This window comes from Strongylocentrotus purpuratus, unplaced genomic scaffold (assembly GCF_000002235.5).
Source record: "Strongylocentrotus purpuratus isolate Spur 01 unplaced genomic scaffold, Spur_5.0 spur5_scaffold_16, whole genome shotgun sequence".
Lineage (NCBI taxonomy): Eukaryota > Metazoa > Echinodermata > Echinoidea > Camarodonta > Strongylocentrotidae > Strongylocentrotus > Strongylocentrotus purpuratus.
Window position 1 is genome coordinate 4,722,217 of NW_022145601.1, and position 144,179 is coordinate 4,866,395.

Genomic DNA, 144,179 nt, shown 5'->3' on the forward strand with positions numbered 1-144,179 from the left:
CAGTCGATATATATTAGACCCCCCCCCCCCCTCTCCCCAATAATTTGTATCTACCAGGAAGAGACTAATGTTTGCACTGGCTATGCGGAATGCCAACTATGCCCACTATATGACGTGATTTGGTTTGCATCGCAATCCCCATCAGGACCACAAAACTGTAAAATACATATTTTACAGTTCTGTGATCAGGGCCGACTCACTGAGCAAAAGATATTAATTATTTTGTTTGTTTGGACTTTGGACAGCCCTTGTTGTGTAAATTTCCTCTTGTTTGGTTTTTGGACCACTTGGCTAGACTGACGTACACCAGGTACTTTCTCAACGTCACAAAATTGTGAAATACGGATTATTTGATGTGGGTTCTTAGTCACATCTATATTTAAATCTGATGGAACGAAGCACATTTGAGCTAAGGATCATTTTCCTCGACACACTGCATGTTTTAGCGTTATAGATTATTTTCCTCGACACTGCATGTTTTGGCATCTGTGCAAAACCGGATTCATGACACAGAGACAAATTTTCCTCATATCAAGCGAAAGAGACATTGCAAACGCCTTTATTACGCGTTCTCCAAGAGACCTCTGATGTTTCTTGTTGCCAGTTACTTTTATTTGAACTGTTTAAAATTATGTGTGAATCCTTTTAGCTCGGCTACAATTGGATAAATATTTCTGAGGAGAGGACTCGACGTCTCATTCCATGATTCATTTTGAATTGAGCAGGATCTAGGCAAACAGTGAGTATAATATATCAATTTTTGACTCGTTACATTTAAATTTGTTGATCCAATCAATAGCCACTATATGTAACCTCATCGAAATAGAGTTACATACAATCCATGTATATATTGCAGAAACCCTAATCCTTAGTAAATATCATAAACAATATGAATAAATGTTTTTAGTTTTGTGGTAATGATGAAAAGGTGGACTATACTCACATTAGCATGTCTTAAAAGCATCCCTTTTGCAGCCATCATCAAATTCTGAAGAACTTTGCAGGATTTAAGAATATCTCACGTATGTCCAATCTATGAAATTTAAACGTTAGTAGTGTCCTAGTATTCAAATTATGCAAGGAAACCCGTTTTCTTTCTAGACTTCGCTTTTTGGATCTGGTAACGTTTGGAACATCATCTTGATCGAAATGATTACCCCAAAAGCCCCGGTAGGATAGTTAAACTTTTCATTTAATGAACCTAAGAAAGATCTTTCCGTTGAAGATGTGATGATGTTTGTTGTTGTTGTAGTTGGTGATCATGGTGGTCATTTGTGACATCTTGTCGGTAGAGAACAATTTCAACATTCGGGCAATGTTGAGCAATTTGCATAATTTGCATAGATTTTTTAGTCCAATGTTTCATGATGATGCATGATGGGTGTATTCCCAGCTTCTGAATAGGCCCAAATTTAGATTTTAAAAATAAATAAATATTTTATGTAATCTTCTCCATTTGGTTCTGAGAGAATGAATATCATCTTTCCGATTTTATACAACACCTACGTGGATCTTTGTCATTTGATTAGAGGATTGTTGGTCACATAATATTCAATAGATGTTCTATTGCACGGGCGTGCATTTTGGGTTAAATTCGCCGTGTATTTTTTGGTTATGCAGACTGTGTACCTCTCTGCCTTGCGCGTATCCATGCGTGTATCTGACGCGAAGGCAATCTGAATGTAATCGAGAAGTCTTGACTCCAACTTTAATTTATTCTTCTTCGATGTTGTATAAAACAAATAATGAATGTTTTTCATTCGTTCAATAGTGCGAATATTTGCATAAGTTAAAAGATTAACATTCTATTCAACGAGACGTCAGCCGAGTTGAATAGAATTAACGTTAATTTTTCAACTCATAACCATCCATTATTTGTATACTAAGACACCTATCCCCTGAACATCCATCCCCGGATATAAGATATAAGAGTGTCAAACTTGTTTTTAGTGTCAGTATCTACAATCAATTAAAAACAGTTTGGCTTGGGCTTTTTCCTTCTTCTGTTAATACACTTCAATAGAGATTTTGATATCCATGGAAGTCTAGAGCCTGTTTTGATTCAGTCAACCCAGTAGAGTGCAAATAAGGTATTTCATATCTATACAATAGATGCGAAAGCACATCAAATTATAATACACACGCATAAATATCGTCGGTAAAATGTGTCATCCTAGTATATAAACAAAAGCAACAACACAAATAATAACATAAGGTATTATAGGAAAATGTCGGTCTCGTGGGTCGTAAGTCTATCTAACCCTTAACCAAGTTGTCATGCAGGTATATCATTATGTTATATATGTATATATATATATATATATTGTGAGTGTTCGGAGTCAGTGATAAATGATCTCTTAAATCATGAAACCCCTATCTCCGCAATGATTGGAACCCGGGACCTCTCATACACTAAACAAGAATCATTCCTCATTCGTGTACCATAGTCCAATATTTTGTACATAATTTGCAGCTTTCTCAAAGATATCTAGAATTATTGACTCATGCACTAAACAGTGATACAAATGGACCACTATAAACGTTTATATTGTTGGAGCAATGTGTGTTTGAAAGGGATTCAACTGTTTGTCACATATATTTATATGCCCGGCGCATTGAGAGTTCAAAAATCTCTGAAAAATAAAAATTGTCAGGAATAGACCGGTGTATTAACATATTCAAATGGTATGCATACTTTGTCCACAAAAGCTGTTCTTGACAACCTAAAAGCTTGCCCGAGGTTGACCTGGCAAAGCAACACATATTTCAAGCAGATTTGATTCTAAGTACTGTACTTCATTCATTAATAACACGTAAGAAACATCTACATGTATAACATTCAGTTTTTGTTAGTGAACCAAGCAATTTTTAGGACTTGTGCCTCAGGAAAATCTTGAACCGCCATATAATTGACCCCATGTTCTGACTATTTATCACTTATCTATCTCTATTTATATGTTGAAATTTCTCCTCAGCCTAGATACCTACACGATGGGAAAGACACTTTCTAAAAAAACTAAAAAGATTGCTGAACCACAGAAGGATGACGGACCAAGTTCAAGGTACAGCTATGTTAAGCATAAGTCTACCGTTAAACATATATAATTGTTGAAATTGCACTGGTCACAGAATGCTGACGACTTAGTAAGATCATTTATCACATAGAATTTCCGGGAAATGGATACTGTTTTCTATGTGATTGCAAAATGTCAAAGTACAAAACAATTTAAAAGTGGTATTTAGGCAGTACCTTGTAGACATAATTCTTTTCTGATTTTGAGTTGTTTGTAGTTGTTTTTACTTACCACCCTTGCTCATTTTGATCCCCAATCACTATAAACCTAACTAAGCAAATGCTCTGATTCCTTGATAGGATAAAGGGCAGAATGGGCGTTATTAGTCTGCTGAGTTTGAGCACAATCTGATAAAAGATTCAAAGATTTTTCTATAGAATTTCGATTTCCTTTTTTTTTCTCCCTTGCACAAGACTTTAGAAGTTTAGACTGCGAACTTTAATCACCTTTTCTCTTAAGTAACATTTTATGTGACTGGACATTCTTTTCTTTTCAATGAAAAAGCACATCTAATTCTAAAACATGCGCGTAAATATCCTTGGTAAAATGTGTCGTCCCAGTATAATAATAATAATAATAAAACATCAGATTTGTAAGATGCCAAATCCACTTGACAATCAAATTCCCAAGGCGAAAATTGCACAAAAGATGCAATACATGATTGATTTACAAAAGTACAATAGGAGAGGTACGGACATGAAAGGTAATGGTATATAGACTGATAGAACACAAGAGCAAACAAACAAATAAATACATACGGAATTACATGCAGATTTAAAGTATGGAACGCACATGCAGGTATATCATTATGTTACATATATATATATGTATATATTTTAATATTTTTTCGTTTGTGAGTGTTCGAAGCCAGTGATAAATGATCACTTAAATTATGCAATCCAAATCGCCATAATTATGGAGGCCTTTTCGGGATTGGAACCCGGGACCTCTCATACCCCAAACAAGAATTATTCCTTATTTGTTTACCATTGTCCAAGATCTTGCACATAATTTGCGATTTTCTCAAAACTATCTAGAATACTTGACAAATGTTCTTAAAGAGAAAGTTGAGTTCTGGGAAGAGTTGAAAAATAATATGTGAGCGTTATCATTGTATTATGCAAGTGTGGATGAACATCATATACAAAATGTTCCCTGAAAAGCATTGCTCTTCAAATGCCTTAATAGTCTAAATATGGCACGTAACATCATAAAAATCGGGACGGATTGTAATGCTACATGTTCGTGTAGTCTCATAAACATCTTTTTGTGAACAGTGTTTGTATCTTTACCAAGACTGGGCCAAATTTCTTATCATGTTGATGATTCCTGAACCTCGCAGTACACACCAATACTTATATGCTGGATGAAAACACTTTGCGGATCGATTCCACAGCGTTTCTTTCACAATGCAATGGCATGACCAGAACTCAACTTATCTTTAACATTGATACAAGTTGACCGCCATTTACGTTTTCTTGGTGAAGCAATGTGTGTTTGAAAGGACCTCGACTGTTTGTTTCATATATTTATGTGACAGACGCAGTGAGAGTTAAAAAGTCCCTAAAACTGAAATTCTTTAGGAATATACCGGTTCTGTAATATATTCATATTGTATGCAAATTTTGTAAACAAAGAAAATTCTAGCGGAAAGCTTGCCCGAGGCTGGTCCGACATAACAACACATCAGTCATAAATAACAGGTTAATGGAATAACTCATTACTAGGGCCCCCAGAAAATAAAATTTGTAGGACTGGTGCCCTCCAGGCAAATCTTGAACCGCCATATGGTGGACCCCCCATGTTTTCGATTATTTATCATTTATTTATCTCTATTATTTTCTCCTCAGCCTGGATACCTTCACGATTGGAAATAATCTTTCTACAGAAACTGAAGAGCTGACTGGACCCCCTAAAGATGACAGACCAAGTACAAGGTACTGATTATGTTAAGCATTAGTCCACCGTGATACATTTGTACTTGTTAAATCTGCACTGATCACAGAATGCTAATGACTGAGTTAGACCAGCATGTATCATTTCTGATCTTGATACGCGTTTTGTTCAAAACACGGTTGCGTCCTTTCTCCTTTTCGTAGAATCACCGATAACCGGTTTATTAACATATTCAAATTGTATGCATACTATGTACGCAAAGGCTGTGCTTGACAACCCTAAAGTTTGCCCGAGGCTGGCCCGACATAGCAACACATAATCCAAGCAGACTTGATTCTAAGTACTGTAGTTCGTCATTAATAACACGTTAATGGAATAATTCATCACTAGGTTCCCAGGAAACAAAACGTCTATAATATTTAATTTTTGTTTAAAATAGTGAACTAGTCAATTTTCAGGACTGGCGCCCCATGCAGGCAAATCTTGAACCGCCATATGGTGGACCCCATGTTTGTGATTATTTATAATTTATGTTTCTCTATGTGTATGTTGACATTTCTTCTCAGCTTGGATACCTTCACGATGGGAAAGAAACTTTCTAAAGAAACTGAAGAGATGGCTGGATCCCCTAAAGATGACAGACCAAGTACAAGGTACTGATTAGTCCACCGTGATACATTTCTAATTTTTAAATCTGCAATGGTCACAGAATGCTAATGACTGTTAGACTATCTCTCACATTTGACATTAGTCAAACGACGGCCTCCTTTCAATCCGATCAAAGCTTTATTATGTAAACACGCAAATACATTTAGCCTTTAGAATTTCCTAAAAGAATATCCTTTTTGACTCTATTCTGGACTGTTCGCTTGATGTCGTCCCAAAGCTGTTCGATGTGATTACATGCAGGAGTTTCTTGATTGCTACTCCATGCGCTCGAGCCCGTTATCTTCCAAGTATTGGTTGCTGATTTTGGCAAGGTGTGCTCGAGCATTATCGTCCATAAAGACGAAATCCCTTGCAATGAAAGCTGCGTATAGAATCACATGTGGCTCCAATACCTCATTGGTGGACCGTTGGGCTGTTAACCAGCCTGGGGGTGTTTCACAAAGACTAAGATCGACTTTAAGTTGGACTTAACTATGGCAAGCTGTTCTTGCCACTGTTTGCTCTTACCATATACTGGCATTGGTCTCTGAACGGACGTATAAATCGTGGTCACAAATCTACAGAATTTACATTTTTTTTATAGTTCATTGTTGATGGAAAAATATTACCTAAAGATCATAATTGAGAAACCAATAGTGAGAACAACCAGGGGCGCGGGTGGCCTGTCATAGTTAAGTCCAACTTAAAGTCGATCTTAGTCTAGGTCCGTTATGTCATTGGTTCCTAATTCACCACACATCATATTGTTTTTATAACATTAACAAGCAAACCTATTCAGAATGATATGGTTTTCACCCATGTATGTAATGCGAGGAGATTGAGAGCTCATAAGTAGCCAACAGGAGAACATTTCTTGAATTCAGGTCTTATAAGTTTGAATAAAATGTTCAAACAAGCGATTTAAGTACTAAGAAATATACGAAGTTATTCAAAAGTAACAAGTAAGAATTTTTTTGAGTCTTATTGAAAGATGGAATTTAGTGGGATGAGAGATAGAGCCATTAGTGCCTTGATCGCTTATAACCCATTTTACAATATCATTAGTACGCATATGAGTATTGCAGACCCTGCATGCATTTCCAATAAAATGGCATAGAAACTTTGTCTCGATGCTCGTTTTATGTTTAGTTGGTCTACTACAATGATTTCTTGATCAGGTGCCCAACATATTAGAAAGGATGTATACATGTATACAGTATATATTTAATATATATATATGTATAGAAAAGTCTATTAAAAAGGAAATGTATTGTATATCCTAAGAGAACGCCATTGCAGTTGAACAAGTAGAATACTTATCAATGTTACTGTAAAGGAATGATTTAGTTCAAATATTTCATATTCTCTACGTTTCTTTCACCATGCAATCGCATGACCAGAACTGATCTTTATCTTTAAAAGGGAAAAATACACTTACTACAAGGAACACCTGTCAGATTAGGATAGGGACACTTATCATTGGTTAAAAGGGACATTCATGACAAAGAGGGAGGGGCGCCTATTAGTTAGAACATTTTCCCTAAGTAAAAAGGGCGATTTTAGGGTACTTGAAAAAAAGGGAAGCTCTAATTTTATTTCTCTCTTTCTTTATAATATATTTTAATTTCTTCTCTTTCTTTCTTACTTCTAACTCTTTCCTTTTTTCTTTCTTTCTTACTTTCTTTCTTACTAAATAATTTCAATTTTCTTTCTTTCTTTCAATCTTTCATGCTTACTTTCATTTTCTTTTTTTTCTCGCTCTTTTTTCTTTCTTACTTATGGCTACTTTAATTTTTCTTTCTTTTTTTGTTCATTTTTTATTGATCGAAACCTCCAGTAAAAAAACATACGTGGCATAGATGGATTCAACTTATTTTGCACCCAAACTTTTCCGGTGAAGTATCGTTTTAAATGTTTATTTTTCATTCCCAAAAGCGGAATATCATAGCTTAAAAATCAAAATTAAACACAGCATCAGCACAGACCAGGTTATGACATCCTAGGTCATAATATTAGAGGAAACCACGCGATATCCTGGCTCCACATACTTCCTGATGATTTCATTTGAAAGCAACAAGGAATTAATTCTACAAATGATTTCACGGATCAAGTATATACATTCTCACGTGCGATACAAAGGGTTAAAATTGTTTATATTCCTTAGTGAATATTATCTTACCAGTAAAAGGATGAGAGAAAGGTGGAAGGTAGGACTCTGTGAGACCCCTGCTCTTATTTTGGTTACTACACGACTGCAAGCCACAATCTTTTGGCACAAGAAAAAAGAAAAGAATAACAATTTTGTTATAGCTGAAACACATGGATCTTTTTTTATTCCTTTACGATATAGATATTATAATGAAACTTGAACCAGTGTGATGACGTCATGGTCATGTAATCCATTCAAGGAAACCAGTCTGCACGCACCGATTTGACACAAATCCTAAATCATTGAGCACAGTCAAATTCTTAATAATGACAAGCAAGCAACAGCAAAAGGAAAGGAAAGGAAAGGAAAGGAAAAGCGAAGAACGAAGGGCTAAAAAGTGAAGTGGACACAGGGCACTCAATTATCCGTATATAGGCCAAGGCCCCGCGGTTCAGCTAGCCAAGCTCCGAGATTTGGTTCGTGTTCAGGTCAGAACAAGCCCTAATTCTTGTTTTAGGTCTATAAGATTTGTTTTAAATGCCGATGATTGCTTTAAACTATAGGGCGTACAAGTTACAACGTCCAGAAGTATGTCAGGACTCAGCTTCAGGCGTATCCGGACACCTAACCCCTGGACATCCTTCCCGGATAACCACCCCAGTCAACTACCCCATATGACAACTACCCCCTAGGGCTACTACCCTTTAGGACGACTTCCCCATAGGACAACTACCCACTATGACAACCACCCGGACAACTACCCCTAGGACAACTACCTCCGGGCAACTAACACCCGGACAACTACCACCCGGACAACTACCTCCCGGATAAATACCCCCTAGGATAGTTGTCTGGTCCCAGTCCCTTTTTTTGGAAAAAGTTTGTTTGAAAGAAATAGCAAGAAACCAACCGAGGGCAAGGACCCCGCAAAAAACTCATTTTTTTCCCCCTGCAAAATGAAAGACCACATTTACCTACATAACAGCGCGATTAAGCGAACCTAACTCATAAAAAAAAAACGCGAAAAAATAGCAATGTGAGAAGTAAAAACACGGAGGCATTGTCAAGCATTTCGGCAAAGTTTCCGGGTTCAGCAGGTTGCGGAATCATAAAATCAGTTCCGCATAAGCGATCATAAAAGCCTAATTTGTTCAAAAAATTACATACTTTTATCGCCGGAATCTGGGTAACAACACTCCATTAAGTTGTACAGGTGCGCAGAAGACGAACTGTCAGTCAATTCTATTTTTAATCTGCGCATAATTATATGCAAATTATACCAAACGAAATTAGTCTCATGCACATCGTTTATTAGTGTCACAGATGGGTCGCAATTGCTACACTATACGGACAGATTAGATAGATGTGTAAATCACTAAAATTATAATCAGTATACGATGTGAAAGTTATTCTTCTCCGGCTTCCGGAAACCAACCTGGTATTTTTTGTTATGTCCTGCGGGACGCAATTACTCACCGCTTTTGCATTATTTGTTTTTGAGATTTGTCTTTTTCTATTAAGTGCCCCTTTTCTTTCATCTCTGATAGTGAGTGCCCCTTATTAAGTGCGAGGAGTGGAACATTCACAGTCCTAAGACCTGCAATTTAATTTGAAATTAGAGATTAGCAATTAGAAATATAACTTGCTATGTCAGACATGCTGTAGCATCACCAGGAAGACAAAGGCAATGATGATGTATTTTACATATGTATGGAAGCATCCAATTCTATTATAAACATGTGCTAAGCTGGGAAAATTACATACCATTGTCTATTCTAGAATATTAGTTTAGTCTGACATGTCTGACATAGCAACTTATATGTCGCTATTGTTTGTGGTATTGTAACAGGTGGTCAACTTTGGCAAAGTTACATGCCACTTTCTCTAGTTAGCTGATTGATGACTGACAGATGATGTCACATGGGGAATTACATCCGAAGGTTTTTTGGGTGGAGCTTAGCAAGTTTGAAAAACAAATATTAAAACAATATTTAAAAATCTATGAAACAAATTCAGAAGTTTACATATCAAAATATGAGATGTATGCAGGACTGCACACCAACAGAAACACACTTGTATTTCGATGTCATGGGCCCTTTAAAACTTATTGATATCACCAATGCTCACTAGGTTTGTTTTCTTGTAAACCTGGTGTGCGTGACCAGCGTAACGAATCATTTCCTTCAAGTGTCTTTTCTAGTACTATCGAAATTTTGTCATTCCTTTTATAACGAATATTTAAATCCCTTTACTACCCGAAGCTAAAGCTATGGTCACAAATCAGAGCGGCGACCGACCGATTAGTAGCCTGCTCGGTCGCCGCTGGAATTTAGGCATCGCCCAGCAATTTTTGGAGAATTCGAGCAGGCTGTAGAGCCCCAGCGATGCCTGGGGGTGCCCTGTCGGTTTCCCGTCGGTCGCCGGTCGATTTTAGGTCAAAACTGGGCGAAATCGCGGAGCTTTTCCGCGCGTTGTCCCGGCAGTGACCGACCGGTGACCCACCGATTCCCGAGCAGTCTCCCACCGGCCAGATGCCCTGAAATATTCGAATCTTTGTTTAAAAACTGCGCATTCTAGAGCATGAGAAACCAAAAAAATGTCATCATCTTACAGCAAAACTATCATTACATGTGAACATGTTTTTTGTGTCTCGTGAGTGCCATAATGGCATCGTTTTGCCCCAACTTGATATAACAGGGGCATCTACCCTCTACCCGAACTATGGAGTGAGTATGCTACAGGCACTTAGTAATCGACTGTAGGCAGGTTCCCCTTAAAATCCAAGTTCATTAAGATTAAGGGCCTAGATGTCTTTAAAAGAAGAAGACAAAAAAATGACTAGAAAAAAGAGAGTAGAAGAATATTGAATGGTTTCAAAAGCGATTTGATCTCTCTTTTTTCTGGTATGACCTTTCATCATCCACCGTCCTCTTCTTCTTCTTCTTCAAGATAATCTGCCTCCTTCAATACTGAAGATTCTTGCAGATGCCGTATACTCGGCCTGATTGGGGTGTGCAGGTGGACCATTACACCGGGGTTTCCCCCTTCTCTTATACGAACAGTGCAATGGGTTCTTAACGTGCAAGGGTGGTGACTCTCCTGTACACGGGGCCTCCATTTAACGTTCTATCCGAGGGACGGAGTGTTTTCCACTTGACATAACCTGCGTCTATGAACAAGGGAAGGGGCACGTTAACACACAACGCAGACTTCAGTCATCCGCCTGGATGGGAGTCGAACCCGGGATCTTTGGTTCGACAGGCAGACGCTTTACAGATATTGCACGGCGGCCGGCCAGTGATCGGCGGGGCTCCAAAATACGCTCGGTGCCCGGCCGTTCGCCGTCCGGGCAGCGAACTAATCGAGCGTTCGCCGCTGAGCGATTTAGGTCAAAAATCGAAGCCGCTAGGTCAAAGGCTGCCGACCGATTTTGGACTCGCCGCCCAGTGACCGACTGATCTCCCAGCGGCGACTGAGCGGCGACCGGGCGGTGACTGCTCGACAGCCTTTGACCTAGGGTGCGTTCAATCGAATTTTCGAAGCTAGAATCACAAACATGAATCACAAATCAAAACGCCGTTACAAAAAACTAGGTCACTGCGGTTAGCGTTCAAGCGATTTTTCATCAACTAATTCTAGCTCATTTCGAGCCCAGCCACTGCGCATCATACTCGCAGTTTGACCCAGGAAGTATAGGTCAACTTCGGCGCGCGCTTTTTTGAATTGTTTACGGCCGACTGTCGACTGCTGTTTTGAGCATAGATCGCAATAATAAAACAAAGAATGAGAAGGTGAGGAAGGAAAAACAAAAAATTACATAAGGAAAGACAAAAAGAGAAAATGATAGAGTTATTAAAACAAAGATTAACATAAGAATAGAAGGAAGAAACAAAGAATAACAAAAGAGAAAGTGATAGAATTATAAAAATAAAGAATAACATAAGAGAAGACGATAGAAGGAAGAAACAAAGAATAACATAAGGAAAAAAAAAAGAAAGTGATAGAGTTGTTAAAACAAAGATTAACATAAGAATAGAAGGAAGAAACAGAGAATAACAAAAGAGAAAGTGATAGAATTATAAAAATAAAGAATAACATAAGAGAAGGTGATAGAAGGAAGAAACAAAGAATAACATAAGGAAAGACAGAAAGAGAAAGTGATAGAATGCTTAAAACAAAGAATTACATTTAAAAAAAGCTTATAGAAGGAAAAAAAACAAAGATTAACATAAGAATAGAAGGAGGAAACAAAGAATAACAAAAGAGAAAGTGATAGAATTATAAAAAACAAAGAATAACATAAGAGAAGGTGATAGAAGGAAAAAACCAAGAATAACATAAGAATAAAAGGAAGAAACAAAGAATAACATAAGGAAAGACAGAAATAGAAAGTGATAGAATGATTAAAACAAAGAATAACATTAGAGAATGTGAGTGAAGGGAAAAAACAAAGATGAACATAAGAATAGAAAGAAGAAACAAAGAATAACAAAAGAGAAAGTGATAGAATTATAAAAAACAAAGAATAACATAAAAGAAGGTGATAGAAGGAAAAAACAAAGAATAACATAAGAATAAAAGGAAGAAACAAAGAATAACATAAGGAAAGACGGAAAGAGAAAGTGATAGAATGATTAAAAACAAAGAATAACATAAGAGAATGTGAGTAAAGGAAAAAAACAAAGATTAACATAAGAATAGAAGTAAGAAACAAAGAATACCATGAGGAAAGACAGAAATAGAAAGTGATAGAATGATTAAAACAAAGAATAACATAAGAGAATGTGAGTGAAGGGAAAAAACAAAGATGAACATAAGAATAGAAAGAAGAAACAAAGAATAACCAAAGGAAAGACAGAAAGAGAAAAAGATAGAAGGAAAACAAGGTATAACATAACGGAACAGGCCACGATAAAGAGCATGGTATAGTAAACGCAAATTGCATGAAAAGCAGGCGCGCGCTTTTTGCCCAAACCGGAACAGGCTCCGTCATACAATCATGATTGAAAACTCCGTCCGTTTAATCGAATTTTAGCGACCGTGATTCTGCAGAATCATGATACAAAACGCATCTTTGTCAATGTTTCATGTTTGTGTTTTCAAACACGTTTATTTTTAAGACCGACGAAAAAATCGCTTGAACGCATTGCGTTTTAAACTAAACGTCTTTGAAAACCGTGATTCTAGGGTGAAAAAGTGTCGATTAAACGCACCCCTAGCGGTTTCGATTTTTGACCTTAATCGCTGGAAGGTGAACGCTCGATTAGGTCGGCGCCCGGGCGGCGACTGCCCGGTCACCGAGCGTAGTGTGGGCGGCGAGTGAAAGTGAGCAGGCGCCGCCCGAATTTTAACTCCGCGCTAAAACTTCAGCAGCGACCTAGCGATGCCTTAAAAACTAGCGGTGCCTGGGCAGGCTACTTCTGGTTAATATGACCATACCAGCAGCATTATAATATGTTTTATTCACCTACTGTATTGAGCATTTTAGCAGCAGACATATTGTATCGGTGCGTGTGGCCGTGCGTGTGCGCGAGTGTATGTATGTGTTTGTTTGTTCAAATTTCATGGACCTTGAAAAGGTCTTCTCTTGAAGATGTGTTGTTGTTGATGATGATGATGATGAAGGTGATAGCGATTTGTGAAATCATGTCGTTAAAGAACAGCTCGAACTTTTGGGCGACGTTAAGGAATTCGCATATGTTGCATAATCTTTTAAGCCCATTGTTCCATGATGATGCGTGATACCTGTATTCCCAGCTTCTGAGGGGCGTTGAATTGACTTTTAATGTTCATTTGCAATTGAAGGACAAGTTTAGATACTACAGGTCAAGTAAAGGTCGGACAAGTTATATTGAATATTGAGGTTGAATACTGTTGCTAGAGATATAGAAAAATATACATTGTTTCGTTCATTCGTTAGTTTATTCTGTGTTCCATGAACAAAATATTCTCTACATCCCATGACACTGCTTTACAATAGAGTACTGTACTACATAATAAAATTACGACAATAGCCAAATATTATTATACATAACGAAACAAAATACAAATCAAAATTGACTATGAAGAATCAACCGAAGGCATATTCCATATCCTTGTCCATTAACTTTTAGAATGTGCAAACATAGCAATGACGTATTTTTGGACGTGAATATGATTTCTATGAGATGAATACAATTTGCCATTGACATTATCGGTGTGCAGTGAGTTTAAGTATTTCGGATATTGAGCATGGGCCTATATAGCGACCATGTAATGACTTTATAGTTCCCAAATGAACACAGTTCTTATATTCCCTACATAGTTTAAGCATCATAATAGTGCATTGCTTTATTACTGTTCTTTTTATAGAGAAATCAGCTTGAATATGCCACTCCATCGATTTGCATGTGGTCGGTATTATGTTGTAGTGTTTAGACTATGGTAAACAGGCACTTCTTTATATCAACAAATAAATTATCATAATCTGTAATTTTCTACATTGGGATAGAGGAGCGTGAATATCATCTTCCTCTTTTCATTAAAAGTGTCATTAACAGAAAACTAGTTACTAGAATCACTTTCAGCTCTAAAAGAATATCGGATTCTTCTTGTATACTTTTCCTTTAACCCTAATAAGGCCGGGCTATTTGAAGTCTTACTATGGCCGGGGGGGGCATTATGCCCCCCCCCCTAAGATCTCGGCCGTGAAACGGCCGATCTCCGCGAAAATGTGCACGCATGTCAAATGAAGTGTATAGAACAATATGATAATTTCAATTTTTTGAAGAAAAAAATCACTTATTTGCATATTTATGGTAATTTATGCAAATAACGTCATAAAATCACATTTTTACCCATAAATCATATATTATTCATATTTAAGCATTCTTTTTCACTGCATATATTCATTAGACCATTTGGAACAATAATACGACAAAAAAAAATTGAAAGAGCCAGCCTATTCCTTATGTTATCTCTTGTTTTGATAATTTCTTATGTATTTCATTGTTTTTTTTAACTTATTTATGTTATTGTTGTTTTTTTTCTTCATTTTTTCTACAATTCAACTATTTTGACTCCCAAAACAACCACCTTAAAGGTATTACAAAGTTTTGGTATGGGGTCATAAATTTGGTTCAAATTAACATATTGGAAGCATATGCGTTCCTACAATATTCATTGATCGTTGTCGCGGTTGAAATCGAGTCTAAAGTTATGAAATTGTAAATAATTAAATCTTTATCTTGTATAGCTCCCTCTCAAGGTCAAGATCTTCATTTAGCTATGAAACAATGTTTCTTGACCAAAATCGACCGATTAGCTATTCCCGTTCGGAAATTATATATCACAACTACATATTCTGAGATTTTCATGGTCGCAGCTACCATCGTACGGCCATAGGCGGTATTTGAAATTTATCAAAATTTACCGGGAGTACCGGTAAATTTTTATATTCAATTTTTCTCGAAAACAGAAGTATTTTAGGGGCTAATTTTTTTAGTGCTTATAATACATCCACAGGGGCATCCAAATATATAAAAATTGTGAAGATTCACTATACACCCAATTTTCAAAATTTCCCAAAACTTTGTATTATCTTTAACTTTAAACAAGACCCAATAACCAATGTTTGATCTATTTTTAGGAAAAATGACATTTCCATATGTTTTGTACACAAATCACAAAAATGAGCGATTTCGGGCTGACATGCAAAGACAAAAGGTCACGTGACCTTGTAACTATAGGTCCGATTTTTAAAAATATTTTTTTAAAGATGTGCAAGACTCTAAAGAAAAAAGTCAGCGAGCGGTGAGGCGCCATCCATATGCGTTCTCGAACAATCAGAAAAATCGTGGAGGGGGGGGGGGGGGCATATAATGCCACCCCCGGCCTTATTAGGGTTAAAGGTAATTCAAAGTTTTGGAAAATTTTGAAAAATAGCTGGATGGTGATTCTTTACAATTTTGATATATTTGGATGCCCCTGTGGATGTTCTATAAGCACTAAACAATTTAGCCCCGAAAACACTCCTGCTTTTGAGTAAAATTAAATATAACAATTTCAACTAGCGCTTATGGCCATACAATTGTAGCTGCAACCATGAAAATCTCAGAATATGTAGTAGTGATATATCATTTTCAAACGGGAATAGCCATCGGTCGATTTTAATCAAGAAACATAGTTTCATGGCTTTATTGTTAATATCTTGACCTTAAAAGGGAGCTATACAGCATAAAGAGTTTAATATTTAACATTTCATAACTTTAGACTCAAATTCAACCACGACAACGATTACTGAATATAGTAGGATCGAATATACTTCTGAACCAAATGCATGACCCCATACCAAGACTTAGTATTACCTTTAACCTTCCATGTTAGCATCAAGGCAGAACGGAGAAATATGCCCAAATTTGGATATGCCTGGATTTCACATTTCCGTAGTTTCCATTGAAATTGTACTCTTTAGAATCGTTTCCGCTATTAACAGTGTTTGAACGCGATATCACCAATGCTCACTAGGTTTGTTTTGTTGTATATAGACCTAGTGTGCGTGACCAGCGTAACGAATGATTTCCTTCTAAGTGTTTTTTCTAGTACTACCGACATTTTGTCATTCCTTTTATAATGAATATTTCAATCCCTTTACTACCCGAAGCTAAGATGTTTTATTCACCTACTGTATTGGGCATTTCAGCAGAAGACTTTGTATCGGTGCGTGTGTGCGAGTGTGTGTGTTTGTTAGTTCGTCCCCAGTGTTTTATTAGTTAGTTTTCAAATTAATAGTTAGCATCATCTTTGTCATCTTTATTTCTCACGAGGCGACCGAGGAGAGTGCATGTAAGGTGTTTAATATCTATACAAATATATATGAAAGAGCACATTCAATTCTGATACATGCGCATAAATGTCCTTCGTAAAATGTGTCATCCCAGTATATAGACTGACAGTGCACAAGACAAAAAAAACTAAAAAACAAAAACATAAGGAATTGCAGGAAAATGTCAGTTAATCTAGCAAACCCTCAAGAAAGTTGGCGCATGGCACACAGCACCGACATTGTCGGTCATGTAGAATTTAGCCTTACAAATAAAGAACATAGAAAGAGGTTGTTAATTTTTTTTTCGTTCTAAAGTTCGTTCAACTCTTACGGTGCCAAGGGCTTTTGCTTGTTTCAAGAATTTACCCAAACACAAGCAATGTTGTGTGCCAACGTTATAGGAACTTTATAACGTTTCCTTGTGATACCAAGAGTTAGTTATACCAGGGACCTGATCATGTCCCTGGTAATACGAATGGAAATTATTTTTAAAATATGGATGAGTTTCCTCTGTAATGATCCTTTACGTTTATGTTCATTATTGCTGACCATTGTTAAATGCTACAATTGGAAAAGATCCTGTACAAAATGTGAAATTCTCTCAAGGAATGTTTATAGTTGCATATAACCGTGTGAAGAATTTACTTTTTGTTTATGCTAATTGTGTAGGCATGCACACATTTTAGTGAAACAGAGATCATTAATAAACACAAATCATGGCACATAAATGCAGGTATATAATTGTGTTTATATATGTAAAACATAACTTGATGTATGTAGTTTTTAATTTCGTTCTTGAGTGTTCGAAGTCAGTAATAAATGATCACTTAACTCATAGCCTGCCATGAGGCTGCATGCACGCTACCTATTGAGTGCCATGAGCGTGCGTGCACACTTTCGTAGTAGCAGTTATTGTTCATGCTCATTGGGCTGTGCTGTGTGTTTTGCACTCGCCATTCATAGAACCATCGCGTTAATCAGATTATCTCCAAAACAACCTGGCACAATGGGGATTAGCCCAGTGGCACGATAAGAGTTAACCCGTTGACTACTGAATTATCTAATTCCCATAGACTTAACACAGGGTCCACCAGGTTCCAGTAAGCAATGGGTTAAATCATTAAACCCTTATCGACATAAGTATGGAGGCCTATCCGGGATTGGAACGCGGGACCTCTCATACCCAAAACAAGAATCATTCTGCATTCGTTTTCCATTTTCCAAGATCTTGAACATGATTAGCAACTTTCTCAAAAATATCTAGAATACTTGACTCATACTCTAAACAGTGATATAAATTGATCGCCATATACGTTTTCATCGAGGAAGCAATGTGTGTATGAAAGCACCTCAACTGTTTGAAACATATATTTACGTGACAGGCACAGTGAGAGTTAAGTCTCTAGAAAATGAAATTCGTCAAGAATAGACCGGTTTATTAACATATTCAAATTGTATGCATTTTTTTATACACAAAGGTTGTTCTTGACAACCTGAAAGCATGCCCGAGGCTGGCCTGACAAAGCAACACATAATTCAAGCAGACTTGATTCAGTACTGTAGTTCATTCAGTAATAACACGTTAATGGAATAACTCATCACTAGGTCCCCAGGAAAGAAACATCTCCATGTATTACATTTAATTTTTGTTAGTTAACCAAGCAATTTTTAGGAATTGTGCCTCAGGAAAATATTGAACCGCCATATGGCTGTCTCCATGTTTGTGACTATGTATCATTTATGTATCTCTATTTCTCCTCAGCCTGGACACCTTTACGATGGGAAAGACACTTTCTAAAAAGACTAAACAGATCACTGAACCCCCGAAGGATGACAGACCAAGTTCAAGGTACAGATATGTTTAGCATAAGTCCACCGTTACACATGTATAATTGTTGAAATTGCACTGGTCACAGAATGCTAATGAATGAGTATGATCATTTATCACATATAATTTCCAAGAAAAGTATAATTTTTTCTATGTGATTTCAAAATTTCAAAGTACAAAACAATTTAAAAGTGGGATTTAGGCAGTACCTTTTTTTTCTTCTGATTTTGAGATTTGTGTAGTTGTTTTTACTTACCACCCTTGTTCATGTTGATATCCAATCACGATAAACCTATAGACTAAGCATATGCACTGATTCCTTGATAGGATAAAGGGCAGAGTGGGCGTTATTAGCCTGCTGAGTTTGAGCAAAATCTGATAATACCTTTACAGATTTGTCTATATAATTTCAATTTCCTTTTCTTTTCTCCCCCCTTGCACTTGACTTTAGAAGACTAGACTGCGAACTTTAATCACCTTTTCTCTAAAGTAACATTCTATGTGACTGGACATTCTTTTGTTTTCCATGAAAAAGCGCATCTAATTCTAATACATGCGCATAAATATCCTTGGTAAAATGTGTCGTCCCAGTGTAATAACAATAATTAAAAAAACATAAGATTTGTAAGACGCCAAATCCACTTGACAATCAAATGCTCAAGGCGGAACTTGCGCAAAAGATGCAATACATGATTGATATACAGATGTAAGATAGGAGAGGTACGGACATGAAAGGCAAAATATATAAGGAATTACATGCAGAATTAAAGTATGGACCGCATGTGCAGGTTTATAATTATGTTACATATATATATATATGTATATATTTTAATATCTTTTTCGTTCGTGAGTGTTCGAAGCCTGTGAAAAATGATCACTTAAATCATGAAATCCAAATCGCCATAATTATGGAGGCCCTTTAGGGATTGGAACCCGGGAACTCTCAAACCCCCCAACAAAAATTAATTCCTCATTCGTTTCCCATTGTCAAGGTTGAGTTCTGGGAAGAGTTGAAAAAAAATATGTGAGCGTTATTATTGTATTATGCAAGTGTGTATGAACATCAGATAAAAAAATGTTCCCTGAAAAGCATTGCTCATCAAATGCCTTAATATTTTAAAAATGGCATGTAACATCATACAAATCGGGACGGATTTTAATGCCATATGTTCGTGTAGTCTCATATACATCTTTCTGTGAACAGTGCGTGTATCTTTACCAAGACTGGGCCAAATTTCTTATCATTTTGATGATTCCTGAACCTCGCATTACACCCAAATACTTATATGCTGGATGAAAAAACTTTTCGGATCGATTCCACAGCGTTTCTTTCACAATGCAATCGCATGACCAGAACTCAACTTATCTTTAACATTGATACAAATTGACCACCATATACGTTTTTTGGTGAAGGAATGTGTGTTTGAAAGGACCTCAACTGTTTGTCACATATATTTATGTGACAGACGCAGTGAGAGTTAACAAGTCTCTAAAAAATGAAATTCTTTAGGAATAGACCGGTTCTGTAATATATTCATATTGTATGCATACTTTGTAAACAAAGAATATTCTTGGGAAAGCTTGCCCAAGGCTGGCCCGACATAGCAACACATACGTTAAGCAGAATTGATTTTAAGTACTGTAGTTCAGTCATAAATAACAGGTTAATGGAATAACTCATCACTAGGGCCCCCAGGAAAGAAATTTGTCATTTTTGTAAGTGAACCGGTCAATTTGTAGGACTGGTGCCCCACAGGCACATCTTGAACCGCCATATGGTGGACCCCATGTTTGTGATTATTTATCATTTATTTATCTCTATTTCTCCTCAGCCTGGATACCTTCACGATGGGAAAGAATCTTTCCAAAGAAACTGAAGAGATGACTGAACCCCCTAAAGATGACATACCAAGTACAAGGTACAGATATGTTAAGCATTAGTTTAATGTGATTTGTAATTGTTAAATTTGCACTGGTCACAGAATGCTAATGACTGAGTTAGACCAGCATCTATCACTTCTGACATTAGTTCAGGTTATTATTTTTTTACAATTTCATGCGAATGATCTTTTGATAGTAATTATTAACGATGGTCGACACCTGCTGTGAAAAAAGGGCGTTCGATCGGTGAAATGAAAATATGCCGTTATTCGATTTTCATCTCAGAGGGAAATAAATAATAAACATGAAACCTCCAAAATACAAAATTTCTTATTATCAGTACAATAAAAACAGATAATATTCTATAGGCCCTACAGTTGACCATCATAATGCAATCAAAGGTTTATTATGTAAACACGCAAGTACATATGTGAGCTCGCCCCACACAACAACCCAGAAGTAAAGGTTTTCAGTCAAAGCTAAAGAAGGTGTATTTGTTCAGGATGGCCAAATTTAGCATTTAGAATTTCCTGAAAGAGTATAGTATTTTCTATGTCATTTCAAAATCGAATTACAAAACAATTTAAAAGTGTTATTTATGCAGTACCCTGTAGACCTAAGTTTTTTTCTGATTTTCTGATTTTTCTGTAGTTGTTTTGACTTATTTACGATCCTTGCTCATTTTGATCTCCAATCGCTATAAGCCTAAGGGTGCGTTTATGCTAAGTTTTGCAGGCCAGAATGAGGCTTTTGATACGCGGTTTGTTCAACACACGGTTGCGTCCTTTCTCATTTTCGTAGAGTCACCGATAACAGGTTTATTCCAATGGTATTCATACTTTGTACGCAAAGGCTGTGCTTGACAACCTAAAAACTTGCCCGAGGCTGGCCCGACAAAGCAACACATAATCCAAGCAGACTTGATTCTAAGTACTGTCTAAATACGTCATTAATAACACGCCTAATGGAATAACTCATCACTATGTCCCCAGGAAACAAAACGTCTATAATATTTAATTTTTGTTAGTGAACCGGTCAATTTTCAGAACTGGTGCCCCAGGCAGGCAAATCTTGAACCACCATATGGTTGACCCCATATTTGTGATTATAATAATAATAATAATAGTGAACATTTATAATGCGCCATGTCTGTCAAAAATGACACTCCTGGCGCAGTTGTGTGGAAGTTGTATAATTGTGGGCAAGAATTCAAGAAAGAAAGTAAAATACACATAAGTTACAGTCTAACAAACTTCAGGACATAATTTGCAATAATACAATTATACAATACAAAGCATATTACAGTAAATCAAGTTATATATTAAAGGGTAGTACAATGTAAGACATAATTAAACAAACTAATATGTTGAGAACAGAAACGTTTTTAACAAAGACTTGAACTGTGAGTAGGAGTTCTCATTACGGAGGTGAGGAGGGAGTGAGTTCCACAATTCAGGGCCAGAACTTGAAAATGAACGCCTTCCCCAGGAGTGCCGTGAACGTGGGATGCAAAGAAGTTGGGTGTGAGCAGAGCGGAGTCGTCGTGGTGGTTCATAGAGGTGTACTAGGTCTTGTATGTATGAGGGTGCAGTGCAGTGAAGTGCTTGATAGACGAGAAGAATGACTTTGAAGATGATGCGTTGGCGGACAGGAAGCCACTGCAGTGCCTGAATGATGGGTGAGATGTGAGTGGTGCCTTTAGTGAGCGTTACAAGTCTGGCCGCGGAGTTCTGGAGTTGTTGGAGGCGTTGCAGCTGGTAGTCAGGAAGATGTATCAGAAGAGAATTGCAGAAGTCTAAGCGAGAAGAGATGAGGGAATGGACCATGGTTTCAGTAGCCTTACGTGTCAGGAATCTTCGGATGTGCGAAAGATTGCGGAGTTGGAATCTAATGGCTTTGCATGTGTGAGATACATGATGATTTAGAGTCAAGTTTGAGTCGATGACAACACCAAGGTTCCGGCATTTAGTTGTGGGGCTGATCTGATCATCACAAACTGTAATGAAACTTTCCGGGATCTTGTTCAGCATGATCTTTGCGTCATCCACCCACTGATATCAACAACACATTCTTCCAGGCGCTTGATGGCGGACATCAAATTGTGACCACATGGAGGGAAGGAGATAAAGAGTTGGATATCGTCTGCGTAGGAGTGATGGCCAACGTTGTGACGCTTGATCAGTTCACCAAGTGGCTGGGTGTATATGGAGAACAAAAGCGGGCCACCAACAGATCCCTGTGGGACACCATACGTCAGAGGCGTTGCGTCGGATTTTACACCATCGATACACACGCGCTGAAATCGATCACTAAGGTAGGATATGAACCATCTGAGGGCGGTTGACGTTACTCCAAATTCTTTAAGCCGGTCAATCATCAAGGAGTGGAGAACGGTGTCGAAAGCAGAAGATACGTCAAGCAGTACTAACACTGTTAGATTGCCTTCGTCCATCTGCTTGAGGAGATGATACGTCAGGCTAACAACGACAGTTTCAACACTGTGATGTGCTCTGTACGCTGATTGATGACTGTCCAGGATTTCATTGTCCAATAGATGATCTGTCAGACGCGAAAAAGCTGCACGTTCCATTACCTTGGAAAGGAAAGGGAGGTTAGAAATTGGGCGATAGTTCTGCATTGCGTTCTTGTCTAGCCCTGGCTTTTTCAGTATTGGTCGAATATTTGCGAGTTTAAGAGAAGAGGGGACGGTCCCGGATTCAAAGGTGGTGTTGATGATGCTGGTGATGGCAGGAACCACTACTGGCAGACACTGCTTCAGTAGACGAGTTGGGATGGGGTCTAAGTTACAAGACTTTGTAGGTGACTTCAGGATGATGGACATCACTTCATCAACTGACACAGGTCGTAAAGAGTCAAGTGCATCAGTGACAATACCAGCTGGAATTGGACGCCTCACACCAACATGGGCCTCAGAAAGATTAGAGCATATGGTCTCCACCTTGTTTCTATAAAACAGGCCAAAGTCCTTTGCAAGTTTCAGGGAAGAGTCATGATCAGGCAGAGAACAATCATCCTTTCTGTTCAAGAGTTCGTTTGTTAGGCGGAACAATCGTCCAGAGTCGCCATGGCAGTCTTCGACAAGCCCACTGAAATACGTCTGCTTGGCAGCTCTGATAAGAGATTTGACTTTCCCTCGCTGAGCAGTGTATAGTTGGCGATGAATTTCGAGCTTGGAGATACGCCATTGTCTCTCTAGTCGTCTCCGCACTTGCTTCTCACTAGCTATTTCTTCATTGTACCACTTTTTGTTAGGTCGGATTCTCACGACTCTGGTTTCCAAGGGGGCATGGCAGTTCAGAACATCCTCAATGGTATTTATTTATCATTTATGTATCTCTATATCTATGTTGACATTTCTTCTTAGCCTGGATACGTTCACGATGGGAAAGAAACTTTCCAAAGAAACTGAAGAGATGACTGGACCCCCTAAAGATGACAGACCAAGTACAATGTACATATATGTTAAGCATTAGTCCATCGTGATACATTTCCAATTGTTAAATCTGCACTGGTCACAGAATGCTAATGACCGTTAGACTATCTCTCACATTTGACATTAGTCAAACGACGGTTCCTTTCAATCCAATCAAAGCTTTATTATGTAAACACGCAAGTACATATTTAGCCTTTAGAATTTCCTAAAAGAATATTCTGTTTGACTCTATTCTGGGCTGTTCGCTTGATGTCGTCCCAAGCTGTTCGGTGTGATTACATGCAGGGGTTTCTTGATTGCTACTCCATGAGCTCGAGCCCCTTATCTTCCAAGTATAGACCATTTCATAGTTAGCACATAGGCCAAATGACCCCAAATATCCACAGATCTTTTACTAATGGAGAAGTCCCACTCTGTGTATTTAAGAATAATCAACGCCAAAGTCATGTATGTGCTTCATGAAAAGCTTTTGATTGTCCTCTTGTATCATAAGAATGTACCGTAGGTGCACACATTAATAATTATTACATAACATGAGCACATATTCCTTTTTTTTTTATTATCTGAAATTACCTTTATCTGCCCATGCGCAGATAGTATTTACGAAAAAGGTTATTGGTTGGTGATATAGGCACGATGTGGTCTAGCATTAGGGACTTTTAGATTGAGTGGGCAAGAACACGACGAACGCCGACTGATCATGCGTGTCAACGTACTCAACAGCCCATGTATGTAGGCTACAATAAGCGACTTCGTAATTAGGATTTGCGCATGGGCAGATAAAGGTCATTCGTACCCAAATTGTAAAACCATTGAGACGAATACTCGGATCGTGCTCACGAAAGTTATGTAATCAGTATTCATTTATGCACCAACAGTAAATTTATCTGATACACAGATGGAAGTATTCTTCTCAAGAGGCAAACAAAAGGTATTCATGAAGCACCTCCATCACTTTGGCAGTGATTATTCTAAAACGCACAGATGGGAAGTATCCATCGTGTCTAAGATCAGGGGATATTTTGGGGTCATGCGTTCCAGAGCTATTTACGAACTGGCTTATTAGAGATCTTTTAGATTTCACTCGACGATATACATGCATGTAGGAAGTAAGCGTGCAAGCGCGCGGACGCGGCATACAAGTACCGTACTAGATTTAGGAAAATCAAGGTTGACGCATTCTCGATCGCCGACTGAGACGACGTGACGCTTGCGCAGTACCTTAACATGATGTCACACGTTGCAGTCAAAGCTGTCGACGTGCAAATCTAAGAGTCCCTATTATCGCCCATAAAGACGAAATCCCTTGCAATGGCAGCTGCGTACAGAATAACATGTGGCTCCAATACCGTTGGGCTGTTAACCAACCTGGGGGTGTTTCACAAAGAATAAGATCGACTTTAAGTTGGACTTAACTATGGCAAGCTGTTCATGCCACTGTTTGCTCTTACCGTTCACTGGCATTGGTCTCTGAACGGACGTATAAATCGTGGTCATACATCTACATAATTTACATTTATTGATAGTTCATGATTGAAGGACAATATTTTATCGAAAGATAATAATTTAGAGACAAATAGTGGGAGCAACAAGTGGCATGGATGGCTTGTCATAATTAAGTCCAACTCCAAATCGATCTTAGTCTAGGTCCATTATTTCATTGGTTCTTAATTCACCACACATCGTATTGTTGTGCATTGTTTTTATAACGTTAACAAACAAACCTATTCAGAGTGATATGGTTTTCACCCATGCATGTACTGCGATGTGATTGAGAGCTCATGGGCATGTCTTTTAAATTTGAATTAAATGTCCAAACAATTCTAAGAAATATATGATGTTATTCAAAAGTAACAACAAAGAAATATTTTAAGTCTTATTGAAAGATGGAATTGAGTGGGATAAGAGATAGAGCAATTAGTGCCATGATCCAATAGTCCAATTTACAATATCATTGATACGCATATGAGTATTTCCCAGTATTTCCCGGAAACTTGCCGACCCTGCTTGCATTCCCAATAAAATGACATCGAAACTTTTTGTAGAGGCTCTTTTTATGTGACATGAAATATCAAACAAGGACGTTTCGTTATATTTTTCTCTTATGATTTGTAATTTATAATATCCAATGAATAGCAGTCTTGATTAGCTGTATAGTATAACTTTAAACATAAATTTGATCTAATTCTATGCTTCTTATATTTTAGTGGCCAAACATCAATTCAAACAAATGAATTCGATGACGTCATCCTCAAAGTAGCAGACGCCATATCAGAAGATTGTGATTTAAGGAGACTTGGTCTTGAGCTGGGAGTACAGACTCCTAATATCAACAGGGCATTGGAGACGAATTGGGCTGTAGGTAAAAAGACCAGTAATGGTAATGTGATGCTGCTTCAGAACTGGGCAGAGACGGTCAAACCATCCGGGCAACTCCCAACTCTCAGAGCAGCTCTTAAAAAGGTGGGCTTACTAGAGGTGGAAGAGACATGTTTCACAAGCAGCTGCAGCGGTAAGTGTCCCTATATAAATGCAATTGTAAATGGAAGTACTTATAAAGCAACTCGATTACTTATCATATGGGAAAACTATGTCCTTAGTTTGAGTAAAATTTTCTTTTACAAAGTACATTGTATATCAACACCCCAAAACAGTTTCTATTATAAATTAGTTCAACGAGTGTTGCATTGGTATCCTCTGATATGTTGAAAAAGACAATCTTATGCACACACAATTACAAGAGCTTGAAATAAATTGTTACACATAATAAACACAAGAGCTATAGTCCTTTCACGTGTCATTTAACCTAATTTGTCTGCTGTAATTTTCCTACTATTTATGAAATGATAGGAAAAATGTCTTTCCCTGATGTACTTAATGTTGACTATTTGATACACAGAGAACCACGAAATAGGAGTCAACATGATATTACAGCATGGCAATATTATGCACATATATTTTACATGAACACGTGAAATAAAATGTTATACAGAATTAAATATTATAGATCATGTTCATCAGTATTTAAGTATTTTTCTGAAAGATCCATTGTATTTCGATAAACGGAAAATAGTTGAAATTAAATGATGCCAAAATATATTAGATTCCATCTAAATGTTGCGTTGTGGCTGCATTCATCAGGGTGTACATTACATGTAATAACTACGTAGTTATTTCATACCTGAAAGACTTCATTTTCAATAGCTTCAAGTGATCTACAGGTTCAATTTACCCGTCGGAGAAATTGCGCTTTTAAAAGCCAAGTCTCACGATCATACTGATAGGGTTTCATTGGTGTATACGCATATAAATTTGAGCCAATGGAATACCCAGCTTTAAATAAGAAATCAAGGGAGAAACCCCAACCAACTGATAAACAGCAAGAACTTTGGCAGCCCAAGACAGCCCGGCGTACCCAATGCAAAATTCATGTCATTGGTGTTAGTGGGAGGTGGTTCAAACGCACGGATTTGCGTCCATATAGGCAGGGTTTATCCTTTGCCGAACACTTATTATCAGTAGAACCTGTTGAAACAGAAACAGCCATACGTTTTCAACTGCCTCGGCAGTGATTTTGAACCAAGTGTGCATCTATTTTTCTTTCTTACATTATTATTTTTGCAAACGTGCTCTTCTCTATTTCCTCAGGTGACGATGAGGTGATGCACAGTGACATAATGAAGTTGAGAGAACAACTGAAAAGTAGATATCGCAAGAAATTTGGTCAGATCAAAACATCGCCTGTGAACCATGAGTCATGGACAGGGCTTCAGCACATCTATGTTAGTCTCGTCCTAATGTTGAAATCGCGAGGGGAAAAAGAGGAGCCAATAGATTATGAGGGGTTGCTTAAATTCATCAAAACTGAGAAACCGACAGGTTTTGTAACACGATTAGCTTTCATTGGAGAAGCTGGTGTAGGAAAATCGACGCTGTTTGCTAAGTTAGCTCTTGATTGGGCTGAGGGTAACATTCTTCAAGAAATCAATCTGCTTTTTCTTGAATCATTTCGAGAGATTCAAGAGAGCGGATTCTTCGGGGATACTGTCATGGGCCATTTCCCAGATGATTCAGAAATAAAGGGGGAAAGAGTTGATGAATATATCAGGAAAAATCAGAGAAAAATTCTCATGTTATTGGACGGACTGGACGAGGCACAAATCGACATCAAAAAGCCAAATCGCAATGACGCTGTCGTATCGATCGTAAGAGGAGAACGATTCATTGATACCCCAGTCGTCATCACAACCCGTCCTTTTGGAGCAGATCAGATCAAGAGCATCACGGCGATTAATGACCATTACACGTTTGGCAAGGTTAAGGGCTTCACAAAGAAAAACATGGCAACATATGTCAAAAACTATTTCAAAGATGATTCTGATTCTGCTTCGACCCTCATTGACTTCATTGATACAAACCAAGTGGTTTCTGAGTACATGGCACCATTCCCGATATTCTGCAGTATGCTATGTAGCCTGTGGAAAACGCCATGTGAACGGGAGAATATTCAGACATTGGAAACATTCTCGCAACTCTTGAAGCGTCTTGTCTTTTCACTTCAAGAGCAATACTCTTCCAAACCAAATGAATTAGAAGAGAGCTATGAAAGCCGCATTAAGAAAGCTAGTGAAAGTATGACAGACATTGGTTATATCGCGTTTCAAGGTCTGTTGGTTAAACAGCTCATCTTCGATGAAAAGGCGATCGACTCATGCACAGAGGCTGCAATGACTGCATGCGAGGTCGGGATTCTTAGCAAGGAAATAAGGCCAGCACCCTTGCAAATCAGAGAAAGTCAGCGAAAGCAATTCATCCAAGAATTCTCTTTCCCTCATAAGTTACTGCAGGAGTACATAGCGAGTTTCTACCTTGCATCGCTGTTCCACGAAGATCGTCAAGAATTCAACAGAATCCTGGCAGCCACTCTTTTAGAAGACTACAAGGAATTCAGATATGTCTTGTACTTCACTGCAGCTCATGGAGGGGAAGTAGGAAGGTCGGTCCTGGAAGCCCTATGCAAGAAAGTTGATGACATGGAGTTCATCATTCAGTGTGCATTTGAATGTCGTGATTCAGAAGCCATTGATCCCGTCAGGAACCTGTTGAAGACGAAAACAGATCTTAAGTTACCTTCTAGTCTTCCATTCGCCGCATTTGTCGTTACACTTGAACCAATAGGGAAGGAAGTAGTAAGTTTCGTGAATAGAGTTATAGATGTATCTCATTTGCATTCATCTAATTCACGGGTGGCCAACCCGCGGACCGCGAGCTCTTCTGGTGCGGCCCGCGAAGCATTGAAAACGTAATTATAAACATAGTTCATGAAAGAAATACGGGCCGCATAGCAGCGATGAAATATATAGGGTAAACTATTTGTACACAGCTATCTCTATTTCCTTAATTTGTTTTCATCATTCACAACATATTGACTCGTTACGTGGTTGATACAAAACTCCTCAAATTCCCTCTCATTACATTAACGACACTCACTCGCCGTGTTTATTTCAGTTTGTAATGTCCGCATGCAGTAACGTTTGTATACAAATGTTGCGAATCGAGAAATATGTTTGAAATGCCATACTTGTCTTGAAACGTACAACCCTTTTCTCCCACCGTTGAATTTTCTCATGAATCTTAATCGTAAACTGGATAGTCCCCTCCCCTATACACCGCATACAATGAGGTGTACAGTGTTCAACTAATAAAGTTAGGATATTTGTTACGCTGTGTCCTTGATTTTGTTTGAAATAACAACCAAAATGGCATCGACTTTATATACCTGCGAAGAAAAGGAAACTTGTTGATAAAGGCAGAAACTTTAAATCAGATTGGCCTCTGAAGTATTTCTTCATGGAAGAGAAAGGTAAACTACTTTGGCTCATTTGTCACAACGAAATCACATTAAACAAATAAGCCTGATTTTGGTTTCCCACTGATTTTGTTGGTTGCCTGTTGTTTTTTGCAAAATTGCAGGTGTTTACACGTATGGCATGCGTGTGTGGTGTGTGTGTGTGGGGGGGGGGGGGGAAATAAGACCCCTGGGGGGGGGGGGGTACTCATATATGAGGACATACAGGGGTGTGCCGCTCTAATGGCTCACTTTATTCACAAACAAATCCCTAAACATGAGTCCCACTTAAACAAAATATCATTATAAATTGTTGTGTGTTTGCCCCTGTTACACCCCGAAAAATACCAGAAAATTGTGGAAAATTTGTTTTTTTCGAGAAAAGTGAAACAAAATTACCCCTGAGAATGGGTAGGGGTTTCGGGGCTTAAGCGGCACACCCCGTCCAATCCAAATCTCAGTCTCCCCCTCCCCCTCCCCCGAAGCCGATCGTTAACTGTGGCCATCCGTGATCTAATTGGAGAATAACGTTGAAAAGAGCCATACTAAAGCTTCTCGACTTGCAGTCATCGGAGTAAAACGCAAGAACAGGAAGCCGAAATCGGCCAACATAAACGGAAACTAAACATTGATCGATTTCGGCTTTCTGTTTCATTCTTGCGTTTTACTCTGATGAGTGCAAGTCGAAATGCTTTTGTATGGCTCTTTTCAACGCTTTTCTCCGATTTTGTAGTACCAATAACCTTTTCAATTCATCTTATTATAAATGTTATTATTTGCGGGAATTCTGTCATCTATTGAGCTGTCAGTAATTACATATGCAAATTTGCCTACAAACAAAAGGATAACAACACATTATACCATTTTTTTCTTCCAGCCTTCTGACTCATAATCATTTAGAACTGCCATGTTGTCATTATATACGTACTATAATGGGCTATTTTGCAATGTGTGATCATTCCACGTGAGCATGATAATCGTGTCACTGTTTGCCTCTTCCTAATATAAACATGTAAAGGACTTACTAAGAAAGTAAAAGAGTAACAATGTACGACTCTTTCAGGATAAAACATAGAGAGAAAAAGCTAAGCCAACCAAACGAGCTATAGAAAATATAGGTCATTCTTTATCCCATATACCCTCCATAACTATCTCAATAGTTACCCACTTTTAAGGTATACTTATTAAACATAATTAATTGAAATGACAAGCCTAAATTTAATTTCTCCTGTTTAAACCACCTTTCATAATTCGTGATGATAAATATGAGTGTTTTTATCCATGCTATTAACATAATACATGCTGTCAGAATATAGCCTAATTGTGAAGCATGGACCTACTAGGTCCATGGGTGGAGACACTAAGAAAAATGCATTGGTGTGTCTTTTCTCCTTTTACAAATGATTGCATGCTATAAGAATTTATGCACAAATTAAAACATAAGCATGGTATGTTTGATTATAATTATTAAAATTATTATTTATGGATCAATTGCTAAAATGTATTTGTTTTGCAGGTAAGAAGAAGTTGCTCGATTCGTGAAACATTGGGATTTAGCGAGTCCTTCGAAGCTAACGCATCATCGTCTGATGTAGCAGCAGCAGTAGGACTCTTCACATTGCAGAACTTACGAGAGTTGGCCATTTATACCCAGCGTCTGGATGACAAATTCTACACAGGGATGTCTGCCGCAGCTCGACAGTCCATGGTTTTTAATTACTATATTATTGTTGATGCATCCTAAATCATAATTATCATTATTTCTTAATGGATGCATATTATTTGTTGCTTACTAAGGTAAAGAAAAAAAGATTACATTCACGAACAAAATTTGGTTATTTACACTCATATTTTGAGTCATTTCCTTTCACAAGGTGAGTAGCCTAAGCATCATGAAAGGCATGTAGAAAACCACCGTCTAATATTTTCATGAAACGCCCCCAGGTCTTGCCCTCCTCTTCTTTCAGCTTCACCCACCTTCTCTTCATTTTCATTTTTACATAAGTTATCATCGATATGTAGCTTCTGTCATTTTGCTCTATGTCTCTATGTGGCGGCGCTTGGGATATGAAGGAAAGTCTGACCCCCAGTTAACGTATCTGCCAACCTCCAATATAGGAAGAAATCATTTTCACTTCATCTGTTTCTTCTTGTTGTTCTTCTTCATCTGATTTGTTTATTGTGGTTAATATTTATTGACTCTTTTCCATAGGGATAACAGATTATATTTACATACAGTGTTCCGTTGACGCTTTTCCTTGCCGCCAGTGCGCCCATACACTTTTACAATTCTCCTGCCGCAAGTTGATACACACGCATGCAAAATCAGTGGCGTAATGAGCCAAACATTATTGAGGGAGCTGAGCCAGAAAAGGCTCCGGTGTCAATCCGTTTGATGGGGGGGGGGGGGGGGGGAGAGAGGGGGAGGGGGGATACATCCGCCCTTTCCTGAAATAAGAAGTTAATGCGGATATTCCATCCATACACATTCACAGTATAGCAACTCCGTTGGTTAATTACATATTTTATTTTCAAAATGATTTCAAAATGAAACGCTATGAACTACAGAAAATTAGGTCTTGACTTAACATGCACCATTTCCATTTTATTCATATTGGATAGGCAGCGTTAAATATCATTTACTTTGGGCGACCTTCCACTTTCGGGGAAGGAGACTCAGTCCTCTCATTCCTTTCTAATTATGTTATAACAATTGCTCAAATTTCTTTCTTTTTTATTTTACAATCAAATTATTCTGCGAGAAAGCATATCAATAGTAAAACTTTTCATTGTAGACGACCTCGTAATATAAATATTGTGTCACATTGTTTTGTAGAACTTTAACTCATTATTTATATATACAAATAATGCTCATTTCAATGATTTTTAAAAATAACTATTTATGGGTAGGGAGACCGCTTACAAAACTTCCTGTGGACATGCCCCGTAGTCTACCCGGAATCGCCGCATCTTTTTGCAGTAATGTTTCAATCATCTTCCCTCAGTTTGGAAAGATGATATTATATAAGCCTACAGTAAAGGTAGGGTATGAGAGGAGTTCCCCTTTTCTTTTAAGGCATTTTTTATAATTGAAAACAAAGACTTGCAATCAGAAGACATAGGGGAAGAGAGTTACTGCGAAAATTCAGCCATTTACATGTTCAGGAAACACTTCCTAGGTCCCCTGTATTTAATACAATTGACCAATAATGTAGCTGGATACTGGCTTGACGGTATTTATAATTACGCCAATGTACCAAGCGTATCAATATCAACGAAAGTTGAAGGGGTTAAACAAAAAATAAAATACCATCCCGCCACTCGCCAAAATTAGAAGACTTTGTATGTCACTGTGTACCAAATTTGCATCATAGCGACTCCCCCCCCTTTACATGGTATATATACCTTATTTACGTTTTCTAATTTGAAACTTTGCATTGAGGACTTTTTTGCCTACACAGGTAATTAATCAAAGTCTGACCTCAATGTTCACACCTTCTCTCCTCGCTCATGGCGATAATCAGTGTTAATTTACTTTACCAAGTAGATAATTATTCCGATTTCGGGGGAATGCACCTCTTCGTCTAAACATGCTCTAAATGTATACATGTACAGGAGAGCAGCAGCGTCGAGCTCTATCAATTTCCAACCGAGAAAATGACTTGCTTTTTCTGTTTAGTTAGGAATTGTTGAAGGTAGTCAAATAATTGAATTTTGAATATTTTCTCGCAAATTTTCTGGTGATTTAAAAACCAAAAAAGAGAAGGGGCAACTGGATTCGCATCCCTTGTAATAAATAAAGCCCAATTTATACAGCTGCAAGCCGTCCTTATTTTGGACTGAAAAGTCGGTCTTTAATTATGATCATGATTGAACATAATTATCCATCATGTACAGTTGTGTACTAGTGTTATTACAATATTGAACACGATGATCATATCTAAATCATATACCGTTAACTGTAACTGTCAAATTAACAAAAGAGAGAAGGTAAAACAATATCGTATACCGTCCTACCCCGACCCCGGCGACCTAAATGTGTGTCCACAAAGTAAATTTCTAGCTGAAATACAAGGATCACAATTAAATTCCATGCCCCCCCCCCCCCCGCCCCCACGAGACCGGCCCCGACACGAAGGATTTAGACGTTTCTGACGCATTTGAAGATATTCTTACAGCGTTTCGCGTAATATCTACAAATATACAGTGTATATATATATTTATATATAAATAATGTTGTCGACTTGATGTGGTTGCTCAACATACAATTAATTAAATTAAGTTATTAGGGGTGGGTGTGCTAGTAACAGATTACATCATAAATATGATAGAGAGTGGTAGAATGTACTTTTTAAAATATTTTTTTACATGATATTTTTTTACTTATATAATGTTTTGATCAGCCAAACCTCGGAAAACATAATCGATCTGCCATCAATCCAAAATCCAAAGCAGGTCCGCCACTACACTCGTTATATGATTAATTGGCAAATACGAAATGGTCCTGCTGTGCAGCTTACTTCTACTATATTGACGAATGAGAGTTAAACTTGGAAAGAATTTAATTTACTTTACTGAACATGTACTGTACTAGGAAATGCATATTGAGAAGGTCAAGTATTATGATCAATGCCTATATAGCTTAGTAACGAATGAATACATAAATATTCACATGGAGCTTTATAAGATAAGAAAATGAAAAAGAATGTTTCTGCTGTGCATAATTTTCTAGGTAAACTGAAAAGTAATTTATTTTTCTCCTTTCGGGGAAATTTCATTTCTGAATAATGAACTTCAGCATTTTGTATGAAGTGAAATGATCTTGGTGGTTATTTGGAGATCCGGTTTTCTCTTTGAATCCGACTGAAATTACATTTTGATTCATAATATGTGAGTAGTGCTCAAACAGACACTGTCCTCTCTCTATTGACATTTTCTGTATTTTCTGGCATGAATGGCCTGTCATAGTTAACTCCAACTTAAAGTCGATCTTAGTCTTTGTGAAACATCCCCCATGTCATTCTTCTACAAAATATGCAGCTGACATAACATCATGATGTTTCAATACTGACCATAAGTAATAATTCAGTTAAAGATGTTTATACATGTATTACTCACTATTCACTTTATTTAACCTGTTAACACACTACCTGTCGGATCTAAAAGCGTGTCTAAAAGCACTTATCCTCATATCAATATGATGGTCTGGCTACATGCAAACAGCATGAATCATGTAAAGAGACTGGACTTTAGTGTTATAAAGATATATATTTATATAAAAAATTGTTTTACGAGTTCGCAAACAATACAAAGTCGCTCGCATTTTCGTAGAAAATATTGAAATCAGACATGTTGTCTATGATTGGTAATACTATTCACTCCATTCAACCTGTCCTGTCACATCACCAGATTGAGAAGCTAACGCACTGGCACGCAGATCTGGGTTCTGCTGCATCCTCTCATTACGCGAGAGGTCTCTGCTCCATGCCAAATCTTCGATCACTGGATCTGTACAGGGTAAAGCTGAGTGATGAGTTCTACTCGACGATGGCCTCTGAGGCATCAAAATCAAAGGTATACCAAACATGATTCCTATTCAACACGATTTTTGTTTTGCAAATAATTTTACATTCTTTAAATTCCACATATGAGGTAACTGTTTTTTCATACTAAAAAAAAGAAGAAATTCCACATTTTCATTAGTTATGAGGACTCTCATATCAATATTATAAATAGTTTTGCTATGCCGACAAGGAAAAAGAATCCTGTAAATAGAATGAACTTTGATGTCATAATGATATAAAAGCATATCAAAGCGTGTTAAAAAAGCACGTATTCTACAAATAGTATTTCGCATTCTATATTGAAAAATCATTTGAATGCTGTCAATAGTCGCAGGAAATTATTTCTACATTTTGTACATGTGCATGGTAAAGAGACGGATATAACGCTTTTGTTTTGCTTCAACAGACCATGTCTCTCTTTTCCAAATATTTATAATTGATGACGATGGTTTTTCTTTCTTCATCTCGTCTTTTTTTGCGCTAACCACACCCATTTCCCTCGGGTTTTTTCTCTCTCTATATTTTTTTGTCTCTGTATTTTTCCAGGCCTCTCTCTCTTTCTCCTTTCTTTTTTCTTTGCTTTAACGGTCTAAGTAGATGTTCATGATAAAACATTAATGACAGTATGAATATTTCAAAATAAATGTGTTCTTTTTACTCTATTGAACCTGTCCTGTCACATCACCAGATTGAGGAGCTAAAGCTCGGGGGCGCAGATCTGGGTTCTCATGCATTCTCTCATTACGCGAGAGGTCTCTGCTCAATGCCAAATCTTCGATCACTGGATCTGCGCAGTATGAAGCTGAGTGATGAGTTCTACTCGACGATAGCCTCTGAGGCATCAAAATCAAAGGTATACCAAACATGATTTCTATTCAAAACGATTTTTGTTTTTCCAAATATTTGTTTGCATTGCTCAAACTCCACATATGAGAAAACAGTTTTTTCATATCACATATAAATAAATTAAACATTTTCACGAGTTACGAGGACTCTTATATCAATAATATAAATAGTTTGGCTATATGCTGATAAGGAAAAAAAGACCTGTAAATAGAATGATCTTTGGTTTCATAATGATATAAGGTAACTGTTTTTTTCATATTTGATTTTTTTTAATACACATTTTCATTAGTTACGAGGACTCTCATATCAATAATATAAATAGTTTGGCTATACTGACGAGGAAAAAAAGACCTGTAAATAGATATAAACGCATATCAGAGTGTGTTTTAAAAGCACGTATTCTACAAATATTATTTCTTATTCTATATTGAACAATTATTTAAATTTTGTCAATAGTCGCAGGAAATTAATTCTACATGTACATGGTAAATAGATGGATATACTATTTTTTGTTTGTTTCATTGAACAGACATGGTCTCACTTTCCAACTATCTATACATTGATGGCATTTGTTTGTCTTTCTTTATCTTTCTTTTCACTTACCACACCACTTGCTATTTAATCAAATCTACAATCAACATTAATATTTTCATACACATCATTCCAATCGAGAGACTCTCTCTGTATCTCTGTATGTCTCTGTCTATGACTCTCTCTCTCTCTCTCTTTCTCCCTTCTCTTTTCCCTTGCTTTAAAAGTCCAAGTGGAGGTTAATTATTGTCACATTGATGACAATAGAAAAAATTCAAATCAAACATGTCGTCCATACTTGATGATACTATTCACTCTATTCAACCTGTTCTGTCACATCACCAGATCGAGGTGCATAGCCACCGGCACTCGGATCTGGGTTCTCATGCATCCTCTCATTACGCGAGAGGTCTCTGCTCAATGCCAAATCTTCGAGCACTGACGCTGGGCAGATTGGAGCTGAGTGATGAGTTCTACTCAACGATGGCCTCTGAGGCATCAAAATCAAAGGTAAACCAAACATGATTCCTATTCAAAACGATTTTGTTTTGCAAATAATTTGTCATTGTTAAAATTCCACATATGATACACTGTTTTGTAATATTACAAATAAGAAATTACACAATTTCCATGAATAACGAGGACTCTCATATTAATAATATAAATAGTTTGGTTATGCTCACAAAGGAGAAAATGACCTGTAAATAGATTGAACTTTAGTGCCATAATGATATAAACGCATATCAGAGTGTGTTTTAAAAGAACGTATTCTACAAATACTATTTCTTATTCTATATTGAACAATTATTTAAATGTTGTCAATAGTCGCAGGAAATTAATTCTACATGTACATGGTAAATAGACGGATATACTATTTTATTTTGTTTCATTGAACAGACACGGTCTCACTTTCGAACTATCTATAAATTGACGGTATTTGTTTGTCTTTCTTCATCTCGTCTTTCTTTTCACTTACCACACCACTTGCCATTTAATCAAATCTACAATCAACATTAGTATTTTCATAACATCATTTTAATCGAGAGACTCTCTCTGTATCTCTGTATGTCTCTGTCTATGACTCTCTCTCTCTCTCTCTCTCTCCCTTCTCTTTTCCCTTGCTTTAAAAGTCCAAGTAGAGGTTAATGATGTCACATTGATGACAATAGAAAAAATTCAAATCAAACATGTCGTCCATACTTGATGATACTATTCACTCCATGCAACCTGTCCTGTCACATCACCAGATTGAGAAGCTAAAGCACGAGGACGCGGATCTGGGTTCTGCTGCATCGTCTCATTACGCGATAGGTCTCTGCTCCATGCCAAATCTTCGATCACTGACGCTGGACAGATTGGAGCTGAGTGATGAGTTCTACTCAACGATGGCCTCTGAGGCATCAAAATCAATGGTAAACCAAACATGATTCCTATTCAAAACGATTTTGTTTTGCAAATAATTTGTCATTGTTAAAATTCCACATATGATACACTGTTTTGTAATATTACAAATAAGAAATTACACAATTTCCATGAGTAACGAGGACTCTCATATTAATAATAAAAATAGTTTGGTTATGCTCACAAGGAGAAAATGACCTGTAAATAGATTGAACTTTAGTGTCATAATGATATAAACGCATATCAGAGTGTGTTTTAAAAGAACGTATTCTACAAATACTATTTCTTATTCTATATTGAACAATTATTTAAATGTTGTCAATAGTCGCAGGAAATTAATTCTACATGTACATGGTAAATAGACGGATATACTATTTTATTTTGTTTCATTGAACAGACACGGTCTCACTTTCGAACTATCTATAAATTGACGGTATTTGTTTGTCTTTCTTCATCTCGTCTTTCTTTTCACTTACCACACCACTTGCCATTTAATCAAATCTACAATCAACATTAGTATTTTCATAACATCATTTTAATCGAGAGACTCTCTCTGTATCTCTGTATGTCTCTGTCTATGACTCTCTCTCTCTCTCTCTTCTCTTTTCCCTTGCTTTAAAAGTCCAAGTAGAGGTTAATGATGTCACATTGATGACAATAGAAAAAATTCAAATCAAACATGTCGTCCATACTTGATGATACTATTCACTCCATGCAACCTGTCCTGTCACATCACCAGATTGAGGAGCTAAAGCTCGGGGGCGCAGATCTGGGTTCTCATGCATTCTCTCATTACGCGAGAGGTCTCTGCTCAATGCCAAATCTTCGATCACTGGATCTGCGCAGTATGAAGCTGAGTGATGAGTTCTACTCGACGATAGCCTCTGAGGCATCAAAATCAAAGGTATACCAAACATGATTTCTATTCAAAACGATTTTTGTTTTTCCAAATATTTGTTTGCATTGCTCAAACTCCACATATGAGAAAACAGTTTTTTCATATCAAATATAAATAAATTAAACATTTTCACGAGTTACGAGGACTCTTATATCAATAATATAAATAGTTTGGCTATATGCTGATAAGGAAAAAAAGACCTGTAAATAGAATGATCTTTGGTTTCATAATGATATAAGGTAACTGTTTTTTTCATATTTGATTTTTTTTAATACACATTTTCATTAGTTACGAGGACTCTCATATCAATAATATAAATAGTTTGGCTATACTGACGAGGAAAAAAAGACCTGTAAATAGATATAAACGCATATCAGAGTGTGTTTTAAAAGCACGTATTCTACAAATATTATTTCTTATTCTATATTGAACAATTATTTAAATTTTGTCAATAGTCGCAGGAAATTAATTCTACATGTACATGGTAAATAGATGGATATACTATTTTTTGTTTGTTTCATTGAACAGACATGGTCTCACTTTCCAACTATCTATACATTGATGGCATTTGTTTGTCTTTCTTTATCTTTCTTTTCACTTACCACACCACTTGCTATTTAATCAAATCTACAATCAACATTAATATTTTCATACACATCATTCCAATCGAGAGACTCTCTCTGTATCTCTGTATGTCTCTGTCTATGACTCTCTCTCTCTCTCTCTTTCTCCCTTCTCTTTTCCCTTGCTTTAAAAGTCCAAGTGGAGGTTAATTATTGTCACATTGATGACAATAGAAAAAAATTCAAATCAAACATGTCGTCCATACTTGATGATACTATTCACTCTATTCAACCTGTTCTGTCACATCACCAGATCGAGGTGCATAGCCACCGGCACTCGGATCTGGGTTCTCATGCATCCTCTCATTACGCGAGAGGTCTCTGCTCAATGCCAAATCTTCGAGCACTGACGCTGGGCAGATTGGAGCTGAGTGATGAGTTCTACTCAACGATGGCCTCTGAGGCATCAAAATCAAAGGTAAACCAAACATGATTCCTATTCAAAACGATTTTGTTTTGCAAATAATTTGTCATTGTTAAAATTCCACATATGATACACTGTTTTGTAATATTACAAATAAGAAATTACACAATTTCCATGAATAACGAGGACTCTCATATTAATAATATAAATAGTTTGGTTATGCTCACAAAGGAGAAAATGACCTGTAAATAGATTGAACTTTAGTGTCATAATGATATAAACGCATATCAGAGTGTGTTTTAAAAGAACGTATTCTACAAATACTATTTCTTATTCTATATTGAACAATTATTTAAATGTTGTCAATAGTCGCAGGAAATTAATTCTACATGTACATGGTAAATAGACGGATATACTATTTTATTTTGTTTCATTGAACAGACACGGTCTCACTTTCGAACTATCTATAAATTGACGGTATTTGTTTGTCTTTCTTCATCTCGTCTTTCTTTTCACTTACCACACCACTTGCCATTTAATCAAATCTACAATCAACATTAGTATTTTCATAACATCATTTTAATCGAGAGACTCTCTCTGTATCTCTGTATGTCTCTGTCTATGACTCTCTCTCTCTCTCTCTCTCCCTTCTCTTTTCCCTTGCTTTAAAAGTCCAAGTAGAGGTTAATGATGTCACATTGATGACAATAGAAAAAATTCAAATCAAACATGTCGTCCATACTTGATGATACTATTCACTCCATGCAACCTGTCCTGTCACATCACCAGATTGAGAAGCTAAAGCACGAGGACGCGGATCTGGGTTCTGCTGCATCGTCTCATTACGCGATAGGTCTCTGCTCCATGCCAAATCTTCAATCACTGGATATTGACCATGTGAAGCTGAGTAATGAGTTCTATTCGACGTTGGCTTCAGAGGCATCAACATCAAAGGTATACCAAACATGATTTCTATTCAAAACGATTTTTGTTTTTCCAAATATTTGTTTGCATTGTTCAAACTCCACATATGAGAAAACTGTTTTTTCATATCAAATATAAATAAATTACACATTTTCATGAGTTACGAGGACTCTCATATCAATAATATAAATAGTTTGGCTATATGCTGATGAGCAAAAAAGACCTGTAAATACAATGATCTTTGGTTTCATAATGATATAAAAGCATATCAAAGTGTGTTCTAAAAGCACGTATTCTACAAATATAGGATTTCTCGGTTACTTTCGTAAGCTTTTCATTCGTTTTGATACAAAGTTCATTCAAATTCGCGAAATAAAGCTGCCGGCGTGTAAATTTTATTCAAAATAACACTTTTTTCAATTGATTTACTAATTCGGTCAATGGATTAAGCACTTGTTTCATTCAATTTAACAACCGCTTACAAATGCGCAGTTTGCATTCATTTTCGTCAACAATGGCAAATCGGACGTCCGTACCATTCAATTTCACTTTGGGTCTTTCTAAATAACAAAGTTTTCATTCATATTCGCCTATCTTTACAAACCTATGGTATACATGGTATATGCACATGTTTCTCATCTAAATTAAACAAATGAGTTATATAACATGTTCTCTTTACGGACTTTATCGTACTCGGTCTTTTTTTGTAAGAGACATTACGTGAACAAAAATGATAATGTCATGCATGATGTAATTATGATCATTAAAATATATAGTATTTACCACAATAAATCAATGTATCTACCTATTATTTGCTAGTTTATCCAAACTACGCCACCTTCGAGAACACTCTAAAAAGTCACAATCGCGCATGCGCCCACCCCCATACATCGCCTTCACGTGCGCATCGCACGCCCGCCATTCATCCTCTTTCTATTCTCGCCCACCGAGATAGACATCGTATACAGCTGAGTCACATTAAAATCAAGGATCTTGTCCTTTTTTCGTTGGGCTTAGCTCTTTTTACGTATTGAATTCCGTTCTCATAATAAATGCTGTTAATATTATGGGGCGGGTTCCCTAGTCACATTTTTATTTTTGCGGAAATTTGAGTTTCATTTCTGCTTCGCATATTTCCTTTTTCGCGATCGTAAATTAAGACTTTGTTACGCCGCTGGTTAAGGCGTTGGGTCTTGGCGTTAAACGGCCGTTGGTTGCGTTGGCGAGTAATTTATTCATCGCCCTTTGTTCCAACTTGGTTCGTTTCGCTTCGTGGTTCACTGCTTCAGCGGTGCGGCCTTTTTGTTGCGTTCGTGATTGTTGGATTTATTTTTCGTGCATGCGTTGGATTTAGTTTGATATAAAAACATTTTATTTGAAACTGTTGGCTGGATAATTTGGTGAGCGGGGAGTTGTTAAGCTCGCTCGCTCCTTTTGTCTGGCGTTTCTCTTTGTTTACTTGCATTTTATTTGAAACTGTTGGCTGGATAGTTTGGTGAGCGCGGAGTTGGTTATTCTCGCTCGCTCCTTTTGTCTGGCGTTTCTCTTTGTTACTTGCATTTTATTTGAAACTGTTGGCTGGATAATTTGGTGAGCGGGGAGTTTGTTAATCTCGCTCGCTCCTTTTTTCTGGTGTTTCTCTTTGGTTTACTTTTTGTGTATTCAGGTTCGTGATGGATGCGTCGGAGCCTGGTACTCTTGTTTCTCCTCCAGCTGGTGCAGCTACGGGAGGGGTGTTTGTCAAGCCGACCACTCGTTTATTCAGTGTGGCGGCAGGTAAGTTAGGGAGCGCTACTAGCGTCTCTCGGACAGGCTCGTTTATAATTACCGGCTCGACTCTGTCGGGCTCGGTAAGACAGCCATTGTTGGGACCTGGTGTCCCAGCAAGGGGGCGATCGGTTTACCGATCGTTAGCCCCCAACGCACGATAGAAAAGGGCGTCATTGGTCTGCCGGCCTCTGACGTTCATGCTCTGGGGATGAGTGTCGCCATTGCGGCCACTGACACTCGGACCTTGGGGAAGAGTGTCGCCATTGCGGCCACTGACACTCGGAACCCGATCACTGGCTTTGCTCCCGCTAGTGACACGTGCAACAACTTGAGCGATTCCGCAGTCCTCGAGACTAGCTTGAATCCTCAGGGGCCGGCTTCCTCCCGTCGGGTGGAAGTCGTAAGAGACTTTCCGACCTGCCCGCTAGGGTACTGTCCGTCAGTCTCGAGTGTTTACTCGAGTGAATCCGCAGCACCCCGTGCCGCTTTGATCACTCAATAGTAGTACACTCTTGCTTGCTCTCACGCTCCCGTCACAGTCGGGTGCTTTTGAGACAAGCAAAATATATCCGACCGCCTGGTCGGCAGTGCCGCCCGATTTTCAAATATCCGGCGGTTATCTGATATCCGCCACCGGATACCGGTTGGGATAACGGTGTGAATTCGGAACCGAACCGGTTTGCCGATTCGGATCCGATTTAAGCCCTGAATGTCTCAGTTTGCCTTTTGTGCAGCTGCAGTCACTCAGAGTGTCGTTGTTTATGCGACCTCTGACACTCGGGCCTCGGTCACTGGCTACACAGTGACATGGGCTTTTTGAGAGATTCGGCAGCACTCTGTGCAGCCTTGGATCCTCAGGAGTGGGTTCCCTCCCGTCAGTCGGGTTGGGAGTCGTAAGAGACTGTCTGACCCTCCCGTCCAGGGTACTGTCTGTCAGTCTCGAGTGTCTACTCGAGTGAATCCGCCGCACCCCGTGCCGCCATGATAACTCAGGAGTACACGTGCAACAAAGATTCCGCGTCCTCGGGACTAGCTTGAATCCTCAGGGGCCGGCTTCCTCCCATCGGGTGGAAGTCGTAAGAGACTTTCCGACCGGCCCACTAGGGTACTGTCCGTCAGTCTCGAGTGTTTACTTGAATGATTCCGCAGCACCCCGTGCCGCCTTGATCACTCAATAGTAGTACACTCTTGCTAGCTCTTTCGCTCCCGTCACAGTCGGGTGCTTATGAGACGAGCTAAATATATTTATATCCGTCGCCTGTTCAGCAGTGCCGCCCGATATATCTGTATCAGTTTACCGGTTCGGTAAATTACGCAAATATACGCTCTTGCTAGCTCTTTTGCTCCAGTCTTTAGGCATGGAGTATAGCCATGTCTCATTCATGTCTCTTTTGAGTCGATGTCTGCCTTGGGCACACGTTAGGCTACGGCTGGGAGGAGGGGTTCGGCCTCGTTTAGACGCCTACCCTTCTCCGTTGCCATCGATCAGGCTGAGCCTCTCGATTATGTGGAGCTCTTTGCTGAGAGAAGTTGGCGGGGTAGTAACCCAGCCCTCTCGGCCGACCTCTGGTGGTACAGGCCTTCCTTTTTCGTGGTCGGCTCTGTCATGTCTTTGGACACGGGCGCCCAGGGCCTAGGTCCGGTTTTACCTCGGTGGCTTGATCTGATACCAGTTGCCTGGATAGTGTCCGATATTTTGGATAGCCCCTTCTGGTGCCCAGACTTGTTTACATGTTCTTGATTCTCAGGATCCTGTTCTCGTACAGGTTTGGTTCCCGGAGTTGCCCCTCCTATCTCAGTCGCTGCCCGCTGAGGATATTAATGTTTGTGGTTGCGTTCGCCTCCTCGGGACCAGGTTCTCGACGTCGTTGAGTTTGAAAGTCAGATGGGTAACTCTCAGTTACTAATCAGCGCGGCTCCCAAGCTCTCGTGGTTTGGCAGCCGACGTACAGACTCTCTTTGAGTCGTCATTTCCGGAGGCCTTCACTCTGGCTGTGCCAGGTGCGGCCAAGGCTTCCCATCTCCTTCCGCGGGAATACCGCTCATGGTGGTTTGCCAGTCCGGTGACGGGTATCTTGTGTGTAAGGAGGGTTCCCTTCTCCGGTGATCTCCTCCCGTTCTAGTTTTAACAGGGCGCGGCCCTAGGGTGGGTCAGTTATGTAGAAGTAATCGCACTTAGCTCCTCCTTTGGGACAAGCTTTGTGTCTTAGGGCTTTGTTGCGATGCAACGACTCGCCAATGTTTTGTTGATGTGGCCCCGGATTCAACCACGTCATGGTTTCATCCAGTCGTGAAACGCAAAGATCCCGGTCTCACGGAGGCTCTCGGGTCTTGATTGATGAGCCTATGGCGCAGTGGAGCGGGTTGGTCTCGGTCACACTGAGTTTATTTCGGGGTTTACGAAGTCTAGTATGGCCGCTATACTCGCTTCTTCTCCCGTATCTCCGGGTAAGAAGCGCAAGCGTTCTAACGTCCCGCTGCCGTCTGTGTCAAGGTAGAGAAGGCTGAGTTAAGTGTTACGTCACTCTGTGTGTTCTCTAGCCGCTCAGGCTGGGCTTCGTGGCTTCTTGGTGATTTTGGTGTCTGGGGATACCAGCCACCAAAGCCCCGAAAGGCATTTTGGGTTTGGCGGAGGCTCAGCTTCTGCCCCTTCCTGTGCCGGGCTGGTAATGAGCCAGCCCTGGTCACACCTGGCTTTGGGTTCGTTCAGATTTCGTGGGTGTTGATACTCCGGCATCCGAGACACTTTTAGTGTCCGGATTGCCTGGTGCTGTTGGCCTTCCACCATGGGCCGTCGGCCGGTTGGTGGGAGTTGGGCCTGTAGTTCCTGCCCTCGCGGTTGTCTTCGGCATCTGCAGCGGGGTTTCAGTTGAGTTCGCCACTCGACAGAAGGTTGTCAGCCACACGACAGGAGGTTGTCGACCAAACGTAAGCCTTTCGCACCATGCTCTTGCGGCCTCTGATGCTGTGAGGCGTGGTGGCCATGCTGGGCCTATTTCGCTGACCCTTCCAGTTTAGCAAGGCCCTAGAACAAGCTTCGTCACTCGACGCTTTGGCAAGGGGCACGAAGTTGTGGTTGGATTGTTATGATATTTATTGTGGCCTTCTAATGTCAAGTCTCCGACTGTGACTTAGGCGGAGAGAGCTGTGGTAATATTTAGACCTCAGCTTGCCTCTTCTCCAACCGTTCAGACTGGGCTTTGCGCAGTGTCTAAGTAGCTTGGTGGGCAACAGGGTTTACCCTGGTCTCATCCGGCTGGTCTGCGGCCCAGTTTTGCTGGTCTGGTGTAAGCCGGTACCCGTTTGGTTTGGGGATCGTCTTACCGAGTTCGGCCTCGAGGAGGCTCAGTTCGGTGGTTGGCATTTCTGCTCGGGCTTTTTGCCCGTTGGTGATGGTTAAGCTCTCTTCTCCAGGTTCTTTTGCTACACCTCCAAGAGAGGAGTGGGTAGCTGGGTCGGGACTCACCCTTCCCCTCTGGGGTTTGGGTTTTTTTCCTGTGATAAGTCTCATTGAAGCCTAGTCATGCGGCTGACCAGCCCTTAGGGCTGTGGTGTCGCCTTTTTCGGGGGATTTATCTCTTACAACTAGCCGAAATAGCTCAGTTGGGAGAGCGTTAGACTTAAGATCTAAGGTCCCTGGTTCGAAACCACCCGGAGAACTCGCATGAGTTCTGAACTGTCCCGGGTTTCGGCATGTTCCTTTCTGTTTTAATGACACAGTTCCCTAGCTCATTTGGAGGGTAATCAGTGTCCGTCGTTGATGTTTGTGGCAACGGGCTTCCCGGTGAGTTTCCGTTTCTGGCTGGTTTTTGTCCCTTTTGCTGTGGACATCTGTCCCCTCTCCCGCTGAGACCGGGCCTGTTCCAGTCTCTATCGGGGATTTTCTGTCATCGCACTGCGGTGCATACTCATTGAAGCCTAGTCATGCGACTGACTGGCTGGCTTCAGTTCAGTGTTTCTGGTTTCTGTCCCTTTTGCTGCGGACATCTGTCCCCTCTCTTGCTGAGACTGGACCTGTTGTCCCAGTCTCGTTCGGGGATTTTCCGTCATCGCCCCGCGGTGCATACTCTCTCTGGCCGCTGTGCCCAGGCGCGGATCCACGAACCCATTTCTACCGGCCCGGCTATGGCAACCCCTTTGTGTAAAAACTAGATAAACTCTGTTTTTCTCAGATAAACTCTGTTTTTCTCAGATAAACTCTGTTTTTCTCAGATAAACTCAGTTTATCAGTTGATAAACTGAGTTTATCATTGATAAACACAGTTTTTCTGATAAACTGAGTTTATCTAGTTTTTACACAAAGGGGTTGCCATAGCCGGGCCGGTAGAAATGGGTTCGTGGATCCGCGCCTGGCTGTGCCGGTCTCGGGGAGTACGCTAGGACTTATGGGCTCTCTGGGAGAGCCTCGCGGTTTATAGTTGTAGGGATTCCACGAGAACCCTTTACAACTCTCGTTTGGAGCCCTGCTCCATGTGGTGTGAAGACCTCGGGGTCTCACCCGTAGACTTTGATAGGTGTCATAGCTGGATTTTGGTTAATTTGTTTGGTGAGGCAAAGTGGTCTCGTGGAACAGCGACCACCTAGTATTTGGAAGGTATCGGTTCAATACCCTAGCTAGTGCTTTTAGAGGGTAAAGTCCTTCCGCTTTTTGTGGTTACCGTTCGGCCCTCGCCGCCTCTCATGTGTGGTTTCCGGACGGCTCGGGGGTTATCTTCTGTTGAAGTTACTGCGTTCTTTTCTGCAGTAGCTGGCTATCCCGAAGGTTTTGGCACAGCCTCTTTTGAGCCTTTGTCTAAGGCCTCACTTGACGCTGAAAACTTTTTTCCTTATGGCAATAGTTTCTGGACAGCGGAGGGGTACGTTTCATGCGCTGTCTGCCTCCCCCGGCCATATCAGGTGGGGAGTTCGGTTGGTCCCACGACCTTCCTCCGGACCGATTGATGTTTTTCCTCAGTCCTCTTTCGGACTTCTCAGTCGCTCAGGACAAGGTCTGGTGCCCCATTAGGGCACTCATGTGGTTTTTAGTTAGGACTAAGGTTCTTAAATAGGACTAAGGTTCATCGAAGGATGTCCAGTTGTTCCTCATTTCGCAGGAGCTCCTTTCTTCTGCGTCTCGTGAATCCATCTCCAGATGGATAGTGGACACTATTCAGGCCGCTGGTCCTGAAGCCCTTTTCGCAGAGGGCAGGGCCAGTGCCCATAATTCCAGATGTAGTGGTACTTCCTGGGCATTGTTTTAACCTTTTTGAAGGCCGCGTTTTGGCGGTCTCCCAATTCCCGTACATCTTTTTATCTTCGGGGAAGTCACCTCTGGGGAGGTGTCGTGGTGTTGTTTGCAACTGCGTCCCTGCGGGCGGTTTTGGTTGCCTTTGTTGCCTTTGTTCCCCAGTAATCTCCTTCTTGTTCGGGACATGCCTCCCGGTCCATTTGTGTGCTGGTCTAGCAAATAATAGGTAGATACATTGATTTATTGTGGTAAATCAGAAAAATCAGAACTGATTTTATTATTTACTATATAAATCTATGTATCTACCTATGTCCCTCCCTCCGTCTCCTCTCCTTGCGGGCAACATGTCCGAATCTATGTCTTTGGAGGCCCGTGAAAGAGGATGAATGGCGGGCGTGCGATGCGCACGTGAAGGCGATGTATGGGGGTGGGCGCATGCGCGATTGTGACTTTTTAGAGTGTTCTCGAAGGTGGCGTAGTTTGGATAAACTAGCAAATAATAGGTAGATACATAGATTTATATAGTAAATAATAAAATCAGTTCTGATTTTTCTGATTTAGTTTATGTCCACATGACATGAGTTATTGAGATGTGCGCGCAGTGAGAAAACAATGTATCGAACTCAATAATGATTGTGTAGCGTGATTGTGCTTGTTACTGTATGTTGATCGTGATCGTGATTGTAGTTGAGATGGTGATTACGATTGTGACTGAGATGGTAATTGTGACTGTGATCACGATCGTGATTGTGATTCAGTGTGATGGTGATTCAGATTTTGATGTGATTGTGATTGAGCTGGTACTCATATTGTTCTTAACATGTCCAATACAGACTAAATATAATTTACACAAATATAAATGGCTTCAAAGAGATTACGAACATCGAATAAATTATCAAAAACAAAACAAAACAAAACATTAAAAATAAATCAATGTAGGTCTATAGAGTATTGATACCCCCCCCCCCCCACCACCACCATTATGGTAAGCCATTCCAATAAATACAACAGTAGTCTGTAAACACGCACTTTGCATGCACTTATATCATTGCATATTCACACAAAAACACTCTTGCTTAGTTCCATGCTAATTCTATATTGATGTGGCTAGGTTTTATCTACTTAGCACATGATCGTTCAGTTGCTAAATGGTGATGATTTAGTGGGTATATATATATACACCCATAGTGAGGACAAATAACATGTTTGTTGCTTACCAACCCATACAATTTGAAATGGATTTAGCATGGAACTAAGCTTGCGGGGTTCTATATAATCATACTGGGTATGCTACGTTTACACTATGTTCTCGTCGGCCACGGCAACCCCGTTTCGGGCCACCGTGGACGAAACGGGATTGTTGTGACAGAACGCGGGGGACCGTATGGGAGAACGTGACAGGCCATGATTGCCGTGGATACCGTGTCAGATTTTTAAACTATCAAAAATTTTGCCACGGCAGTCACGGTGCGGATGAGAAACCAAGTAGGCCGTAGAAAAATGGGGTGAACGTCCTTATAGGCCGTAACAAAACTTGGAGGTAGTCCGTAGTGGGACGGGAAGCCCGCACATTCCCCGGCACCTTACGGTCTTTTCAGGTTTTGTTACGTTCTGCCACGTTTAGTGCGCGTTTTGTCACGGTTGCTTCACGGTTGCTGCGCATGTTGTCCCGTTTTGCCACGTTTTGCCAAGGTTTGCCCCGGTTCTCACGGCAGGCCATGGTGGAAGGTAGCCGTTTTGTCGCGTTTAATCACCGCGCATCCCGGCGTCTGACGGTTTACGGGAGCGGCGCGTTGCGTTCTGACACGGCGCACACGGTCGGGAGGTCGTATATAAAAGACGGGCGCGGTAGGAGCTTCATTCGAGTCTGAGCAATCGAAGACACATTACTGCATCTACAATACGAATAAAGGAGGTCAAGCTATGCCACCGAAGAAGCCAAGACGTTCGAAGGCCCTCCGTCCTGCACCATCCCCACCACGACCAGTAGTAGAGGAGCAGGAACAGCCTGAAGATCCTCGCCGTTCACCCCCGCCAAATGATGAGGAGCATATGCTGCTGCTGCTGACCCGGTCCCTGAACTGGCACCTGAACCCGAGGCTTAGGAGGCTGGGCAGGCTGAGGCGCACCAGCTAGGAGGAGGGCAGCCCCCAGTGTCGTCACCACCTTACGGAGGATGAGAAGGAGCTCATCATTGACTTCCTCCATTGACTTCCTCCAGCAGCATCCTACGCTGTACTTTATTGCTTGGGAGGCCTTCTTTTATACCGTGGGCACAACCGTGCTCAAAAGCTGCCCGGCGTCCACGTTTCATCTGTAGAAAGCCTTGACAGAACGTGAAAAACGTGTCAGACCTTGATCAGAACGTGAGAAACGTGAGGGACCCCATCAGAACGTGACGGGCCGGGAGGGAATGTACTGGCATCTGCGGTAGACCGGGGCCGAACCGTAGTGCGCCATGGAGCCTCCGGGACTCAGCAGCCCCTTTCTCCGCACGGCCCGTCACGGATACCGTGAAAGACCGTGAGAAAACTTGACAAGACCTAACAAAACTTGAACACAGAGAAAAATATTGCCAAAATCCCACGGCGCACTACGTTTCGGGGAAACGGGGCTGCCGTGGCCGCCGGGAGCATAGTGTAAACGTAGCATAAGATTTACATGTCTAATTTGTCTGCAAAACGTGTGAAACTATATGCAAAGAAACGAGTTTGAATTCACGGAAGACGCATTACCTAATCGCTAATCGTCTCGCTCTAAATTGAATGAACATTTTACGAAAAAGAAACACGTTTTAATTTGAATGAAAATTAAATGTTTTTGAATGATCGTTTTAGGAATTTAAATGCTAAAAAACGAATTTGAACGAGCAACAACAGCAGCGGTGACAGAATCGGCGAAATTGAATGAACATAAAATACATTTGTGTGGCCAACTTACGAAAGTCACCGAGAAATCCCAATTATGTCGCATTCTATATTGAACAAATATTTTAATTTCGTCAATAGTTGCAGGAAAATAATTGTACATGTGCATGGTAAAGAGCCGGATATAACACTTTTATTTTGCCTTAACAGACACGGTATCACTTCCAACTATTTAAAATTGATGACAATTGCTTTTCTTTCGTCCTCTCGTCTTTCTTTGCTCTAACGACACCCATTTCCTTCGGGTTTTTCCTCTCTATATCTATTTGTCTATTTCCAGATCACTCCTTCTCTCTCTCTCTCTCTCTCTCTCTCTTCATCTCCCTTCTCTTGTCCTTACTCTACAATTCTGAGAAGAGGTTGATAAGGTTACATTAAAGACAGTAAGAATATTTTATTTAAATTGGAAACCATTAGTTTCGAAAAAGTATTGCAAACACAAATATGGAATTAAGACCTGTCGTCTATACTTGATAATAATATTTACTCGACGTTGGCTTCAGAGGCATCACAATCAAAGGTATACCAAACATGATTTACATTGGAAACCATTAGTTTCGAAAAAGTATTTGACAATACAAATATTTAAATCCGTCATGTAGTCGATACTTAATAATACTATTTACTCTATTCAACCTGTTCTGTCACATCACCAGATTGAGGAGCTAACACACATGGGAGCAGATCTGGGTTCTCATGCATCCTCTCATTACGCGATAGGTCTCTGCTCCATGCCAAATCTTCAATCACTGGATATTGACCGTGTGAAGCTGAGTAATGAGTTCTATTCGACGTTGGCTTCAGAGGCATCAAAATCAAAGGTATACCAAACATGATTTCTATTCAAAACGATTTTTGTTTTTGCAAATATTTATGCATTCTTCAAATTCCACATATAAGGTTACTGTTTTGTTCATATTAAAACAAAAGAAATTACACATTTTCATTAGTTACGACCACTCTCATATCAATATAAATAGTTTGGCTATGTTGACAGGGAAAAAGGACCTGTCAATAGAATGAACTTTGGTGTCATGATGAAATAAAAGCATATAAAAGTGTGTTTTAAAAGCACGTATTCTACAAATACTGTGTCGCATTCTATATTGAAATGTATTTGAATGTTGTCAATAGTCGCAGGAAATTAATTCGTCATGTTCATGGTAAAGAGACGGATATAACACTTTTATTTTGCTTCAACAGACACTGTTTCTCTTCCAAATATTTATAATTGATGGCATCTGTTTATCTTTCTTCAACTCGTCTTTCTTTTCACTTACCACTCCACTTGTCCTTTTGACCATTCTCTCTACATCTCTCTCTCTCTCTCTCTGCCTTTCAGTATATCTCTGTCTACGACCCGCTCACTCTCACCCCCCCCCCCCTCTCCCTCTCTCTCTCTCTCTTTCTCCCTTCTTTTCCCCTTGCTTTTAAGGTTCAACTAGAGGTTAATGGTGTTACATTAGTGACAATAGAAAATATGGAAATTAGACATGTCGTCTATACTTGGTAATACTATTCACTCTATTCAACCTGTCCTGTCACAACACCAGATTGAGAAGCTTACGCACGGGAACACAGATCTGGGTTCTCATGCATCCTCTCATTACGCGATAGGTCTCTGCTCCATGCCAAATCTTCAATCACTGGATATTGACCGTGTGAAGCTGAGTAATGAGTTCTATTCGACGTTGGCTTCAGAGGCATCAAAATCAAAGGTATACCAAACATGATTTCTGTTCAAAACGATTTTTGTTTTTGCAAATATTTATGCATTCTTCAAATTCCACATATAAGGTTACTGTTTTGTTCATATTAAAACAAAAGAAATTACACATTTTCATTAGTTACGACCACTCTCATATCAATATAAATAGTTTGGCTATGTTGACAGGGAAAAGGGACCTGTCAATAGAATGAACTTTTGTGTCATAATGAAATAAAAGCATATAAAAGTGTGTTTTAAAAGCACGTATTCTACAAATACTGTGTCGCATTCTATATTGAAAATGTATTTGAATGTTGTCAATAGTCGCATGAAATTAATTCTACATGTGCATGGTAAAGAGACGGACAAAACACTTTTATTTTGCTTCAACAGACACTGTTTCTCTTCCAAATATTTATAATTGATGGCATCTGTTTATCTTTCTTCAACTCGTCTTTCTTTTCACTTACCACTCCACTTGTCCTTTTGACCATTTTCTCTACATCTCTCTCTCTCTCTCTGCCTTTCAGTATATCTCTGTCTACGACCCGCTCACTCTCACCCCCCCTCTCCCTCTCTCTCTCTCTCTCTCTCTTTCTCCCTTCTTTTCCCCTTGCTTTTAAGGTCCAACTAGAGGTTAATGGTGTTACATTAGTGACAATAGAAAATATGGAAATTAGACATGTCGTCTATACTTGGTAATACTATTCACTCTATTCAACCTGTCCTGTCACATCACCAGATTGAGAAGCTTACGCACGGGAACACAGATCTGGGTTCTCATGCATCCTCTCATTACGCGATAGGTCTCTGCTCCATGCCAAATCTTCAATCACTGGATATTGACCGTGTGAAGCTGAGTAATGAGTTCTATTCGACGTTGGCTTCAGAGGCATCAAAATCAAAGGTATACCAAACATGATTTCTATTCAAAACGATTTTTGTTTTTGCAAATATTTATGCATTCTTCAAATTCCACATATAAGGTTACTGTTTTGTTCATATTAAAACAAAAGAAATTACACATTTTCATTAGTTACGACCACTCTCATATCAATATAAATAGTTTGGCTATGTTGACAGGGAAAGGGACCTGTCAATAGAATGAACTTTGGTGTCATAATGAAATAAAAGCATATCATAGTGTGTTTTAAAAGCACGTATTCTACAAATACTATGTCGCATTCTATATTGAAAATGTATTTGAATGTTGTCAATAGTCGCATGAAATTTATTCTACATGTGCATGGTAAAGAGACGGATATTACAGTTTTATTTTGCTTCAACAGACACTGTTTCTCTTCCAACTATTTATAATTGATGGCATCTGTTTATCTTTCTTCAACTCGTCTTTCTTTTCACCTACCACTCCACTTGTCCTTTGGGCCATTTTCTCTCCATCTCTCTCTCTCTCTCTGCCTTTCAGTATATCTCTGTCTACGAGCCGCTCACTCTCCCCCCCCCCCTCTCCCTCTCTCTCTCTCTCTTTCTCCCTTCTTTTCCCCTTGCTTTTAAGGTCCAACTAGAGGTTAACTCTTTATGCGCCACTTAAAAAACCCCCCTGTGCCACATTCTTTTAGGGTCACACATTTCGAGGGAATCTTTATTGACTCTGCTGAATCAAGAGGCTATAACTCTTCACTGGATGATCATGATGAAAAATATTGTGCAGCAAAGTTGTAGACCGGAAAACGTGCTTTTCGATGAACCGTCATTTGTTATATTTTGAATTATCATTTTTATAATAATCATAATTATATAATGTTTAATTTTTCTTATTTACGGCAGTTTTTTATCCCTCTAGAATTTCTTATTTAGCAATGATAAGACATCTTCAAATCGAATCTATTAGAAAGGTGGACTTCTTACCTTTCTTTACATACCTTGCTCAAGTATTCTAACAATTCAGAAGGTTAGTATTTAGGTTGTTGAAGAAAAGAAGTTCAATAGGGAGAGACTTGAAAGTACCCCGCTCAGCCACCCTTGACAATGGGCTAATCTGCCCATTGAAATCCCTATTACCCCAGGTTATTGTCAATGTCCGGTTTAGCGGGGCATGAAAAGGGACGTCGTGGGGATGTTTTTCTTTGTTGTGCCATGATAAGTCAATAAGAAATAAGAGAATGTTATTGATTTTGCCCACTGGTATGAGCATGTAAAAATGGTATAGGCATAATATATTATATGTGATATACATGACATAATCAGCATCTTATTGAAATGTCTCATTATGAATGTTCACCGCATCTGTTCTCTCACCTTCTTTACCCCTCAATAAAATTGATTTCAAGTACATTTATCACAGCCATAGATATACAAAGAAAGAATGAATCAATCTTAAAATATAAACTATATTGCATTGTTTTCCATTTACTTTATTGTGAGAGAGCTTATTATCAGAAATGATTGACGAGTGGAGTATGCAATGAATAAAATATGGAGAACGGACGTGAGAGACATTATGAGAGAGAAATAGTGATATGAAATGAAAGGACTTTACTGTGAATAAAGATTATAAGAGAAAGAGATAAAGATGACGGCAAGACAGGATACATATTGATACGAAAATAACAATAATAATGAGATAGAGATGACGGAAAGAAAGAGAGTAAACACTGATAGCATAAGAATGAATAAAGATAATAAGAGAAAGATATAGAGATGACGGCAAGACATAGGGTACATATAGATAGGAAAATGATAATAATAATAAGATAGAGATGACGGAAAGAAAGAGAGTAAACACTGATAGCATAAGAATGAATAAAGATAATAAGAGAAAGATATAGAGATGACGGCAAGACATAGGGTACATATAGATAGGAAAATGATAATAATAAAAAGATAGAGATGACGGAAAGAAAGAGAGTAAACACTGATAGCACAAGAATGAATAAAGATAATAAGAGAAATATATAAAGATGACGGCAAGACATAGGATACATATTGATAGGAAAATAATAATAATAATAAGATAGAGATGACGGCAAGAAAGAGAGTAAACACTGATAGCATAAGAATGAATAAAGATAATAAGAGAAAGATATACAGATGACGGCAAGACATAGGGTACATATAGATAGGAAAATGATAATAATAATAAGATAGAGATGACGGCAAGAAAGAGAGTAAACACTGATAGCATAAGAATGAATAAAGATAATAAGAGAAAGATATAGAGATGACGGCAAGACATAGGGTACATAATTATAGATAGGAAAATGATAATAATAATAAGATAGAGATGACGGAAAGAAAGAGAGTAAACACTGATAGCATAAGAATGAATAAAGATAATAAGAGAAAGATATAGAGATGACGGCAAGACATAGGGTACATATAGATAGGAAAATGATAATAATAATGAGATAGAGATGACGGCAAGAAAGAGAGTATTACACTCATAGCATAATAATGAATAAAGATAATAAGAAAAAGATATACAGATGACGGCAAGACATAGGGTACATATAGATAGGAAAATGATAATAATAATAAGATAGAGATGACGGAAAGAAAGAGAGTAAACACTGATAGCATAAGAATGAATAAAGATAATAAAAGAAAGATATAAAGATGACGGCAAGACAGGATACATCTTTCTTTCATTAGTTTTATTCATTCTTATTCTATCACTGTCTACTCTCTTTCTTGCTGTCATCTCTAGCTCTTTCATTAATTTTTATTCATTCTTATTCTATCAGTCTACTCTCTTTCTTGCTGTCATCTCTATCTCTTTCTTTCATTATTTTTATTCATTCTTATTCTATCACTGTCTACTCTCTTTCTTGCTGTCATCTCTATCTCCTTCTTTCATTTTTTTTATTCATTCTTATTCTATCAGTCTACTCTCTTTCTTGCTGTCATCTCTAGCTCTTTCATTAATTTTTATTCATTTTTATTCTATCAGTCTACTCTCAGGGAACACTTTTATCACTAGAGTCTTCGTCACTGCTCGATTCGTCGGAATCAGAGTCCATGCTCCATGCTTCCATAGTAACAAGATCTCGAGCCTCCTCTACACTAAACACACGTTGACGTTTTCCAGCAGGTGCCATCGTAACATCAGTAAAAAAAATCCAAAGAAAACCGCTAAATACACGGTAATTTCGAATGTAACACTATGAAGAAAAACAGTTTACCGGAAAGTGTGCGATGTATACAATGTAAACAATAGTAAACGCAACGCGTGGCTACACACTGCGAGCGGTATTATGAATGTCTAATTGACTCGTATACATCTGTGCAAAAATGCGAAGTTGGCACGCCTACGTCCGTGCAAATCGGCGAACAAAGCAAACAAAGAGTTAATGGTGTTACATTAGTGACAATAGAAAATATGTAAATTAGACATGTCGTCTATACTTGGTAATACTATTCACTCTATTCAACCTGTCTTGTCACATCACCAGATTGAGAAGCTAACGCACAGGCACGCAGATTTGGATTCTGCTGCATCCTCTCATTACGCGAGAGGTCTCTGCTCTTTGCCAAATCTTCGAACACTGGATATGAACGGTGTGGAGCTGAGTGATGAGTTCTACTCGACGATGGCCTATGAGGCATCAAAATCAAAGGTAAACCAAACATGATTTCTATTCAAAAGGATTTTTGTTTTGCAAATAATTTTGCATTGTTCAAATTCCACATACATTTTCATGAATTACGAGGACTCTCATATCAATAATGTAAATAGTTTGGCTATGCTGACAAGGAAAAAAAGACCTGTGAATAGAATGAGCTTTGGTGTCATAATGATATAAAAGCATATCATAGCGTGTTTTAAAGCACATATTCTACTAATAGTATTTCCCATTATATATTGATTTTTTAAATAATTTTGTCAATAGTCGCAGGAAATTAATTCTACATGTGCATGGTAAAAACACCGATATAACGCTTTTATTTTGTTTCAACAAACACTGTCTCTCTTTTCCAACTATTTATAATTGATGACAATTATTTTTCTTTCTTTATTTCGTCTTTCTTTGCTCTAACGACAACCATTTCCTTCGAGTTTTTTCCTCTCTATATCTATTTGTCTATCCCCAGGTCACTCTCACTTTCTATCCCTCTCTCTCTCTATTCTTCTTTCTTCTCTTGTCCTTACTCTAAAACTCTAAGAAGAGGTTGATAGTGTTACATTAAGGACAGTAAGAATATTTATTTTAGACATGTCGTCTATACTTCATAATACTATTCAATCTTTTCAACCTGTCCTGTCACATCACCAGATTGAGGATCTAGATCACTGTAACGTAGACCTGGGACCTCATGCATCCTCTCATTACGCAAGAGGTCTCTGCCTTATGCCAAATCTTCGGTCATTGTTTATGTACAATGTGAAGCTGAGTGATGAGTACTACTCGGCGATTGCCTCTGAGGCATCAAAATTCAAGGTATACCAAACATGATTTCTATTTAACAGGATTTTTTCTAAATAAATGTTTGCATTTTCCAATTCCACATATGAGATAACTGTTTGTTCATATTTTAAAAAGAGCAATAACTCATTATCATGAGTTACGAGGACTCTCATATCAATAATATAAATAGTTTGGCTTGGCTGACAAGGAAAAAAGGACCTGTCAATAGAATGTACTTTGGTGTCATAATGATATAAAAGCATATCAAAACGTGTTTTAAAAGCACTTATTCTACAAATAGTATTGCGCATTCTATATATTGATTTTTGTTGTGTGTGAATTTTGTCAATAGCCGCAGGAAATTGATTCTACATGTGCATGGTAAATAGACGGATATAACGCTTTTTTTTGTGCTTCATCAGACACTGTCTCTCTTTTCCAACTAGGCTATTCAAAATTGGTGACAATTGTTTTTCTTTCTTCAACTCGTCTTTCTTTGCTCTAACGACACCCATTTCCTTCGAGTTTTTTCCTCTCTATATCTATTTGTCTCTCTCTAGGTCACTCTCTCTCTCTCCCTCCTTCTCCTTCTCCCTCACCCTTCTCTTGTCCTTGCTTTGAAAGTCAGAGAAGAGGTTGCTAATGTTACATTAATGATAGTTAGAATAAATTATTTAGACATGTCGTCTACACTTGATAATACTTTTCACTCCATTCAACCTGTCACGTCACCAGATTGAGAAGCTAAGGCACTTTCGCGCAGATCTTGGTTCTCATGCATCCTCTCATTACGCGAGAGGTCTCTGCTTCATGCCATATCTTCGATCACTGGAACTGCATTGTGTGAAGCTGAGTGATGAGTTCTACTCGACGATGGCCTCTGAGGCATCAAAATCAAAGGTATACCAAACATAATTTCTATTCAAAACGATTTATTGTTTTTCCAAATAATTTTGCAATGTTCAAAAACTACATATGAGTTAACTGTTTTTTCATATTATTAAAAGAAAATTACATTTTCATGAGCTGCGAGGACTCTCATATAAATAATACAAATAGTTAAGCTATGCTGACAAGGACAACAAGACTGGTCAATAGAGTGAACTTTGGTGTCATAATGATATAAAAGCACATCAAAGTGTGTTTTAAAAGCAAGTATTCTACAAATAATATTTCGCATTCTATATTGCAAAATTATTTGAATTTCGTCAATAGCCGCAGGAAATTAATTCTACATGTGCATGGTAAAGAGACGGATATAACACTTTTATTTTGCTTCAACAGACACTGTCTCTCTTTTTCAACTATCCATAATTGATGACAATTTTTTTCTTTCTTCATCTCGTCTTTTTTTTTTCTGTAACAACACCCATTTCCCCCGGGTTTTTCTCTCCTTCTATATATGTCTCTGTCGCTTTCTCTGCCCGGTCTCTCTCTCTCTCTCCCTTCTCTTTTACTTGCTTTAAAAGTCTGAGTAGAGGTTCATGATGTTACATTAATGACAGTAAGAATATTTCAATCGGACATGACTTCTATACTTGATAATACTATTCACTCTATTCAACCTGTCCTGTCACATCACCAGATTGAGAAGCTAACGCACTGGCACGCAGATCTGGGTTCTGCTGCATCCTCTCATTACGCAAGAGGTCTCTGCTCCATGCCAAATCTTCGATCACTGGGTCTGCGCAGTGTGGAGCTGAGTGATGAGTTCTACTCGACGATGGCTTCTGAGGCATCAAAATCAAAGGTATACCAAACATAATTTCTATTCAAAACGATTTATTGTTTTTCCAAATAATTTTGCAATGTTCAAAAACTACATATGAGTTAAATGTTTTTCATATTATTAAAAGAAAATTACATTTTCATGAGCTGCGAGGACTCTCATATAAATAATACAAATAGTTAAGCTATGCTGACAAGGACAACAAGACTGGTCAATAGAGTGAACTTTGGTGTCATAATGATATAAAAGCACATCAAAGTGTGTTTCAAAAGCAAGTATTCTACAAATAATATTTCGCATTCTATATTGCAAAATTATTTGAATTTCGTCAATAGCCGCAGGAAATTAATTCTACATGTGCATGGTAAAGAGACGGATATAACACTTTTGCTTCAACAGACACTGTCTCTCTTTTTCAACTATCCATAATTGATGACAATTTTTTTCTTCCTTCATCTCGTCTTTTTTTTCTGTAACCACACCCATTTCCCCCGGGTTTTTCTCTCCTTCTATATATGTCTCTGTCGCTTTCTCTGCCCGGTCTCTCTCTCTCTCCCTTCTCTTTTCCTTGCTTTAAAAGTCTGAGTAGAGGTTCATGATGTTACATTAATGACAGTAAGAATATTTCAATCGGACATGACTTCTATACTCGATAATACTATTCAGTCTATTCAACCTGTCCTGTCACATCACCAGATTGAAGAGCTATCGCACCAGACCGCAGATCTGGGTTCTGCTGCATCCTCTAATTACGCAAGAGGTCTCTGCTCCATGCCATATCTTCGATCACTGGGTCTGCACAGTGTGGAGCTGAGTGATGAGTTCTACTCGACGATGGCTTCTGAGGCATCAAAATCAAAGGTGTACCAAATACGATTTGAATTGTAAACGATTAGTTTCGAAAAAGTGTTTCATTCTTCAAACTCAACATATAGGGTAGCTAAATTTTCACGATTGTTTAAAAAAAAAATTGTTTTCATTAGTTACGAGCGCGCTCATATTAATATGAAAAATAGTTTGGCCATGCTGACAAGGAAATAAATCCTGTGAAAAATTCTTTAAACAAAATATTCATGTGTTGTCAAAAATCTTACTGAGATTTATATTGGGTAATGTAAAAATGTTAGACTCTAATAGGCCTACTATGGATAACCAAACATCATACCTCAGTGTTTATGTCTTCGATTAATAGATAAAGGCAAATAATCTATACAAATTCTTCTTTTGTTTTAATTAACAAATATTCCTTATTTATTCCTCAACGTATACTTTGTAGCAGGAGATACACAATTCCTGTTACCATGAATATTTGGATTATAATGTTCTTTTCATTTACAACGCAATAATAATCGATTAAGTTTATATTAAACTTGATGTTATTTACTGATTTTATCCGTAGTCCACATGACCAAGTTCTCAGGTAACAACTATTGCTTAAGACTGTTCTCACAATTTTCTTGTAAAATATATCTGATATCAACAATTTAGCAAGCACTATGTCAACTCGGGTGCCTGTCCAGTGACGGATGTATCACATATCTGAAGCAATATGTATTCAAGCAAATGTCCTCTCGTATCTAGTGAATATAGAAGAATTAATGAAATGGGTAATTATCCACTTTGAAGGAAACGGCTGAGATAAGCCTACTGAAAATAAAGTGGAAAAAGTATAACATACTCTCTTGAAGATATCATGTTAATGTAATCATCCCACCGATTCAATACCTTAAGTATCTCTATTGCAATACATCATGTCATGCACATTGAACAGCTTTTTTGTTTATTATAACATGTTGATTCATTTGAACTATAGCAGATATAGAGACGAAATAATCAGACTTAGCGAATGGTAAAGTTACTAAGATACAAATTCATCCGATATTAGCTGTGATTTAAAAAAGTGTTTATGTTTATAGCATAGTGGATTTCACTTTGGTTTGAACTGATAAATTGTCTTGCACAGATCCAGACGCTAAGTATGGGGGAAGTTTTCATAACTCCATGTCGACTACACTCCATTCTCTCGCTACCACGCCTCCAGTCACTCAGCTTGACGGATATGAGACCAGTTGACATGGACAATGGAGAGACACTGGTATGTAGTTTTACTATTCCAAGATTAAAGTCAATATCCTCTTTTCGTTCTAAGCTCAAAAGAAAGGGGTTCAGAAAAGCTATACCGACTAATTATGAATGATAATAGGCCAAGAGCATTAGGTGAAAATAGGCTTAAACCTGGAAATTTTTGGTAACAAGCTGATTTTTTCAGGATAGCTCCAGGAATATGTCTAGAATAACATACTAAAAGTCCTCGTATATCTTCCTTGAGCGTTTTCCGTAATCCAAGATGGCGTCCAAAATGGCCGCCATTTCCTTATTTTCTTACAACTTTGGAACTAGATAACCCAAATACAAAATTTAAATGTCTAAATATATGTTTTTTAGCATAAGGAACTCAATAAAATACTTGTTGATCAATTTTGAAACACACAAGTAGCTATAAACCACTTTAGCCCTTCCCGAAATCCAAAATGGCGCCCAAAATTGCTGCCATTTCCTGTATTTTTTCTAACTGTGCAACTAGATAACCCAAATACCAAATTTAAATGTCTAAATATATGTTTTTCAGCATAAGAAACTCAACCAAATAGTTATTAACAAAGTTTGAAACACACAAGTAGCAGTAAAACCACTTGAGCCCTTCCCGAAATCCAAAATGGCACCCAAATGGCCATTATTTCCAAATTTATCTCATTGTAAGTAGATACGTAATGAATATAATCAAATGTCTAGACTAGAAAAGCACCATTGAAATACATATCAGTACAACAATCTTTTAATTGAAAAATACTTCTTATGCATAAAGTACACACACACCCACATACACATATGGCTGCTTCCATCATCCTCAACGATATCAGACTGACAGTGTGCAACCGTGAAGAGTACTCAACATTAGATGGAACTGAAAATGTAGACACATTAGTACCAAGGTCGCTAAAGCTTTTTTATACATAATGGCCCGAATTCACAAAGCAAGGTTTGAGCTCAGACCAAGCAATACCGACTAATTATGAATGATAAAGGAATTGCCGAAGGATAATGTATTTTGTCTTGAAATCAAGTTAAAACAACATACTACGTGCTGTTTAGTAAAACTATGGATAGTAAGCAAATAATTACCGGTGGTGAAGGTGATGGGACAAACTGTTACTTCCGAGAGAATCTGGATGCAGCTATCTCTCCGAAGCGAAGCTAAGGAAAGATAGCGTATACATTCAGATCGCCGAGGAAGTGATAGTTTGCCAGCGCCTGAAACCAACAGGTTATTATTTGCTTTATATTCCACATCGGAAACATTTCACTTCTTCCGTCATTTTAGAGCAACAAGTCATCAATTAACAGCTAGCAAACGGTGTACGATACGTACAGTGCATGCAGTATGGTGGACTGACCATAGTTTGCGCGTGACCAAAGTTCACCTTCTAACACTAAAAGCGCTTAAAGGTATTACAAAGTTTTGGTATGGGGTCATGAATTTGGTTCAAATTAACATATTGGAAGCATATGCGTTCCTACAATATACATTGATCGTTGTCGCGGTTGAAATCGAGTCTAAAGTTATGAAATTATAAATAAAAACTCTTTATGTTGTATAGCTCCCTCTCAAGGTCAAGATATTAATTTAGCTATGAAACAATGTTTCTGGACTACAATCAACCGATTTGCTATTCCCGTTTGGATATTATATATCCCAACTACATATTCTGAGATTTTCATGGTCGCAGCTACCATTGTATGGCCATAGGCGCTATTTGAAATTTATAAAATTTACCGGGAGCACCGGTAAATTTTCATATTCAATTTTTCTCGAAAACGGAAGTGTTTTAAGGGCTAATTTGTGCTTATAATACATCCACAGCGGCATCCAAATATATCAAAATTGTAATGATTCACTATCCACCAATTTTCGAAATATCCAAAACTTTGTATTACCTTTAAAGAGGAGAGCAATACTATCTTGTTGTTTGATTTTATTTTATTTTATTCGTCCACAATGTGGAAATATGCTTTCCACCAGCATTAATATAATACGAGAAACAGAGTTAAAAATATGAACATATGAACAATTAAGCAAACAATTTCAGAACAGAAAAGATCTCGTCATTTCACATAGATAATACAAAATAAGCCATCCAAAATTGTTAAACTTGATTTTTAGATGATTAGAAATATCTTTGAAATAGCTTTATGATAACAGTTTATAAATTCAAATAATTATGATCATTATTGCTATTGGTATTATTATTAATATTATTATTATTGTTATTATTATTATTATTATTATCTCTCAACGAATTGGTTGAACATGTGGATAGAGTTTGGTTTGTGCGTGGGACGTTTAATCGAATTCCAGAACGGTTGAAAGAATACTGGGTGTTGAGAGGGTGACTTTGATCTTTCATGATTTTGTTTGTTTTGGACATGAGTCTCTGTTCGAACAAACAGTTAATATGAGTCAAATCATGCCATATCACTCTCTGTGCCGCTCGCCGCACCCGGTCTAAGCGAGTCCGATTTGTCTGGGTCCCATTTCCCTAAAAGCAAATCACGTTGTATGCTAAAATGCTTTGTATTAATGACTGATAGAACAAAACCAGAATTGTTCTGTCAACGTGAATATTGTTCATCATTCTCGGAAAGTAGAGTCTTTTGTTTCCCTTTTACACAATGTTTGTGTGTTTTTAGTCCAATCTAGAGTGTTGGTAACTATGCTTTTTTTTTCCGAAAGTCAAACACCATTTCCTTTGTTTTAGATACGTTTAAGTGGAGGTAGTGCGCATCACACCACTCAATAAAAGCCTTCACCGTTGTGACATAGTCATTTACATTCTCATTAGTAAGATGTCCAGGGATTACCATATCATCAGCATATGTTATGATATTACAATTTTCATTGTCACTGATAATTTTACTAGTATACAGGGAGAAAAGGGCGGGGGATAAAACACATCCCTGCGGGGCACCTGTACTAATTACCTTGGTACAAGATTTAATCACTCCCAATCTTACTGCCTGAGGTCTTTCTAGCAAGAAATTGTGAATCCATCGAACAGTTTGGGGAGAAGCATTCATTTCCAAGAGCTTGGCAGCAAGAGGGTGAGGCATTATTGTGTTAAAAGCACTGGAGAAAGAGTGCCCTTACGAAACTCCCACCGACATCTAGGTGTTTATAAGCCCCATGAAGGAAACATAACACTGCATCGTCGACACCTCTGTTTTTGCGGTATGCAAACTGCAGTGGGCCGAGATGCTTATCGACCTGACTCATTAGCTTTTTCAAAACAATCTTTTCTAAGCACTCATGGCATTGCAAGTTAGGGATACAGGCCTAAAGTCTTTGTACTCGGTACATTTATTGCCTTTTGGTACAGGTATTATTGTTGAGGTTTTCCACAAAGTTGGTACGATGCCTAGATTTAACGTTGTTGTTGTTGTTGGGTTTTAATGTTGACCAATCTAAAACGATTATTTCTGCCATGCTCTTCTTTTTTTTTTAATTGTTCATCACTGATGATTAGATGGCGTTGTTTCTTTTCCTCTTCAGTGGGTATCATGTACTGTGCAACTTCCGTTTATTCGATGGTGCGGGCAATAATTGTAGGTGTCGACCATGAACAGGGTGCGAGTATTTACTTAATAATAGGGGTTAACTGTGCAGTGCTAAACTATACTTTCCCTTCCCTTCCTCTCCAAGAGAGTTAGTTATAACTCGTTAGCTATAATGATTGGTATCTACCTGTAGCTTTTATGAAAGCCAACAGAGTGTGCAGATGATCTTCATTCCCCAGTAAATTCTTTAAAGTTGATATTCTAAGACAATCCCAAATATTGAGATTATTACATCAATAAAAAGCTTTTAACCCCCAGAATAACACTAAATGGTGTCCAACTGACAATTCAAGTTTATAATGGTGAATTTATGCGAGTAAACTTTACCAAACTATCTATAAATCTGAAACCCGGAAGTGCATGTACAGTCGGGCCTCTATCCGTGACGTCACGAACGGGACTCATGGGCTCAGTGAGAGTGAATGCAGTGATATCCCTACGTAAATGCTATCCTGTCAGAGCTTAGATTTGTTGTTGTTAATGAGTATATTTGATGGATTTTCCGTTTTCATTTGAATGAAGAATAACGAAGCAACATTTTCCAGTCGCTGATTTCTTTTTATATCCTCATATTCACCTATTTGGTAGAGATTTAAGACGAGTTTACTGCTTGGGAAACAAGGTTAAATCAGACACGTATGAATAGGCGGATGCATTATCTTGTCATCAGATAAGGTACAGGAGCAGTTTTGTAAAACGAATAGGCCTAGAACTATGATAGTACTTATCATAGATGTGTGTGACTGCCTCAAAAAAGGATGCAGTACCAGTTAAACATGTTATGTTGTAAAATATCAAACTTGAACGAGATCGTGCAAGCGCGCTTCCTCTATTTTATTTTGACAACGTCTAGTGTTCGAACGATATTCCATCCGCGAGTGATGCGGCTCTTGCACGAACGTTCGTGAAGCGAGCAGAATCGGGAGGTAATAGACCAGGCCGCTGCTCTAGGCACGGCTTGCTTGTGATGGAACGTACGTGCGCTAGTCATATGTTTATCGGCAATTGCAAGAGAATGAAAACGACGTTACCAGCTAAGAAAAACAACTAACAAAGACCTGCTCCTCAGTGACTACCGGTATCAGAATTGCAGATCGCACAATGCACAGCATGGAAGAAGATGAAGGATCTTCAGGGCCAAGGAAGCTAGGCGAAAGACATGGGAAAAGGAAGAAGAAACCATCGGGAGATCGCTGTATGGTAATGAACTGTGCATGGGTGCACTTACCAGACAGGTACTGTTCACTCCGTGCCTGGGCCGATTTCAACACCAAAACAAAAATTACATGGTGAAAATATCGACTAATAGCACATCGTTGGCATGTATATGTCATAATTTTTAAAAGGGGAATTGATATTAATACTATGAAATATTAGGGGAAGGTAAAGATATTGTACATAGAATTATGATTTATTAGGATTTTCAGCCTTTGAAACAAAATAAGCAGAAAATCGTATATCTCTGCACATGCTTTCTATGGAACATCGGGTACGTGAATATTCTCTTTCCCGGACGTGATGTCATATATAGTAGACCAGCGCCGTGACTGATTTGCTATGCAAAGAGAGACAGATATTTTCGACACTTCAATTAAAGATTTCGAGTAGCCAGAATTTTGTTTGTGATATACTATGTAATTATAAAAACTTATAAATAACATATGCTTGCCGTAGGTACCAAATTAAGGGACATTTGTTTGCTTAGAATATCAGCTTTAAACTCTTATCTTTAATTTTCAACAGAGAAAACAACCTTTTCCTCCCTCGTACATATTTCTTACACACCAATAAATAATGTTCTATTGTTTCAGTTTCAGGACAAAAATCACAAAGGCCATTTTCATGTTTATTAATACTGAATTTGTAAAAGTTTAATTTGCATTTTCCATTCTCATTTGATGTAATAATCTTTCATCTTTTCTACAAAAGCCAGATAACTAAATAAGTCTCGCTACATAAGGATGGATCTGAAATAAGAATCTACCTTTGTCTATTGCTTCCAACTGATTTTGCCATAAATGCTGATAAAAATGACGCATGTGGTTAGGTAAAGTGTTATTACATTTGATTTGTGGGCGTTATTACATTTGTGGGAGTTATTACATTTGTGGGTGTAACAACCCCCCCCCCTTTGGTATTTTTATGTGTGTAAACCCCCCTAAACAAACTTAAACCCCCCCCCCCCCGCCCTTTGGATTTTTTTGGATTTTTTTTAAATTAAAAAAAAAAAAAAAAAAAAAATATGACCACGGCTAACCTAAAAAAGGTGACCTTACCCCCCCCCCCCCCAACGGAAAAATGTCAAATTTTCAAATTTCGAGACCAAAAAAAAAAAAAAAAAAGTGTCCCCCCCCCCCCCCCCCCCCCCCCCCCCCCCCCCCCCCCCCCCCCCCCCCCCCCCACTGAGCGACTTTTCGGCTGGCTGAGTCGTTGCGATTTTTTTTGAACTCCAAAAAAAAAAAAAAAAAAGTTGTCAACAAAGACCTGTCTACGAAACTCTGAGGGAGGCTCCCCGCACTCGACCTGAAGCGCTGCTAGTAATGTCAAGGGTAATCCTAAGAGCTTGGTATTGGATAGAATCATTTTTTTCTTCAACAGAGTATTTGATGCTGACCCATATGCTTCGCATCCATAATCTATAATAGGCCTGATAAGGCCTTTATATACCATTTGCACTACTCGGGAGTTGCATCCCCATTGCGTACCCGATATATAGCGTAATAAATTTAGACGTTTTTTGCATTTTTCAACAATAAAATCAAAATGAGTAGCCCAGGTTAATCTGTGGTCAAACCAGATTCCTAGGAATTTCTGTGAATTATGATGAGGAATAATGCAATCATTAATCTTTAGCTTGATTTCTTTTATTTCCCGTCTACCAAATAGGACTGTTTTTTACTTTGAAGATGGGACATAAACATCCCATCTTTTACACCAGTTTTCTATCTCTTTCAAAACCGTTTGAACTTTATTTATTGCAAATTTGAAGTTTCGGCTAGAGAACCATATACAAATATCATCTGCATATATAGAAACGTTGGTTATTTTGTTTACACAATCAAGATCATTCAGCATAAATGTAAAAAGCAGTGGGCTGATTACACTTTCCTGTGGGGTTCCTTGTAGTAATACTTTACTGTTTGACAGTGTACCGTCTACTCTAACTTGAGCCGTCATCCGGCTAAAAAATGCTTCTACCTATTTCAAAATGTTTCCTCTCAAACCCGCTTCGTACATTTATATATAATTCCTTTTCTCTACAGTACATCGTAGGATTTCTCTAAGTCTAGGAAGACTACGATTGTGTACTCTTTATTCAATAAGGCCTCATGAATATCGGTCTCTAATCTAATGATTTGGTCCATTGTGCTCCTCTCTTTTCGAAAACCCGATTGTAACGGGGTAATAACATCGTATTTTTCAGTAAACCATGTCAAACGGTTTTTGACCATCCTCTCCATAAGCTTACGGAGTACTGGGGATAGTGAGATAGGTCTGTATGATGAAGAGTTTGGTGGATCTCTTTCAGCTTTAAAAACTGGAATTAGAATGGAGTGCAATCCTCCTTTTTTCAGTGGAAAATGACGGGATTGTAGTACTCATTATCGCCTTTTTTATTCTGATATTCGTTTGGCTAGACTAAAATAAATCCTTCAAATAACTTTACATTACTGAAAGTTACACATTTGATGATGAAAACATAAGCAACAAAAATCTCTATAGGAAATAGAATACAGCATATATTCATCAATCGACATCAAACGAGCTTGAAGAAAATATGCATGGTTAAAATTCATCCCAAAGTGAAAAAAAATCATAACCGTGCATGCAAGTATAGACGTTTGATATATGAATTATATTCCACATAGTAAGAATCTTGCTCTACGATTGGTCAAAAGCAAATCTACCGAGTACAACGCACTTTCACTGAAGATAGTAGTACTATCTATACAGTGTAACGAACTTTTCTTCTCCCATCAATGATGGGCGAACTATGTTTCATCACGTGATTTACTTTTGACCAATCGTAGAGCAAGATTCTTACTATGTGGAATATAATTCATATATAAATTCCAATGGTTCAGATTATTAACAATTCCTTTCAAATCCATGTGATAAATCTTTTTTCTTTATGCCTACAAACTGTTTTGAAATCTTGAATATTATCAATTCATTGAAAATAAGTTATTCTTGTAGTCATGATGAGATGAGTACGCACTTTTTAAAACAAATAGCAGGAAGTATTGTAACGCCTCTAGTACACATTTGTAATTTATCACTTACAACAGGAGTCTTTCCGGACTCACTGAAAATAGCAAAAGTAATTCCAATATACAAAAAAGACGACTCTTCTCTAGTTTCAAATTACCGACCTGTTTCTATCTTACCAAGTATTTCTAAAGTCTTAGAAAGACTGACTTATAATAGACTGTATGATTTTCTAACAAAAATGAACTATTGTATGAAAATCAATATGGTTTTAGAAAATTTAATTCAACGGAGTTAGCATTGTTACAATTATTTGATAGGGTGTCAAATGCCTTAGCTGATCATAAGCATGTTATTGGAGTATTCATGGATCTGAGCAAGGCATTTGACACTCTTGACCATACAATACTTATACGTAAATTGGAATACTATGGATTGAGGGGTGTTGCTAAAGAATGGTTTAAAAATTATTTAACAAATAGAAAACAATATGTATGTTTCGAAAATAATATCACTAGTGATATTCGTTTGTCTCGCAATGTGGTCAATAAGGAATCTAAAAGTTCATGACGTTTCGTGCGCTATCTGCAACACTTCGTCAGGTGATAAAAACTACTGTGAATAGTACTTTACAACCTCTTCCATAATCTCTTCATTTTTGCTAACGATTCGACTATCATTTCCACGTTTTAATTGTGAAATTTCCTTTTTCTTTGCATTACTCTTTTCTAAACCAAAAAAATACTTCGTACTTTTCTCTCCTTCTTCCATCCACCTAATACGAGCTCTGATTCCAGCTCCTCTAGATTCATGTCTATAAATCTTCTCTAACTTCTCCTTTGTGTCGGTGTACTCTTGTTCTATTTATTTATCAGGTACACTGACATCAATTTGTTTTTCAAGTTCACACAATTTCTTGTCTAATGAAAATTTATCATTTTTCCTATCGAGTGCTTTTGTTCTACAGAATTGTTGTGAAAATTCACGAATTCTAATCTTGAACATTTCCCACCTTTTTTGTGAGGAAGGGTATTCATCTTCACAAAAGGAATAGATAATTTCAGAAACTTTCATTTTGTAATTTACATCATCTACATCATCTACAAGGCAAACTGAAAAATTCCATTTAAGAAATCAAAAAACCGCATTGGCTCTCAAATCCATAATACACGCCGGCCCAGACATCTGGAACTCTCTGCCCATTGTAATAAGAAACCTTAGGACATTGTTTTCATTTAAGAAGGCAGTTAAAACTATGTTATTGTCTAAGTATTGATCCTGTCGTGTGTAATTGTACTATATTCATGTTCGTGTGTACATTGACTGTATATTCAACAATGATGTGTTATCGTCCATGACCTAGCATCGTTTAGCCATTCATGAATGAACCTGCATTCAATCAGCAGATGTACGAGATTTATTGTATTATTACCAACGCTCCTTCTCTCCCCTTTCATTTTCTTCTCTGCAAGTCAGTCTTTTCTATTTGTATTTGTTATTGTTGTTGCATCTAAGTTGAGGGCTGCGGGCACGTCAAGCTATTTTGCTTATTTCTGTAGCCCTCCTGCATCTAATGTATGTTAATTATGCATTCAATATATTTGTTTAAATTCGTTTATAATCTGTATAAAATTATATACACTTAAAATATTGTATCAAACCATATTATGTTCATGAAAATGTATGATGAAAAATGAAAAAAAATGCAGAAACCAATAAATCAAATCAAATCAAAAGTTGGGTTTGGTTATGTTGGTGGGAACGGACAAAATAAAGAAATAATTTAACCAAGGTTTCAGACAAATCGGAAAAGAAGAAAAACGTTAAGGAATGTTAAACGTCGATAATGCTAATGATGTGAGAAAACTTGTATAGGCAATGCGGTCATGATGTCTTATGACATTCAGGGGTAATCCGCTAATTGTTATGTATCCAAAATACCGCTAACACCTTCTCTTGAGTCTTTTGATAGAAAAACCTATTTTTAGAGGGAGGGCAATACATAATCTGCTGTATCATTAAAATGGAAAACAGAGAGGTATTTTTAATATTTTGAAAAGAGAAATCGCATATAGTTCATCCGGAACGGCATCGAATATGACTTTAATGTCAATTGAAGATTCTCTATATCATTTATAATCTCGGCATCAAAAAGTTCAAAGACTTTATATTCTTTGTCACATTTTCAAAACTACACGTTTGTATATTTCTTCATACTTAAATCCGATGAAAAGCCTTTAAGTTTTATTACTGTATATTTGTTTACTATTTACCAAGCATGATATGAACATTAAAAGTACTACATTAAAAAAATTAAAAAAAAATCAGGTTATCTATTAAAAAATAATTTCTTACATTAGCTTTGGTTTTAATTCAAATAATATGTAGTGAGCTTTTATGCATCGCTGTTTCATGTAGACTCGTCAAGTTACCTCTGAGTCAGTAGATGAGCTATCTGTGGATGGTAAAGATGTGACCAGTCTGTGGAACCTTGGACTTCATACATCATGTCCCCGAGTGAAAACTCTCAAGCTGGAATGGTCGAGCGAGGATGTCTCATCAGATACCATCACAATGGCCTGCTCTCCATTCCATTATCTATCTCACCTTCACATCCAGAGACACCTGTTTTTTCCTACTACACTGAATGATCCCGTGTCATTCTGCAAGGCGGTGATAACATCATGTCCCCGACTCACAAAGCTGTCCATTACCTACATTGACCTGTTCAACAAGAAGACAGCTGAGATCATCAAACGCATGAAGACTCATCCACACCTGACAAACATAGAGTAAGTAGCGGAAAGCAGTTACAATTCTGTAATATGAAACATTTAATACTGTCTTATTGAAAAATATGCACTTAAATACTTAATTCAATTTTTTTTTTAATCTTATAATAATGTATTTTTAGATAGTGAGCACAATGAAAATATTTTCAGAGACAACATTGAAGAAATGAAAATACATATTTTCATCTCAATATTGTTGGGAATAACCAATTTATATAAATCCAGTGTCTATTGCAATGTTCTGAAAGTCAATAAAAAAGATGAACATGTCTTTGAGTCAATATTAGGTTAATGTTTGCAAAATGTGCAATAAAGCTTTTATTTATTTATACCAATATCATTTTCTTAAGATAAAGATAAGATTTCTTCATCGTATTCATCATGATTTTCATAGACTTGCTGTATCCAACATACACAGTCACTATACCATGGTTTGCAGTCATGTAATATAAATGCAGAGGAAAATTATGCAAGGTCCAATGTGTATTAAATTATCATTTATTCTCACATCATATAGCATACTGTACACTGCCCCCCCCCCCTCCCATGACAAAACAGCTTAACAGACATTTGTTTAAGTTTATGAGCTATAAGGCAAAACGTGTTCTTTTAAAAGCCTTTAGAGACTTTGTGACTGCATAAATTATGGTTAAACTTGTCTGAATAGACATTTGGCATGTCTTACAATATTCAATTATTTTTTAGAAAAATCTCTTATTTTACGCTCAAATTTTCTGTTATGCTGTTTTGTCGTAGTGTTACTGCTTTAACAATGGATGGGCAAACTTTGACGGAAAGGAATTAATGCAATACACTGTTAATTTAATGAGTTTTGATATTTAATATTATGTACATGTTCATTTAAAGTCTTCAAATAACATGGTTGTAGGTGTTTGCCTAAAACTATGTCAATTTTGAACGATTTTAAAACAAATTTGACGATTTTATATGAAATTGCCAAAATCAATCATAACCCGTATTATTCATTCATATTAATTGAAAGTTGTCAATTTCAACAACAAAAAATCACCACTTTATGTGTTTTTTTATTTTGGATTGTTGTAAAGAAAGTACACTGTATCCAGGATGTACTTGAGTGAAGCTCATTCATGCAGAAAATATGTCCATTCTGATTGGTTACTAGTGTCTCCTTGCACACTCAAGTGCATCCTTCTTTAGTGCACGGTGCTTTGTGATGTTAAGCTCTTTTGTCATGGGTTTATAAGAAGAACACACTGCTGTGCCATTTAGACATGCTAATTAATTATAAATAGTGACACTTTAAACATTCAAAAAATGGTTTAACATGTGTAATATGATGTATTGAGTACCAACAGCCAAAAAGAAAACGCAATTTGAAAAAATTGTATGTTATGCCGTTTTGTCATGGGGGGGGGGGGGCAGAATTTATTTATAACACCTCTGATGGCGTTTTAAAAGAGTATATATCGTACGTCAGGTTAGTCCAGAAGATAAAGTACTGTTAGTAGGAGACCAGCCTGTAGGTCCCGTGACCAATCTCTGGGAACAAAGGTTTGAAAGTGTTTTTGTGTTCCCTGATGAATACCGAACAATTTTGACTTGGGCTGCCCCCTTGAAAATCCCAGGCATTTTCGTGCGGGGTCAACAAAGGTCACACAAGGATATAAATTTTAATAGTTCCAATCGTGTCAATATGCATATTAAATTACTCGTCTGGTCATGAGGATTCCAAAAATGTATAGTTTGCTATACCTCCGACCTTAAATGAGGGCGCTAGGGTCAAAAACTTTGAAAGGTAAACACACTTTTGACTGGTGGTCAAAATTGTTCGGTATTCATCAGGGAACACAAAAACACTTTCAAACCTTTGTTCCCAGAGATTGGTCACGGGACCTACAGGCTGGTCTTCTACTATGTGTCCCCGAAATGTACTGTTTTATTACTTTAGGTTGGATTTGTGTCATACCAACGCGGATCTGGATCCACTGGTTTCTGAGGTAAACAGTGAAGGCAAGCTGACTGTCACCGTGACGCATGGTGAGGTAAGATATAACAATAGATTACATGCCCATCCTTCTATTGATTCTTTTCCCTCTTTCTGGCATTTCATCGATTCAATGTAGGCTATAGCGGTTTTATATCATCCATATTTGACTTCGCCGAATCTAAACCCAAGAATAAACAATACACACATTATTTTAAGCTGTCTTTAATGTGTTTATTCTGGCCTGATTAAGATGATAACCTCTAGCGAAAGGTTTGTTCTTGATCTGTGTAATGATATCCGGAAACTGAAATCTAACAAACATAAAGAAAAAGATTTTTCACAACTATATGAACATTCAGTGAAAAAGTACTTTTCCTTCATGTACATGATATATAAGGCACAAACGTTCATTCTACTTCGTCCTCTTTTTTTTAAAAAGCGATTTGACGTTAATTTCTGATGAAAGGACGAAATATATATATATATATATATATATATATATATATTTATTATATATATTATCTTATCTATAGCTCTACTGAATACAAATTATCAAAGGATCATGTAGCATGCATCTCAGCAAAACAACTCCATTCCGAACCTTGGCCAAAAGTAGAAAGATAAAACATGCTTCTTAAAATATTGCAATATCCATCAGTTTGAATATAAGAGATTATATTGGAAATAAATTCCAACGAATCACACTGCTCTATCTTAGCAAACATAAAGTACACTTAGGACCGTGGCATAAAAATAGATACATAAAACATGATTCTTATAATATAGCAATATCCATGAGTTTGAAAATACGAGTGTTTATTGGAAAGAAATACTTACGAATCACACTGCTGTTTCAGAACATGTTTAAGATGAATAATGTTATTTGTGGCCTGCATTTTCTTTCAATCAATCTGCCTGTATATTCTTAATTCTGTAATAAAAACAACAACAAATAAAAAATTCATAATGAAATGATGTCATTATGGGTGATAGGTACGGAGTGTAGGCCTATATGTGTCTCCTCTTCCTCTGCCTGCTACCTTGGTCATGATGGTGACATCATATATATATTTATTTCAAATCTTTCCTGCCTGAAATGTAATGCTTGTAGTACCTGTTTCAACAAAATTATTTATCAATATCAAATTGCTTGCAAATAGTGGTAAAATTCAAATCTAGTTTTGGTTTTAATAACGATATCCTAGAATTTTACATCAATTTCTCTCTTCTTCGAATGCAAACACGTAAATGTATTAATCGCCTTTCTGATTGGAATTTAAATGTAAAAAAGAAAGCGGTTTGATATAAATGATTGTAAATTATTTACCCATTAGATATCTGACCTACAGGAATTTTAATCTCTGGAAGCTCATTTTCAACTTATAATTTATTTTAAGGATATCCCTATAATTGTCATGAATAATAGCTGTCAAAAGGTGATTATTTTTCATGCACAACTTGACTTGATATATATGTATTCCTCCCAATACTATCAAGAATGTAACTTTTTCTCCCTCTCCGATCCTCTATGTCCCTTCTCTTTCTATGTTACTTAACAACAAATCTTGCTTCCTTACTAACCAAATTTGGCATGCATCGCTTCATATTGTATGTATTATTATTTTCATTTCGCGAGGACGTCACTTCAAGCTTGTGCTTTAATTAAGACGACCCCTTTTCTGTATATGCCATGTCATCATACATACATCTATATTCATACGATGGTAAATGTAAATATGTTGATTTATATGGAATAAATAAACATTATATGAAATCAAATCAAACTATCTTTATTTAAATAGATAATATAGAATTTACCTCTTTCAAATTCAACTGCGAAATTGCATTGCTTATTTGAAAGGTTTTTTTTTTTTTAGAAAACCATAATTATAAAATTATATTATTACTGGTATTCTTATGTTTCCATATTTCATAGGGGAGTTCGCTTGACGACCCTGACGACTGACGACACCGCTCATGTAATATGTGGTTTGGCCGTCAAGCAACAACGTATCAACATTGAAAGATGACCCTCACCAGACCACGTGATGGTAGCAGACTACTGCGGACTTCAAAATGAAACTTGTCAAGTGGGGCGGTAACCAGGCTACCCGAATAACTAATAATACTAATTGAAGGATATCTTAAGTTAAAATGCATGGAATATAGATCTCCTGTCTCGATACTTTTCAATGGAAGCAAGTATTGGGTAGAAATCAAAATACAAAACGATAGATTTAACAGAAATGATATCCGGACAGAGAAGAGGAGTAGGAGGATTCAATGCAATAAACAGTTAACATCTATTTATTTACTGATATAAAATGTATTTCAAAACATTATGAACAGATTAATGGGTCCGTAGTTTTCTCCTTGAATCGTATTGCGTTGTATAGAAAACAAGATGCCTTCCCCTAACTTGTCTTGATTGATTAAGCTCTTGCATACGTTTCAGTATTTCTTTTTTCCCTATCATCGTAAAGATTCCACTCAAATGGCTGAGGGCAGCCGCAATTGATTTGTCTTTTGTTCAGATTTCAATTCATGACATTTGTTCAGTTCTGAATAAAAGTATATAGATTAAGTATAACATGATACCATCAGTTTACATATATTAAAACCAGAAACTTATTTCAATCACATTTGAAGCTTCAAGATAAGCAAAGGTTTGACGGCTTATGGACCCTTACCATTTTACATAATCATATAAAGGGGTTTCCTGGTGAGGCAAATAAGATAACCATAAGTTAGGTTATAATTAATTTGTATCGACTTTTCCCTCTTAAATCAACAATTCTTCCTTTTTAAGAAATATTGTTGAAAATACCGTGTGTTTAATGTATATTCTCGATCCAGACAAGCTGTAGACTTATTTCTGTCCTATCCAATAATGTCTTGCTTTTGAAATTAAAGGATTGAACATATTTTTTCCTGAATTTAATCGTTATAGTCAAGAAGTGAATATCCCCATCTCTTGATAAGATGTACAAAACCATGATACAATTGTTGATATGTATATATATATTTTTTGTTTTGTTTTGCTCTTCAGTTAAATAGAAAAAGAACATCCATACACATTGGTATAAGTATTTTTGTCAGTACATCATGTCCCAGAATGGATACATCTAACTAGTCATGATTCTAACTTTGAATATAATTGAGAATATAATCTTGTCTAGTTATTGACATGCATGCAACAATTATTGATGAGGTAACACATGAAGTATTAGTCATCTTGATCTCGTTGTGATATTCTTATATCAAAATTGTGATCAGATCGTGTATACATACATGTACTATTTATAGTCTGTTTGTGACATGTATGTAAAAGTCGTTGTATAATATGAGAGAAATTAATAGCCCTATCTTGTTTAAATACTCATGTATTCAACTAATCATGATAATATATTGTACGTAATAAAAGCAAATATATGACACGCATGCAACTGCAATTGCTCTATTTAAAGAGAGTCTACCCTATCTCGTTTTATTATTCTCATATTCAACTAATCATGGTCATATTTCTGGTATTTCATGTTAAACTCATTTATGCAGTAAGAGGGAGGAATTAGTCATTTCGATCTCATTTTATCGAATGGCATATGACTACAAACTAGACTTCTTTGAAACATGCATCCCACAGTCGTTGTATATAAGACAGAGAGTAATACACTGAGAGAGGAGTAAGACAGGGGTAGTAGGACAAAGATAAATCTCCATTAAATGGTTTGGAAAATAGCGTTTGATGGAAGACATATCTCGATTTACAGGATTATTGCCGTACATTGTATATATTTAGTAGCATTTGAATGCCATCTATTTCCCATCACAATGATGCAATATAAGTCATGTTTATGTTATTTCTACGATCAGTTAATCTCAATAGGATATAGACCCTAGCATGTGATATCTTATAAATTGTCATAGGTTTATTCTTATCTACAATCACAATTTCTTTCAAGTGATATATTTCAAACATCCGATGTTCCTGTACAGTGTTTTTACCATTGTACATCTTATAAATATATACTCTATTGTAATCTATGTCTATAATTATTGTAATGATCGTTTCCATTGATACCTGTGTTGTAATTATTTCTGTCAGTTGGTGTGCATTACACCTGAATAACACCCCATTCACAGTGGCCTCAAACACCGCGACAGCAGCGGGACTGTCCCGCTGCTGTCGCGGTGTTGTCTTCAGTGTGAAGGCTCGGACCCGTTATAAACTATCGCGGGATAACACCGCCTCGCGATAACGCCGCGACAAACTATCGCTAGGCTCGCCTAGCTACAGCAGCGGGACAGTCCCGCTGCTGTCGCGGTGTTTACTCAGTGTGAAGGCTCTCCGCTATAACACCGCGACAAACACGTGTGATTTGTTTACTTACCTATCACTGACCTCTTTTCTCCAGCAATGGGGAACATAAAGTGAAATAGAAATAAAGTAACCAGTGGATTCAAATTGATTTTATTATTATGTAGATTTATAATTATCCAAATAAAAATATTTCACACTTCAAAAAATTAAAATATTCTGACTGGAAGCAATAAAAATGCTAGTTTTTTAAAAAGTAATATGATCGAGGATACAAAAAGCAACTTGACATGTTTACCCTAAAAACCCGCGCTGAAGTATTTCCGGTCATATCGGGGTCACTCGCGGGTCATGAGCCATGCATACACGTGTTTGTTACGGAGGTAATAAAAATCACCCGCTGCAGCGTGAATGGGTACATGATATTTATCCCGCTGCTGCAGCGGGGTAATTTTTCTACTGTGAATGCATTTGTAGCGGTGTTATGGCGGTGTCGCCGCTCCGCTACAACGCCGCTACAAATTTCAAAACCACTGTGAATGGGGTATAAGAGACAGTAAGGTGAAGTCTTGCAATGTGCGTTACGCTATGAGAGGTGTACCCTCTTTGTTCGAGCTGTATTGAAAACATCGCTCTTCTTACATGCTCTTCGATTGCCTTGAGAAATTCTGGAATCATCTGAAAGCCGGGTAATTTCTTTTTGATATGTTTACAATTTTCATGGATTTGCAGGACTGCTACAACGTGTTATTGATATACCAAATGTATTGAATATGTAAACATATATATATATATATATATATAGGTATAATTTTCTCAGAGAGGGAATCACTTTGCATTCATTCATTCACGTCTTCCTAAACACGTTTTGTTACATCTAAATTTATTTTGCGAACATATCTGAGAGTGTACATAATTGCATGTTTAACAGTGGACACATAGAATACGTATAACTATAGCTTAAACAGTAGGACTTGCAGAATATGGAATTAGTTGTAAGAATAACAAATGTTTTCTACTATCTCATCAGTAGTTGTAGAGACTACAATTCCATGTATTTATCTAAGCAGTTAAAGACTGTCATTTGCTTTAAATGATTGTGTTATCATGTGATAAGCCACTTACTTGGTTATGTTGTAGACCTAATAGATCCGTGGCTATATGGATTTGATATGTTCGTTGAAGTTGTGATATTTTGTTTATAAAGGTAACAAAGCTGTTGTTAAGGTCTTTTGGTAAAAATATGTGTGCAGCTAGCTGTTCTAAGATTTAATCGATCCCTTCGACTTTTACCAACAGTGACTATGTATAAGAGTTATGTATTGTTCATTTTAAGTGTGTACATAAACATAAATATACGCAGTTTCAGAGAATTACAAACAGATAATATGTCTTTGTACATATGTATAAAAGAGAAAGTTCGATCTATAACTGATTGAACTCATGGGTTTTTAAAACTTTCTTGTTGCTGAGAGATGGTAGAAGGAGAAATATCGCAAGAAATTGAATAAAATAAATATGAAAGCCATTTACATTTGGTTTTGTCGAGTCACAGCTCTATTCACGTAAACTTGAATAAATCGGATAAGAGGTGGGCAATATAAAGAATGACAGAGGGTAAAGTGCTTTTCACACAAAACAAGAAATGAGTGGATTGGAGAGTGTATGACAGAGAGGAAAGGCGTGGTGAGAGAGAGAGGGGGAGATAGAGACAGAGAGAAAAGAGGGGAGGGTAACGAGAGAGAAAGCAAGGGAATAAAGAGAGAGAGAGAGGGGAAGAAAGAGAGACAGAGAGAGAGAGGGAACATATAAGAATGAAATACAAACACGCATTCAAAAGCAGACAAAAATGATCTCACACATAAGTATACACCAACCACTTTGAAATACATGATGCAGATTAAAACGCTACACCGTTATAAACATCAATATAAACCTGTCAAGTATAAACATGAGTCCTGAAGAAGATCATTGGGTACAAATAGAAAGCTTGACAAATACAGGGAGACACAAAACAAAAGCTATATACGATCACGTCATAATTATCTCATCATCAATTATTTATACATGTATATGCCTTCCAAGTATGGAAAAACCCAGAGCCTTTTCTTCGGGGTGCATTCCCCCCCCCCCCCCTCCTCTCTCTCTCTCTCTCTTTCTCTTTGTCTTTGTCTTTCTCTTTGTCTCTCTCTCTCTCTCTATCTCTCTGTCTATATATATATATTTATATATGTATGCATGCCACCTTAACTTATCATGTTTGTTTTTATGCCTCTGACTATCATGATAATGCACTTTTATACTGAGGAGCAAAATATAGGTCTATGTCTAAGGGAGCGTGAAACAAAATAATTATGAAAAAAGGTTCTGCATCATTTCTAAAAAAAACAAAAAAAAACATGAAAGGTTGCTTGAATCACATAAGAACAAACTTGAGCAAAAATGGCAATTGCTTCTTGATTCAAACCAAGATATGTTTTTCTTTCTGTTAGAATCACATAAACATCTTTCGATTTTTTCCTCCGTTCATTTCCAATAAAATACAAATATAATAATAATAAATATCATGCAAATTTTATACAAAGCATGAATACATTTAAAACGAAGAACAATCTATGAATTAATACATTGACAAAGAAATAGTAGAATAATTTGAAAAGAAACGTGATTTATATTATGTGGAAATTGAGAGGTTCAGAACAATTATTCCGTAGCTTAAATGTCGTTCAACTGTTCAACACTCGCACTTTTCACTGCTTTCATAATTATACCTCAAATTAATAAATATGAACGCATTATTGATTCTCTTCCTCAAATATTGCAAATTACTATTTTATGCCCTTTTCCTAAAAAATTGATTTGCATTTATAATCTTATGAAATCATTTTATTTTTGTTATGCTCATGTGTGATTATATTTGTATTGTTGGGTATTATATGTTGAAAACTTGATAATCAATAAATACATAAATAACTAGACTTGAGTTCGTCACTGCTGATGAATTAGGTGATCTGCAGCAGATCGATCTGAGCTGAATGACGAAGAAACTATTGCCGTACGGTCAAAAATCGCTTACTGATAAAAAGCCTCTCAGCTCATAATTATAGATTAATTCGCCCTAGAAGGTGTCCCTCATCAAAAATAATGAAATAACTTTTAAAGGAACAAAAAAAGGTAGCATCAGGTTGAAAAGTATCTTAACATATAGCTGACATTCATTTGCATAATGAAGATGAATTCACTTAAACTTCGTGTTACTATAACATTTGCTTGTCAGGTCAAAAATAACATTTAGACGAAATTTGGGAGACATAAAATGTTGTAAATTCAAGCATTGATGGACAATACATAAAACATGCACAAAAATAGTACTATGCAATGGCCGCCTTATCTTCGCCTTTAATTTTAGGTTTGAATGTGGGTAGGCCTACTGGACAGGTGACAGACGGACCACAACGGAAACCGCACGCACATACAAATTATGTTAGTTGTTTCGTGACGAAAGATGGCGCTAGAATACTTTTCTGTCTACAAATTCATTCACATAAAAGCAACTGGTGAGTGTAATATGAATACACTGGTGAAAAAATATATAGTCAGGCGGAAATAATCTGTTCAGATTGGCGGCCATATTAACTCAACAACAACAACAACAACAACAATACTCGACGCAACCTTACGCACTTGCGAAAAAGCGTGGATCAAATCATGGGAGAGATGGGGGGGGGGGGGGGGGAACCAGTCGGATGAAATTAACATGGTAATTAGTTAAGGGGGGATGTAGCATCGTCTTCTTTTCCATTCATTTTCTCGCGCTCCCCTTTCTCTCCTATTTCCCATCTTTTTTGCCAATAAAAAAGGGGGTGGGGGGGAGGTCAGCCATGCATGGTCAGTGCATTTACTTGTTTGACGGGTAGATAGCGTCTGTTGCGATGCCACACATATTGTTGTGATTCCTGGCAATGTTGATATAGCCATTCTCTCCCCACTCTTCTCCTGTATGGGGACAAAGAAGAGATTGGCGAAATACAATCATACTAAAAGCATATAATTGGTACTTATTTGAGAATACGTGAGCAAAATGATTTCATACGAGAAATATGTGATTGAAATCAAACACAATAACAAGAATAAAAACATTCTCAAACAATATTACTATATCACGCGTAGGAGTACAATCTAGGGACGGGTAGTTGTCAAAAGGAGTGATGGGGGGTTGAATTTCCAAGAGAGTAGTTGTCTTATGGGGTAACTTTTGTCCAGGTGTTATATTCTGGAGTCAGACGTCTTGATACGGTAACCGTGCACCTCAGTTTAAAGCTGTACATTTTCAAGTAATGAGTGGATTCTCTAAACCCCACCGCACACTTTAAGATCCTCCTGCGATTTCGAAGAATTGGCAGTTACATTGGATTTATAAATCTGAGCAAACATCGTCTTCCTGATTTAGGTTAAAATTAATGATCAGGATTCTAACAACCGGAATTTCAGTGAAAATTCAGCTTCTTGTCAGACTAAAGCCAAATCCTAAGCAATCGCACTACTTTTCTGATGTCACTGCAATTCTGAGCCGATTTAGGGTTTCTTCCTTCAATGAAGCTTGAAATTTGATACTGAGATTGTTTTAAGCAAAACGAAGTTTTAGATCTTTGATCATTAACATTTTAGGCGTATGGATGTTCACATCATATGCCATTGCAAATTCTTCCAAAATCGGATCGTAGTCAGATCGTATAGTGTGCGGTAGGCTTAATACGCGTTACACATGTACGAAGCGTCATTTTAGACTGCGTTATTATCTGCGCTAATCGAGAATGTAAAACATATGTCATCTATCAAAAGCATGGTTAGAACTGTTCTTTTTTAAATCGCGTTTTGCTCGATATCACCCTCGCATGGCGCATTATACCCCCTTCACATACACGGATTTTCCTTACGAGTCCTTACGGATCGCCAACTCGTAGTCAATCGCAAGCATCCGTAAATAACTCGCTGGTATCCGTAAATAACTCGTCACAACTCGCAACAACTCGTAGACACTCTTAAGGATCCGTGAAAGGAGAGGTAGATTTTTTGACATGTCAAAAATCTTCTTACGATTGTCCACGGATTGATTTGTCCGTAAATAGCTCGTAAATAGCTCTTAACAATCCGTAACCACCCGTAAACCGCTCGCAACAACACGCCACCACCCGTAAACTGCTCGCAAGAATCCGTAAATGACTCGTAACAGATTTTTGTAACGATTCGTTATGGTTAGTTTACGATTTGTTTACGGATTATTTACGGATTATTGCGAGCAGTTTAAGGATGGTTACGTGTGCTTACGTGTTGTTTACGATATTATTCGGGTCATTTTACGATAGCTTTACGGATTGATACGGGTTATTACGAGCATTTTAAGTGTAGTTACGAATACTTTACGAATAGATACGTATAATTTACGTATGCTTACGAACTGTTTACGATTTTGGGAAAGGTATAAAAGCTGCAAATTCGAACACTTCATTTTCAGTTTTTATTTTGGGGATACAAATCGTAAAGACTCGTAATAACTTGTAGCTTACTCGTTACTATTTGAAACAACACGTAAACAGGTCGTAACTAACACGTTATTTGCTCGTAGTTATCCGTGACAACTCGTAACGAATCGTGGACTGTTGCCGTAAATACATCGTAATAAATCTTAATGATCCGTAATAAACCGCAAACAGCTCGTAATAACTCTTAAACCGGTCGTAAAAGTGGCCAAATCGTAAGGATCCGTGAAAGATCCGTGAATTTGTGCGATCCGTAAGGAATCGTAAGAAAAATCCGTGTATGTGAAGGGGGTATTAATGACTACAGCAATCACTGACGCAATCCTACGTCAGGCAAAAATAACGCCTCGTGTGCAACGTATAAAGCCAGGAAAGCTCACCCAATGTGTTCCTGCATATCCAGTACTCGGTCCCCGCCGAAGAAACACCGTAGCCTACCAACAACAGGGAATGATCCAATAGTCTAAGACCAGTTCACGGTTAGCACCTTACTGCAATGACCCCGAATATCCACAGATCTTCAACACAATGAAGAGGTCCCACTTTGTACATTTTGAAATAATCACTCCTACAGCGGTGGAGCTGCTTTATAAATAGCCTTTGTTCCCCCTTTTCAAAGAATACTTCAACCTGTGTACAATGGAGTGCACTGAATGTGCATGAATGAATAATGTTACATAACTTTCATGAGCACGTATCCAGTATTTCGTCTCCGTGTATTTCAAAATTTGTTCTGCAATGACCTTTATCTGCTCATGCTCAGACTGCAACCGTGAACTGGCTTATTGCGTCGACGAGCAGTTGGGATCACTGTACACGCCGCTGACGTATAATTGGAAAGACGGCTGGCTTGCGTCTATGGCTACCACGACGGGTGTGAAGTAGACTGCTTCAGTGAGTGCTGATTCGTTACCTTGAGTTACGAACTTACCAACGTTACACTGAATAAAATGAGTGAGAAAATATTTTGGAAAATTAAGAGAGAGAGAGAGAGAGAGAGACAAAAATAAAAGATAAATTGAAGATTTTCAACTTTTTGTTAATACACCCGTTACATTGTTTGAACAAAAACCAAAAAGCGGATTAAATCAGTTTTGAAGTCTCAAGAAGTTACTGTCTATCGTGCACATGATGTAAGATATATGCCGCACATCACCTTCATCCACACACCAAACAGGAAATGAAGGTGAAACAGAGACACAGACGAAAAAACAGAGAGATAGGGAGAGAAAAGAAAGAGATCCAGCTAGTGGGCTAAAAGAATGTGAGCAAAATTAAGTTACACGTACGACCCCCCCCCCCCCTTCCCTCCCTTCCCCTGCTCTTCTTAAGCAATTTTGTACCTGAATTATAAGGCTATTGCAGAACATGATGGATCCTTAAAGGGGAGAGGGATGTGGTTGGTGTGGGACCAAATTCCCTGAAAAGTTAGCCGGATCCTCCCCCCTCCCCCATACCACCTGTCAACATTTGCAAAACTACCTACCGATGCGACGGCCTTACACGATGCGTTATTGCAGACGTTCGGAGCAGATCCAGAATGATAGGAGCCGTCCAGACACAGCCCGTCGTGATCGTGCACGCAGTCGAAGACGTGAGGGTCTTCGATGGGATCAGGAAGACAACAGTCAACCACCTCGTCGACGGACAGTGCGTACAGGTAAGTCTGGTTGTAGATGGACGAGTAGCTAGCTACGGCATCTGAATGGGATATCAATATAGTGGTGTGATGGTTACATGCTGTTTCCCTAAATGTTAATAATTATGAAGGCTAGTTACTCCTAGTAAGGTTCAAACTTCCGAAGGGTCGTGTCTTCAAAAATGAAATAGGGTTCGTTATTCCGACATTCTAAAAGTGATACTGATAACATAGAACTCTTTTTTATTTTTTCGGAATTACTAACCTTCGGAAGAACGTATACTATTTCATTTTCTGAATTATGAACCTTCGGAATAAAGCAGCAAAATAATGACATGTACATGTTCGGGAATTATGAACCCCTGCTTGGGAAACTCATCGGACTTGATATGAACCTTCGGAAAAAAGAGTGCCTCCCAGTATGCAAAGGAAGTGCCGTAGCAGGGATACTATGATGGCAGGAGATGTGTGGGTGATGTTAGCAAATGAGAAATAATAACTTGGGAGAGGGGGAGGGGGTACAGCTCCACGCTCTTCACCTCATACGCCTATGATAGCCAGCAAACGCTTACTCTTCCTTCTACATCGTCATGTATCATATGCAAGGATAAGAATGAACGCAAAGCCCGTTACACAAGAGCTGTCAATGTCTTGACGCAAGATTGCGTCAACAACTGATCCAGTCCCTGCCGTGACATGTAAGGGTGGCATCGTACGAAAATGATTACAAATGAACGATGCGAACACAATTGACTTTAGAGACTTCTAAAGCCTAATTCACACCGAAGCCGGACCCAATACGGAGCACCCCGAATTAACAAGAAACACCCCGATCAAGAGATATCTTGATCCGGGGTGATCCTGGGTGAAATTGAGTCGAATAACACGGACCAGCACGGTGTCAATACGGATCCCCGGACAATCCCGGATCAGCTATGGACTGTCCCGGGACCCAACACGGACCGCCCCATGTTCAATCCCTGTTCTCAACGTCGCACCGTGTTAGGTCCGTGTTCACCCGTGGTCATCCGTGCTTGGTCCGGCATGAACTGTGTATGGTCCGGGGTGCTTGGGGCGCCCAACACCATGCCAGATCGCCCAGGATCGCCCGGGATCAACACGATGCTACTACGGACCTCCCGGAGCCGTCACGGTCGCTACACGGAATGTCCCGGACTATCCCATATTCAAAAATCATCACGGACGGTCCCGGATGACCAAGGCAATTTTTAAAAAGTTAAAAATTGCCTTGATGGTGTCCAGGACCATGACGGACCCTACGCGGATCCAACACGGATCTGACCTCGGATCGGCCAAATTTCAGTCTGGGACGCTCCGGGACAGTCCAGGAGGTCAGTGTGACAGGGTCTTTATACCTTTACAGACTAGATATTAGCCCGGGTAATGACGCAAGCGAAATGACGCCTCGTGTTTGAGTTCAATAAGTTAACAATTAACTTTCATATTTGCTTGCTAAAACGCTCAACGGTACATTTTATTTCATCGCGATAATGGTAATTAAAATAACAAATAATTACAGGATATAGGACACCGTTTCACAAAACCGTCATTAGGGGCTTTTAAATTTGCGTGGACTGATACGTGTGACGTCCATTCAAGGCAGTGTGTTAAAAGGACGTCTTTCGTAGCAATCCCCATTGTCTTCGTGTGAATCTAAAAGTCCCTATTGTTCAGTTTCACCGACATCCCATTGAAAAGTGTCCTAATTACAATACGTGCGTTTTCAATGGGATGTCGGCGAACTTGTACTTGTGACGGTTTCGTGGAACGCTGCCCTGATCAACTAACCAGCTATATTCATCGGCAAAGCTGAATCCATCTGGCCTTGGTTCCGGACAGGATTGACCTTGCCCTCCTTTCTCCGATCCCATGATGACGGTAAAGTCGATGACGATGATGACGTCACTGACGACTTCCGCTTTGTTTCTGTATTGAGTAGTTTCGCTTTCACTTCAAACTTGTTTCGTATTTTACTCATATCCTGTAGCGATTGTAAATTAAAAAAACAAAAATCTTCGGTAAAGAAAACTATGCAAACTTTAAGTTAGAGGTTAATATTGGCATGTTTAAGTCAGAGAACAAAGGTTCAATTTGGTATCACATCTGTCATTCCACAACAAAATTTTCAGGCGCTTGCTCTGAATAGTAACACTGAGAAACAAAACATATTGGGGTATCATTAAAAAATATATATTTTTACAAAAATCTTTACAAGAAATTTCCTAAAATCAAGTACAGTTTAATTAATTTACGATACATCTTGTAAAGTTCAAGCTCGATATTGGTTGTCTTTTATGAGTTATTGTTAACGAAGAGCGTCACATATCTCGTGCTTTCTCAAAAATTAAGTATTTCCTCTTTTGGTTGCCATGCTTAATATTTCGCACCATGTTACTTTAAACGTTTTGAGAACACCCCATGCGATCGCGTCAGACCATCTAACTCTTTGAAATCAGTCAGTGGAAACAAACTAGTCAAGTTTTAGAATGTCGTAATTAAAGACTACCAAAAGTAAAATGTAATCGTGTTTTCATCAGGAACATGTCCACTTCTATTGTTAATTGATACGCCACTGGACAGTGCAGCATTCTCTTACCTGGTCCGCAAACTCGTTCATCGCCATCTTTAACGACCGTCTTCCCTCATCGTAAGCTCTGTTATTCTCGTCGACGAGGCGGTTGTTCTTGACCCATGTCCTCCATCGGGAGAGCTCCTCCTCCTTCGTCGAGTATCGTCTACCGTGCTGCGCCTTCCAGCTCGTCCACGCTATCGACTCCGACGGGCGACCGTACGACTCGTAGGACACAACCACCAGCACAGCGATGATCACTAGATTTCTCGCCATGTTGAGTAAATATCGCGTTTATGTTGACAATGCAATGATTGAATAATGCACTTTATCAAATACTCTAGCTTATTCAAATACTAAAAGACCTACAATGAGTTTCCGCCAATATGTTGTCTACGAATCCGTGACGAAAGCACCTAAGACTACCTCACACTGTATACACGGTTTCAGCGTTTTTCTCTGTCAAATCCAGTTATCCCCATGTCCACAGCACTTCAAAGTTAACACCAAGTAAAACTAACATCAAAACTTCGGTACCCAGTAGTCTGCGGATACCCCAGGTTATAAACTATATGATATCACATGCGTATCATAACTTACAAAGTGCATGTTTATTGATATTATACCTGTATTTTGCACGTGACAGACTGGTCTTCTGTATAGGGCTTTTTGTTGCAGTCAATTTTAATTCTACTGCATTGATTGACATGAATAAGGAATTTTAATAACGGCCTTTATCAAGGCTGACATGAAACTACTCGCTATGTACATTATATTCGTGCTATTTATTTGGACATACGTTTAACGTCGAAAGAACATTATTTTGTTTTCTCGTTCTGGATAAAGACTTTGCAAATGTTAAACCCCACTTTTAATGAAATGGTGCGCTTTGTTGGACCAACTCGTGGTTCATCACGAGGTTTTGTTTATCAGGGCATGCTTATAAAAAAAATGTCTCGTCATGCACATGATTTGTTTTCCCTTCCCTCTAACAAACATTTTAAATTCTGGGTCTGAGTAAACAAGAAAAGGTACAATAGCTACCGGTGTGTGCCTTTTACACTTCAGGAGGTCATAGTTCAAAGTCTATATATCGAGCAATAGTACAATTATGCCAACACTGATTTGATGCATCTATTAACAAATTGGACGATAGGGGCGGGGTCTACTTCTTTCTTTGCGTTGAAAAACAAGGTTCGGTACACAGTTCATTAGAATAAGGAGAAGCACAAACGTACCAGGTGTAGGCATAGCTAAATGACTGACAAAATAATTGATAAATTGAAATAAAAATAAATAATTGTATGAATAACGTATTATTTTGCGAAAGAAATTGAGAAAAAATTCCTTACCATGCAAAACATTGTGATTAATTTGCCTACAAGATGAAATGAAACTAAACACGTTTCGTGTCTTAGAGAAAGAAATGGAGCATATTGATCATATAAATTGGAAGCGAAATGAGTGATACATATGATTTTTTTGTAATTAAAATGAAAGCAGAAATCAACAATGAATGGTTATGCAAAACGTCTTTATGAATGTAATGCTTCCTTGGAGAAATTTCAATAGTTTTAACATATTGCATGAAACTGTACTACGATGCATATACTTGGATCGGGGTGGAATTATTTTGTTGTTGATATTGTGTATGATTATGTCTGGGTGTGTGTGTTTGAAAATTATAGATTTAGGAAAAGGTGGATAGCTGAAGATAAAGTGCAAAATAAAAAGTGAGGTATAGAAACAAGGATATATAAATATTGGGTTATTTCTCAAAGTGAATAAAATAAAGGAAGAACATATTTGTTATAGTTATGTACCCGGTTAAACTCATGAGAAAAATAATATACATTACACAAACGAATAATATTGCTGTGAGAAAGATTTATTCACAATATGAGAGCAAAAGGCAGAACATAACCCTAACGAAAAATATCCACCAATGTACACAGCTTCAAAATAGTATTAAAATCAATTAAAAGAAGTTTTTTGCAACCGTACGGTAAGCTCCGCAACATTCTTTCTCTTAAGAGCATCATTATCTTACTATCGTCATTCTTCAATAATAATCGTTTAATGTGATTTTTAACAACTATGATTATAATGATAAAGCAATTCAATAAAAATCTATCTGTACACTGAATACATATTATAATTCAACTGAAACCTTCCTAGTTTTCTCGATAAAACCTGAATACTAACTCTACAATGCACGTAGGATTGTTTTTCTTTTAGCTTTTCCTTTTCTATAAACATTGCACGTACTTATCTCAAGAGGCACTTGTACTTGACCAGCAACATATTGAATCTATACATAAAAAGGCAAAACTTAATTCATCCCTTTTATCATGAAAAACATGCCGGTATCTCTCGAACAAGTCATACTACCAGACATTGCACACAAATTATTTCACACATAAACAAAAGGCATTTTCTATTCCGTTTGGTAACTAGCGTATAAAGCGCTTAAGGTGCTATATAGTTCCTCTCTGAAATAAATCTTTATAACAAACATTTTTGTTTATACAAATCTTAGCATCAACATCGTATAAAACAGGACTTTGAGCAGCCACTTAAGCGATAAACTATTCCATCACTCATAAACGGCTTTGCATTTAAGTGTAGAAATAGTAACAGCAATGAGCATCAGCGACAGTTTGTATGCGTATTGACTGCGTGAAAGAATAATATTAAAATATACCCTGTTGACTGGTTAGCAGGCGAAATATTAAAAAACGCTACAATATAATCTGTCATAAATGAATTAAAAGCATTCTTTAGCAGCATAATTATTGTTGTTATTATAATTATCATATGAAAGGTAACTGAACCAACACCCAAATGTAGACGATCTAAATCACTCGGTGCTAAAAAGAGATAACTCATAATTATAATCTTCACAATTTAAATCAGTTATTTAGAGGAATACATATGAATTCAATCAAGAAACAAGGGGAAAAACTATGTCTATTTAAAAAATTTACTCGAAAGATTACATACAAAGGGTGAAGAATAAATATATTTTAAACAGTAGTGATAAAAAAATAGATAATAATGATGATGATTGGGATGATGAAGACGACGATGAAAACGCCCGACACGCCAGCAACGACGACGACGATAGCGATGATGGAGAAGAAAATAATGAATACAACCAATGACAATAATAATGATTAGCAATATTAATCGTAACGGTATTAATACTGTTTGATACCATTATCATTTTCATCATTGGGATCATCATCATTACTCATATTTAACCATTCTCATCATCATTATCACATTATACAGATTATCATTTACTCCATACACAAATTATATAATAGCTCACTTTGCAAATTAATGCACAATGCACGATTCCAACTATCTTTGTTATTACCACAATAATTTCCTGTGATTCAAATTTCTCATCATAAAAAGCCGGTTTGACATATCAAAAATTACCATCGACGGTTTTTATTGCATCCAATTCCCTATATACATCTGACACCACCTATCATGAACTGCCACATGCAGCATTAGATATTTTAAAAATAACATCCCTTGTACCAAAAATGTCCTTTAAAAATGGAAATGGCCTGCAACTTTCTGCAATCAAACGCAAATATTGTAATAGCCAATCAGCATTTAGATTTTCACGTTTACAATTTTGAAAGGTAGGCTCTGATTGGTCAATTACAGAGAAAGTTAACTCGTAGTATATATTTTTGCAACCTAAATGAAGATCCTGTGCACGATGTTTAAAACTTATTTGTCAATTAATCTATCCATTGTCGATCCGTATCCGCTCAATAATCAAGTAATAATTGCTTTTTCACTTCAACATTGTTTTCATCACACGTTTTGTAGGATTTCAAACGGTAGACTATAAAGGAACTCAATCAACGCTGACTACACCCTTTTACGGTTAAGGCCGCCATTTTAGATTTACGTAAACATTGCGTCATCAATGTTTTCAGATGCGCATGTATTGTTGCGTCACTACCTGCGCTGTGCGCTAACATCATATTTGCATGGGCGCCATCTTAAATTACGAGTAAACAACTTTGGAGCCCCTGTCTGCACATGCGCACTCTCGTAACCGTGAAAGGGTGTATAGCCCATTGATAAATATTCACATTAACAAAATTAATTATACACATGACAATTCATTAAAACAGGTCACTGAATATTAATAATTCTTGTTGGTCCATAAGCGCGAAATGAACTTTGTTTTACCAATTAGAATTGACATAAAGAACATGGTTTGAGAGTTTTCTTAATGTTTATATCTCGTATTGTATCTGTAATTTCTAAAAAAAAACTAACAAGCAGAACAGTTCAATGTATATTTTTATCTGTTTAGGGGGAAGTGATCGCGGTCATGTCCTCATTAATTCATTCTAGCTGTTCCAGACCCGACGATGGATATAGCGGGTTGGATTACACCGGTTATCTTGATCTTCCTCGAGAAGAGACATTCCTTGGACGAGCCATCATAGAAGGACACTTTCCCAGCCTCAGCGTCCAAGAGAACACCAATAACATTGGACTCAATATTACACGACCTGGGACTTGAAGCCTTCAACGGTGCCCTGCTCGAGTTCTTCTTTGGCGACGACGTCGGAGACGGCAGTGTCAGCTTGCCCATGCAATGTGTGACGAAAACGGTGGGATCCTGCAACGAAACCTCGTCGTCCAGTTCGTCGTTGCTGTCGTGCCCGCTATCGCGATCAGCAATGGCGTCTCCGCCGTTGCTACGGCTGAAGCGTTCGGCCATGCGCTCACTGGCAATGCCGTCGTGGATAGCGAGAGTGGACTTGTCAACTTGGACCTCCCAGTAGTGTTTCCCCATCGTCAGCTTCTTGTCCCCCACGAAGTGGACGGGTTCGAGAGCGATGGGCGAGGTCGGGAACGAGCTGGAGTTCGAGGAGAACAATGTTGATGTTGGTGAGACGAGGACCTCCTGGCCGTCCTTTCGAACCTTTGAAGATGTATGAGCAACGCTGGATTGGCACTGGATCCACTTGAAAGGCAGGACTGGAAACAAAAGACAATAATTATCATATTTTAAAGTCCAAGCATGAACGTTACACATCTGGAAAATGGTTCCTGTAAAATCTCAGGGTATACTTGGTATTCATTATAGAGGGAGGCCATACAACATCATAGATTTAAAACATACAAATACTACCAAATATATTTTTACCAGCATCATGAATCATTAGGAAATAATGTTGTCCCCCGGTCAATGTTTTGATATGTGTTGATAGCTAGCTTATGTCATAGTCTCAAGTCTATTTGAGGTACATCAACAACAATTTATCAAATTGTATACTTTTTTTTACCGGAATCAGTATTACCTCATCCTTTCCAGGTCCCACTTTGTCTTCTGGGTATTGAGTGGGAAATTTAAATTCATGTGTTGTCAAAGGACATGTAATAGTGACGTATCAGGGCCTGAAAGCCGACAAGTCTTTATTACATTTCTACCTCACAATGGTCTTGTATATCGACACTGAATTATTGATCAGTCAGGTTATTTGAGTTACAATTCATAATCTTCTTTTCATTAAGTTGTTCTGTTATGCCAAATAAAAATGGTTTCATACCTGGAGCTGGCGGTGTTTTCAAAAGTATACACTCGCTTGATTTCGTCCCCGCAGGATTAACAGCCTTCACCCGAATTTTATACGAAGAATTCATCTCCAGATTGCTTTGTTCATACTGACATTCCGTCAGTCCCGAAATCGTGGTCCAATCTTCGTCATTCTCGGAATCATCTTGGTCGTCGCTAGCGTTGTTGAGCGGTAGGCTGGTAGGTCTTTCTATACCTTCGTCTGTCGTCTGTTTGGTGTCGAGCTTTATGTACTCCAAAGAGAAAGAGGCAACAACGCCCCCATCAGTCGGTGGCGTCCATTCGAGACAGGTACAACGGTTGGATGATTTCGGCTGTAATACTGGCTTGCCAGGAGCTGCAAGATAAAAAGATATGTCATATTGTTTTTATCTTGACGTTGAAGGAAATAAATGAAATGCAATAAACTATAATTTCAATTTTTAAGAGAACGTTTCCGCGCAATATCGGGTATGCGACAGACGCATACCCAACTGTTCAATTCGAGGAGTGATTAGTACCATTATGGATCATCGTGTTCGACAATGAAAATACAAATACTCGATGGAGCAAAAGTGAGATTTTATGGGGCAAAAAGGAAATTAATCCTGACGAATCGGAAGAAGGTGAAAACGTCGACTTTCGTGTCCAGCAGTCGCAAAGCAACTTACAAATATTTTTTTTTTTAAACCTGGGTCGAGAGAAACAGTTGAAGTTAAAATGCCCTGTCTGAGGTGACTGAGGTCCAGTGGATGAACATAGAAGAAGAACAAAGAATCAAAATGTGGAAACAGTTGTCTGAGTATTAGCAACGATGAAAAAGAGACAGTCATGTTTCAAGCGCGAGCAAATGAAAGATATTGGGAGTATACGGAATTGTCCGAGATTACAGGCAGATTACAATCCGCTTTGAAGAGTCAAGCAATACTGGAAAATATACCTTTGGTGAAATCGAGTTCCTGGAGGGATTTGAGAGCAGCTGTTAAGTCGAGGGTGAAGTCACCAAAGGTTTCGTAGTTTTCACAAATCTCCTCTTGTCTGCTTGAGTGATCTTGCCGTTTGCACCAATCTGTAAAAATAAACATTATACCAATAATAATCTGGAGCGCCAAGTGTCAAGTCTGATAGAGATGAGCGCTATACAGAATCCAATATTATTATTATTATTATTATTATTATTATTATTATTATTATTATTCATACATAAATAGTTTCAATTTACATTGCTAGCTTAACGCTGCGGAGTTACATTTGCTTATTTCTTCAACCCATACATTGACATTTTAGCAACATGAAAATTGTCTCCACGGGTAAGGACAAATGTGTATTGTTGGAAAGATAATCCCGAATTACTGAATTATGGGAAAAATACTCAAAGGCGGCGGCAGTCGATATATATTAGACATCCCCTGCCCCCCCCCCTCTCCCCAATAATTTGTATCTACCAGGAAGAGACTAATGTTTGCACTGGCTATGCGGAATGCCAACTATGCCCACTATATGACGTGATTTGGTTTGCATCGCAATCCCCATCAGGACCACAAAACTGTAAAATACATATTTTACAGTTCGGTGATCAGGGCCGACTCACTGAGCGAGAGATATTAATTATTTTGTTTGTTTGGACTTTGGACAGCCCTTGTTGTGTAAATTTCCTTTTATTTGGTTTTTGGACCACTTGGGTAGACTGACGTACACCAGGTACTTCCTCAACGTCACAAAATTGTGAAATACGGACTCACGCACACTATGCTTTTTTTTATTTGATGCAGGTTCTTAATAGTCACATCTATATTTAAATCTGATGGAACGAAGCACATTTGTGCTAAGGGAATTTGCATAAGACTGAATTCTAGATCATTTTATTTTCCTCGACACACTGCATGTTTTGGCATTATAGATTATTTTCCTCGACACTGCATGTTTTGGCATCTGTGCAAAACCGGATTCGTGACATAGATACAAATTCTCCTCATATCAAGCGAAAGAGACATAGCAAACGCCTTTATAACGCGTTCTCGAAGAGATCCCTCATTTTACTTGTTGCCATTTACTTTTATTTGAACTGTGTAAAATTAACTGTGAATCCTTTTTGCTCGGCTTCAATTGGATAAATATTTCTGAGGAGAGGACTCGACGTCTCATTCCATGATTCATTTTGAATTGAGCAGGATCTAGGCAAACAGTGAGTATAATATATCAATTTTTGACTCGTTACATTTAAATGTTGTTGATCCAATCAATAGCCACTATATGTAACCTCATCGGAATATAGCTACATACAATCCATGTATATATTGCAGAAACCCTAATCCTTAGTAAATATCATAAACAATATGAATAAATGTTTTTAGTTTTGTGGTAATGATGAAAAGGTGGACTATACTCACATTAGCATGTCTTAAAAGCATCCCTTTTGCAGCCATCATCAAATTCTGAAGAACTTTGCAGGATTTAAGAATATCTCACGTATGTCCAATCTATGAAATTTAAACGTTAGTAGTGTCCTAGTATTGAAATTATGCAAGGAAACCCGTTTTCTTTCTAGACTTCGCATTTTGGATCTGGTAACGTTTAGAACATCATCTTGATCGAAATGATTACCCCAAAAGCCCCGGTAGGATAGTTAAACTTTTCATTTAATGAACCTAAGAAAGATCTTTCCGTTGAAGATGTGATGATGTTTGTTGTTGTTGTAGTTGGTGATCATGGTGGTCATTTGTGACATCTTGTCGGTAGAGAACAATTTCAACATTCGGGCAATGTTGGGCAATTTGCATAATTTGCATAGATTTTTTAGTCCAATGTTTCATGATGATGCATGATGGGTGTATTCCCAGCTTGTGAATAGGCCCAAATTTAGATTTTAAAAATAAATAAATATTTTATGTAATCTTCTCCATTTGGTTCTGAGAGAATGAATATCATCTTTCCGATTTTATACAACACCTACGTGGATCTTTGTCATTTGATTAGAGGATTGTTGGTCACATAATATTCAATAGATGTTCTATTGCACGGGCGTGCATTTTGGGTTAAATTCGCCGTGTATTTTTTGGTTATGCAGACTGTGTACCTCTCTGCCTTGCGCGTATCCATGCGTGTATCTGACGCGAAGGCAATCTGAATGTAATCGAGAAGTCTTGACTCCAACTTTAATTTATTCTTCTTCGATGTTGTATAAAACAAATAATGAATGTTTTTCATTCGTTCAATAGTGCGAATATTTGCATGAGTTAAAAGATTAACATTCTATTCAACGAGGCGTCAGCCGAGTTGAATAGAATTAACGTTAATTTTTCAACTCATAACCATCCATTATTTGTATACTAAGACACCTATCCCCTGAACATCCATCCCCGGATAACCATCCCCCAGTCAACTACCTACTAGGACAACGACCCCCTAGGGCAAACACCCTCTAGTACAGGACGACTACCCCCGGACAACTGGCCCCCGGACAAGTACCCATAGGACAACTACCCCCTTGGACAACAACCTCCTAGGGCAACCACCTTCTAGGACGACTACTCCCGGGACAATTAGTCCCCGGACAAGTACCCCCCCCCCCCAGACAACTACCCCCTTGGACAACTACCCTCTAGGGCAGCCATCCTCTAGGACGACTACCCGCGGGAAATTAGCCCCCGGACAAACACCTCCGGATAACTACCCCAGGACAACCACCCCTACGACAATCATACCCTAGGACAACTACCCCCCGAACAACAATCCTAGGGGGGAGTTGTGAGGGGATAGTTGTCATATGGGTAGTTGTCCGGGGGTTAGTTGTCCTTGGGGGTAGTCGTCATAGAGGGTTGTTGCCCTAGGGCCTAGGGGGTAGTTGACTGGGTGTGGTTATCCGGGGGTGGATGTCTAGGGGGTAGTTGTCCGGATACGCATGCCTCTTTATTAAAAGTGACAATAATTGAAGACTAGTTATTGGAATCATTTTTCAGTTATGTTAGGTTTGTCGGATTGTTCTTGTAAAACGTTCATTTTCCAACCATGTTTGCATCGAAGCCAAAAGGAGAAATATGCTCAAAGTTTCTATTGCATGGATTTGTCAGTTTTCATTGTAATTTTCCTCTTTTAAATCTGTTCCGCTGAAAAGCTTTCGAGCGTCTATTATCCACGCTCTCCGCATTTCTTGTATGTAAAACTGGTGTGTGTGACCAACATAACAAACAAATCAAGGCCTTTTTAAAAATGCATTTGTTTCGAAATTTCTTTAGTGAAGATTTGAATGCCTTTGCTACACGAAGCTAAGCCGCAGTATAATACAGTGCATAGCAAAAACAGTAGACCCTACGTTAGTAGCTCATAATTAAAAAGTAATAGTTGAGGTCACCTATGAATCTTTTTTGTGGTAGAGGGTTGTTTCCTGTCTAGTGATACATTATTCATACTTGTTTTGCCTCGGATGAATGAGCACCAGGTTTTTTAATTAGTGCCATCAAAATCTGTTTGTACCAAGTTTATTATGATGCGCCGAATGTTGGTCAGGCTATGAGCAAGCGTTACTTTGGTCTTAAATTTAAAATGTTAAACTCTGTTTTGAGCTTCAGTGCCTCATTGTTTAACGTGATCCACTGTTTCTAAGCGTTCACATGACTTTATTTCAAACCACATGATCACCTTTAAATATTTTGAACAGCCTTCTAACTTCTTGTCTGATGATATATAAAATCTCATTATTTCCTTTGCGCCACTTCACACTCTTACATTGAGTAAGGGGCATTATGTATTTGTCTCAAACCCTCCATAAAAACCTAGAAGGTTTACTATCCTCACATAGTCAATATAGACAAGAAAGAAAGTCCAGACAACATTTTCCAAAGATATTGACAGAAGACTTTCTTGTAGAAGATAAGTAGATAGCATCCATGCATTTGTCAATTTTACAGGCGAAGAAAGAGGAGCCAAGATTGTGTTATCTAAGCAAAGAGAATATCTTTAAATTCTTATTTTAATGAGCCTTTGCTTGAGTCTGAGTCGACCGCATTACCTTTTCTCCTCTTAGGCATAAACTCAATGCGAATATGTTAAACAATTGTTTTCGGACTGAAATAACGATGCGTAAGGGCTTTTGACCCATATTCATTGCTTCAGTCTAAACTTGGTACAAGAGGTTTTTTACAACGCTTTATCATCAGTGGCAGCAGATTTATGGATGAGGTATTGTTAGACAGAATATTAGTTACTCCATAAAACTGAATATAATCGAGGGTCACACAGGTTATAAATTTAAAATAGAAATCTGCAAAAGTTGGATATACTTTTTTTTAATACGCACTGAATAATATTATATTCATCTACGTAGTCGTGGGTGTGTTCGAGTGTGCGTGTGCGCTTGTGTTTGTGTGATTGCGTGGTTTTTTGCATATCCGTGTATCAATGAGATTATGATGATTAACATCTAGGACATATTCAATTTCCATCCTTGGTCGGATAAGAGTCAGTTTGTAGGCTAACACGTAACCCGGATATGACTGCTAGACCAACTAGCAATTCGCTAAAAAGTGAAAGGTTCATATTTGTTTGTCTTTCAAGGGAAGGTTCATTTTCCCTTTCTCATTGAAATGTGTCTAAACTAATTTGAAATTGTTAGAATGTTCAAATATGAAAGAAAATCCCTCTCAGATCAAGTCAGTGTGTTTGGTCGAGAAGAAGAAGGAGACTTTTGGAATAGTAAAGTCGGAGAACATGTTTTGACAGAATTTAGACTAACAGCTTTGAGATCCATGTTATGTCAATATTCCCAATGTTGTGTATTTCACATCATATTTACCGTATTGTAATGAACGATTTGATTCATGATAAAAACAGGACTAAGTGAGATTGAAAGAGATGTCAAACATGAAATATGATATGAAATATCATCAGACTTGATTCTAATTATTGTAGTTCATTTATTCATAATAGGTTAATGTAATAACTCTTCACTAGGTTTAGTGAACCGGTCAATGTTTAGGACTTATGCCCAAAGCAAACCTTGAACCGCCATACGGTGGACCCCATGTTTTAGATTATTGATCATATACATATCTCTATTTATACGTTGACATTTTTTCACAGCCTGGATACCATTCACGATGGCAAAGAGGATGAAAATGACCGAAGATATGACTGAACCCCCCAGCGATGACACACCAAATATAAGGTACAGATATGTTTATAAGTCCACTGTGATACATGTATACTTGTTAAACTTGCACTGGTCACAGAATGCCAATAACTGAGTAAGGCCATTTATCACTTTTAAGGGTAGCATATGTTATTATTCTTTAAAATGTTATCCGAATGAACAATTGGTAGTAAATATAAACGATTGTCGATACCTGTTGTGAATCATGGAGGTGCGTCAGTGGAAATGAAATTATGTCGTTATTCGTTATTCATATCAGAGGGAACGAAATAATAGACGTCAAACCTTAATACAACGAATCTTTCTATCAAAACACCAACAAAACAGATAAGATTATATTGGCCCTACAGTTGACCATTATAAAAGGTAAAATGCTTAAACGGCAGCCTCCTTTCAATTACTATACGTGACTCCGCACCACAAAACAACCAAAAAGTCATATAGTGTGGTTATCAGTTAGAGCCTAAATTAGTTTTTAGAATTTCCTAAAATAATATCCTTTTTGACTCTATTCTGGACTGTTCGCTTGGTGACATCACCAAGCTGTTCGATGTTATTACATGCAGGGGATCTTGATCGCTACTCCATGCGCTCAACCTCGTTATCTTTCAACTATTGGTTGGTGATTACTGTGGTCTATAATTATCATCCATAAAGACGAAATCCCTTGCAATGACAGCTGCGTATGAAATCACATGTGGCTCCAATACCTCATTGATGAAACGTTGGGCTGTTAACCAACCTGGGGGTGTTTCACAAAGTCTAAGATCGACTTTAGGTTGGACTTAACTATGGCAGGCTGTTCATGCCACTTTTTGCTCTTACCATGTACTGCATAGCATTGGTCTCTGAAGTGACGTATAAATCGTGGTCACAAATCTACAGAATTTACATGTTTTGATAGTTCATTATTGAAGGAAAAAATATTATCTAAAGATCATAATTGAGAGACCAATATCGAGAGCAACCAGTGGCATGGATGGCCTGTCCAACTTAAAGTCGATCTTAGTCTTTGTGAAACACTCCCTGGAATGGAAACAAGGTCCGTTACGCCATTGTTTTTTTAATTCACCGCACATCATATTGTTGTGTATTGTTTCTATAACATTAACAAACTAACCTATTCAGAGTAACATGGTTTTCACCCATGTATGTACTGTGATGAGATTGGGAGCTCATGGGCAGCTAACAGGAGAACATGTATCTAATTCATATCTTTTAAATTTGAATAAAATGTCCAAACAAGCGATTTAAGTTCGAAGAAATATATGAAATTATTCAAAAGTAACGAGTAAGAAACATTTTATTTGTTATTGAATGATGGAATTTAGTGGGATGGTGAAAGTTAGAGCCATCAGTGCCAAGATCGATTATAACCAATTTTACAATATCATTGATACGCATATGAGTATTTCCCAGTATTTCCCGGAAAATTGCAGACCCTTCATGCATTTCTAATAAAATGACATAGAAACTTTTTCTAGAGGCTCTTTTTATGTTTAGTTGGTCTACTACAATGATTTCTTGATCAGGTATCCAATATTAATGTTCATGTATTTTAATTAAGACACCTATATTAGAAAGGATGTATAGACATAAAAAAAGTCCCTATTAAAAAGGGAACGTATTCTATATCCTAAGAGAACGCCATTGCAGTTGAACAAGTAGAATAATTATCAATCTAAATGTAAAGGAATGGTTTAGTTCAAATATGTAATATTTCTTTTTAATTGAATAAACACTAACATGACTAAGTATACAGTACCGAAGCTGTGACGTCTTACAAATCTATTTTTAGAATTTCTCAATTTGTTCTTCATTTTCTGAAAGAGCATAAAAAATAATGTCCAAGGTCGAAAACCAATTGAATATGTTAAGTATTGGCTGAGATATGACCATCTGAATAAATATACTCCCCATAGGAACTCAGTGTTATATGCTCTGGCTCCTAACCATTAGGAGCCAGAGTCCATAGGACATATTTTTATTCAGATGGTCATATCTCAGCCAATACTTAACATATTCAATTGGTTTTCGACATTTGGACATTATTTTTGATGCTCTTTCGGAAAATGAAGAACAAATTGCGAAATTCTAAAATTAGATTTTCGATGACGTCACACTTCACCACTCTATTGTTGAAGTCTTGACATATATGTATTCATTCAATCTAAGAATACTACTAGCTCACATACTAGTGTATTACGGAAATGAACGAAATGTGAACTCTGTTTAAATGAATCACCATACCGGTGACATGAAATATCAAGCAGGAAGGAATTGTTAATTTACCAGGACGTTTCGTTACATTATACTCGAGAGATTTGTAATACATGATATCCAATGAATATAAGTCTTGATTAGATGTATAGTATAACTTTAAATATATATTTGATCTAATTCTATGCTTCTTATATATTATAGTGGTCAAACATCAATTCAAAGAAATGGATTCGATGACGTATTCATTAAAGTAGCAGACGCCATATCAGAAGATTGTGATTTAAGGAGACTTGGTCTTGAGCTGGGAGTCCAGCCTCCCAATATCAACAGAGCATTGGAGACGAATTGGGCTGGAGGTAGAAAGACAAGTAATGGTAACGTGATGATGCTTCAGAACTGGGCAGAGAAGGTCAAACTATCCAAGCAACTCCCAACTCTCAGAGCAGCTCTCATAAAGGTGGGCTTACTAGAGGTGGAAGAGACGTGTTTCACAAGCAATTGCAGCGGTAAGTTTCCCTATATAAATGAAATTGTAAATGGAAGTACTTATAAAGCAACTATATTAATTATCATATGGGGAAAAACATTTTCTTAGTTTGAGTAAAATTTTCCTTTACAAACTACATTGTTTATCCACACCCCAAAACAGTTTCTATTATAAATTAGTTCAACGAGTGTTGCATTTGTATCCTCTGATATGTTGAAAAAACAATCTTATGCACACACAATTACAAGAACTTGAAATAAATTGTTACACATAATAAACACAAGAGCTATAGTCCTTTCACGTGTCATTTAAGTTAATGTGTGTCCTTTAATTTTCCTACTATTTATGAAATGATAGGAAATATTTTCTTTCCCTCATGTACTTGATGTTGACTATTTAATACACAGAGAATCACGAAATAGAGGTTAACAGGATATTACAGCATGGGCTGCATGGCTATCTTATGCACATACCTTTTACTAGAACACGTGAAATAAAAATGTTACACAGAATTAAATATTATAGATGATGTTCATCAGTATTTAGGTATTTTTCTGAAAGATCTATTGTATTTCGATAAATGGAAAATAGTTGAAATTAAATGATGCCAAAATATATTAGATTCCTTCTAAATGTTGCGTTGTCTGATTGCGTCAGTATACATCAGGGTGTACATGACATCTAAGCCAGTGGCATATCCAGCTAGAATTGATAAGCCAAGGGAGGAATCCCACCCGACTGATAAACAGCAAGAACTTTGGCAGCCAAAGACAGCCCGGCATACCACCTGCATATTTCACGCCATTGGTGTTAGTGGGAGGGGGTTCAAACGCACGGATATGCGTCCATAGACCAGGTTTATCCTCTATCCCCAAACAGAAACAGCGATACGTTTTCAACCTACTCGGCAGTAATTTTGAACCAAGTTTGCATTTATTTTTCTTACTTACATTATTATTTTGCAATATTGCTCTTCTCTATTTCCTCAGGTGACGGTGAGGCGATGCCCAGTGACATAATGAAGTTGAGAGAACAACTGAAAAGTAGATATCGCAAGAAATTTGGTCAGATCAAAACATCGCCTGTGAACCCTGAGTCACGGACATGGCTTCAGCACATCTATGTCAGTCTCGTCCTGATGTTAGGATTGGAAGGGGAAAAGGAGGAGCCAATAGATTATGAGGGGTTGCTGAAATACATCAAAACTGACACGCCGAAAGGTTTTGTAACACGATTAGCTTTCATTGGAGAAGCTGGGGTAGGAAAATCGACGCTGTTTGCTAAGATAGCTCTTGATTGGGCTGAGGGTAAAATTCTTCAAGACATCAAACTGCTTTTTCTTGAATCCTTTCGAGAGATTACAGAGAGCAGATTCTTCGGGGATACTGTCTTGGGCCATTTCCCAGATGATTCAGAAATAAAGGCGCAATGGGTTGATGAATATATCAGGAGAAATCAGAGAAAGGTCCTTATCTTATTGGACGGACTGGACGAGGCACAAATCGACATCAAAAATCCAAATCGCAATGACGCTATCATATCGATCGTAAGAGGAGAACGATTCATTGATACACCAGTCGTCATCACAACCCGTCCTTTTGGAGCTGATCAGATCAAGAGCATTACGACGATTAATGACCATTACACGTTTGGTAAGGTTAAGGGCTTTACAAAGGAAAACATGGCAACATATGTCAAAAACTATTTCAAAGAAGATTCTGATTCTGCTTCGACCCTCATCAACTTCATACATACAAACCAAGTGGTGTCTGAGTACATGGCACCCTTCCCGATATTCTGCAGTATGCTATGTAGCCTGTGGAAAACGCCATGTGAACGGGAGAATATTCAGACATTGGAAACATTCTCGCAACTCTTGAAGCGTCTTGTCTTTTCACTTCAAGAGCAATACTTTTCCAAACCAAATGAATTAGGAGAGAGCTATGAAAGCCGCATGAAGAAAGCTAGTGAAATTATGACAGATATTGGTTATATCGCATTCCAAGGTCTGTTGGTTAAACAGCTTATCTTCGATGAAAAGGCGCTGGGCTCATGCACAGAGGCTGCAATGACTGCATGCGAGGTAGGGATTCTTAGCAAGGATATGAGGCCAGCACCCTTGCAGATCAGGGAAAGTCAGCGAAAGCAATTCATCCAAGAATTCTCTTTCCCTCATAAGTTACTGCAGGAGTACATAGCGAGTTTCTACCTTGCATCGCTGTTCCAGGAAGATCGTCAAGAATTCAACAGAATATTGACACACAAGCTGTTAAAGGACTACACGGAGTTCAGATATGTCTTTTACTTCACTGCAGCTCATGGAGGTGAGGTAGGAAAGTCGGTCCTGGAAGCCCTATGCAATGAAGTTGATGACAGGGAGTTCATCTTGAAGTGTGCATTTGAATGTCATGATTCAGAAGCCATTGATCCCGTCAGGAACCTGTTGAAGACGGAGACATGTCTTCGTTTACCTCTTAGTCATCCAATCGCCTCATCTATCTTCACACTGGAAACAATAGGGAAGGAAGTAGTAAGTTGCGTGAATTGAATTATAGACGTATCTCATTTTCTATTATCTTATTTTAAATGTATTAAATTGAGGGAATATTGTCATCTGTTGAGCTGTCCGTCAGTAATTACATACGCAAATTTGGCTACAAAACAAAAGGACAACTACGCATCATACCTTCTGTTATTTTTTTGTTCCAACCTTCTGACCCATGATCATTTAGAACGGCCATGTTGGCATTATATACGTACTATAGTGGGATGTATTCCAATGTGTGATCAGTCTCACATGAGAACGATAATCGTATTACCGTTTGCCTCTTCCTCATATATAAATGTAAAAGGACTTAATACGAAAGGAATATAATGACAATGTACGGCTCTTTCTGAATTAAAACAAAGAGAAAACGCTAAGCCAACCAAACGAACTATAGAAGAAAATTAATTCTTTGCCCTCCATAACTCTCTCAATAACCACCCACTTTTCAGGTATACTTATTAAGCATAGTTTATCAAAACGATAAATCTTAATTTGGTCCTGTTCATATCTTCTTCCATAATTCGTAAAGATAAGAATGTGTGTTTGTATCCATGCTATTTACATAATACATGCTGTCAGAATCTAGCCTAATGGTGAAGACATCAAGAAAAATAACTTGTTGTATGTTTTATTCCTTTTACAAACGAATGCATGCTATAATATTGTTTAACCAATAAAACCATTAATATGTTTAATTATAATTATTGAAAATATCACTCATAGAGTGAGTGCTAAAATTCATTTCTTGTACAGGTAAGGAGAAGTTCCTCGATTCGTGAAGAATTTGGTGTTAGCGAGTCCTTCGAAGCTAACGCATCATTGTCTGATGTAGCAGCAGCAGCAGTAGGACTCTTCACATTGCAGAACTTACGAGAGCTAACCATTCTCAGACAGAGTCTGGATGACAAATTCTTCACAGGAATGTCTGCTGCAGCTCCACAGTCCATGGTTTCTAATTATTATATTATTGTTGATGAATCCCAAATCATAATTATCGTTATTTCTTAATGGATGCATGCTATTTGTTGTTTAATAAGGTAAAGAAAAGTAAATTACATTCACGAACGAAATTTGGTTATTTGCACTCACATTTTCGGTCATTTCTTTTCACAAAGGTGAGAAGTCTAAACGTCAGGAAATGCCTGGAAAACGCGTCTCGCTCTCCTCTTCCTTCAGCTCCACCCGCCTTCTCTCTTAATTTTCATTTTTACATAAGTTATCATCGTAACTTCTGTCATTTTGCTTCTATGTCTCTATGTGGCGGCGCTTGGGAAAGCCACCCTCCAATATAGGAAGAACAAAAATCATTTTCACTTTCATATTAATTTTCTTCTTCTTCTTTATCTGATTTTGTTTATTTAAGTTAATCTTTATTGACGTTTTTACAATAAGGAAAGAAGATTATATTTGCACTTCACACACTATAGGACGCAGGAAATTTACCACTCGGGATGGGGAGAAATGTTCCCTTGACGCTATTCCTTTCCGCCAGCAAACCCCTACAGTTTTACAATTCTCTTGCCGCAGTTGTCGATACGTATACATGTACACACGCTCAGTGGCGTAATGAGCAGAATATTTTGAGGGAGCCGAGCCAGAAACGGCTCCGGTGTCAAACCGTTGTATGGTGGGGAGGATGGGGTGGGTTACATCCGCCCTTTTCTGAAATAAGAAGTTTTAATGCAGATATTCTTTTTTTCATTAACATTTCAAAGTAAAGCAACTCCGTGGGTTGTTTCTTTCTTTTTATATTGGATAGGCAGGGTTAAATATCATTTACATTGGGCGGCATTCCACTTTCTGGGAAGGAGACTCAGTCCTCGCAGTCCTTTCTTGTTATGTTAAAAAACGGCTTACATTTCTTGTTTTATTTAAAAGTCACTTTATTATGCGAGAAAGCATATCAATAGTGTAACTTTGCATTCTAGCCGACCTCATAATCTAAATATTGTGTCACATTGTTTTGTAGAACTTTTACTCATTATTAATATATACAAATAATGCTCATTTTAATGTTTTTCGAAAATAATTATTTATGGGTAGAGAGACCGCTTACAAAACTTCCTGTGGATATGCCCCGTAGTCTACCCGAAATCGCCACATCTTTCAGCAGTAATATTTCACTCATCTTCCCTCAGTTTGGGAATATGATATTGTATAAGCCTATAGTAAAGGTAGGGTATGAGAGGAATTCCCCTTTTCTTTTAAGGAAATTTTGATAATTGAATACAAAAACCTGCAATCAGAAGACATAGGGGAGGAGAGTTACTACGAAAATTCAGCCATTTAAATGTTTCAGGAAACAATTTCTAGGTCCTCTGTACATGTTTATAACACGATAGGACTTAAAAGTAGTTGGATAATGGCTTGACTGTATATATTATAATTACGTCATAGTACCAAGCGTATCAATATCAAAGAAAATTGAAGGGGTTAAACAAAAACAAAATAACATCCGGCCACTTGCCAAAATTAGAAGACTTTGTATGTTACAGTGTATCAAATTTGCATCATAGCGACCCCCCTCCCCTTTAATGTTTATATACCTTATTTACGTTTTCTAATTTGGAACTTTGCATTAAGAACTTTTTTGGCCTCACAGGTAATTAATCAAAGTCTGACTTCAATGTTCACACCTTCTCTCCTCTCTCATGGCGATAGTCAGTGTTCAGTTTATTTTAATTTTATTTATTTTTTGCACGGCACCAACTTCAGCCAAAGGCTGTTCTTTTGTAGGTCCGTGCGCAATATAAAAATTAAATGTACAATTATAAGATAACCATTATCATAACATATGAAATATTTATTAAAAAAAGAAAAAAAAGAACACAAGTATACAAGGAAAAATGAAAATGTACAAACCAAAATACTACTACCCCAACCCATTCCCCCCCCCCATCCCGTCGGCAAATATTCTTTCCAAACAGCGTTTATTTTAGATTTTATAGTTATATAAATATATTTTTAAGCGGACGAAATATAAATTAATATTTGTATTACCCTTGATTTAAATACAGAGAAAGACATAGTTTTTACGTTTATAGTTAGCTGATTCCAAGATTTAATGCCTCTCTAACATAAGCTCCTTTTCTTGAAATTCATATGTGGTTTGGCAGTTCTAAGGTTTTATGAGCATTTCTCAAGCTATAATGATATTCTTTAATAACAAAGTACTTTCTAAACCCACCATATATCATTCCATGCACTACTTTACACAAAATACATAGAACATGTGCATCTCTCCGTTTTGATGGGTTTTCTGTTTTCAGACAAAAATAAATCTCGGCTAGGGAACCTCCATTCAACTTGGAGTACCACCCGGAGTGTCCTAATGTGTAGTTTTGCAAACTTTCTAAGCTTCCTTTTCCGGCATTCCCCAAATTGCACTACAGTAATCAAACTTACATTGAATTACTGATTTATAAAATATTAGTGCAGTTTGCTGTATAACATATGGTCTAAGTCTTTTCAACAAATATACATCTTTTAATACCTCCTTACTTAAATATTCAATATGTTTACCCCAATCCAAATGTTCATCAATAACTATTCCAAAATACTTACAGTGATACACGTTGGAGAGGAACATTTTGTATGTAAACATCTGGTACTGTAATATTTGTTAGCCGTTTCTTCGTTCCGATAAATAGTCATTCACATTTTGGCACATTTAAAGCAAGTCTGTTCCTTTTTAACCAAATAGCAATAAGTAATAAGTCTGCATTAATGATTGGGTAAGAGTTTGATGATTTGCACTAGCGTAATATAGACACGTATTATCAGCATAATATTTTATATGTTTTCAGACATAAAGTCATATCATTAATAAATAGGATAAATAACAATAGGCCAATATTTGACCCCTGCGGTATTCGACATTGCATATTTTGTGAATTGGAATGAACCCCATTTACACAAGTGTATTACATGCGATTGGCTGTAATGACATTACATTCAAGCCAATACGCCGTAGCTTAATAAAAGAATTGAGTGGTCTACTGTATCAAAGGCCTCTTTTAAGTCAAGGGTCACCACTCCTACAAGATTACCTTTATCTAAACTACCAAGCCAGGCTTCCGTGACGTTCAATAGAGATGTCACGGTAGAGTTTTTCGGTCGAAAACCTGACTGATTGCTGCTTATAATTACGTTCTGATCCATATATCCGTATGGTTGATAAAATACCAATTTTTCAACAATTTTAGCTATCGCCGGAAGAATTGATATTTGTCTATAATTGTTCATATCAGACTTTTTATATATCTCCTGATTTACCACTACTTTCATTAATACTACGAGTGATGTAATTTTTCTCTGCTTGACGGACAAATGCAATAACCTTATTTCGTAATTCTCTATAATCTTTTCCAATCCTCAGAATCACCAGTTTGTTTCGCTTTTTTCTTTTGATCATTTCTTTGTCTTATCAATAATAATACATCGTTATTTATCGAAGGAGACTCTTTTTTTCTTAATTCTCTTTTTGCGCACAGGTGCATGTTTGTCAAGTATACTTGTTAATGCACCTCTTGGTCTGTCATGTATCCATGTATACATGTTCAGGGAAGCAGCAGCGCCGAGCTCTCTCAATTTCTAATCGAGAAAATGAATTGCTTTCTTGTTTAGTTAGGAATTATTACAGGTAGTCAAATAATTGAGTTTTGAGTATTTTATCGCAAATTGTCTAACGATTTAAAAGCCAAACATAAAAATTAAAGAGAAGAGGCAACTGGATTTGCATCTCTTGTTTTATATAAATCCCAATATAAAATGCTGGAAGCCGTTCTTATGTAAAAACTGGAAAGGCGGTCTTTAATTATGATCATGCTTGAACGTAATTATCCATCATTTACAGCTGTATACCAGTGTTATTACAACATTGAACACGATGAGCAAGTAATATCCTATCATATTAAAATCATATAACTGTAACTGTCAATTTAACAAGGGAGAGAAGGTTTAAAGAAAGATCACCCACCATCCTACCCCACCCCCGGCGACGTAAATAAGTATCCAAAAAGTGGATTTCTCGCTGAAATACATGGATCACCACTGCCTCAATAAATATATAATTATATCTAAATAATATTGTCGATATTATGTGGTTGTTCAACATACAATTAATTAAATTAAATAATTAGGGGGAGGGTGTGCTAATAATAGATTACATTGTAAATATTAAAGCAAAATGTATTTTTTGTATTCTTTACATGATCTTATACAATATTTTGATCAGCCAAACCTCGGAAAACATAATTGATCTGCCATCAATCCAAAATCTCAACTGTCCGTGGCAGGCTCGCCACTGCACTCGTTATGTGATTAATTGGCAAATGAGAAAGGGTACTGTTGTGCAACTTACTTCTACAATATTGACGAATGAGAGTTTAACTGGAAAAGGAATTAATTTAACTGACACTGTACCAGGTTATGCATATTGAGAAGGTCAAGCAATATGATCAATGTATATAACTTATCAACTAATGAATACATAAATGTTCACATGGAAATAGCTTTATAAGATAAGGAAATGAGAAAGAATGTTTCTGTTGTCCATAATTTCCTAAAAATAAAACTGAAAAGTCTCTTTTTTCTGAATATTTTCTGAATGGTCTGCCATAATTAACTCCAACTTACAGTCGATCTTAGTCTTTGTGAAACATCCCCCCCCCCCCATGTCATTATTCTACAACATATGCAGGTATTCATTCTGTGTCTTTCTTTCAATCTAGCTCGAAGAAAGAACACCATAATCTAAATATATATCGATGACATAACATCATGATGTTTCAATACTGAACATAAATAATACTTCAATTAAAGATGTTTATACATGTATTACTTACTATTCACTTTATTCAACCTGTTGACACACTACCTCTCGGATCTAAAATCGTGTCTAAAAGTACTTATCCTGTAAATAGTATTTCGCATGTTTTTAGAAATCATTTATTGTCATGAGTCAAAAGCACGCTCATAGTAATATGATGGTCTGACCATGCTAAAAACAAGAAGCGTGAATCATGTTAATAGACTGGACTTTAGTGTTATAACGATATGTACATATAAAAGTGTGCTTTTCGAGATGGCAAACAATAACAAGTAGCTCACATTTGTTTCGATAGTCTCAAAAAATCAATTTATATGCTCATTGTAAATACACAAATATAACATTTGTATTCTGCTTGATCTCCCTTTTCCAACTATCTGTAGCTAATAACATACGTTTGTCTTTTGTTTTCTTTGTTCAGATACTAAATCACGGATGAAATCATAAATAATTATTTACAAAAAGCAAATCACCACATGTTTAAATCAAATCATATTAGATATCTACATTTACTTGACCAAAAAAAAATTGTATTTAGCATCATTCTTTTAGAAAATATTTAAATTTTGTCAATAGTCGCAGGAAATTTATTGTACATGTGCATTGTAAACAGACGGATTTAACACTTCTATTCTACTTGATCAGACGCGGACTCTTTTCTAAATATCTCTAATTAAACACAATCGTTTGTTTTCCTTCATCTCGTCTTTCTTTGCTCTTTACCACACTCATTTCTCTTAGCATTTATTTCGGTCTTTCTCTTGCTCTCTCTCTTTCTCTTGATTTAGTAGAGGTTGATAATGTTAAATTAATGACCGTAATAATATTTTAGTCAGACATGTCGTCTATACTTGATAATAGTATCCATTCAACCTGTCCTGTCACATCACCAGATTGAGAAGCTAACGCACTGGCACGCAGATATGGGTTCTGCTGCATCCTCTCATTACGCGAGAGGTCTCTGCTCCATGCCAAATCTTCGATCACTGGATCTGAAACGTGTGGAGCTGAGTGATGAGTTCTACTTGATGATGGCCTCTGAGGCATCAAGATCAAAGGTATACCAAACACGATTTAAATTGGAAACAATTAGTTTCGAAAAAGTATTGAATTGCAAAAAAAATATTTAAAGAAATTATTCATGTGTTGTCAAAAGTCTTAATGAGATATATATTGGGTAATGTAAACCTGTTAGACTCTAATAGACCTACTATGAATAACCAAACAAAATACCTCGGTGTTTATTTCTTCGATTAAAAGATAACGGTAAATAATCTATACAAACTCATTAACAAAAATAATAAAATGAAAAATATTCCTTATTTATTCCTCACCTTATAGTTTGTAGCAGTAAATACACAATTCCTGTTACCATGGATATTTGGGTTATAATGTTCTTTTCATTGACAACGCATTAATAACCGATTAATTTGATAACTTGATGCTATTTACTGATTTATCCGTAGTCCACATGACCAAGTTATCAACAACTATTGTCTAAGACTGTACTCACAATTTTCTTTTAAAATATACCTGATATCAACAATTTGGCATGCTCAATACCAACTCGCATGTCTGTCCAGTGACGGATGTATCACACATTTGAAGCAATATGTATTCATGCGAATGTCCTCTTGTATCTAGTGAATTTAGAAGAATTAATAAAATGGTTAATTATCCACTTTGAAGGAAACGGATGAGATAAGCCTACTGAAAACAAAGGGGAACTAGTATATTAAACATACTCTCTTGAAGATATCATTTTAATTTAATGTCATCCCACCGATACAATACCTTTAATACCTCTATTGAAATACATCATGTCATGCACATTGAATTGCTTTTGTGTTTATTATAACATGTTGATTCATTTGAACTAAAGCAGAATTAGAGATTAAATCATCAGATTTTATAGCGAATGATAAAGTAACGAAGATACAAATTCATCCGATATAAGCTGTGATTTAAAAAGGTGTTTATGTTAGCATCGTAGATTTCACTTTGGTTTGAACTGATAAACTGTCTTTGCACAGATCCAGACGCTGATTATGGGGGATGTTTCCATAACTCCGTGTCGACTACACTCCATTCTCTCGCTACCACGCCTCCAGTCACTCAGCTTGATGAGGATCATACCAGTCGACAGAGACGATGGAGAGACACTGGTATGTATCTAACTATTCCAAGATTGAAGTCAAAAATCCTCCTTTTGTTCCAAGCTAAAAAGGGAGGGGTTCAGAAAAAAACTTGACTAACTGAATACATTGTATGAATGATACAGGTATTGCTGAAATAATAATGTATTTTGTCTTGAAATCAAGTTAAAAACGCCATACTAAGGGCTCTTTATTAAATATATGGACAGTTTTATAAATCAAACGTTTTACACGCACGGTTGTGATTTTTTTAATTTGGGATGAAATTAAACCATGCTTGCCGTTTGATATTTCCTAAAGAGATTTGTGTTGCTAATGTTTTCATCATAACAATGTGTAACTTTCAATAATGAAAAATCATTTGATTTTTTTTTCTTCATCTGGGTGAACGAATATCACAATAAAAAAGATAACAATGAGTACTACAATCCCGTCATCTTTCACTGAAAAGGAGGATTATTCCTCGTTATTACGTTGGCTTTAGTCTTGTTGGTTGAAACGGATAAAATAAAGAAACATTTCAAGAAGGTTTCACAGAAAATCTGTATTAGAAATGCGGTCATATGGGAGGGGGTGGGTAATCCTCTAATTGTTTTGTATTGAAAATACCGCAAATACCATTTTCAGAGTGTTATGAGAGACAAACCTTTTTGTAAATGTAGGGCAGTACACGTTTAGGCATAATGGAACATAATCTCCTGGATCACTAAAATGGAAAACAGAGAGGTAATTGTAATATTTTTGAAAAATAAATCGGTTACCATAGTTCATCCGGATCGGCATCGAATATGCATATAATGTCAATGGAAAATTCTCTAAATCACTTATAACTTTAGTATCCAAAAGTTTAAAAATGTCTTATTCTTTGTCCCATTTTCCACATAACTACGCGTTTGTTTATTTCTTATACTTTAAACTGACGAAAACCCTTTAAGTCTTATTATTGTACATTTGTGGAATATTTACCAAGCACGATATGAACAGTAAAACTACTTTATTAAAAACAATAACGAGTCAGGTTATGTAATATAATTGTTTACATGAGCGTTGGTTTCCATTCAAATCATATGTAGTGAGCCTTTATGCATTACTGTTTCATGTAGACTCGTCAAATAACCTCTGAGTCAGTAGATGAGCTATCTGTGGATGGTAAGCATGTGACCAGTCTGTGGAACCTTGGACTTCATACATCATGTCCCCGAGTGAAAACTCTAAAGCTGGGCTGGTCGGACGAGGAGAATGTCTCATCAGATACCATCACAATGGCCTGCTCTCCATTCCATTATCTATCTCACCTTCACATCCAGAGACACCTGTTTTCGCCTACTACACTGAATGATCCCGTGTCATTCTGCAAGGCGGTGATAACATCATGTCCCCGACTCACAAAGCTGTCCATTACCTACATTGACCTGTTCAACAAGAAGACAGCTGAGATCATCAAACGCATGAAGACTCATCCACACCTGACAAACATAGAGTAAGTAGCGGAAAGCAGTTACAATTCTGTAATATGAAACATTTAATACTGTCTTATTGAAAAATATGCACTTAAATACTTAATGCAATTTTTTTTTTAAATCTTATAATAATGTATTTTTAGATAGTGAGCACAATGAAAATATTTTCAGAGACAACATTGAAGAAATGAAAATACATATTTTCATCTCAATATTGTTGGGAATAACCAATTTATATAAATCCAGTGTCTATTGCAATGTTCTGAAAGTCAATAAAAAAGATGAACATGTCTTTGAGTCAATATTAGGTTAATGTTTGCAAAATGTGCAATAAAGCTTTTATTTATTTATACCAATATCATTTTCTTAAGATAAAGATAAGATTTCTTCATCGTATTCATCATGATTTTCATAGACTTGCTGTATCCAACATACACAGTCACTATACCATGGTTTGCAGTCATGTAATATAAATGCAGAGGAAAATTATGCAAGGTCCAATGTGTATTAAATTATCATTTATTCTCACATCATATAGCATACTGTACACTGCCCCCCTCCCATGACAAAACAGCTTAACAGACATTTGTTTAAGTTTATGAGCTATAAGGCAAAACGTGTTCTTTTAAAAGCCTTTAGAGACTTTGTGACTGCATAAATTATGGTTCAACTTGTCTGAATAGACATTTGGCATGTCTTACAATATTCAATTATTTTTTAGAAAAATCTCGCATTTTACGCTCAAATTTTCTGTTATGCTGTTTTGTCGTAGTGTTACTGCTTTAACAATGGATGGGCAAACTTTGACGGAAAGGAATTAATGCAATACACTGTTAATTTAATGAGTTTTGATATTTAATATTATGTACATGTTCATTTAAAGTCTTCAAATAACATGGTTGTAGGTGTTTGCCTAAAACTATGTCAATTTTGAACGATTTTAAAACAAATTTGACGATTTTATATGAAATTGCCAAAATCAATCATAACCCGTATTATTCATTCATATTAATTGAAAGTTGTCAATTTCAACAACAAAAAATCACCACTTTATGTGGTTTTTTATTTTGGATTGTTGTAAAGAAAGTACACTGTATCCAGGATGTACTTGAGTGAAGCTCATTCATGCAGAAAATATGTCCATTCTGATTGGTTACTAGTGTCTCCTTGCACACTCAAGTGCATCCTTCTTCAGTGCACGGTGCTTTGTGATGTTAAGCTCTGTTGTCATGGGTTTATAAGAAGAACACACTGTTGTGCCATTTAGACATGCTAATTAATTATAAATAGTGACACTTTAAACATTCAAAAAATGGTTTAACATGTGTAATATGATGTATTGCCCAATAAACAGAACACTAAAAAGTAACCTCTTTTGGGAGTGTATTTTAAGTTATTTTAAAGTATAGTGCCGTTTGAACTAGATTTAAACGTTATCGACACGTGCCTTCATTTAAACAAAAAAGGTACTCCTGTTCACGTTTTCATCTAACCTAAAAACCACCACTTTATCACGCGACTGGAGTAACGTGATTCCACTTACCTCTGTAAATCAAGTGTTTATGACCAAATAACCACTTGACCAAGCAACGAGTTTTTTGTCAGTTAACCGATGGTGGCGATAAATACGTAATTATTTGGTCTTGTAAGCACCTTCATTGATTGGTTTCACAGGTTATCCCAGGTTGAATGTAATAATCACGTTACTTACACCGGCTAATCGTCTTATTGTTCTGTCCGTGAATCTCTGGTTATATTCAACTAGTAATTCTGAGGTGTCTTACACACCTCTTTAAAAGGTTTCAAAGTTACCATAAATTTCTTGGTTATGATCACGTGGCTCAAGCTGATTACTAATCTAAGCTGTGAAAACGTGATATGTAGGGGTGAAAATGAGTAATTATTAACTGTTTTAAAACACCTTTTTAAATGGTAGTCAAAGTTACCATAAGTTCCGCGGTGATGATCTCGTGACTCAAACGGATTATTGATCTAAGCTGGTCATACGTGACTTTTAGGTGTGAAAAATTAGTCATTATTAGGTGTCTTAAAACACCTATTTAAATGGTTTCAAAGTTACCATAACTTTCTTGGTGATGATCACGTAGTTAAAACTGATTACTAATCTAAGCTGTGAATCCGTGATATTTAGGTGTGAAAAATTAGTTATTATTAGGTGTCTTAAAACACCTATTTAAATGGTAGTCAAAGTTGCCTGCAGTTCCGCGGTGATGATCTCGTGACTCAAACGGAATATTAATCTAAGCAGGGCATACGTGACTTTTAGGTGTGAAAAATTAGTCATTATTAGGTGTCTTAAAACACCTATTTAAATGGAAGTCAAAGTTGCCATAAGTTCCGCGGTGATGATCTCGTGACTCAAACGGATTATTAATCTAAGCTGGGCATACGTGACTTTTAGGTGTGAAAAATTAGTCATGATTAGGTGTCTTAAAACACCTATTTAAATCGTAGTCAAAGTTGCCAGCAGTTCCGCGGTGATGATCGCGTGACTCAAACGGATTATTAATATAAGCTGGGTATTCCGTGTTTTCCATGTGTGAAAATTAGTTATTCTTGGGTGTCTTGATGGTTTCACAGTTAGCATTTAAGTTCCGTGGTGATAATCCCGTGACTGTTGGCATATTTCTATGTTCACCAGTTGATAACTGACTGTTGGCATATTTTCATTGCACCAGTTAATAACTTGAGTGTGCATATTTCCAGTTGCACCAGTTGATGACTGAGCGTTGGCATATTTCGAATTGGCCCAGCTGACACCAATTCATTTGCATATTGAATATGGGGTGCGTGCAGATCTATGTTTTTTAAACAATTTATCTGAATTTACAGCATATTTCTTAATTACTGATGATTTAGTTATATGCAATTCATTTCGAAAATACTACAAATATAAATTACCAGTTATTAGGACATTTCGCTACTTCGTATAAATTACATTTAGTTAAACATGAATAAGGGAAACATTAACTGTGAACTAAAATAATTTCAATAAAGTACAAGTATACGAAATTTTTTCGATTAATTCAATTATGTAAGTCTACTTATTACCAATGCCTTTACATTGGAAATACAGACGTACTAGTATTGAAGTATTGTTGCTGTTCAACTGGTTGGAAGTTTTACCAAATGGTTCTAATGGCTCAGCTAGACCAGTTGAATTATAACTGGCCTGGATCAATTGGATCATTTAGCCCATTTCAATTTCCAGGGTTACCAGTTGGCATTAATCAACTGGACCAGTTGCAACTAGCTTTCTCTTCTGGGATGTTTGCACCCACCACCCCCACCCCCTCAAATCCCAAACTGCTTCCGGCGCGCCTGGACGTAATTATGGAAGATCCAAGACACGATGTTCAGAAACGGGATGAGAACGTCATTTTTTTGGTTCATTTATTGTGTAACATTTGCGTAATTATTGGGTTGAACGCGGGTTACAGTAACATACTTCCTCTTCGACGTAAATTTCACGTGAATGAAGAACATGATTCATCTCAAGTCAGCCTCGTAATATTCACGTGAATTTCACGCAGATATTTTGACTAAAACTATCACTAACGTGTTTCTGTGACGCGATAATTTCGTGTATGAAGATGTAATTTCATAACCAAACAAACACGAGAGTATTAGGTTTACAAACCATGGTCTCTAAGGTAGGGATAATCACGTTATTATAATGGTGATATTGCAGTGACAATTGCGTGATTTAGTGTACGTGTCTTTTAAGTTACCTAATGCAATAAACGTATTAACACATTTACGTAAATGTCCGGTGTTTGAAGAACGTAACTCTCCTCAAGTCGATACCTTGATATTGACGTGATTTTCACGTGATTTTGTTTATTGGGTGAGTACCAACAGCCAAAAAGAAAACGCAATTTGAAAAAATTGTATGTTATGCCGTTTTGTCATGGGGGGGGGGGCAGAATTTATTTATAACACCTCTGATGGCGTTTTAAGAGAGTATATATCGTACGTCAGGTTAGTCCAGAAGATAAAGTACTGTTAGTAGGAGACCAGCCTGTAGGTCCCGTGACCAATCTCTGGGAACAAAGGTTTGAAAGTGTTTTTGTGTTCCCTGATGAATACCGAACAATTTTGACTTGGGCTGCCCCCTTGAAAATCCCAGGCATTTTCGTGCGGGGTCAACAAAGGTCACACAAGGATATAAATTTAAATAGTTCCAATCGTGTCAATGTGCATATTAAATTACTCGTCTGGTCATGAGGATTCCAAAAATGTATAGTTTGCTATACCTCCGACCTTAAATGAGGGCGCTAGGGTCAAAAACTTTGAAAGGTAAACACACTTTTGACTGGTGGTCAAAATTGTTCGGTATTCATCAGGGAACACAAAAACACTTTCAAACCTTTGTTCCCAGAGATTGGTCACTGGACCTACAGGCTGGTCTTCTACTATGTGTCCCCGAAATGTACTGTTTTATTACTTTAGGTTGGATTTGTGTCATACCAACGCGGATCTGGATCCACTGGTTTCTGAGGTAAACAGTGAAGGCAAGCTGACTGTCACCGTGACGCATGGTGAGGTAAGATATAACAATAGATTACATGCCCATCCTTCTATTGATTCTTTTCCCTCTTTCTGGCATTTCATCGATTCAATGTAGGCTATAGCGGTTTTATATCATCAATATTTGACTTCGCCGAATCTAAACCCAAGAATAAACAATACACACATTATTTTAAGCTGTCTTTAATGTGTTTATTCTGGCCTGATTAAGATGATAACCTCTAGCGAAAGGTTTGTTCTTGATCTGTGTAATGATATCCGGAAACTGAAATCTAACAAACATAAAGAAAAAGATTTGTCACAACTATATGAACATTCAGTGAAAAAGTACTTTTCCTTCATGTACATGATATATAAGGCACAAACGTTCATTCTACTTCGTCCTCTTTTTTTAAAAAAGCGATTTGACGTTAATTTCTGATGAAAGGACGAAATATTTATATATATATATATATATATATTTATTATATATATTATCTTATCTATAGCTCTACTGAATATAAATTATCAAAGGATCATGTAGCATGCATCTCAGCAAAACAACTCCATTCCGAACCTTGGCCAAAAGTAGAAAGATAAAACATGCTTCTTAAAATATTGCAATATCCATCAGTTTGAATATAAGAGATTATATTGGAAATAAATTCCAACGAATCACACTGCTCTATCTTAGCAAACATTAAGTACACTTAGGACCGTGGCATAAAAATAGATACATAAAACATGATTCTTATAATATAGCTATATCCATGAGTTTGAAAATACGAGTGTTTATTGGAAAGAAATACTTACGAATCACACTGCTGTTTCAGAACATGTTTAAGATGAATAATGTTATTTGTGGCCTGCATTTTCTTTCAATCAATCTGCCTGTATATTCTTAATTCTGTAATAAAAACAACAACAAATAAAAATTCATAATGAAATGATGTCATTATGGGTGATAGGTACGGAGTGTAGGCCTATATGTGTCTCCTCTTCCTCTGCCTGCTACCTTGGTCATGATGGTGACATCATATATATATTTATTTCAAATCTTTCCTGCCTGAAATGTAATGCTTGTAGTACCTGTTTCAACAAAATTATTTATCAATATCAAATTGCTTGCAAATAGTGGTAAAATTCAAATCTAGTTTTGGCTTTAATAACGATATCCTAGAATTTTACATCAATTTCTCTCTTCTTCGAATGCAAACACGTAAATGTATTAATCGCCTTTCTGATTGGAATTTAACTGTAAAAAAGAAAGCGGTTTGATATAAATGATTGTAAATTATTTACCCATTAGATATCTGACCTACAGGAATTTTAATCTCTGGAAGCTCATTTTCAACTTATAATTTATTTTAAGGATATCCCTATAATTGTCATGAATAATAGCTGTCAAAAGGTGATTATTTTTCATGCACAACTTGACTTGATATATATGTATTCCTCCCAATACTATCATGAATGTAGCTTTTTCTCCCTCTCCGATCCTCTATGTCCCTTCTCTTTCTATGTTACTTAACAACAAATCTTGCTTCCTTACTAACCAAATTTGGCATGCATCGCTTCATATTGTATGTATTATTATTTTCATTTCGCGAGGACGTCACTTCAAGCTTGTGCTTTAATTAAGACGACCCCTTTTCTGTATATGCCATGTCATCATACATACATCTATATTCATACGATGGTAAATGTAAATATGTTGATTTATATGGAATAAATAAACATTATATGAAATCAAATCAAACTATCTTTATTTAAATAGATAATATAGAATTTACCTCTTTCAAATTCAACTGCGAAATTGCATTGCTTATTTGAAAGGTATTTTTTTTTTTAGTAAACCATAATTATAAAATTATATTATTACTGGTATTCTTATGTTTCCATATTTCATAGGGGAGTTCGCTTGACGACCCTGACGACTGACGACACCGCTCATGTAATATGTGGTTTGGCCGTCAAGCAACAACGTATCAACATTGAAAGATGACCCTCACCAGACCACGTGATGGTAGCAGACTACTGCGGACTTCAAAATGAAACTTGTCAAGTTGGGCGGTAACCAGGCTACCCGAATAACTAATAATACTAATTGAAGGATATCTTAAGTTAAAATGCATGGAATATAGATCTCCTGTCTCGATACTTTTCAATGGAAGCAAGTATTGGGTAGAAATCAAAATACAAAACGATAGATTTAACAGAAATGATATCCGGACAGAGAAGAGGAGTAGGAGGATTCAATGCAATAAACAGTTAACATCTATTTATTTACTGATATAAAATGTATTTCAAAACATTATGAACAGATTAATGGGTCCGTAGTTTTCTCCTTGAATCGTATTGCGTTGTATAGAAAACAAGATGCCTTCCCCTAACTTGTCTTGATTGATTAAGCTCTTGCATACGTTTCAGTATTTCTTTTTTCCCTATCATCGTAAAGATTCCACTCAAATGGCTGAGGGCAGCCGCAATTGATTTGTCTTTTGTTCAGATTTCAATTCATGACATTTGTTCAGTTCTGAATAAAAGTATATAGATTAAATATAACATGATACCATCAGTTTACATATATTAAAACCAGAAACTTATTTCAATCACATTTGAAGCTTCAAGATAAGCAAAGGTTTGACGGCTTATGGACCCTTACCATTTAACATAATCATATAAAGGGGTTTCCTGGTGAGGCAAATAAGATAACCATAAGTTAGGTTATAATTAATTTGTATCGACTTTTCCCTCTTAAATCAACAATTCTTCCTTTTTAAGAAATATTGTTGAAAATACCGTGTGTTTAATGTATATTCTCGATCCAGACAAGCTGTAGACTTATTTCTGTCCTATCCAATAATGTCTTGCTTTTGAAATTAAAGGATTGAACATATTTTTTCCTGAATTTAATCGTTATAGTCAAGAAGTGAATATCCCCATCTCTTGATAAGATGTACAAAACCATGATACAATTGTTGATATGTATATATATATTTTTTGTTTTGTTTTGCTCTTCAGTTAAATAGAAAAAGAACATCCATACACATTGGTATAAGTATTTTTGTCAGTACATCATGTCCCAGAATGGATACATCTAACTAGTCATGATTCTAACTTTGAATATAATTGAGAATATAATCTTGTCTAGTTATTGACATGCATGCAACAATTATTGATGAGGTAACACATGAAGTATTAGTCATCTTGATCTCGTTGTGATATTCTTATATCAAAATTGTGATCAGATCGTGTATACATACATGTACTATTTATAGTCTGTTTGTGACATGTATGTAAAAGTCGTTGTATAATATGAGAGAAATTAATAACCCTATCTTGTTTGAATACTCATGTATTCAACTAATCATGATAATATATTGTACGTAATAAAATCAAATTTGTGACATGCATGCAACTGCAATTGCTCTATTCAAAGAGAGCCTACCTTCTTTCGTGTTATTGTTCTTATATTTAACTTATCATAGTCATCTTTCTGGCATTTCATGTCAAACTCATTTATGCAGTAAGAGAGAGGAATTAGTCATTTCGATCTCGTTTTAATAATATTCTTATATTAAACTGATCAAGATCGAATGGCATATGACTACAAACTAAACTTCTTTGAAACATGCATCCCACAGTCGTAGTATATAAGACAGAGAAGAATACAGAGAGGAGTAAGACAGGGGTAGTAGGACAAAGATAAATCTCCATTAAATGGTTTGGAAAATGGCGTTTGATGGAACACATATCTCGATTTACAGGATTATTGTCGTACATTGTATATATTCAGTAGCATTAGAATGCCATCTATTTCCCATCACAATGATGCAATGTAAGTCATGTTTATTTTATTTCTATGATCAGTAGATCGGAGTAGGATATAGACCCATGTGATATATTATAAATTGTCAAAGGTTAATCCTTATCTACAATCACAATTTCTTTTAAGTGATATATTTAACATCAGAAGCTCCTGTACAGTGTTTTTTTTACCATTGTAGATCTTATACATATATACTCTATTGTAATTTATGTCTATAATTATTGTAATGATCGTTTCCATTAATGCCTGTGTTGTAATTATTTCTGTCAGTTGGTGTACATTACACCTGAGTAATGGGAATTGAAGTGGAGTCTTGCAATGTGCGTTATGTTGTGAGAGGTGTACTCTCTTTGTTCGTGCTGTGTTGAAAACATCGCTCTTCTCACATGCTCTTTGATTGCCTTGAGAATTTCTGGAATCATCTGAAAGCCGGTGAATTTCTCTTTGATATATTTACCATGTTCATGGATTTGCAGAAATGCTGTAATGTGTTATTGATATCCAAAATGTATTGATATGTAAACATAGATGTATATACATGTATAATATTCCCAGAAAGGGAATCACATTGCATTCATTCATTCACGTCTTCCTACACACGTTTTTTATATCTAAATTTATTTTACTAATATACCTGATAGTGTACATAATTGCATGTTAATAAAGTGGAAACAAAGAATACGTTTGACTATAGCTTAACTGTAGGACTTGTAGAATATGGAATTCGTTGTAACAATAACAAATGTTTGTAACTATCTCATCAGTAATTGTTGAGACAACAATTCCATGTATTTATTTAAGCAGTAAGACTGTCATTTGCTTTAAATGATTGTTTTGCCATGTGTTAATTAAGCCACTCATTTGGTAAAGTCGTAGACCTAATAAAACCGTGGATATATGGATTTTATCTGTTCGATGAAGTTGTGATGTTTTGTTTACATAAAGGTAACAAAGGTTGTTGTTAAGGTCATTTGGTAAAAATATGTTGAATGCAGCTAGCTGTTCTAAGATTTAATCGATCCCTTCGACTTTTACCAACACTGACTATGTATAAGAGTTATGTATTGTTTGTTTTAAGTGTGTACATAATCATAAATATACGCAGTGTCAGAGAATTACAAACAGATAATTTGTCTTTGTACATATGTATAAAAGAGAAAGTTTGATCTATAATTGATTGAACTCATAGGATTTAAAATTGTCTTGTTGTTGAGAAGACAATGGTTTAAGGAGATATATCGCAAGAAATTGAATAAAATAATTATGAAAGCCATTTACATTTACAATTATCGCCTCAGAGCTTTATTCAAGTAAACTTCGGATAAGAGGTGGGCAACATGGAGAGAGGGTAAAGCGCTTTTCACAGAAACAAGAAATGATTGGATTGGAGAGTGTATGAAAGAGAGGAAAGGTGTGGTGTAACTTGTAAGTAGACGCTGAAAGATAGAGACAGACCAAGAGAGAGGGAGAGCGGGGAAAGAGAAAGACAGATAGGGGAGAGGGGGAGGATAAAGAGAGAAAAGCAAGGGAATAACGAGAGAGAGAGAGAGAGAGAGACAGACAGACAGAGAGACAGAGAGAGACAGAGAGACAGAGAGAGACAGAGAGGCAGAGAGAGAAAGATAGGGGATAGGGGGAGGATAAAGAGATTAAAAGCAAGGGAATAACGAGAGAGAGAAAGAGAGAGAGACAGAGAGACAGGGAGACAGAGAGACAGAGAGGCAGAGAGAGAGAGAGGGAATATATAAGAATAAAATACAAACACGCATTCAAGAGCAGAACAAAAAAATTATCTCACAGATTATACGCAAAACAGTTTCAATGATCACTTCACATTTCACTGACCAACCACTCAGAAATGCACGATACATATTAAAACGCTACACCGTTATAAACATCAATATAAACATGTCAATTATAAACATGAGTCCTGAAGATGATCATCAGGTAAAGATATCAAGCTTGACAAATACATAATTATCTCATCATCAATGATTTATACATGTATATGCCTTCCAAGTATCGAAAAAAACCTAAAACCCTTTTCTTCGGGGTGCATTACCCCCCCCCCCCCTCCTCTCTCTCTCTCTCTCTCTCTCTCTTTGTCTTTCTCTTTGTCTTTCTCTTTGTCTCTCTCTTACTCTTTCTCTCTCTCTCTCTCTCTCTCTCTCTCTTTATATATGTATATATGTATGATGTATGCATACCACCTTAACTTATCATGTTTGTTTTTATGCCTCTGACTATCATGATAATGCACTTTTAGACTAAGGAGCAAAATATAAGTCTATGTCTAAGGGAGCGTGAAACAAATTACTATGAATAAAGGTTGTCTCTGCATCATTTCTAAAAACAAATAAAACATGAAAGGTTGCTTTAATCACATAAGAACAAACTTGGGCAAAAATGGCAATTGTTTCTTGATTCAAACCAAGATATGTTATTCTTTCTGTTAGAATCACAAAAACATCTTTCGATTTTTTTTTTCTCCGTTCATTTCCAACAAAATACAAATATATAATAATAAAATTCATGCAATTTTTTTTATACAAAGCATGAATACATTTCAAACAAAGAACAATCTATGAATTAATACCTTGACAAAGAAATAGTAGAATAATTTGAAAAGAAACCTGATTTATATTCTGTGGAAATTGAGAGGTCAACTGAAAAATATTATTAAATCTGTTTAGGTTCAGAAGAATCATTCCGTAGCTTAAATGTCGTTCAACCGTTTAACACTGCACTGCTTTCATATTTATGCCTCAAATTAATAAATATGAATGCATTATTGATTCTTTTCCTCAAATATTGCAAATCACCATTTTATGCTCTTTTCCTAAAAAAATTGTTTGGCATTTATAATCTTATGAAATGATTTTATTTTTGTTATGCTTATGTGTGATTTTATTCTGATTTTGGTACGTTTAAATCTTGCTAATCAATCAATACTGGAAATCGTCACAGCTGAGGAAGTAAGTGATCTGCATCAGATCGATATGAGCTGAATGACGAAGAAACTATCGCCGTACACTCTTAATGTCAGCGAGTAAATTGTGCCGAGTAAAACAAGCTGAGTAACAAAATGAGCAATTCAGTACTCAAGCTGGAGTAAGAAGTCAATGTTAGTGGTACTCGTCATCCGAGTAATTTGTTACCTTCGATAAAGAGTAAATCAAAGACTCAACATTGAGTAAGAACTTCGTTTTTGTCAATTTTGAGTAAACTACGGTTGGGTATACGCGGCGGCAGGTGATAAATAACTCAACATTGATCTCTTACCCGAATTTACCTCGGGTGCGAGTGAAAGTTGGATCGATGGAAAGTGCAACTAGCTGTCAATATGCATGTTACACCTGTTCTACACATTTTTACATAATTGCAGCTGTATGTTCCTTTGTCTACCTAAGGAACTGTATATTTTGTCATCTTTCATTGTCCGCCATGTGCATGTCTCGTGCATGCATGCGTGCAGAAAGATGCGAAAGAACTGAGATAGATGATTGTGACACATCGGGAAGAAATTCTGAGCTCATGGATCGAGCTTGGAAGAGCTCCAACCGACATCTAGGAAGGAACTGGCTTGGACTTTTTTTCTGGCCTCCTTCAGAGGAAGGAGCCCACTGTTTTTTGTTGGTGCTTTAAGGAGCACCGAGGAAGCCAGGACAGTGTTATGTAGTCCTCTAGAGAAGCGCCTATTCATGCTCTTCATTGACAGCAGCAGTTGACTACTGCTACAAGATGTTTCAAGTACTACAGCTGGATTACCCTGCCCAGGCAGCTGTCATATGGGACTTCTTTGATCGTCTAATTTCATGGAATTCGTACCAAGGATCTTATTAAACCATCGACCCTAGTACAGATGGACTAATAATGAGAGTCTTTCTTTGATGAGAGAACTCTGAGTTTTCACTGTGATTCAAACTGATTTGGGAAATTAAAGTCCACAAATTATGTTACTGAATTTAAAATGTCGTTGACCATATGTTATTTGCATAGTGTGTGAGTGAAGAACTTCAAATCAATGCTAAATTTAGAAATCAGGCAATATTATGGTCTATATTCTCTATTGACAAATAATGGTTACTTAACAGCTGTTAAAAAAAAGAACAATATTAATCAGCGGTTTAGTTAAACCCTTAGTCAAAAAGTTAAAACTCTAGTTGAATCCACCTTTGTTTTAGTCAGTATTGAGTAAAAACATGTACTTAACTTAGTACATGTTTTTACTCAATATTGATTGAGCAACTAAGCGTTACCCAGATAACATCATACTCAATATTTGAGCAAAAAATTGCTCAAACAATTTGAGTCAAAACATGTACTCGTTAATTGAGTAAAATTTGGCTCAACTCATGAGCAGTTTCTTACTCGACATGAGTTGATTACGTTTCTACCCAGTACTGAGTAAAAAAGGGAACCGCTCAACAAAGGAGTAAATATTGAGTAAAGGTTGACTCATTCAAACTGAGTAGAGATTTAGTCTTTTATTGAGTAATATTTTTACTCAACAGATGAGTAGATTTGTTACTCAACACATGCTGAGTAAAGTTTACTCAAAAGTCGGGTGGTTCCCTTTTGATTACTCAAAAGAGTAACATTTTTACTCAAATTGAGCAGTTTTTTTTTAGAGTGTACGATCAAAATCGCTCACTGATAAAAAGCCTCTCAGCTCATACTTATTAATTTGCCCTAGAAGGTGTCCCTCCTCAAAAATAATGAAATAACTTTGACAGGATCAACAACAAAAAGGAAGCATCTGGTTGAAATTTATCTGAACAGATAGCTGACCTTCATTTGCATAATGAATGAAGATGAATTCACTTAAACTTCGTGTAACTATACAATTTGCTTGTCAGGTCAAAAATAACATTTAGACGACCTTTGGGAGACATGTTCTACATTTAAGCATCGATGGACAATACGTTTAACATGCGAAAAAATGATACTATACAATGGCCGCCTTAAAACGTTATCTTCACCTTTAATAAGCGAGTTCGTAAATAGCTCTGTAACGCATGACCCCCAAATATAAACAGATCTTTGACATGATGGATACTTCCCATGTGTGCATTTTAGAATAATCACTGCCGAAGTAATGGAGGTGCTTCATGAATACCTTTTGTTTGCCTCTTGAGAAGAATACTTCCACCTGTATATCAGATAAATGTTCTGTTGGTGCATAAATGAATACTGATTACATAACTGTCATGAGCACGATCCGAGTATTCGTCCCAATGGTTTTACAATTTGGGTACGAATGACCTTTATCTGCCCATGCGCAAATCCTAATAACGAACTCGCTTATTCTAGGTTTGAATGTGGGTACTAGATAGGGGTGACAGACGGACCACCGCGGAAACCGTACATAGTATGTTAGCAGGGAACGGATTAGTTGTTTCGTGACGAAAGATGGCGCTAGAGTACTTTTCTGTCTACAAATTCATTCAAATAAAAGCAACGTGTGAGTACAATGTGAATACACTGGTGAAAAACAGTATAGTCAGGCGGAAATAATCTTTTCAGATTGGACATCCATATTAACTCGACAACAACAACAATACTCGACGCAACCGTTACGCACTTGTACAAAAGCGTGGATCAAATCATGGAAAAGGTGGGGGAGGGGCACCACTCGGATGAAATTAACACTGAGGACAATTAGTTAAGGGGTGGGTTCGGGAGGATGTAGCATCGTCTTCTGTTCTATTCCACTTCTCGCGCTCCCCTTTCTCTCCTATTTTCCATCCTGCTTGTCATTACAAAAGGTGGTTGGTTGGGGGTCAGCGCTTCATGGCCAGTGCATTTACTTGTTTGACGGGTACATAGCGGCCGTTGCGATGCCACACATATTGTTGTGATTCCTGACAATGTTGATATAGCCATTCTCTCCCCACTCTTCTCCTGGGAACAATTAAGAAGAGATTGGTTAAATAAAATAATCTATAATCACTATAATATTGGTCTTTTATTTGAGAATGCGTGAGCAAACTGATTTCATGCAAAAAATATGTGATTGCAATCAAACACAGTAACAAGAATAAAAACATTCCAAAACAATATTACTTTATGACCTAAGCGTAGAAGTACAACCTTGGGATGGGTAGTTGTCAAAGGGAGTGATTGGGGTGTAATGGTCCAAGAGGGTAATTGTCTTAATATGGGGTAACTATTGTCCAGGTGCTTTATTTCGGGGTCAGACGTTTTGATACGGTAACCGTGCATCTCAGTTCAAAGCTGTACATTTGCAAGTGTGAGTGGATTCTCTGAAGCCCACCGCACACTTTACGATCCTCCTGCGATCCGAATTTCGAAGTAATGGCAGTTACATTCGATTTTTAAACCTGAACAAACATAATCTTCCTGATTTAGGTTCAAAATAATGATCAGAATACTAACAACCGGAATTTCAGTGAAATTTCAGCTTTTTTGTCAGACTAAAAGACAACTCATAAACAATCGCACTACCTTTCTAATGCCACTGCAAATTTGAGCCGATTAAGGGTTTCTTCCTTCAAGGAAGCTTGAAATTTGACATTGAGATTGTTTTAAACAAATTGACTTTTTTAGATCTGTGATCTTCACAATTTTAGACGTATGAATTGTTCACATCATATGCTATTCCAGATTCTTCCCAGATCGGGTCGTAATCAGATCGTATAATGCGTGGTGAGCCACTCGACTGAAATGTTAAATTGTTTAAGGTGATCCCCAGGCATTGGCTGGTGCTAAATATCATACTGTTAATGTTTTATCAATTTGTCAACCCTGTGAGGTTGTCTATGTATTGTTTCATCTTGCCTGGAAATTAAATAAATTAAAATATATTAAAATTGAATTAGAAACGCGTTACACGCGAAGCGCCATTTTGGACTGCGTTAATATTTGCGCTAGTCAACGAGGTGAAACGTGTATCATCTATTAAAAACTTGGTTAGAAAGTTTGAGTTTTTTTTAAAACTCGTTTTGTAAAATATTACCCTCGCGTGGCGAATTAATAACTACAAAAATCACTGACGCATTCCTACGTCAGGCAAAAATAACGCCTCGTGTGCAACGTACAGTCAAGAAAGCTCACCTCATGTGTTCCTGCATATCCAATACTCGGTCCCCACCGAAGAAACACCGTAGCCTACCAACAACAGGGAATGATCCAATTGCGTCGACGAGCAGTTAGGATCACTGTACACGCCGCTGATGTATAATTGGAAAGACGGCTGGCTTGCGTCTATGGCTACCACGACGGGTGTGAAGTAGACTGCTTCAGCGAGTGCCGATTCGTTACCTTAAGTTACGGACTTACCAACGTTACACTGAAGAAAATGAGCGAGAAAATATTTTGGAAAACTTTAGAGAGAGAGAGAGAGACAAACATAACGAATAAATTGAAGATTTTCAATTTTGTATTAATACACCCGTTACATTGTTTTAACAAAAACCAAAAAGCGGATGAAATCAGTTGTGAAGTCTCAAGAAGTTACTGTCTTTCGTGCACATTATATGCCGCACATCATCTACATCCACCCACCAAACAGGAAATGAAGGTGAAACAGAGACACAGATGAAAAACAGAGAGAGAGAGAGGGGAGAAGAAAAAAAAGAGAGCCAGCTAGAGGGCTAAAAAGAAGTAAAAAGGTTACACGAACGACCCCCCTCCCCCCCCCCCCCCCCCCGACTGATCTCCTCCCCTCCCCTGACCTTCTCAGGCATGCTGTGCCTGATTTATAAGGCTATCGCAGAACAAAGTGGATGCTTACAAGTCGATGCGTCGCTAGACCTTTAGCGATGGGAGAGGGATGTGGTTGATGTGGGACTAAATTCGCCGAAAAGTTAGCCGGATCCTCCCCCGGCCTCCCCCTACTAGTCTGCAAGCACAAACCCTGGTCAGTCGTAAAAGTGAGTCTGCACTATAAGACTACCATAGACCATGTACTGTAGCTGCTCCTGAGACAAACCCTGGTCAGTCGTAAAAGTGAGTCTGCACTATAAGACTACATTGACACAACCAGTAGGTAGCTGGGCTAGACTTCTCTCAAGGCACAATGATTTTTTAATTAAGTGTCAAATTAGGGTCTGTGCCTGCAGACTAGACTGCCGTACGATCTTTAAAGTGACGACGCACGGTTGCCTTAGAGCGTCCCTGCGGTGGCCGTAGTTTTTTTGACAAATACTAAGGCAGACGAAAGGTAGCCGCAAGGTGCCCGCAATGTGGCCAAATGGGAACCATACGGCGACCGTGCGGCCAGGCTGATGCTACCGCTTCACCCTGGAGTATATAAAACGTAAGGCTACCGTACGCCCGACGTAAGGTCGCAGTTGAACCGCTCTACGGCATGGCTACGGCGTGTCTAATCGCTACAGCGAACCTAGAAATGAAAACAGTTATAACTCCGCGTTATAATCCCACGGCGACCCGTATGGCCTGTAAAGATAGGGATACGCTCTAGGGTGACCCTGTGGCTACCGCAGATCCTCTGCGGCCCCGCAAGTATCTTTCGATTTTGGGGGCGTACGGCCGCCGTATCCTAGCCGTAGAGCAAATGTGACCTAGGCATACTCTTGTTTAACTAAACAGTTGTCTAAAGTCATGTCTAAATCCCGTCTAACTTTAGTCACGAAGTCGTGTCTAATTTTTTCGTATTCTGAAGTCGTGATTAGGTCAAGTTAAACACGATGTCTTGCCTAAGCCCTGTTTGACTTTAGACGACTGCGAGGGGTTGTTTAAATCCTGTTAAAGAGCACGATTATGCTGCTTTGCAACGTGTACGGTACACTCTCCTTGCTGACCCCGAACTTGGAGGGGAGAACGGTGGTACGTTTTGCAGGATTTTTTCTCGTGTAGCCTGATTTTTTTTCTCGATAATATTAAATATTCTTATCTCTTTTCTTGATCTTCCGAGCACTGACGCACTGATATTATTAGTGAACTGTGTTTAAACTGTGCACCAGTACTGTACACAGTGCAGAGCACGCATTACGTGTGTACTGTGTACACAGTACGTGCAGCACAGTCGATATCACGATCATATCACCATGGCAGCACAGCTATGCGTGTTAATTTATGTATCCGATGCGTGCATGCATGCGCATTCGGTCTATCGTCTGCAAAAATGTCAGAATTAGAGCCTACTGGGCATGCGCAGAAGTCGTGACTAAAGTTAAACACGTATTCGTAGTTAAACACAACTTAGACGGGACTTTAAAAACAGTTATTTAGACCTCGCGCTTTAGTATCTCTTTGGTCTAACTAAACAGTTGTTTAACTTTAGTCATGAATAAGTTAGACACGACTTCAGAATACGAAATTTAGTTAGACAGGACTTAGACCTCGCGTTGTAGTATCCCTTTGGTCTAACTAAACAGTTGTTTAACTTTAGTCATGAATAAGTTAGACACGACTTCAGAATACGGGCCAATATCTTTAATAACAAAACAGAAAATAACATGTTTACATTTGCAAAACGAAGATTTTGTATTATCTAGATTCGTTAATATACCAGATTTCAATTACTGAATTGTGGGAATAGTACTCAAAAGCGATGGTGGTTGATATATATATTTTGTTCTGTCTGGGGAGAGACTAAGGTTTACCATTTGCTGGGCGGAATACGGTCGACACTATATGGGCTCCAAGATTCGTTGGCTAGCTAAACCTGCGCATGCGCACATGGGGTTAGTGATAGGGGATTATACGTATTAAGCTCATGAATAATAATGAACGAATCTTCGAGCCTATATAGTGTCGACCGCGGAATGCACAGACCACTATTTGACGTGATTTGATTTGCATCACAATGCCCATCAGGACCGAATCACTGAACGAGAGATATGAATAACTTTGTTTGTTTGGTAATTAGCTCTTGTTTATATGTGTATTTTCCTCTGGTTTCGTTTGGACTACATTACTATACTGACGTGCACCAGGTACCTGCTCAACTCCACAAGACTGTGAAAATACAGACTCACGTAGCCTATGCTCTCCATTTGATACGGGTTATCCGTCACTTCTACATGGTAATCTGATGGAACCAAGGACATATTTTGTACAAAGGGAACCTGTATTAGACTGACTTCTCGATAATTTTATTTCACACACGGCATCGTGTCAATATCGGATTCATGACCCAGTGCCAAACTCTCCTTTAATCTTGCTAAACATAGTAAACGTCCTTTTTTGTTTCAATGAAACGTTTCAGAACAGATCTGTTACTTGTTGCCTGTTACTTTTATTTGACCTGTGAAAATGTTATTAGAATCCTTTAAGCTCGGCTACAATTGAGGAGAGGACTCGTGGCCTCATTTCACGACTTATCTCGCAAAGAGCAGGATCTAAGCAAACAGTGAGTATAAATCATATTATTTACTTGTTACTTTATAGCTTTGTTGAAGCAATAGCCATCTAATATAAGTCAATCTTAATAGAACTAGGCGTTGTACGTGGCGTGTGCCGGTAATCCAACTAACAATGGAAGTTACAAACTGATTTAGCCGAGGACGCAGGTTCGAAACTGAGTCACGTCTGTCGGACGGTGACGTTTAAAGGTTGGTCCCCAGACGTAAATAATCAAATCTGATTGATACACCTCTGTAAAAAAATAAAAATAAACACACGACATACAATCCATGCACTGCAGAAACCCTAATCCTAACTAATATATAGACCTGAATAAATGTTGCTAGCATTGTGAGAATGATGACAACATGGACAGTCTTTAGTCTACTAGATCACAAGCGCGTAGCTAGGATTTTATTATAGGGGGGGGGGCGAATCACCTTCAAGGGGAGTTGGTGCAAGAAGGGGGGAGTTTTCCCCACCCACAAGGAAGCGCGGAAGCTTTGACGTTTCATTTAGACGATTCGCTGTACCATTCTCGACTTTTTTGAAAATTCAGACAAGGATTCCTTGTCTGAATTTTCAAAAATAATATTTGATTAATTGTTATGCAGTGGCGTAATGAGCAAAAAAGTTTCAGGGGCAGAAACTAAAATTCGTCACCATCCGACTCTTACATGTTACATGCAGGACCCGTTGAACGTTTTTCAATGTTGGGGGGGGGGGTAAAGTATTTACGATCAGGTAGAGTGGAGCGTAAATTGGCGTGGGGTCCAGGGGTATTACGGTCATATGAGCAGTCAGGTCCCCGCCTTAGGGCCTCCAATAGGGTCCACGGGGCAAAGCCCCCGGAAGCTAGTGGATTTAGGAATTTAATGACGGTCAGTTGAGCACCCAGGGGCCCGCCTTAGGGCCCTTGGTGAGGTCCGGGTGGCGGAGCTACCGGAACTAGCTCGGGGGGGGGGGGGGGTTAGGCATTTAATTTCGGTCAGATGAGCATATTTTGATACCTTATTTGTAAAACTGGCAGGTCATTATTTGAAGTGGGGTCCAGGGGCGGAGATCTCAGAAGCTCAGGTTTTAAAGCATTAAATTACGGTCAAATGAGCATCCAGGGGCCCGCCTTAGGGTCCGTGGTGGGGTCCAGGTGGCAGAGCCCCCGGAAGCTCTGGGGTTTTAGGCATTTAATTACGATCAGTTGAGCATATTTTGATACGTTGTTTGTGACACTGGCAGGTCGCTAATTAGAGTGGAGTCCAGGGGGACAAAGCCCCCAGAAGCTCAGGGGTTTTATGCATTAAATTACGATCAGATGAGCGTACAGGGCCCCGCCTTCGGGTCCTTGGTAGGATCCAGGGAGCATGGCACTCGGAAGCTCTGGTGTTTTAAGCATTTGATTACGGTGACACTTGCAGGTCATTAATTGATATTGATTATATATAAATGTGTTAGATGAAAATAAGATAAGGACAGGATTGGTTTTGAAGTATTCAATGGAAAAAGATAGGGATAAGATAATAAGAATTCGAAGTCAGATGCCAAATATTCTAGTGCCAAAGTAAAACGGACCAAAGTATTGAAATTCGTTTTTGAGATTGTCCTACGTGTACATGTCTATTGCAAACCTTGTTCAGATATTTATTCGTTGGTGAACTATCGTTTTTTTAAATAAAGATCACATTGTTTTAGCTCGTGCTACACCAAACATTCTATTAATATCGCTCTCACTTCGTCCATTTTTAGAATAACCCCTGGAACCCCGTAACATATACCCCAACTACATTATCAGGGATGACTTTACAGATTTTCTCTGTACGTGGTCCAAGATACTGTTTCACCGACATGCTTTGCAGTTGAGTGTGCTGGTCCGAAGCGAGCGAGCAAAAATTTAAATAATAAATTCACGAGGTCGCTTTGCGACCGATTGGATCTTATTATCATGTGAATTTACCAATCCTAGTAGGTTTTTCAGTAAAATATCATGATGAAAGAATGAATAAGTACTTTAATATGTTATTTAATGAGATGAAATATAAATTGCTGTCAGTCGCTGTGAGCTACGGTCACAAAGGTTCGTACGAACGATTATTTTGTACGAATCTCCCTGTCTTTCCATTGTCTTCCCGAATTTCTATTGTCTGAAAATCGTTCGTACGGCGTTCGTAGCAGTTCGTAATGGCATTTGTGACTGAGGCTTAATAAACCCTCACCATTATTTTTGTCTAAACCTTAATATTCCTCAACACTGCCTTTTGTTGTGGTGGAAGAAATAGGGAACCTGTTACTACACAAAGCTGCTCCGATTCTTTGAAACTAGATGTGGCTCTTTAGATGACCGCAAAAGGGCACACTCTGTAACGAGCAGTGGGAAATGTCGGTAAAAAGGTTCACTTTTCAAAAGGCAATTATCAAAAAGAAAAACGGGGTACTAATCAGAAGGGTCAGAGCCACTTATTTGAAAGGAAAATTGGCACATATCATACCCAAAATTGGGCTATCATCAGAATACACTTACTACAAGGAACACCTGTCAGATTTGGATAGGGACACTTATCAGAGGTTAAAAGGGACATTCATGACAAAGAGGGAGGGGCGCCTATTAGTTAGAACATTTTCCCTAAGTAAAAAGGGCGATGTTAGGGTACTTTAACAAATGGGAAGCTCTAATTTTATTTCTCTCTTTCTTTATTATGTATTTTAATATCTTCTCTTTCTTTCTTACTTCTAACTCTTTCCTTTTTTCTTTCTTTCTTACTAAATTATTTCAATTTTCTTTCTTTCTTTCAATCTTTCATGCTTACTTTCATTTTCTTCTTTTTTCTCGCCCTTTTTTTCTTTCTTACTTATGGCTACTTCAATTTTTCTTTCTTTTTTGTTCATTTTTTATTGATCGAAACCTCCAGTAAAAAACATACGTGGAATAGATGGATTCAACATATTTTGCACCCAAACTTTTCCGGTGAAGTATCGTTTTAAATGTTTATTTTTCATTCCTAAAAGCGGAATATCATAGCTTAAACATCACAATTAAACACAGCATCAGCAGAGAACAGGTTATGACCTCCTAGGTCATAATATAAGAGAAAACCACGCGATATCCTGGCTCCACATACTTCCTGATGATTTCATTTTAAAGCAACAAGGAATTAATTCTACAAATCATTTCACGGATCAAGTATGTACATTCTCACGTGCAATACAAAGGGTTAAAATTGTTTATATTCCTTAGTGAATATTATCTTACCAGTGAAAGGATGAGGGGAATTAAGAGCAGGGCCATGTGGGAACGTGTTTTCTGGTCACTAGGGGAGCTGATGGTATAAGGTATAATTACCTTAGAAGCACAAGTGACGTCCGAAAATTCCAGGTCAAGCGAAAACAAAACAAACCAAAACAAAAATTAAACAAACAAAATGAGAACATAAAAATAAATCCAACAATGAAATATCACCTCAATCTTGGGGGGGGGGCTGTGTAGCACCTTGACAAAACACCCGATTATCTCTGGCCCACGAGAGAAAGGTGAAGGGTAGGACTCTGTGAGACCCCTGCTCTTATTTTGGTTACTACACGACTGCAAGCCACAATCTTTTGGCACAAGAAAAAAGAAAAGAATAACAAATTTGTTTATAGCTGAAACACATGGACCTTTCGTTATTCATTACGATATAGATATTATAATGAAATTGAACCAGTGTGACGACGTCATGGTCATGTAATCCACTCAAGGAAACCAGTCTGCACGCTTCGATTTGACACAAATCCTAAATCATTGAGCATAGTCACATTCTTAATAATGACAAGCAAGCAACAGCAAAAGGAAAGGAAAGGAAAGGAAAAGCGAAGAACGAAGGGCTAAAAAAATGAGTTAGAAGTGGCTAAGCTCCGAGATGTGGTACGTTTTCAGGTCAGAACTAGCCCTAATTCTTGTTTTAGGTCTATAAGATTTTTTTTAAATGCCGATGATCGCTTTAGACTATAGGGCGTACAAGTTACAACGTCCAAAAGTATGTCAGGACTCAGTTAGCTTCAGGCGTATCCGGACACCTACCCCCTGGACATCCACCCCGGATAACCACCCCAGTCAACTACCCCATAGGACAACTATCCTCTAGGGCTACTACCCTTTAGGACGACTACCCAATAGGACAAAACCCACTATGACAACTACCCCCGGAAAACTACCCCTAGGACAACTACATCCGGACAACTACCCCCCGGATAACTACCCCTAGGATAGTTGTCCGGCCCCAGTCCCCCTTTTTGTGAAAAAAACAGTTTGTTTAAAAGAAATAGGAAGAAATCAACCGAGGGCAAGGCCCCCGCCAAAAAACTCATTTTTCCCCCCTGCAAAATGCAAGACCACATTTACCTACATAACAGCGCGATTAAGCGAACCTAACTCAGCAAAAAAACGCGAAAAAATAGCAATGTGAGAAGTAAAAACACGGAGGCATCGTCAAGCATGTCGGCAAAGTTTCCGGGTTCAGCAGTTTGCGGAATCATAAAATCAGTTCCGCATTAGCGATCGTAAAAGCCTAATTTGTTCAAAAAATTAAATACTTTCATCGCCGGAATCTGGGTAAAAACACTCCTTTAAGTTGTACAGGTGCGCAGAAGACGAACTGTCAGTCAATTCTTTTTTCAATCTGCGCATAATTATATGCAAATTATACTGAACGAAATTAGTCTCATGCACATCGTCTATTAGTGTCACAGATGGGTCGCAATTGCTATACTATATGGACAGATTAGATAGATGTGTAAATCATTAAAATTATAATCAGTATACGATGTGAAAGTTATTCTTCTCCGGCTTCCGGAAACCAACCTGGTAATTTTTGTTATGTCCTGCGGGACGCAATTACTCACCGCTTTTGCATTATTTGTTTTTGAGATTTGTCTTTTTCTATTAAGTACCTTTTTCTTTCATCTCTGATGGTGAGTGCCCCTTATTAAGTGCGAGGAGTGGAAAATTCACAGTTCTAAGACCTGCAATTTAATTTGAAATTAGAAATTAGCAATTAGAAATATAACTTGCTATGTCAGACATGCTGTTGAATCACCAGGTAGACATAGGCAATGAAGATGTATTGTACATATGTATGGAAGCATCAAATTCTATTATAAACATGTGCTAAGCTGGGGAAATTACATACCATTGTCTATTCTAGAATATTAGTTTAGTCTGACATGTCTGACATAGCAACTTATATGTTGCTATTGTTTGTGGTATTGTAACAGGTGGTCAACTTTGGCAAAGTTACATGCCACTTTCTCTAGTTAGCTCATTGATGACTGACAGATGATATCACATGGGGAATAAGATCTGAAGTTTTTTTGGGTGGAGCTTAGCAAGTTTGAAAAACAAATATTAAAACAATATTTAAAAATCTATGAAAATATGAGATGTATGCAGGACTGCACACCAACAGAAATACACTTGTATTTCGATGTCATGGGCCCTTTAAAACCTATTGATATCGCTATTAACAGTGTTTGAATGCGATATCACCAATACTCACTGGCCCGAATTCACAACGGAGGTCTGAGGATAAACCCGGTTTGATCAGACCAAGGTTTGTACAAACCTCGGTCTGAGCTCAAACCTGGTTTATTTTCAAACCCATTCCACAAAGGAAGGTTTGTATAAACCTTGGTCTGTAATTCCCAAACGTCCGACCAAGGTTTGTAAAACTAGTCTCAGCCATAGGGTTTCTAACATAATTTTTATGGGCTAGGGTTTAAATGTTAAGAATTGAAAAAACTGTTAAACTAAGCATTCTTAGTACGATCCGGACATCTTAATGAGCAATCTTGAAAAGATGATGGTTAGAACATCTCTGAAATAAACTTTTGAATTGCATTTTCATGAATTAATCGAACCAAACTGGCGCGCCGATGCAGAAAGTGCCCCACGTACTCACATTTGTGTGGTGCTGGTGAAGCACTCAATCTGACCCAAAACAAATTGACATCGGCACCTGAAAACCTTCGTTAGATAAATACATCTAAGGTTGTCAAGGGCTCTTTTAAATTAACTGTAAGAGTCTTATTGTTTTGGGGGATACAAATTCTTATCAATAAAATCACCTAATAATAATAATAATAATAATGATTTAATATGAATTAAGTTTTTATTGTGATTAATATATTAATTCATTTGATTGCAATTGTTAATTACTATACATCTATATAGTTATTTTGTTAGAATGGTCAATCAATTATTATTTTAACTAGTTCCCCGTTTGTTTCCCCAACTGGCTATTTTTTTCACATCAAAATTGTAACTGGTAAATGATTTGTTTCCATATAATATTAATTTTAAAAAATTCCTCTATGGCCATCTTTTCTTTCTCTCTCCCTCCCTGTCTCTTTCTCTGTCCCCGTCCCTCTCTCTTTCTACCCATTTTTGTTCTCTCTCCCTCCCTTTCTCTATTAATTCTTTTTCTTTCTCCCCTCTCTCTCTATTCATCTTTCTCTCTCTCCCTCCCTGTCTCTTTCTCTGTCCCCGTCCCTCCTCTCTTTCCCCGTCCCTCCTCTCTTTCTATACCCATTTTTGTTCTCTCTCTATTAATTCTTTTTCTTTCTCCCCTCTCTCTCGCTCTCTCTCTCCCTCCCTTTCTCTCTCTATTAATTTTTTTCTTTGTCCCCTCTCTCTCTCTCTATTCAACTTTCTCTCTCTCTCTCTTCTTCTTCTTTTTTGCAATGAAACACATAATGCAAAACCATGCAAACTGCAAACACACACATCTGCACCCCCCCCCCCCAAAAAAAAAGGGAGAAAGAGAGAGAGAGATAATCTGACACATATCTATTTCAGTTATCTTTGTAAATATATGAAAGCAAGAATATTGTATTTGTATTTTCATGTTTTACATAAATAATTGAGCATACAACACAATAGTAATCTACCGTTTGTTCAAACAATGCAGTTCACATTTGTAAATTTTGTAGCATGCTTATATGAAATATAGCCCACTAGAGGTTAAGAGAGGCTCTGGAAGGCCAATTAAAAGTCTCACTGTAGCGCTATTAGCAGAAAGAAAATCAGAAATACAACAAAATGGGTGACGAAAATTCAAATTTGCACATAAAAGTTCTTTAATTCTGACTTCGCTTAGTACAGTAAATAATATTTGTTCGAATACTCTCCCCTAGCTGCCAACCAAATAATTTATATTGACCCACCCCTCAACTCAGCAGTACAATGCTAATTATAGTTAAATCGGGTGCATTTAATCTATAGAGAACACTTAATTACAAATACCGTCAGAGTGACAACAAATACTTATCAACTAAACATAACATCAAAAATATTCAACACCCAGGTTCTTGATGTAATGCTGCATAACTACGAAGTATTGTGGGAACACCAGGGAGGGGCCGTATTTTGAAATACTCTTAGTATTGATGAGGCATGGAACGTCCTCATCCTTGCATTTAATAAATATGCGCTCAATCACACATCTCCCTTTTTTGTGTGTGAAGTGTTAAAGCCCCACTGTACTACTTCTAGCTACTTGCTCCCTCTATATAGAAAACTTCCCCAATCTGTGCCTGTTAACCCCCCATGATCCTCTTTTTCTTATGTTAATTGAGAACTGAATTGATGAGATAGCCTCCTGTCAGTGACCTTGCTGGGTTGTCTAATCCTCTTTGGCTGAACTAGTACAGATGGCCTTTAAAGCACATCTGTGGCCGACCCTCTGAATGAAGAAATGGCTTCTGATGAGGCAGAGAAGGCATGGATACCTGCAAAATTGAATGAACAAAATAAACAATATCATAAACAATATTCTTAATTTCGACTTGTTCATTTTTTTTCTTGGAGGGGGGTGGGGGGGGGGGTAATACTATAGAAAGGATACAATGTATTGTACACATAATCAGGAATTATTCAATCCTGTGTCACTAATACAAAAACTATGAGGTTCCACTTGACAACAAACTAATCAAGTTGCATCCAGATATCAAAAACATTACTTGTGATTTGTGAACTGAAATTTAAAAGCACATGAGCTCGTTTGAATTAATTACTTAATGCGAGTTGTTACTATATTACCAAATGAACATTCCTAACATGTCACATGTTGGCCAAATACAAAAAAGGAAACAAGATTGATTAAGAAAAAGAATAAACAAATGTTTTCATATAAAGAAATAATCTACAGTACCTACCCTATAGTCTATCTCCAAGAATCAACTGTTATTCATATGCCCTAGCATCAAGCTGTCAATTCAGTGCACACTCAGAAAAGATCCTGGCATCGTGGCTGCTACCAGTCCAGGCCACCTTGCAACGATACTAGTTATTTTCCCAGCATAATCACAGACAACCTGTCAATATGAAATAACATGTTGGCATTCATTAGTTATGAAAACTCACTCATTTCACACTTCAGATAGGCCGTGAAATGTATAAATTTCACTTGTTATTTATGGTAATTAATGCAAATGCAGTTTAATATGTGATAATTGCTTTTCAATATCTATTCATACAACAAAAATTGGAAGAAAATTCTAATTACCCTATATTTATTGACTGATGAAGTATTTCTTCAATTTTAACTCATGTTTTCATTGTTTATCTTGTAACAATGTAAACAAAAATAATCTCACTTTTAACAAAACATTTCGAGCCTAAAACAACAAATGCTTTGTGTGTGTGTGGGGGGGGGGGGGGAGGGGGTACCCACTCTCGCATCTTTTTATTGGAAATGAACCTGTTTGTTTTTCTATAGTTTAAAATATATAGTGGTAATTGCCATTGATCAATTTACATGCTTCTCTTTGTTGTTTTTTCTTTCATTGATCAATGGCAAAAACAGTGGCCCAATTGCCATGGCCATCAACAAAATATCAGAAATCTAGAGGTCATATCCGTATTGCCAATAGAAGGATGGAACAAGTTTTGATTTTTCAAATTTCCCTTTCGTTAAAAAGATATTAACGAGTGTTAGGATTTTTAAGTTTAACTATCCATTGGATATTCTTAACTGTGTACAAAGGCAGTGAAATGAGTACCTGTACGCGAATATTACTTTGATATCCATTTGGCCACTAGAAATCTTGCATTGGTCACCAATGAATTAGCATGGATGTACAACACACAAGACTGGAGAGTGTATATATCTAATGTGAAAATTTTGCAAGGTACAAAAAAAAAGGTCTAAAGGGAAAGCCGTGCTGGATGATCTGGATCCAGTCATGATGTATTCATTTATTCTCACCTGAACATCGATGGAGTACCTGTTCTTCCTATTGAAGTAGTACCTGGCTCTTGCCCCACCAGGGCTCCTGATGTAAACATGTGTCCCATCAACAGCAACTCCTGGAAATCTGCAGTACTGGAAAAACTGCTTCTGAATAGTAGTCACTATTTGCCTTGTAACTTGTAGGAAACTTCATGACTTGTCCCTTTCTTCTGACAACAGCTTCGGAAACATCCCTCACTACTCTCCATTCGGCAAACAGATGAATATGACACGGCATGCCACCTCCTCATGGTGCATCCTTTAGATCGAATTACCTTTTTAAAAAAATTAAAAAAACAAGCATTCAAATAAATCATTTTTTTGCTGGTTTATGCTATTATATTTTTACATCCCCAACTGTCACTGTCACTTAAAAAAAAATAAAAAAATCCTGATTTCTAGATGTGGTGTGAATCAATTAAACGTAAAAGACAAAATTGTCTATGCCTTTTCTAATTTCCTTCACGGCTTCACCTTTTGAAAAATAAGTTTAAGTAGTTAAGTAGTTTTACACAAAACAAGAGATCACAAACCTGTTTCCAACACATAATCTGAATAATTTCCTCATGTATTAAAGCCAAATAACAGTATTGGGAAATGCCCCACACACAAATTATGAACATTAATGCTCCCATCACCTACAGTACCATGTAAAAGAATAAATATCATAACTAATCTATCAATGTATCGAATATGACAGAAAATGCTTAGAAATTGAATAAATTTATGTAAATGCACATGTGTATTGCATTGGGGGCTTGCACGGTCGTAGGCAGACCAGCGAAGCGGGGCAAACGAACAGTGAATTTAGGCGGTCAACATGAATTGAAATATTTCTGCATTTTAATAACGACACTAGTCTAGGGTTGGATTTTACAACAGAAGCCCTTTTTTTGTATAGCTATGTTAACAATATTCATCAAGTAGTTTGGCCATGTTTTCAGCAACTTTCCCAACACAGAATTTGAATTCAAAGTAGCCCACCTCAATCTAAAACAAAAGGCTCATCATCCAGCGGGTTTTCCCAATCTCAGACTCAGAGGCCTCTGCCCGGTTGTGCTGCTATATATTGCTCCAGCTCCTCCTCCAGGTACACCAGCTCATTATGCTGAATCAGCTGCATTTCTACCATCTTTACTAGAGTGAAGATAAAATTAAACAAATGTTTAAACAATGTTTTTAAATTAAAGAAATGTTATTACTTGTGCTTGTGACTTTGTGGGTGATCCTTGCTCTGGAGACTAAGCCAGTTAATTAAGACAATCAGAACCAGATCTAAATTTAATAAAACTAAGCTTTGCTTGTCATGACTCATACTAGATCTAGTCATAGACAGAAATAACCGTCTGAGTGATATGGGTCATTTCTTTAATAAAAATAATATTAAAACTGACATTTGTTGACATTCTATAATCGGAGGTCTAGTGGAGCCAGGCGTAGTCTCAGTGAACAACCGGCGATATAGAGAGACAGAAGCTTTTGGTCCATGCCTGTCAGTGTGATTCATTTTGGGGAACATTGGCATTGCTGATGCCATTTTAATTTCTATTTATTTAGGTACCAGTGTCAGTGAAACAAGTCAAGTGAT

General features: G+C 37.5%; 6 protein-coding genes and 1 long non-coding RNA gene across 8 annotated transcripts in view; 3 read left to right on the plus strand and 4 right to left on the minus strand.

The window, feature by feature from the left end:
• Positions 1–1,281, minus strand: part of LOC589637 — a 3,515-nt gene extending 2,234 nt beyond the window's left edge. The window contains exon 1 of the mRNA XM_030987672.1: positions 1,202–1,281. Coding sequence (XP_030843532.1) covers positions 1,202–1,281 — 80 coding nt within the window. The remainder of the gene's footprint in view (positions 1–1,201) is intronic.
• A 23,763-nt stretch (positions 1,282–25,044) lies between these two features.
• On the plus strand, positions 25,045–31,799 carry LOC105442698 (NACHT, LRR and PYD domains-containing protein 3-like). Its single transcript, XM_030987673.1, has 5 exons — positions 25,045–25,091; positions 25,941–26,245; positions 27,382–28,922; positions 31,098–31,289; positions 31,794–31,799. Exons 1-5 carry the CDS (start codon positions 25,045–25,047, stop codon positions 31,797–31,799), a joined length of 2,091 nt encoding a protein of 696 aa, XP_030843533.1.
• A 19,530-nt stretch (positions 31,800–51,329) lies between these two features.
• LOC105447281 lies at positions 51,330–60,347 on the plus strand. Its single transcript, XM_030987674.1, has 5 exons — positions 51,330–51,477; positions 52,210–52,374; positions 53,107–53,271; positions 56,777–56,941; positions 60,156–60,347. The coding sequence occupies exons 1-5, from the start codon at positions 51,331–51,333 to the stop codon at positions 60,345–60,347; spliced, it is 834 nt and encodes a 277-aa protein (XP_030843534.1). The 5' UTR covers position 51,330.
• An 11,377-nt stretch (positions 60,348–71,724) lies between these two features.
• On the plus strand, positions 71,725–77,449 carry LOC105447280. The gene is made up of 3 exons (XM_030986576.1): positions 71,725–72,133; positions 74,064–74,157; positions 76,039–77,449. Exons 1-3 carry the CDS (start codon positions 71,916–71,918, stop codon positions 76,066–76,068), a joined length of 342 nt encoding a protein of 113 aa, XP_030842436.1. The 5' UTR covers positions 71,725–71,915; the 3' UTR covers positions 76,069–77,449.
• A 4,861-nt stretch (positions 77,450–82,310) lies between these two features.
• Positions 82,311–88,465, minus strand: LOC590693 (digestive cysteine proteinase 1). Its single transcript, XM_030987675.1, has 7 exons — positions 88,217–88,465; positions 87,409–87,601; positions 85,447–85,661; positions 84,750–84,901; positions 84,341–84,394; positions 82,782–82,861; positions 82,311–82,416 (listed from the first exon to the last, which is right to left on the minus strand). Exons 1-7 carry the CDS (start codon positions 88,463–88,465, stop codon positions 82,319–82,321), a joined length of 1,041 nt encoding a protein of 346 aa, XP_030843535.1. The 3' UTR covers positions 82,311–82,318.
• A 4,099-nt stretch (positions 88,466–92,564) lies between these two features.
• On the minus strand, positions 92,565–94,873 carry LOC754860 (E3 ubiquitin-protein ligase Trim36). Its single transcript, XM_030987676.1, has 3 exons — positions 94,729–94,873; positions 93,784–94,146; positions 92,565–93,211 (listed from the first exon to the last, which is right to left on the minus strand). Exons 1-3 carry the CDS (start codon positions 94,871–94,873, stop codon positions 92,565–92,567), a joined length of 1,155 nt encoding a protein of 384 aa, XP_030843536.1.
• Positions 94,874–140,962: 46,089 nt separating this feature from the next.
• LOC115924464 overlaps positions 140,963–144,179 on the minus strand; it is a 10,145-nt gene continuing 6,928 nt past the window's right edge. Inside the window, exons 2-5 of one of the 2 annotated variants that reach the window (XR_004064319.1) lie at positions 143,576–143,723; positions 142,568–142,866; positions 141,516–141,674; positions 140,963–141,089 (exon numbers count right to left, since the gene is read on the minus strand). This is a non-coding gene — a long non-coding RNA (uncharacterized LOC115924464). Of the gene's footprint in view, positions 141,090–141,515; positions 141,675–142,567; positions 142,867–143,575; positions 143,729–144,179 lie in introns of both variants that reach the window. The other variant, XR_004064318.1, reaches the window with a different exon arrangement.

Coding starts and splice junctions, on each gene's coding strand:
- LOC105447281 (XM_030987674.1), top strand. CDS start 51,331: ATGGGAGCAGATCTGGGTTCTCATGCATCCTCTCATTACGCGATAGGT. Junction 52,375..53,106: donor CAGAGGCATCAAAATCAAAG/GTATACCAAACA, acceptor TCACATCACCAG/ATTGAGAAGCTTACGCACGG. Junction 56,942..60,155: donor ATGAGGCATCAAAATCAAAG/GTAAACCAAACA, acceptor TCACATCACCAG/ATTGAAGAGCTATCGCACCA.
- LOC105442698 (XM_030987673.1), top strand. CDS start 25,045: ATGGCAGCTGCGTACAGAATAACATGTGGCTCCAATACCGTTGGGCT. Junction 25,092..25,940: donor GGCTCCAATACCGTTGGGCT/GTTAACCAACCT, acceptor CTTATATTTTAG/TGGCCAAACATCAATTCAAA. Junction 28,923..31,097: donor AACCAATAGGGAAGGAAGTA/GTAAGTTTCGTG, acceptor TTTGTTTTGCAG/GTAAGAAGAAGTTGCTCGAT.
- LOC754860 (XM_030987676.1), bottom strand. CDS start 94,873: ATGTTTATTTTTACAGATTGGTGCAAACGGCAAGATCACTCAAGCAGA. Junction 94,147..94,728: donor GGAACTCGATTTCACCAAAG/GTATATTTTCCA, acceptor TTTATCTTGCAG/CTCCTGGCAAGCCAGTATTA. Junction 93,212..93,783: donor GAAAACACCGCCAGCTCCAG/GTATGAAACCAT, acceptor TTTTGTTTCCAG/TCCTGCCTTTCAAGTGGATC.
- LOC590693 (XM_030987675.1), bottom strand. CDS start 88,465: ATGGCGAGAAATCTAGTGATCATCGCTGTGCTGGTGGTTGTGTCCTAC. Junction 84,902..85,446: donor CGTGTAAGGCCGTCGCATCG/GTAGGTAGTTTT, acceptor CATTTTATTCAG/TGTAACGTTGGTAAGTTCGT. Junction 84,395..84,749: donor GATCCCAACTGCTCGTCGAC/GCAATAAGCCAG, acceptor TGTTGTTGGTAG/GCTACGGTGTTTCTTCGGCG.
- LOC105447280 (XM_030986576.1), top strand. CDS start 71,916: ATGGCCTGCTCTCCATTCCATTATCTATCTCACCTTCACATCCAGAGA. Junction 72,134..74,063: donor CCACACCTGACAAACATAGA/GTAAGTAGCGGA, acceptor TTATTACTTTAG/GTTGGATTTGTGTCATACCA. Junction 74,158..76,038: donor TCACCGTGACGCATGGTGAG/GTAAGATATAAC, acceptor CATATTTCATAG/GGGAGTTCGCTTGACGACCC.